Here is a 143,304-nt window from a genome sequence, read left to right on the forward strand (position 1 = left end):
ATTACCTGGACAATCAATAATTCACATCAGTGATAGTCAGCGGCCCAAGGACAGCTTTTTGTGCCATACCACGCTTCCCTGTTTTTAAAATTTTAAAAAATTAAGTACGAGTCAAACCAGACAAGTTGATATAGTAGAAGTCACCAATACCTGATGCTGAACTCCTGACCCTCCTGGACTTGCAGTCAGAGTCACAGCAGGCACAGAGATAGCGGGAGGCAGAGTTGTCCAACTGCTCCCAGCTGAGTTCATAAGGGTCAGAAAATTATTCTCAGTGGTTCCATCAAACAAGTCAGATTGAACCCAGAGAATATATTGTGAATGTTTTCAGTAACATTTTTACCCATGCTCTTGGTCATAGTGGCAGGCCTTCTTGCTGTTGTCCTGACGGTTGGGATCCCAAGCCACAAGTTTACAGTGAATAAACACCTGTTGAGTGGAGAAGTGAGGTTACGAGGCAGTTGGCGTCAAATCTAAAAATTAACAAGTTAACGTTACCTCTTCACCGAGACCAAACCTAAAGGCTTGAAGGGAAAGGTGGATCTCAGAGGATTTTTGCCTTCGTTCGAATTTAGAGCGCGATACCAGACTGTCCACAAGACATCTGTGTGGTTGAAGAATAAAGTGTCACGTTTGATTTCTGGACAACAAAATGCTACAACGGTGAAACCGGATTACCCCTCATTGGCGATTATCGGGTACAAAGTGCTTTCAGGCTGCAGCTCCGGTGTGGTAGCCGCTACGCATTCCTCAAGAAACAGCAGCAAGGGCTGATGGGCCTCCTGGGCCACGCTAGCCATGATCGGGATAAAGGAGCCCAGAGGAAAGGTGGTGGATTCAGCTGGGCCAGAGAAGTCAGCTGCAGCAGTAAATGGAGAGAATTCATTATGTTACAGGAGTCACTGGGAGAGCTGCCATCTCAGCGAGGTCACTGGTTACACCCACCATTCATGAGGCCAAAGTGGAACTCTAGATCTCCGAGACCGTACGTGTTGAAAATTGGGGCATGAAGCCGCGGGTACCAGTCTTCAGGCCTGCAACACAACAAAAAGCATGAGTAAAGCAACAGCTGCCATGTTACCAAACTCTCAAAGCTGAAGTAGTGTAAACACCCACCTCTCATATACACAGACAACGGGGTGAGTGAAGGCCTGAGGGTCAGAGTCAGAAGAGGAACTGTAGGTCAGATCGTTGGTGAACATCAAGCGATCCCCAGTTACCTACGAGACACAAATGTTACCAAGCTGCAGAAACACTGTGGACTCAGTTAGCAGGTAGACATGTGGAGGTTCTACGCACAATTCTCCTGAAGTTACAGTCGTCGAAATCACGCTGAAAACAGCCTCGGTGGCCGAGAAGCTGGTGGGAAGCAGTTACCCAGACGGAAGAGCGAGGTATCGCCGGACCTGCCCTCCTCCACACCAACGTCACAGAATCGGTTCCAGTCCAGCTTCATGTCTGGAAGGGGACACGACACGAAGAAGTCAAGTTGCTACTCAAACAAGCTTTTGTGAGATCAAAATAACAGAAATGTGTCCAGCATTTTGATGCAAGATTACCTGCATACACCGACATGGCCGCAGCCAGGCTCACAAGCAGAAACACGTTGCCAAAAGAACGCCATCATGATGCATGCTGGCTCTGGACACTGTGGGTGTTTTTATTCCTCGTTACCGGGGCAATTTTCATCAAGACAACCTCTTTCAGCTGGTGTGTGTCGACGGCCTCAGGTGCAGAGGGCCGTCAGACTTCTTCTACTTCTCCTTCTTCTGAAGTTTATGGGTGGACTATAAATTAACGTTGACGGTGCATGCAGCACCATCATCATGACTTTAGGACATGTGTCATTTTAAACAGAGTAATATTGCTATTATCATGAATGTAAAACATGTCAAAAGACTTCATATAGCTACCCCCCAACCTTTCAGTCTTTCTCTTTCCACGCTGAACTTCCTGCACACTATCAACAAATTCACCATTTTCTTTACAGTTGCATATCTCTCATTAATCCGACAGTCTTAGAAATAAAAAATTCTTGTAAATTCTATTCTGACATATAAACTTCAGTTAAAGGATCCTCTCAAACTGTTTGACCCGGTTGTATACTGAGGTCAGAACCTTCTAAGATTTCTGAAACTACTTTAACTTTAAATGTTCTATTTGATTATTTAAAAGTCTATTGTCCAGTTATATAACCTTCCACCTGTGCCTATGTTACGCTCTCTCAACGTCAAAGAAAACTAAAGCCGTATCTTCCTTCATGTGAAGAGTCTTTTCTATTTCGGTACTCACATTAATGAGATCATCTGCTGTAGATCTTCCTTTTCTAAAGCCACTCTCATATTGGTTTATATTTCTGTTTTGATCTTGCATGCTTTTGTACTTCACATCCCTCTAAAGCAGGACTGCATGGTGTTCTAGAAGCTAGCACTGTCAACCCAGAGCAATCGGGGATGGAATTTGATTCCCGATCCCGGCCGGCTCTTCTGTGTGGAGTCTCACGTTCTCCCCGGTTGCAACCCTGTATCACAAAAATTACGTTCCCCCAGACCTAAAATACAATTTGCAGTTACGTTTGACTGAAACGTATTTCTCTCCAAATTACGTTTAAGTGAAACGTATTTCTCTCCAGATTACGTTTGCATTTGACGTATTATAATTACAAATACGTCTCTGATCAACGTATCTTTGCCGTTTGTTCTCTCTCTTTTCTACAATGCTGTTATGAATTGTAAAAAGCGTCCTCTAGCCTTATTTATTATTATGTTATATATGTTGTTTCGCCTGCGTATTCTGACAACAATAAGCGTTGTAACGGATCATATGAATTGGCGTGAAGACTTACTGCTGGTGACTCTCCTTTATTTCCTTTTTTTAGGTGACAATACATTAATTAAAACTCGTACACTATCACCACCTCATCACCACCGTAACAGAGTTAGTCCCATACGGGTAAAATCAACTATTAAACTTGTTATAAAATGCGCATCTGTCCGTAATCTATACCATGAAGTTCGCATTTTAACCTAAAAAAAAGTGTTTCCTTTTAACCTTTCAAAATAAAAGTCCGATTTATCTGTTAAGCGGAAGTAGTATAAAACGTCTATATTTATTCAAACAATACAATATAAAAGGCATACATACATCAAAATCTATAAGGAAAATGCCAAACAGTCAAACAACTCAAAACAATAAACCCTTCATGGCGTTATTTACAGGCGTATTTACTTTTCATCAAACAAAAAGAGCAGGTACCCGGAAAAATCTGGGAAATAATTTGGGAATTGTTAATAAAACATGATTTACCCTTCAACTTCCACTGATATGCATGCAAACTAAGACATCATTTCACACACACACACACACACACACACACACACACACAGAATGACAGACACACACTCAGACACACATACAGACACTCACATACATACACACACAGGCAGACACACACACACACACACACACACACATTTACACATGCACACACACGCATACTCTGCAGACTGACCCTTGACCTCCCAATTGTCTCTCAGATATAACCCTCCTGCTTTATATTTAATATATTATATTTACCTAAATATAAGACTTTGAGGTCATGAGGGGAATCCCCTCCAAAACTTTCACAAGAGAAAATTGTCACCGTGCCAATAACCCTTGTACGATCCTTAAAACCAGTCTTTTAGTACATTTTTTATACTTTCAATCAACTTAAAGATCTGGATTCTTTTCAGATTCAAAGAGGGGCCTCTGAATATGAATACCCTACAGGTTTGGACCGATAGCTCTGAGTTAAGGGCCCCAAAAACAGGTCCAAAGGGTCAAATTGGGTAAACATGTCAGAGCTTAGCTTTCTTTTCCACGTTGTAGCCACTCCCAAATGGGGTAGAATACAATTGAAGTTGTTCATATAGTACAAACATTTAAGGAGTTGTTAACCTTTGAAGGAAGGAATTTTGTTTTCGGGTTTTTAAACCCTTCCCAAGCAGGGATGCTAAGTGCTATATGTTGCCAGCCTACATGGTTGGGCCCCATTTGGGAGTGGCTACAACCTGCAAAAGAAAGCTAAGCTCTGACATGTTTAGAAGAAAAAAAAGTTAAAATCAGCCCAAGCTCACAACAGGGTCTCAGATTTGTTAAACCACACCCTCTTCAAGTCCTGGATTTCAGACAGCCAATTAACTCTTGTGGGTGTTTCAGAGGAAATTTCACCCCATCACCTCATTGTAGGCCCTGTCCTGAGTGTCTGTGTTCAATTTGGGATTTAGGACCAATATTTAGGAGATTATGGCCATTTTGCACTTGTCAAAAATATGCAAATTTAAGAGAATAAGGCCCAATTTGACCCTTTGGACCTGTTATTGGGGCCCTTAACTCAGAGCTATCGGTCCAAACCTGTAGGGTATTCATATTCAGATGCCCTTCTTTGAATTTGAAAAGAATCCAGATCTTTAAGTTGATTGAATGTATGAACAATTAACTAAAAGACTGGTTTTAAGGATCGTATAAGGTTATTAGCACGGTGACAATTTTCTCTTGTGAAAGTTTTGAGGGATTCCCGACCTCAAAGTCTTATATTTAGGTAAATATAATATATTAAATATAAAGCAGTAGGGTTATATCTGAGAGACAATTGGGAGGTCAAGGGCCAGTCTGCAGAGAATGCGTGTGTGTGCATGTGGGTGTGTGTGTGCGTGTGTGTGATTCTGCCTGTGTTTGTATGTATGTGAGTGTCTGTATGTGTGTGTCTGAGTGTGTGTCTGCGTGTGAGAGTGTGTGTCTGTGTGTGTGTGTGTCTGTCATTCTGTGTGTGTGTGTGTGTGTGTGTAAGTGTGTGTCTGTCTGTGTGTGCGTGTGTAAGAGTGTGTGCGTATGAGAGTATGTGTGTGTCTCTGCCTGTGTGTGTGTGTACGTATATGAGTGTCTATGTGTTTCTGTCAGTGTGTGTGTGTGTGTGAAATGATGTCTTAGTTTGCATGCATATCAGTGGAAGTTGAAGGGTAAATCATGTTTTATTAACAATTCCCAAATTATTTCCCAGATTTTTCTGGGTCCCTGTTCTTTTTGTTTGATGAGAAGTAAAAACGCCGGTAAATAACGCCATGAAGGGTTTATTGTTTTGAGTTGTTTGAATGTTTAGCATTTTCCTTATTGATTTTGATGTGTATGCCTTTTATATTGTATTGTTTGAATAAATATAGACGTTTTATACTACTTCCGCTGAACAGATAAATCGGACTTTTATTTTGAAAGGTTAAAAGGAAGCGCACTTTTTTTTTAGGTTAAAATGCTAACTTTATGGTATAGATTACGGACAGATGCGCATTTTATAACAAGTTTAATAGTTGATTTTACCCGTATGGGACTAACTCTGTTAAGGTGGTGATGAGGTGGTGATAGTGTACGAGTTTTAATTAATGTATTGTCACCTAAAAAAAGAAAATAAAGGAGAGTCACCAGCAGTAAGTCTTCACGCCAATTCATATGATCCGTTACAACGCCTATTGCTGTCAGAATACGCAGGCGAAACAACAGATACAATAATAATAAATAAGACTAGAGGACGCTTTTTACAATTCATAACAGCATTGTAGAAAACAGAGATAGGCCTAACAAACGGCAAAGATACGTTGATCAGAGACGTATTTGTAATTATAATACGTCAAATACAAACGTAATCTGGAGAAATACGTTTCAGTCAAACGTAATTTGGAGAAATACGTTTCAGTCAAACGTAACTGCAAATTGCATTTTAGGTCTGGGGGAACGTAATTTTTGTGATACAGGCTTGCCCCCGTTGCAGCGCGGGTTCCTTCCGGGTTCTCCAGGTTCCTCCGACATGCAGCTCAGGTTAATTGGAGACTCTAAATTGCCCTAAGGTATAAATGTGAGCGTGGATGGTTGTCTGTCTCTATTTGTGCCCTGCCAGCTGGGATGGAATGAAATCTCCCAAAAGCTGCACTGTGATCTCCTTCACAATGACAACATTTAATGGGCGGATCCTTCCCAAAAGCAGGATTACCTCCACATGGAGCACATCCTTCTTTACCTTGACACTTGGCTTGCAGTATGAGCCGTTCTTTGGCATTGACAGCATCTTGGTGCTGGAGGAGGAAACTCTCTTTCTGAGTAGCTGAAGAAACCTTCAAAGTCAGGATTACTGATAACGTCTGTGCTCTTTCTCCTCTTCTTTTAGGAGTAATATGTTTTGCATAAGTCACTTTCAGCTTTTTTAATATCCTCCATTGTGACAGATAGCGAGTCTCTCGATGATATTCAAATGCACGTACCTCTTTTGAGGGGGGTGGTGGGGGCTTTTGCCCTCTGTATATATTGACAGATGTACAATAGATGTCATGTGGACAGATGAAGAAAACAACAGCACATTCAATGCATATGACATACATTATTCATATACTGGGAGGAGTAGGCATGATGAAACAAGTTCCGCCAACAAATAATACCAGCAGCAGGATGGATGTAATATTATAATAATGATAATTATGGTATTGGCTATATAAATAAAAATGCAAGTAATAATAATGATGATAGCTGTAGGGGATAGGTAGGACCAGGGTACAGATAAAACCACGATCCATGTAAACCTGTAAGCAGAGAATGACCCAGGAGAAGTAGAGTTAGTAATGTGCATTGAAGAGACGTACATTTGTCCAGAAGAAGAGTGAGAGGAGAGAGGAGCTCAGTGTGTCCTAAGATGTCCCCTTGCAGTCTAGGCCTATAGCAGCATATCAAGGGGCTAGTACAGAATGTTAGGGGTGACTGTGGCTCAGTGGTGAGCAGGGTCGGCCTTCCATCAGAGGAGCGGTGGTTTGATCCCGGGCTCCGCTAGTCCATGTCGATGTGTCCTTGGGCAAGAACACCCGTTACCTATGCTGAGGACAGTATTTCAAATGTGATGAATGAAGTTGCCAAGGAGAACACACACAATGGTGGGGGAGATAGATAGGTTCTCTGATATACACGTGTACATACATAAATACATGGTGAACTAATCTTACATTAGGTTGTTCAGCTGTACTAAGACGGCATTGAAGGCCTAGGTAGAAAATGCACGGCCGGCCACTGCTTTCATCACATGCAAGGGTGTAGGTTTGCATATGGTCCAGAGGGACTAGTCACAACCAACGTTTTGGAAAAGACAATTGTCCCTGCAATATTTTGTTAATTTGAATTGCTTGTTCGAATAAATAATTGTGCACAATATATTTGCAAACTCATTCATATTATAACCTATGTTCAAACTCTGTCAGACATGAAAAGCAACTCGGACACAACTCTTGTAAGACCAACATTCCAGAGCATCTGGAATTAAACGTCTATTGCAGTTCAACCCGAGAAGTTTGTATTAGTAGCCAATTAAACAAGTTGTGATGAGACTTTGAATAATAGCGTCAAGTTCCTAGGTCTTTTCAACTCGTGCCCAACTTGAAATGTCTTGTTAAATAACTTAACAATTTCAAGCCAACAAATGAATTCAAACAAGCACATCACAAAAGTTACCAGTACCAGTGACTTCTTTGATAATACTGTGAGTTGAATCCTTGCCTCTGCTGAAATATTTCCAGAGATCTCTTCCTGGCAGGTGTTCCAATTTAAAGTAATTAACAGCCTGCACTGGATTGCTGGTGGTGCATTATGGATTTGCAGTTTTGTAGCCAAAGTCAAGTGAGCTGAAATAAAACTTGAACAGCAAAATTGGAGAATTCCAGTCATCTCAACAGGCCAACTAAACAGCAGTTGCACACTATTTTCGAAGATTAAGAAACATTACATCTTCAGTAGCAATAGCTTAAAACGTTTGTGCTGCTGTGGATTGGGGCAAAATACAGAATTAGACAGATCAGATTATAGGGAGAGTGTAGAGGTTGGATCTGATGGACAGGGTAATAAGGCTGCTTCAAGACTAACCATTTAAATGTGACAATTTAGTTCTGGTACAGAAGGCTATTCAACCCCTTGTAAAATACTGTGTTTAGCCTTGAAAGACCCCCACAGACAGAAAGAAAATGCAGAGGGGTTTTAGAAATAAATTAGTTCTGTGTATTAAGGAGCAACATATGAAGCCATCAATATTTTACCATGACAGTGATTAGGATGTTCCCAATGACAGACCTTCAAACAAATGTTGTGATAGATTAGAGATTTAGGCTTCTTGAATGTAAAGCCCAGTATTAAAGCTCTGGTGTATGTTGAGGACCAGATGTGCATGTCAAGCACTCGCCAAGAAAAAAAAAACCCCACACAAGATCAATAAGCAGAGCTTTCAAGTATAGTTATCTTTAATAACATTGCGGAGGCATTACACTTTTAGAAGTTTAAAAACAGTACAAATCCAATTCAGATTGAAGAGCCAGTGTGCAAGACAGATCCAGGCCTGGAGAACAAAAGACTGGATTAAGTAGCTGTTAAGGCTCAATATATAGACCAATGTAAAGTTAATATAAAAAAATTACCTGGACAATCAATAATTCACATCAGTGATAGTCAGCGGCCCAAGGACAGCTTTTTGTGCCATTCCACGCTTCCCTGTTTGAAAATAAAAAGTTTAAGTACAAGTCAAACCAGACAAGTTGAAATAGTAGAAGTCACCAATACCTGATGCTGAACTCCTGACCCTCCTGGACTTGCAGTCAGAGTCACAGCAGGCACAGAGATACCGGGAGGCAGAGTTGTCCAACTGCTCCCAGCTGAGTTCATAAGGGTCAGAAAATTATTCTCAGTGGTTCCATCAAACAAGTCAGATTGAACCCAGAGAATATATTGTGAATGTTTTCAGTAACATTTTTACCCATGCTCTTGGTCATAGTGGCAGGCCTTCTTGCTGTTGTCCTGACGGTTGGGATCCCAAGCCACAAGTTTACAGTGAATAAACACCTGTTGAGTGGAGAAGTGAGGTTACGAGGCAGTTGGCGTCAAATCTAAAAATTAACAAGTTAACGTTACCTCTTCACCGAGACCAAACCTAAAGGCTTGAAGGGAAAGGTGGATCTCAGAGGATTTTTTCGCCTTCAATTTAGCGCGATACCAGACTGTCCACAAGACATCTGTGTGGTTGAAAAATAAAGTGTCATGTTTGATTTCTGGACAACAAAATGCTACATCGGTGAAACCGGATTACCCCTCATTGGCGATTATCGGGTACAAAGTGCTTTCAGGCTGCAGCTCCGGTGTGGTAGCCGCTACGCATTCCTCAAGAAACAGCAGCAAGGGCTGATGGGCCTCCTGGGCCACGCTAGCCATGATCGGGATAAAGGAGCCCAGAGGAAAGGTAGTAGATTCAGCTGGGCCAGAGAAGTCAGCTGCAGCAGTAAATGGAGGATTCATTATGTTACAGTTGTCACTGGGAGATCTGCCATCTCAGCGAGGTCACACCCACCATTCATGAGGCCAAAGTGGAACTCTAGATCTCCGAGACCGTACGTGTTGAAAATTGGGGCATGAAGCCGCGGGTACCAGTCTTCAGGCCTGCAACAAAACAAAAAAGCGTAAAACAGCAGCGGCCATGTTACCAAACTCTCAAAGCTGAAGTAGTGTGAACACCCACCTCTCATATACACAGACAACGGGGTGAGTGAAGGCCTGAGGGTCAGAGTCAGAAGAGGAACTGTAGGTCAGATCGTTGGAGAACATCAAGCGATCCCCAGTTACCTACGAGAGACACAACTGTTACCAAGCTGCAGAAACACTGGACTCAGTTAGCAGGTAGACATGTGGAGGTTCTACGCACAATTCTCCTGAAGTTACAGTCGTCGAAGTCCACGCTGAAAACAGCCTCGGTGGCCGAGAAGCTGGTGGGGAAGCAGTTACCCAGACGGAAGAGTGAGGTATCGGCCCGGGACCTGCCCTCCCTCCACACCAACGTCACAGAATCGGTTCCGCAGTCCAGCTTCATGTCTGGAAGGGGACACGACACGAAGAAGTCAAGTTGCTACTCAAACAAGCTTTTGTGAGATCAAAATAACAGAAATGTGTCCAGCATTTTGATGCAAGATTACCTGCATACACCGACATGGCCGCAGCCAGGCTCACAAGCAGCGGACGTTGCCAAAAATAACGCCATCATGATGCATGCTGGCTCTGGACACTGTGGAGTGTGTTTATTCCTCGGTACCACGACAATTTTCATCAAGACAACCTCTTTCAGCTGGTGTGTGTCGACGGCCTCAGGTGCAGAGGCCGTCAGACTTCTTCTACTTCTCCTTCTTCTGAAGTTTATGGGTGGACTATAAATTAATGTTGACGGTGCATACAGCACCATCATCATGACTTTAGGACATGTGTCATTTTAAACAGAGTAATATTGTTATTATCATGAATGTAAAATATGTCAAAACTTCATATAGCTACCCCCCAACCTTTCAGTCTTTCTCTTTCCACGCTGAACTTCCTGCACACTATCAAAAAATGTCACCATTTTCTTTACAGTTGCATATCTCACATTTAAAAATTCTTGTAAATTCGATACTGACATATACACTTCAGTTAAAGGATCCTCTCAAACTGTTTGACCCGGTTGTATACTGAGATCAGAACCTTCCCACATTTCTGAAACTACTTTAAATGTTCTATTTGATTATTAAAAAGTCCATTGTCCAGTTATATAACCTTCCACCTGTGCCTATGTTACGCTTTCTCAACGTCAAAGAAAACTAAAGCCGTCTCTTCCTTCATGTGAAGTCTTTTCTATTTCGGTACTCACGTTAATGAGATCATCTGCTGTAGATCTTCCTTTTCTAAAGCCACTCTCATATTGGTTTAACATCTTTCTTCTTTCTACAACATATACTACAACACTTTGTTTCGTAGTTTATATTTCTGTTTTTCTCTTGCATGCTTTTGTACTTCACATCCCTCAAAAGCAGGACTGCATGGTGGTCTAGAAGCTAGCACTGTCAACCCAGAGCAATCGGGGATGGAATTTGATTCCCGATCCTGGAGTCTCACGTTCTCCCCAGTTGCAGCGCGGGTTCCTTCCGGGTTCTCCAGGTTCCTCTGACATGCAACTCAGGTTAATTGGAGACTCTAAATTGCCCTAAGGTGTAAATGTGAGCGTGGATGGTTGTCTATATTTGTGCCCTGCCAGCTGGGATGGAATGAAATCTCCCAAAAGCTGCACTGTGATCTCCTTCACAATGACAACATTTAATGGGCGGATCCTTCCCAAAAGCAGGATTACCTCCACATGGAGCACATCCTTCTTTACCTTGACACTTGGCTGGCAGTATGAGCCGTTCTTTGGCATTGAAAGCATCTTGGTGCTGGAGGAGAAAACTCTCTTTCTGAGTAGCTGAAGAAACCTTCAGTCAGGATTACTGATAACGTCTGTGCTCTTTCTCCTCTTCTTTTAGGAGTAATACGTTTTGCATCAGTCACTTTCAGCTTTTTTAATATCCTCCATTGTGACAGATAGCGAGTCTCGATGATATTCAAATGAACTTACCTCTTTTGAGGGGGGTGGTGGGGGCTTTTGCCCTATATATACAGGACTGTCTCAGAAAATTAGAATATTGTGATAAAGTTCTTTATTTTCTGTAATGCAATTAAAAAAACAAAAATGTCATGCATTCTGGATTCATTACAAATCAACTGAAATATTGCAAGCCTTTTATTCTTTTAATAATATTGCTGATTATGGCTACACAGAAAACTCTAAAATCCTATCTCATAAAATTTTAATATTTCCTCAGACCAAGTTAAAAAAAAGATTTATAACAGCTGAGTGTTTGTCAAGGCTCAGGAAACACTTGCAGGTGTTTCGAGTTAATTAGACAATTCAAGTGATTTGTTTAATACCCTACTAGTATACTTTTTCATGATATTCTAATATTTAGAGATAGGATATTTGAGTTTTCTTAAGCTGTAAGCCATAATCAGCAATAAATCAGAATAAAAGGCTTGCAATATTTCAGTTGATTTGTAATGAATCCAGAATGCATGACATTTTTGTTTTTTTAATTGCATTACAGAAAATAAAGAACTTCATCACAATATTCTAATTTTCTGAGACAGTCCTGTATATGGACAGATGTACAATAGATGTCATGTGGACAGATGAACAAAACAACAGCACATTCAATGCATATGACATACATTATTCATATACTGGGAGGAGTAGGCATGATGAAACAAGTTCCGCCAAATAATACCAGCAGCAGGATGGATGTAATATTATAATAATGATAATTATGGTATTGGCTATATAAATAAAAATGCAAGTAATAATAATGATGATAGCTGTAGGGGATAGGTAGGACCAGGGTACAGATAAAACCACGATCCATGTAAACCTGTAAGCAGAGAATGACTCAGGAGAAGAGTTAGTAATGTGCATTGAAGAGACGTACATTTGTCCAGAAGAAGAGTGAGAGGAGCTCAGTGTATCCTAAGATGTCCCCTAACAGTCTAGGCCTATAGCAGCATATCAAGGGCTAGTACAGAATTAGTTCGGGTGACTGTGGCTCAGTGGTGAGCAGGTTCGGCCTTCCATCAGAGGAGCGCGGTGGTTTGATCCCGGCCCGCTAGTCCATGTCGATGTGTCCTTGGGCAAGAACACCCGTTACCTATGCTGAGGACAGTATTTCAAATGTGATGAATGAAGTTGCCAAGGAGAACACACACAATGGTGGGGGAGATAGATAGGTTCTCTGATATATACACGTGTACATACATAAATACATGGTGAACTAATCTTACATTAGGTTGTTCAGCTGTACTAAAACGGCATTGAAGGCCTAGGTAGAAAATGCACGGCTGGCCACTGCTTTCATCACATGCAAGGGTGTAGGTTTGCATATGGTCCAGAGGGACTAGTCACAACCAACGTTTTGGAAAAGACAATTGTCCCCTGCAATATTTTGTTAATTTAAATTGCTTGTTAGAATAAATAATTGTGCACAATATATTTGCAAACTCATTCATATAATAACATATGTTCAAACTGTCAGACATGAAAAGCAACTCCAGACGCTCTTGTAAGACCAACATTCCAGAGCATCTGGAATTAAACGTCTATTGCAGTTCAACCCGAGAAGTTTGTGTCAGTAGCCAATTAAACAAGTTGTGATGAGACTTTGAATAATAGGCGTCAAGTTCCTAGGTCTTTTCAACTCGTGCCCAACTTGAAATGTCTCGGTAAATAACTTAACAATTTCAAGCCAACAAATGAATTCAAACAAGCACATCGCAAAAGTTACCAGTACCAGTGACTTCTTTGATAATACCGTGAGTTGAATCCTTGCCTCTGCTGAAATATTTCCTGAGAGATCATTGAGAGAGAACTCTTCCTGGCAGGTGTTCCAATTTAAAGTAATTAACAGCCTGCACTGGATTGCTGGTGGTGCATTATGGGATTTGCAGTTTTGTAGCCAAAGTCAAGTGAGCTGAATTAAAACTTGAACAGCAAAATTGGAGAATTCCAGTCATCTCAACAGGCCAACTAAACAGCAGTTGCAACACACCATTTTCAAAGATTAAGAAACATTAAATCTTAAGTAGCAATAGCTTAAAACATTTGTGCTGCTGTGGATTGGGGCAAAAGACTGAATTAGACAGATCGGATTATAGGGAGAGTGTAGAGGTTGAAGCTGATGGACAAGGATAAGGCTGCTTTAAGACTAACCATTTAAATGTTACAATTTAGTTCTAGTACAGAAAGCTAGTCAACCCCTTGTAAAATACTGTGTTTAGCCTTGAAAGACCCCCACGGACAGAAAGAAAATGCAGAGGGGTTTTAGAAAAAAATTAGTTATGTGTATTAAGGAGCAACATATTAAGCCATCAATATTTTACCATGACAGTGATTAGGATGTTCCCAATGACAGACCTTCAAACAAATGTTGATAGATTAGAGATTTAGGCTTCTTGAATATAAAGCCCAGTATTAAAGCTCTGGTGTATGTTGAGGACCAGATGTGCATGTCAAGCACTTGCCAAAAAAACAACACAAGATCAATAAGCAGAGCTTTCAAGTATAGTTATCTTTAATAACATTGAAGAGGCATTACACTTTTAGAAGTTTAAAAACAGTACAAATCCAATTCAGATTGAAGAGCCAGTGTGCAAGACAGATCCAGGCCTGGAGAACAAAAGACTTGATTAAGTAGCTGTTAAGGCTCAATATATAGACCAATGTAAAGTTAATATAAAAAAATTACCTGGACAATCAATAATTCACATCAGTGATAGTCAGCGGCCCAAGCACAGCTTTTTGTGCCATTCCACGCTTCCCTGTTTTAAAATAAAAAGTTTAAGTACAAGTCAAACCAGACAAGTTGATATAGTAGAAGTCACGAATACCTGATGCTGAACTCCTGACCCTCCTGGACTTGCAGTCAGAGTCACAGCAGGCACAGAGATAGCGGGAGGCAGAGTTGTCCAACTGCTCCCAGCTGAGTTCATAAGGGTCAGAAAATTATTCTCAGTGGTTCCATCAAACAAGTCAGATTGAACCCAGAGAATATATTGTGAATGTTTTCAGTAACATTTTTACCCATGCTCTAGGTCATAGTGGCAGGCCTTCTTGCTGTTGTCCTGATGGTTGGGATCCCAAGCCACAAGTTTACAGTGAATAAACACCTGTTAAATAGAGAAGTGAGGTTACGAGGCAGTTGGCGTCAAATCTAAAAATTAATGGGCACAAGTTAGCGTTACCTCTTCACCGAGACCAAACCTAAAGGCTTGAAGGGAAAGGTGGATCTCAGAGGATTTTTGCCTTCGCTCAATTTAGCGCGATACCAGACTGTCCACAAGACATCTGTGTGGTTGAAAAATAAAGTGTCATGTTTGATTTCTGGACACCAAAATGCTACAACGGTGAAACCGGATTACCCCTCATTGGCGATTATCGGGTACAAAGTGCTTTCAGGCTGCAGCTCCGGTGTGGTAGCCGCTACGCATTCCTCAAGAAACAGCAGCAAGGGCTGATGGGCCTCCTGGGCCACGCTAGCCATGATCGGGATAAAGGAGCCCAGAGGAAAGGTAGTAGATTCAGCTGGGCCAGAGAAGTCAGCTGCAGCAGTAAATGGAGAGGATTCATTATGTTACAGGAGTCACTGGGAGAGCTGCCATCTCAGCGAGGTCACACCCACCGTTCATGAGGCCAAAGTGGAACTCTAGATCTCCGAGACCGTACGTGTTGAAAATTGGCGCATGAAGCCGCGGGTACCAGTCTTCAGGCCTGCAACAAAACAAAAAGCAAGAGTAAAGCAACAGCTGCCATGTTACCAAACTCTCAAAGCTGAAGTAGTGTAAACACCCACCTCTCATATACACAGACAACGGGGTGAGTGAAGGCCTGAGGGTCAGAGTCAGAAGAAGAACTGTAGGTCAGATCGTTGGTGAACATCAAGCGATCCCCAGTTACCTACGAGAGACACAACTGTTACCAAGCTGCAGAAACACTGTGGACTCAGTTAGCAGGTAGACATGTGGAGGTTCTACGCACAATTCTCCTGAAGTTACAGTCGAAGTCCACGCTGAAAACAGCCTCGGTGTCTGAGAAGCTGGTGGGGAAGCAGTTACCCAGACGGAAGAGCGAGGTATCGGCCCGGGACCTGCCCTCCTCCACACCAACGTCACAGAATCGGTTCCAGTCCAGCTTCATGTCTGGAAAGGGGACACACGAAGAAGTCAAGTTGCTACTCAAACAAGCTTTTGTGAGATCAAAATAACAGAAATGTGTCCAGCATTTTGATGCAAGATTACCTGCATACACCGACATGGCCGCAGCCAGGCTCACAAGCAGAGCACGTTGCCAAAAGAACGCCATCATGATGCATGCTGGCTCTGGACAATGTGGGGTGTTTTATTCCTCGTTACGGGCAATTTTCATCAAGACAACCTCTTTCAGCTGGTGTGTCGACGGCCTCAGGTGCAGAGGCCGTCAGACTTCTTCTACTTCTCCTTCTTCTGAAGTTTATGGGTGGACTATAAATTAACGTTGACGGTCCATACAGCACCATCATCATGACTTTAGGACATGTGTCATTTTAAACAGAGTAATATTGTTATTATCATGAATGTAAAACATGTCAAAAGACTTCATATAGCTACCCCCCAACCTTTCAGTCTTTCTCTTTCCACGCTGAACTTCCTGCACACTATCAAAAAATGTCACCATTTTCTTTACAGTTGCATATCTCACATTTAAAAATTCTTGTAAATTCGATCCTGACATATACACTTCAGTTAAAGGATCCTCTCAAACTGTTTGACCCGGTTGTATACTGAGGTCAGAACCTTCCCACATTTCTGAAACTACTTTAAATGTTCTATTTGATTATAAAAAAAAGTCCATTGTCCAGTTATATAACCTTCCACCTGTGCCTATGTTACGCTTCCTCAACGTCAAAGATCTTCCTTTTCTAAAGCCACTCTCATATTGGTTTAACATCGTTCTTCTTTCTACAACATATACTACAATACTTTGTTTAGTAGTTTATATTTCTGTTTTTCTCTTGCATGCTTTTGTACTTCACATCCCTCAAAAGCAGGACTGCATGGTGGTCTAGAAGCTAGCACTGTCAACCCAGAGCAATCGGGGATGGAATTTGATTCCCGATCCCGGCCGGCTCTTCTGTGTGGAGTCTCACGTTCTCCCCGTTGCAGCGCGGGTTCCTTCTGGGTTCTCCAGGTTCCTCTGACATGCAGCTCAGGTTAATTGGAGACTCTAAATTGCACTAAGGTGTAAATGTGAGCGTGGATGGTTGTCTGTCTCTATATTTGTGCCCTGCCAGCTGGGATGGAATGAAATCCCCCAAAAGCTGCACTGTGATCTGTGATATATTAGGGTTGTCAGCGTTAACACGTTAATCTATGCGATTAATTTGGCCGCGATTAACGCACTAAAATATTTTAACGCAACTTTGTTTACTTCCGGTGTGCGTTGAAGTGTTTGCACTCCTGAGTGTCAAGCCGCGGCAGTCCGCCTCCTTCCTCCTGTCTGCTCCTCGATATTCACAGAGAAACAGAGGGCGACGTGTCGGTGACGCGGGGCGGAAGGTGCAGGTGACATTTTTTGTTGTTGCTCCGCCCCGATGCTGGCGCGCATGGAGCTCTGCGGCGCCGCGGAGAGCCGAGAAGAGTGAACGACACGTCGAGACAGAATGACATGCTGCTGTAGAGACGACCAACAACAGACGTTTAGTTTAATAAAATAACAAAGACGTCTTTAAGAAAATAACCCTAACCCTAAAGTGTTATATAGTCAGTATCTGCGGCTGCATTATAGCCCTACCTTGAAAAAAGTACTTTGTTTTGAGTGTGTCAAAGCATAAAAAAGACCACTCTGGAAAAAATGAAGACCCAGCCTTCTGCTTTGAGGTTTTTATAGTAATTGGAAAAATTACATTTAAAGCGTTAGTCGCCATGGTAGTGTTCCTATCAATGCTGAGACCAAACCTACACCCTTGTCTAGAAATGACTCCTAAATCTAGTCGCTGAGCCTCTCTCCCCATTCACTATGTTCTCAATAAAGCATTTTGTTGTTCTCCCCTCACAGCATATACAATATGTGCTTGTTATTCCAGTACTTTGCATACTTCCCTGTACCTTCATCCTTCTCTAGAGCGAGATGGAAATGCTCAAACACAACTGTGACTTTACAATCGTTATTTGGGATTGCAGCACTCGACATTTGACTAGCCTTCCCTTTCTTGACCTTTTAATCAGACTCAGCTACTGAACTGCTTGAATTACAACCACATTTTTTTTATTTTGTACTGCACTTTGCCAATCCATACCTCCGTAATCCCAACCTTCATCCTCACTCCCAAATGCCATGGTTGGTACTTTCACAATATAGATGTTTGTAGTCTGCACGTATTTTATCCAATCAACCCTCAAATGTCTATTGCAGTTCAACCCGAGTCAATTAAACAGGTTTTAATGTCTTTTTTTTGTTTTTAAAGTCACCAAAAGAGACATTAAATATATTCATAAATTGTTGAGCACTGAAGTTGGCATGAGACTTTTTGGATAATAGGTGTTTTCAACTCTTGCCCAACTTGAATGTCCTGGTACAAGAACCCCAGAGGACGCACGGGACAACTCTTTCCAACAAAGCACAATATGTTTTTTAGTTGTTGGCTGGTTCAAAACACTAAACAAAAATGGAAATAAACTTTAAACAATGTCAAGCAAACACATTTAAACAAGAAAGCATATGACAAGCAAGTTATGTTACAGTGGCTTCTTTGGTTGTACCGTGAGTTGAATTCTTGCCTCTGCTGAAATGTTTCCTGAGAGATCTCTTCCTGGCAGGTGTTCCAATTTAAAGTACTTTGCAGCCTGCACTGGTTTGCTGGTGGTGCATTATGGGATTTGCAGTTGAGCCAAAGTCAATTGAGCTGAAATAAAATGAACAGAAAAATGCCACTATCGTCTCAACAGGCCAACAGCCATTGTAACACCACATCCAAGTGACACATTTGTGCTGCTGTGGATTACAATAGACTGAATTACAGAAAGATCAGATAACACTGAATGTTGAGGTTGGATCTGATGGACAGGGTAATAAGGCTAGTCAACCCCTTGTAAAATACCGTGTTTAGCCTTGAAAGACCCTCACGGACAGAAAGAAAATGCAGAGGGGTTTTAGAAATAAATTAGTTATGTGTATTAAGGAGCAACATATTAAGCCATCAATATTTTACCATGACAGTGATTAGGATGTTCCCAATGACAGACCTTCAAACAAATGTTGTGATAGATTAGAGATTTAGGCTTCTTGAATGTAAAGCCCAGTATTAAAGCTCTGGTGTATGTTGAGGACCAGATGTGCATGTCAAGCACTCGCCAAAAAAAAAACCCCACACAAGATCAATAAGCAGAGCTTTCAAGTATAGTTATCTTTAATAACATTGCGGAGGCATTACACTTTTAGAAGTTTAAAAACAGTACAAATCCAATTCAGATTGAAGAGCCAGTGTGCAAGACAGATCCAGGCCTGGAGAACAAAAGACTGGATTAAGTAGCTGTTAAGGCTCAATATATAGACCAATGTAAAGTTGATATAAAAAATTACCTGGACAATCAATAATTCACATCAGTGATAGTCAGCGGCCCAAGGACAGCTTTTTGTGCCATACCACGCTTCCCTGTTTTTAAAATTAAAAAAAATTAAGTACGAGTCAAACCAGACAAGTTGATATCGTAGAAGTCACCAATACCTGATGCTGAACTCCTGACCCTCCTGGACTTGCAGTCAGAGTCACAGCAGGCACAGAGATAGCGGGAGGCAGAGTTGTCCAACTGCTCCCAGCTGAGTTCATAAGGGTCAGAAATTTATTCTCAGTGGTTCCATCAAACAAGTCAGATGGAACCCAGAGAATATATTGTGAATGTTTTCAGTAACATTTGTACCCATGCTCTTGGTCATAGTGGCAGGCCTTCTTGCTGTTGTCCTGACGGTTGGGATCCCAAGCCACAAGTTTACAGTGAATAAACACCTGTTGAGTGGAGAAGTGAGGTTACGAGGCAGTTGGCATCAAAGCTAAAAATTAATGTGCACAAGTTGGCGTTACCTCTTCACCGAGACCAAACCTAAAGGCTTGAAGGGAAAGGTGGATCTCAGAGGATTTTTGCCTTCGTTCGAATTTAGAGCGCGATACCAGACTGTCCACAAGACATCTGTGTGGTTGAAAAATAAAGTGTCATGTTTGATTTCTGGACAACAAAATGCTACAACGGTGAAACCGGATTACCCCTCATTGGCGATTATCGGGTACAAAGTGCTTTCAGGCTGCAGCTCCGGTGTGGTAGCCGCTACGCATTCCTCAAGAAACAGCAGCAAGGGCTGATGGGCCTCCTGGGCCACGCTAGCCATGATCGGGATAAAGGAGCCCAGAGGAAAGGTGGTGGATTCAGCTGGGCCAGAGAAGTCAGCTGCAGCAGTAAATGGAGAGGATTCATTATGTTACAGGAGTCACTGGGAGAACTGCCATCTCAGCGAGGTCACTGGTTACACCCACCATTCATGAGGCCAAAGTGGAACTCTAGATCTCCGAGACCGTACGTGTTGAAAATTGGGGCATGAAGCCGCGGGTACCAGTCTTCAGGCCTGCAACAAAACAAAAAGCACGAGTAAAGTAACAGCTGCCATGTTACCAAACTCTCAAAGCTGAAGTAGTGTAAACACCCACCTCTCATATACACAGACAACAGGGTGAGTGAAGGCCTGAGGGTCAGAGTCAGAAGAGGAACTGTAGGTCAGATCGTTGGTGAACATCAAGCGATCCCCAGTTACCTACGAGAGCCAAATGTTACCAAGCTGCAGAAACACTGTGGACTCAGTTAGCAGGTAAACATGTGGAGGTTCTACGCACAATTCTCCTGAAGTTACAGTCGTCGAAGTCCACGCTGAAAACAGCCTCGGTGGCCGAGAAGCTGGTGGGGAAGCAGTTACCCAGACGGAAGAGCGAGGTATCGGCCGGGACCTGCCCTCCCTCCACACCAACGTCACAGAATCGGTTCCGCAGTCCAGCTTCATGTCTGGAAGGGGACACGACACGAAGAAGTCAAGTTGCTACTCAAACAAGCTTTTGTGAGATCAAAATAACAGAAATGTGTCCAGCATTTTGATGCAAGATTACCTGCATACACCGACATGGCCGCAGCCAGGCTCACAAGCAGAGCACGTTGCCAAAAACGCCATCATGATGCATGCTGGCTCTGGACACTGTGGGGTGTTTTTATTCCTCGTTACCGGGGCAATTTTCATCAAGACAACCTCTTTCAGCTGGTGTGTGTCGACGGCCTCAGGTGCAGAGGCCGTCAGACTTCTTCTACTTCTCCTTCTTCTGAAGTTTATGGGTGGACTATAAATTAACGTTGACGGTCCATACAGCACCATCATCATGACTTTAGGACATGTGTCATTTTAAACAGAGTAATATTGTTATTATCATGAATGTAAAACATGTCAAAAGACTTCATATAGCTACCCCCCAACCTTTCAGTCTTTCTCTTTCCACGCTGAACTTCCTGCACACTATCAACAAATTTCACCATTTTCTTTACAGTTGCATATCTCTCATTAATCCGACAGTCTTAGAAATAAAAAATTCTTGTAAATTCTATACTGACATATAAACTTCAGTTAAAGGATCCTCTCAAACTGTTTGACCCGGTTGTATACTGAGGTCAGAACCTTCTAAGATTTCTGAACCTACTATAACTTTAAATGTTCTATTTGATTATAAAACAGTCCATTGTCCAGTTATATAACCTTCCACCTGTGCCTATGTTACGCTTTCTCAACGTCAAAGAAAACTTAAGTCGTCTCTTCCTTCATGTGAAGTCTTTTCTATTTCGGTACTCACGTTAATGAGATCATCTGCTATAGATCTTCCTTTTCTAAAGCCACTCTCATATTGGTTTAACATCTTTCTTCTTTCTACAAAATATACTACAACACTTTGTTGAGTAGTTTATATTTCTGTTTTTCTCTTGCATGCTTTTGTACTTCACATCCCTCAAAAGCAGGACTGCATGGTGGTCTAGAAGCTAGCTCTGTCAACCCAGAGCAATCGGGGATAGAATTTGATTCCCGATCCTGGAGTCTCACGTTCTCCCCCGTTGCAGCGCGGGTTCCTTCCGGGTTCTCCAGGTTCCTCCGACATGCAGCTCAGGTTAATTGGAGACTCTAAATTGCCCTAAGGTATAAATGTGAGCGTGGATGGTTGTCTGTCTCTATTTGTGCCCTGCCAGCTGGGATGGAATGAAATCTCCCAAAAGCTGCACTGTGATCTCCTTCACAATGACAACATTTAATGGGCGGATCCTTCCCAAAAGCAGGATTACCTCCACATGGAGCACATCCTTCTTTACCTTGACACTTGGCTGGCAGTATGAGCCGTTCTTTGGCATTGAAAGCTTCTTGGTGCTGGAGGAGGAAACTCTCTTTCTGAGTAGCTGAAGAAACCTTCAAAGTCAGGATTACTGATAACGTCTGTGCTCTTTCTCCTCTTCTTTTAGGAGTAATACGTTTTGCATAAGTCACTTTCAGCTTTTTTAATATCCTCCATTGTGACAGATAGCGAGTCTCTCGATGATATTCAAATGCACTTCCCTCTTTTGAGGGGGGTGGTGGGGGCTTTGCCCTCTGTATATATTGACAGATGTACAATAGATGTCATGTGGACAGATGAACAAAACAACAGCACATTCAATGCATATGACATACATTATTCATATACTGGGAGGAGTAGGCATGATGAAACAAGTTCATAAATAATACCAGCAGCAGGATGGATGTAATATTATAATAATGATAATTATGGTATTGGCTATATAAATAAAAATGCAAGTAATAATAATGATGATAGCTGTAGGGGATAGGTAGGACCAGGGTACAGATAAAACCACGATCGATGTAAACCTGTAAGCAGAGAATGACTCAGGAGAAGTAGAGTTAGTAATGTGCATTGAAGAGACGTACATTTGTCCAGAAGAAGAGTGAGAGGAGGAGAGAGGAGCTCAGTGTGTCCTAAGATGTCCCCTAGCAGTCTAGGCCGATAGCATATCAAGGGGCTAGTACAGAATTAGTTCGGGGTGACTGTGGCTCAGTGGTGAGCAGGGTCGGCCTTCCATCAGAGGAGCGGTGGTTTGATCCCGGGCTCCGCTAGTCCATGTCGATGTGTCCTTGGGCAAGAACACCCGTTACCTATGCTGAGGACAGTATTTCAAATGTGATGAATGAAGTTGCCAAGGAGAACACACACAATGGTGGGGGAGATAGATAGGTTCTCTGATATATACACGTGTACATACATAAATACATGGTGAACTAATCTTACATTAGGTTGTTCAGAAATCAGAATCAGAATCAGAAACAGTTTTTATTGCCAGGAATGTTTACACAAACGAGGAATTTTTTTTGGTGGAAGGTGCAACATTTGGACATGACAAACAAACAACACGACAGAAAGACAACAAATAATGTGAAAGTGTTTGGGTGTGTTTTAGTTAAAAGTGTATGTTACGCGTGGCGTGTGTTTAAGTTAAAGTGCATGCAAATAAAGTGGCATGTGTGTGGAGGAGGCCTCAAGTTAAAGTGCATGTTAAAGTGACGTGTGTGGAGGAGGGAAGAAGAAGGAGGAGGGAGGAGTGGGAGGAAGAGGGAGGAGGAGGAAGAGGAAGGAGCGGGAAGAAGGAGGAGAGAGGAAGGTGGAAGAAGAGGTGGTAATCCTGGGGGTGACAGTCAGTCAGTCCGGGTTCCATTGATGAGCCCGACCGCCGACGGGAAAAAACTTTTGGTGTGGCGGGAGGTCTTTGTCATGATGGACCGCAGCCTCCTCCCAGAGGGGAGGGACTCGAACAGGGAGTGTCCAGGGTGGGAGGGGTCAGCGACAATCTTTCTGGCCCGCTTCAGTGACCTGGAAGTGAACAGGACCTGGAGGGAAGGCAGATTGCAGCCGATAACCCTCTCGGCCGAGCGGATGATGCTCTGCAGCCTGCACTTGTCTTTGGCTGTGGCTGCAGGGTGCCAGACGGTGATGGAGGAGCAGATGATGGACTCAACGATGGCCGTGGAATTGTACCATCATTCTCCCTGGCAGGTTGAATTTCCTCAGCTGCCTCAGGAAGAACATCCTCTGCTGGGCCTTCTTGGTGATGGAGCCGATGTTCAGCTCCCACTTGAGGTCCTGGGTGATGATGGAGCCCAGGAAGCGGAAGGACTCCACAGCGTCGGCAGGAGTCACACAGGATGAGAGGGCGGTGGGGCTGCATTCCTCCTGAAATCCACAACCATCTCCACTGTCTTTAGAGCGTTGAGCTCCAGGTTGTTCTGGCTGCACCAGGTCACCAGGTGGTCAGTCTCCCACCTGTGGCGGTCTCGTCCCCACCAGAGATGAGCCCAATGAGGTGGTGTCATCCAACTTTAGGAGCTTGACGGACTGGTGACTGGAGGTGCAGCTGTTGGTGTACAGGGAGAACAGCAGAGGGGAAGAACACAGCCTTGGGGAACCTGTGCTGGTGGTCCGGGAGCCTGAGACGTGTTTCCCCAGCCTCACGTGCTGCTTCCTGTCGGTCAGGAAGTCTGTGATCCACCTGCAGGTGGAGTCGGGCACGTGCAGCTGGGAGAGCTTGTCCTGCAGCAGGGACGGGATGATTGTATTGAAAGCAGAGCTGAAGTCCACAAACAGGATCCTGGCGTAGGTTCCTGGGGAGTCCAGATGCTGGAGGATGTAGTGAAGGGCCTAGTGAAGGGTACTAAGACGGCATTGAAGGCCTAGGTAGAAAATGCACGGCCGGCCACTGCTTTCATTACATGCAAGGGTGTAGGTTTGCATATGGTCCAGAGGGACTAGTCACAACCAACGTTTTGGAAAAGACAATTGTCCCCTGCAATATTTTGTTAATTTGAATTGCTTGTTCGAATAAATAATTGTGCACAATATATTTGCAAACTCATTCATATTATAACCTATGTTCAAACTGTCAGACATGAAAAGCAACTTCAGACACAGCTCTTGTAAGACCAACATTCCAGAGCATCTGGAATTAAACGTCTATTGCAGTTCAACCCGAGAAGTTTGTATTAGTAGCCAATTAAACAAGTTGTGATGAGACTTTGAATAATAGGCGTCAAGTTCCTAGGTCTTTTCAACTCGTGCCCAACTTGAAATGTCTCGGTAAATAACTTAACAATTTCAAGCCAACAAATGAATTCAAACAAGCACATCACAAAAGTTACCAGTACCAGTGACTTCTTTGATAATACCGTGAGTTGAATCCTTGCCTCTGCTGAAATATTTCCAGAGAGATCTCTTCCTGGCAGGTGTTCCAATTTAAAGTAATTAACAGCCTGCACTGGATTGCTGGTGGTGCATTATGGGATTTGCAGTTTTGTAGCCAAAGTCAAGTGAGCTGAAATAAAACTTGAACAGCAAAATTGGAGAATTCCAGTCATCTCAACAGGCCAACTAAACAGCAGTTGCACACTATTTTCGAAGATTAAGAAACATTACATCTTCAGTAGCAATAGCTTAAAACGTTTGTGCTGCTGTGGATTGGGGCAAAATACAGAATTAGACAGATCATAGGGAGAGTGTAGAGGTTGGATCTGATGGACAGGGTAATAAGGCTGCTTCAAGACTAACCATTTAAATGTGACAATTTAGTTCTGGTACAGAAGGCTATTCAACCCCTTGTAAAATACTGTGTTTAGCCTTGAAAGACCCCCACGGACAGAAAGAAAATGCAGTGGTTTTAGAAATAAATTAGTTCTGTGTATTAAGGAGCAACATATGAAGCCATCAATATTTTACCATGACAGTGATTAGGATGTTCCCAATGACAGACCTTCAAACAAATGTGATAGATTAGAGATTTAGGCTTCTTGAATATAAAGCCCAGTATTAAAGCTCTGGTGTATGTTGAGGACCAGATGCGCATGTCAAGCACTTGCCAAAAAAACAACACAAGATCAATAAGCAGAGCTTTCAAGTATAGTTATCTTTAATAACATTGGGGAGGCATTACACTTTTAGAAATTTAAAAACGATACAAATCCAATTCAGATTGAAGAGCCAGTGTGCAAGACAGATCCAGGCCTGGAGAACAAAAGACTGGATTAAGTAGCTGTTAAGGCTCAATATATAGACCAATGTAAAGTTAATATAAAAAAATTACCTGGACAATCAATAATTCACATCAGTGATAGTCAGCGGCCCAAGGACAGCTTTTTGTGCCATTCCACGCTTCCCTGTTTTAAAATAAAAAGTTTAAGTACAAGTCAAACCAGACAAGTTGATATAGTAGAAGTCACCAATACCTGATGCTGAACTCCTGACCCTCCTGGACTTGCAGTCAGAGTCACAGCAGGCACAGAGATAGCGGGAGGCAGAGTTGTCCAACTGCTCCCAGCTGAGTTCATAAGGGTCAGAAAATTATTCTCAGTGGTTCCATCAAACAAGTCAGATTGAACCCAGAGAATATATTGTGAATGTTTTCAGTAACATTTGTACCCATGCTCTTGGTCATAGTGGCAGGCCTTCTTGCTGTTGTCCTGATGGTTGGGATCCCAAGCCACAAGTTTACAGTGAATAAACACCTGTTGATTGGAGAAGTGAGGTTACGAGGCAGTTGGCGTCAAATCTAAAAATTAACAAGTTAACGTTACCTCTTCACCGAGACCAAACCTAAAGGCTTGAAGGGAAAGGTGGATCTCAGAGGATTTTTGCCTTCGTTCGAATTTAGAGCGCGATACCAGACTGTCCACAAGACATCTGTGTGGTTGAAAAATAAAGTGTCATGTTTGATTTCTGGACAACAAAATGCTACATCGGTGAAACCGGATTACCCCTCATTGGCGATTATCGGGTACAAAGTGCTTTCAGGCTGCAGCTCCGGTGTGGTAGCTGCTACGCATTCCTCAAGAAACAGCAGCAAGGGCTGATGGGCCTCCTGGGCCACGCTAGCCATGATCGGGATAAAGGAGCCCAGAGGAAAGGTAGTAGATTCAGCTGGGCCAGAGAAGTCAGCTGCAGCAGTAAATGGAGGATTCATTATGTTACAGTTGTCACTGGGAGAGCTGCCATCTCAGCGAGGTCACTGGTTACACCCACCATTCATGAGGCCAAAGTGGAACTCTAGATCTCCGAGACCGTACGTGTTGAACATTGGCGCATGAAGCCGCGGGTACCAGTCTTCAGGCCTGCAACAAAACAAAAAGCAAGCGTAAAACAGCAGCGGCCATGTTACCAAACTCTCAAAGCTGAAGTAGTGTAAACACCCACCTCTCATATACACAGACAACGGGGTGAGTGAAGGCCTGAGGGTCAGAGTCAGAAGAGGAACTGTAGGTCAGATCGTTGGTGAACATCAAGCGATCCCCAGTTACCTACGAGAGACACAAATGTTACCAAGCTGCAGAAACACTGTGGACTCAGTTAGCAGGTAGACATGTGGAGGTTCTACGCACAATTCTCCTGAAGTTACAGTCGTCGAAGTCCACGCTGAAAACAGCCTCGGTGGCCGAGAAGCTGGTGGGAAGCAGTTACCCAGACGGAAGAGTGAGGTATCGGCCGGGACCTGCCCTCCCCACACCAACGTCACAGAATCGGTTCCAGTCCAGCTTCATGTCTGGAAGGGACACGACACGAAGAAGTCAAGTTGCTACTCAAACAAGCTTTGTGAGATCAAAATAACAGAAATGTGTCCAGCATTTTGATGCAAGATTACCTGCATACACCGACATGGCGCAGCCAGGCTCACAAGCAGAACACGTTGCCAAAAGAACGCCATCATGATGCATGCTGGCTCTGGACACTGTGGGGTTTTTATTCCTCGTTACGGGCAATTTTCATCAAGACAACCTCTTTCAGCTGGTGTGTGTCGACGGCCTCAGGTGCAGAGGCCGTCAGACTTCTTCTACTTCTCCTTCTTCTGAAGTTTATGGGTGGACTATAAATTAACGTTGACGGTGCATACAGCACCATCATCATGACTTTAGGACATGTGTCATTTTAAACAGAGTAATATTGTTATTATCATGAATGTAAAACATGTCAAAAGACTTCATATAGCTACCACCCAACCTTTCAGTCTTTCTCTTTCCACGCTGAACTTCCTGCACACTATCAAACAATTTCACCATTTTCTTTACAGTTGCATATCTCACATTTAAAAATTCTTGTAAATTCGATACTGACATATACACTTCAGTTAAAGGATCCTCTCAAACTGTTTGACCCGGTTGTATACTGAGGTCAGAACCTTCCCACATTTCTGAAACTACTTTAAATGTTCTATTTGATTATAAAAAAAAGTCCATTGTCCAGTTATATAACCTTCCACCTGTGCCTATGTTACGCTTTCTTAACGTCAAAGATCTGACTTTTCTAAAGCCACTCTCATATTGGTTTAACATCGTTCTTCTTTCTACAACATATACTACAACACTTTGTTTAGTAGTTTATATTTCTGTTTTTCTCTTGCATGCTTTTGTACTTCACATCCCTCTAAAGCAGGACTGCATGGTGTTCTAGAAGCTAGCACTGTCAACCCAGAGCAATCGGGGATAGAATTTGATTCGATCGGCCGGCTCTTCTGTGTGGAGTCTCACGTTCTCCCCGTTGCAGCGCGGGTTCCTTCTGGGTTCTCCAGGTTCCTCTGACATGCAGCTCAGGTTTGGAGACTCTAAATCAGGGCCGGAGTGGGGCCACTTTTCAGCCCGGGAATTTCAGGCTCAAGACCAGCCCACTATTTTCATGGTAGTGGAAATTGGATAAATGAAGCAACAGTTCAGCTCTTACTATCCTGTAGTTATTTTATTAATACCATGGTCCAACAAATAATGTAAAGGTTAAATACAACAATAATAATCCACTTAAAATGAGAAGTTAACACAAAATATGCATAACATTAAAAAAGGCAGAAGGGCGTAGCAGGGGTGTCAGACTCAGATTAGGCAGTAGGCCAGATTTGTTGGAGTGAGACCTCATGGGGGCCGTCATGGTCATTGTCATTATCATTTTTCTGCATGAGTATTATAGAGTGGTGATTTACTCCTTTACTACACACACTAATGAGCAAACAATGCATATTGGTTCATCAAGTTCTGTCATATACTGCTCTTTCTTAGAATATATAACGTTAATTCATATTGTTTCCTCTGTTATCCTCTCTACCTGTCCCTGTAGTCATGGCCTCCTCATTGCAAATGTCGGGCTCATCATTTTCAGCAGGAGACTGTCTTATCTGCTGCTCGAGCTACAAAGAAAAATTAAGAGTCATATTACTGCATACTTCAATATCAATAGTATATATCAATATTTGCATAATATTTGCAAAGTCTATGGATCGCCATATTTTGGGTGATATAAAAAGGCTAATATTTTAATTCAATTTAATATTTTGCTTGAGAATAGGTTGACAACGCTACAATGATATTAATCAAGGCTACAACGTTAGCCGAATAGTTATGTTGCTAATCATTAGGCCTTTGTCTCTCTTTACCAGTTGCCACTTGTGTTTGTCCTCTTGAAAATAAATCTGAAAGCTTGGCACATTTGGCAGCATCCTCCTCCAATGCCTTTCTTTTTTTCAACCTGGCTTTTTCAGCCCCTCCTGCCCTCTTATCCCGTCCATCCTCCCTGACGCGTATCGTTGCGGTCGGGCCGGCCCAGCTATCCGTAGCTGAGAAAACTTTTTGGAAAAGACCGCGAAGGGCCGAACCAACTCTATTTTGGAGGGGTGAACTTCCTCGCATGGTACAACCCATGCAGAGGCTGCGGTGTCAGAATGCGGAACGTGTGTAGCCCACTTTAAAAGAAGATGGACTAACGTGACAAATGTCAACAAATACAATTCTCGACCGGCCCAGAAGTGGCCCCGAACTCTCCCGATTCTCCCGATTACCCACCCCGGGCCTGCTCTAAATTGCCCTAAGGTATAAATGTGAGCGTGGATGGTTGTCTGTCTCTATATTTGTGCCCTGCCAGCAGGGATGGAATGAAATCTCCCAAAAGCTGCACTGTGATCTCCTTCACAATGACAACATTTAATGGGCGGATCCTTCCCAAAAGCAGGATTACCTCCACATGGAGCACATCCTTCTTTACCTTGATACTTGGCTGGCAGTATGAGCCGTTCTTTGGCATTGAAAGCATCTTGGTGCTGGAGGAGAAAACTCTCTCTCTGAGTCGCTGAAGAAACCTTCAGTCAGGATTACTGATAACGTCTGTGCTCTTTCTCCTCTTCTTTTAGGAGTCATACGTTTTGCATCAGTCACTTTCAGCTTTTTTAATATCCTCCATTGTGACAGATAGCGAGTCTCTCGATGATATTCAAATGCACATACCTCTTTTGAGGGGGGTAGTGGGGGCTTTTGCCCTATATATATATGGACAGATGTACAATAGATGTCATGTGGACAGATGAACAAAACAACAGCACATTCAATGCATATGACATACATTATTCATATACTGGGAGGAGTAGGCATGATGAAACAAGTTCCGCCAAATAATACCAGCAGCAGGATGGATGTAATCTTATAATAATGATAATTATAGTATTGGCTATATAAATAAAAATGCAAGTAATAATAATGATGATAGCTGTAGGGGATAGGTAGGACCAGGGTCCAGATAAAACCACAATCCATGTAAACCTGTAAGCAGAGAATTAGTAATGTGCATTGAAGAGACGTACATTTGTCCAGAAGAAGAGTGAGAGGAGGAGAGAGGAGCTCAGTGTGTCCTAAGATGTCCCCTAGCAGTCTAGGCCTATAGCAGCATATCAAGGGGCTAATACAGAATTAGTTAGGGGTGACTGTGGCTCAGTGGTGAGCAGGGTCGGCCTTCCATCAGAGGAGCGGTGGTTTGATCCCGGGCTCCGCTAGTCCATGTCGATGTGTCCTTGGGCAAGAACACCCGTTACCTATGCTGAGGACAGTATTTCAAATGTGATGAATGCAGTTGCCAAGGAGAACACACACAATGGTAGATAGGTTCTCTGATATATACACGTGTACATACATTAATACATGGTGAACATCGTACATTAGGTTGTTCAGCTGTACTAAGACGGCATTGAAGGCCTAGGTAGAAAATGCACGGCCGGCCACTGCTTTCATTACATGCAAGGGTGTAGGTTTGCATATGGTCCAGAGGGACTAGTCACAACCAACGTTTTGGAAAAGACAATTGTCCCCTGCAATATTTTGTTAATTTGAATTACTTGTTAGAATAAATAATTGTGGACAATATATTTGCAAACTTATTCATATAACCTATGTTCAAACTCTGTCAGACATGAAAAGCAACTCCGGACACAGCTCTTGTAAGACCAACATTCCAGAGCATCTGGAATTAAACGTCTATTGCAGTTCAACCCGAGACGTTTGTGTCAGTAGCCAATTAAACAAGTTGTGATGAGACTTTGAATAATAGGCGTCAAGTTCCTAGGTCTTTTCAACTCTTGCCCAACTTGAAATGTCTTGGTAAATAACTTAACAATTTCAAGCCAACAAATGAATTCAAACAAGCACATCACAAAAGTTACCAGTACCAGTGACTTCTTTGATAATACCGTGAGTTGAATCCTTGCCTCTGCTGAAATATTTCCAGAGAGATCGAGAGAGAACTTTTCCTGGCAGGTGTTCCAATTTAAAGTAATTTACAGCCTGCACTGGATTGCTGGTGGTGCATTATGGGATTTGCAGTTTTGTAGCCAAAGTCAAGTGAGCTGAATTAAAACTTGAACAGCAAAATTGGAGAATTCCAGTCATCTCAACAGGCCAACTACACAGTAGTTGCAACACATCATTTTCGAAGATTAAGAAACATTAAATCTTAAGTAGCAATAGCTTAAAACATTTGTGCTGCTGTAGATTGTGGCAAAAGACTGAATTAGTCAGATCAGATTATAGGGAGAGTGTAGAGGTTGGAGCTGATGGACAGGGTAATAAGGCTGCATCAAGACTAACCATTTAAATGTTACAATTTAGTTCTAGTACAGAAAGCTATTCAACCCCTTGTAAAATACTGTGTTTAGCCTTGAAAGACCCCCACGGACAGAAAGAAAATGCAGAGGGGTTTTAGAAATAAATTAGTTATGTGTATTAAGGAGCAACATATTAAGCCATCAATATTTTACCATGACAGTGATTAGGATGTTCCCAATGACAGACCTTCAAACAAACGTTGTGATAGATAAAAGATTTAGGCTTCTTGAATATAAAGCCCAGTATTAAAGCTCTGGTGTATGTTGAGGACCAGATGTGCATGTCAAGCACTCGCCAAGAAAAAAACCCCACACAAGATCAATAAGCAGAGCTTTCAAGTATAGTTATCTTTAATAACATTGGGGAGGCATTACACTTTTAGAAGTTTAAAAACGATACAAATCCAATTCAGATTGAAGAGCCAGTGTGCAAGACAGATCCAGGCCTGGAGAACAAAAGACTGGATTAAGTAGCTGTTAAGGCTCAATATATAGACCAATGTAAAGTTAATATAAAAAATTACCTGGACAATCAATAATTCACATCAGTGATAGTCAGCGGCCCAAGGACAGCTTTTTGTGCCATTCCACGCTTCCCTGTTTGAAAATAAAAAGTTTAAGTACAAGTCAAACCAGACAAGTTGATATAGTAGAAGTCACCAATACCTGATGCTGAACTCCTGACCCTCCTGGACTTGCAGTCAGAGTCACAGCAGGCACAGAGATACCGGGAGGCAGAGTTGTCCAACTGCTCCCAGCTGAGTTCATAAGGGTCAGAAAATTATTCTCAGTGGTTCCATCAAACAAGTCAGATTGAACTCAGAGAATATATTGTGAATGTTTTCAGTAACATTTTTACCCATGCTCTTGGTCATAGTGGCAGGCCTTCTTGCTGTTGTCCTGATGGTTGGGATCCCAAGCCACAAGTTTACAGTGAATAAACACCTGTTGAGTGGAGAAGTGAGGTTACGAGGCAGTTGGCGTCAAATCTAAAAATTAATGTGCACAAGTTGGCGTTACCTCTTCACTGAGACCAAACCTAAAGGCTTGAAGGGAAAGGTGGATCTCAGAGGATTTTTGCCTTCGTTCGAATTTAGAGCGCGATACCAGACTGTCCACAAGACATCTGTGTGGTTGAAAAATAAAGTGTCATGTTTGATTTCTGGACAACAAAATGCTACAACGGTGAAACCGGATTACCCCTCATTGGCGATTATCGGGTACAAAGTGCTTTCAGGCTGCAGCTCCGGTGTGGTAGCCGCTACGCATTCCTCAAGAAACAGCAGCAAGGGCTGATGGGCCTCCTGGGCCACGCTTGCCATGATCGGGATAAAGGAGCCCAGAGGAAAGGTAATAGATTCAGCTGGGCCAGAGAAGTCAGCTGCAGCAGTAAATGGAGAGGATTCATTATGTTACAGGAGTCACTGGGAGAGCTGCCATCTCAGCGAGGTCACTGGTTACACCCACCATTCATGAGGCCAAAGTGGAACTCTAGATCTCCGAGACCGTACGTGTTGAAAATTGGGGCATGAAGCCGCGGGTACCAGTCTTCAGGCCTGCAACAAAACAAAAAAGCGTAAAACAGCAGCGGCCATGTTACCAAACTCTCAAAGCTGAAGTAGTGTAAACACCCACCTCTCATATACACAGACAACGGGGTGAGTGAAGGCCTGAGGGTCAGAGTCAGAAGAGGAACTGTAGGTCAGATCGTTGGTGAACATCAAGCGATCCCCAGTTACCTACGAGACACAAATGTTACCAAGCTGCAGAAACACTGTGGACTCAGTTAGCAGGTAGACATGTGGAGGTTCTACGCACAATTCTCCTGAAGTTACAGTCGTCGAAATCCACGCTGAAAACAGCCTCGGTGGTCGAGAAGCTGGTGGGGAAGCAGTTACCCAGACGGAAGAGCGAGGTATCGGCCCGGGACCTGCCCTCCCTCCACACCAACGTCACAGAATCGGTTCCGCAGTCCAGCTTCATGTCTGGAAGGGGACACGACACGAAGAAGTCAAGTTGCTACTCAAACAAGCTTTTGTGAGATCAAAATAACAGAAATGTGTCCAGCATTTTGATGCAAGATTACCTGCATACACCGACATGGCCGCAGCCAGGCTCACAAGCAGAGCACGTTGCCAAAAGAACGCCATCATGATGCATGCTGGCTCTGGACACTGTGGGGTGTTTTTATTCCTCGTTACCGGGGCAATTTTCATCAAGACAACCTCTTTCAGCTGGTGTGTGTCGACGGCCTCAGGTGCAGAGGCCGTCAGACTTCTTCTACTTCTCCTTCTTCTGAAGTTTATGGGTGGACTACAAATTAACGTTGACGGTGCATACAGCACCATCATCATGACTTTAGGACATGTGTCATTTTAAACAGAGTAATATTGTTATTATCATGAATGTAAAACATGTCAAAAGACTTCATATAGCTACCCCCCAACCTTTCAGTCTTTCTCTTTCCACGCTGAACTTCCTGCACACTATCAACAAATTTCACCATTTTCTTTACAGTTGCATATCTCTCATTAATCCGACAGTCTTAGAAATAAAAAATTATTGTAAATTCTATACTGACATAAACTTCAGTTAAAGGATCCTCTCAAACTGTTTGACCCGGTTGTATACTGAGGTCAGAACCTTCTAAGATTTCTGAACCTACTTTAACTTTAAATGTTCTATTTGATTATAAAACAGTCCATTGTCCAGTTATATAACCTTCCACCTGTGCCTATGTTACGCTTTCTCAACGTCAAAGAAAACTAAAGCCGTCTCTTCCTTCATGTGAAGTCTTTTCTATTTCGGTACTCACGTTAATGAGATCATCTGCTGTAGATCTTCCTTTTCTAAAGCCACTCTCATATTGGTTTAACATCTTTCTTCTTTCTACAAAATATACTACAACACTTTGTTGAGTAGTTTATATTTCTGTTTTTCTCTTGCATGCTTTTGTACTTCACATCCCTCAAAAGCAGGACTGCATGGTGGTCTAGAAGCTAGCACTGTCAACCCAGAGCAATCGGGGATGGAATTTGATTCCCGATCCCGGCCGGCTCTTCTGTGTGGATTTGTAAAGAATATATATTATAGCTTAGCATAGCCTAGTATTGTTTGCATATAGATTATGTGTAAGGTGGAAAAACACTGAATGAGAGTTGAATACTTCGGCTGGGCGCTCTGACGCCTGAGCTGATCTAAAGAAAGATAATAATGACACCTAAGGAATTTTGATGCAACCCCCCTTCTGCACTGCACTCATCCAAGAAGATGACTAGAGAGAGAGCTCATTGTATTCATAGTTTAGAAAGAGCAATCACAGTCCTTACCTCACCGGGAAGATAGATAAGAAAGGGTCCAGATGGGGCCATTTATTCTCCTTTTAGACACTCGAGGCCACTCACTGACCCCTCTCTGACACACACACACACACACACACACACATGGCCTTTCTCCGACCCACACACACACACACACACACGTGAAGGGCCCCTTTTGACAAATGACCTCCAGCGCATCCCACCTCGGAAGAGATAAGATTATCTTAGGAAACTCCCCAGCTCAGACAAAGGAAGCTACATGTGAATTCCATCTTTCTTCCCACTCTTTTCACAACATATGCACTCATTGGCAGACGAGAAGAACCAATGAAGGAGCGACAACGGCAGAAGCAGAGGAACAAGAGCCAATGAGAAAACCCCACCCCCTTATCTCCTGACCAATCAGAACTGTTCCTTTCGGCTATTTAAAATGGCTGCACACTCTGAACCGGGGTCTTCTCTCCAGCGCTGGGGCCACGGGTCAGAGCTCTGGAGGGGGGTCCATGCATGATGTCTACTTGTATCCTTATTTCTGAATAAAACGCTAACAAATGTAACGTAGAAGTCTACCGCTGTTTTTCCCGTGAGTGCCGTCCAGGTGGTGTGTCGCTGTCCAACTCCAACAGAGTCTCACGTTCTCCCCCGTTGCAGCGCGGGTTCCTTCCGGGTTCTCCAGGTTCCTCCGACATGCAGCTCAGGTTAATTGGAGACTCTAAATTGCCCTAAGGTGTAAATGTGAGCGTGGATGGTTGTCTGTCTCTATATTTGTGCCCTGCCTTTGCCCGATGTCAGCTGGGATGGAATGAAATCTCCCAAAAGCTGCACTGTGATCTCCTTCACAATGACAACATTTAATGGGCGGATCCTTCCCATTGAAAGCATCTTGGTGCTGGAGGAGAAAACTCTCTTTCTGAGTAGCTGAAGAAACCTTCAGTCAGGATTACTGATAACGTCTGTGCTCTTTCTCCTCTTCTTTTAGGAGGAATACGTTTTGCATCAGTCACTTTCAGCTTTTTTAATATCCTCCATTGTGACAGATAGCGAGTCTCTCGATGATATTCAAATGCACATACCTCTTTTGAGGGGGGTAGTGGGGGCTTTTGCCCTATATATATATGGACAGATGTACAATAGATGTCATGTGGACAGATGAACAAAACAACAGCACATTCAATGCATATGACATACATTATTCATATACTGGGAGGAGTAGGCATGATGAAACAAGTTCCGCCAAATAATACCAGCAGCAGGATGGATGTAATATTATAATAATGATAATTATGGTATTGGCTATATAAATAAAAATGCAAGTAATAATAATAATGATGATAGCTGTAGGGGATAGGTAGGACCAGGGTACAGATAAAACCACGATCCATGTAAACCTGTAAGCAGAGAATGACCCAGGAGAAGTAGAGTTAGTAATGTGCATTGAAGAGATGTACATTTGTCCAGAAGAAGAGTGAGAGGAGGAGAGAGGAGCTCAGTGTATCCTAAGATGTCCCCTAGCAGTCTAGGCCTATAGCAGCATATCAAGGGGCTAGTACAGAATTAGTTCGGGGTGACTGTGGCTCAGTGGTGAGCAGGGTCGGCCTTCCATCAGAGGAGCGGTGGTTTGATCCCGGGCTCCGCTAGTCCATGTCGATGTGTCCTTGGGCAAGAACACCCGTTACCTATGCTGAGGACAGTATTTCAAATGTGATGAATGAAGTTGCCAAGGAGAACACACACAATGGTGGGGGAGATAGATAGGTTCTCTGATATATACACGTGTACATACATAAATACATGGTGAACTAATCTTACATTAGGTTGTTCAGCTGTACTAAGACGGCATTGAAGGCCTAGGTAGAAAATGCACGGCCTGCCACTGCTTTCATTACATGCAAGGGTGTAGGTTTGTATATGGTCCAGAGGGACTAGTCACAACCAACGTTTTGGAAAAGACAATTGTCCCCTCCAATATTTTGTTAATTTGAATTGCTTGTTAGAATAAATAATTGTGCACAATATATTTGCAAACTCATTCATATTATAACCTATGTTCAAACTCTGTCAGACATGAAAAGCAACTCCAGACGCTCTTGTAATACCAACATAATACTGTGAGTTGAATCCTTGCCTCTGCTGAAATGTTTCCTGAGAGATCATTGTGAGAGAACTCTTCCTGGCAGGTGTTCCAATTTAAAGTAATTAACAGCCTGCACTGGATTTCTGGTGGTGCATTATGGGATTTGCAGTTTTGTAGCCAAAGTCAAGTGAGCTGAATTAAAACTTGAACAGCAAAATTGGAGAATTCTAGTCATCTCAACAGGCCAACTAAACAGCAGTTGCAACACACCATTTTCGAAGATTAAGAAACATTACATCTTAAGCAGCAATATCTTAAAACATTTGTGCTGCTGTGGATTGGGGCAAAAGACAGAATTAGACAGATCAGATTATAGGGAGAGTGTAGAGCAGGGGTGGGCAAACTTTTTGACCTGCGGGCCACATTCGGTTCAAAAATGTGACAGAGGGGCCGGGCCAGGAGCATTTGGACACGCAATGTAATTTATTAAACCTGGAGATTGCGTCTGTTTTTTATACATTTCAATTTAAGGTGCAAAGTTAAAGTAATCAACATTTACTGGAAAGAGATCAATGGAATCACTTTCAACATCCAAAACAAATTACCCAACGAAATACTCAAGCTCAATAATTTCTAATTGTTTTAAACCCCGCAAAATAATGGACGGATTGTCCTGAGAATTAGACTGAATTAAATATCCTGCCTGCAGCAGAAACTAGAAAGGGGTCTTTAAATTGAGGGCGATGTGCGGCGTTATCTGGTCAGCATGTGTAAGAACCGTCAAACAGACTGACAGCACTTTACTCGAGAAAATATGACCCTAAAGCTGACAATTGAAGTTCGATTTTTAAAAATTATTCATATCTCTTCTGAAAACACACCTTTACTCATGTGGACGAACTGTTTTGGTGTTTGAAATTGGTTTACCAAAAGTCATAGGTTCACAAAAGCAGTGAAATATCTGAATACAATGCTAGATACATGTAATTGCACCTGTCCATCCTGGAGAGGGATCCTCCTCTGTTGTTCCTGATCCGATGTGAGGTCAAAGGTCAAAGGTCAGGGATGTCTATATGCACAGATTGTAAAGCACTCAGACACAAATTTGTAATTTGTGAAATTGGGCTCTACAAATAAACTGAATTGAATAAATGAGGAAAACCATATTTTGTATTAACGTTTTTTTAGTAAAAATAATGTGTCTGTCACACATTCACCAAAATGATAAAGATGGGACTGAGAAATGACTTCATATTGCAGATAAAGTTCCATGGGGTGTGTGTGCAAATAAAAAATGACCATTACATTTTTTTTTTTTATAAAAATGTATTGGACATAAAAAAAAAAAATTCTACATTATATACATGTTGTGAAATAGAAAACAGAACACAACTATTGACAGACTATTTACAATATGGCTTCACTATAATAACATCATGTCATCGTGTCACGAGACCTCTCTGCTGGCCGGGCAGGTGGAGCTGCAGGCTGCGCTGCAGGCTGCGCTGCAGGCTGCGCTGCAGGCTGCGCTGCAGGCGCTGGTGAATCCTCTCTGTAAAATACAAGACTAGTCAGCACCGCGCACAAGTTACGGACACCGTGACACGTAATGTGTAGTAAAGACTCTTACCCGGTCCAAGTGTTCCTCCTCGTGGCTCTGCAGCCCCTCCAGGCTCCGCACTGCTCGCCAAAATCACTGCGGCTGTTTCTAAATGAGCCTAACCTGTGTGGTGGGCGGGTCCCTTGTGATTTACTGAGTGTTCATTGGCAGAGCTGCCAACTTTTCAAAAAACCTTGGAGTGAGATTTTGTCGGGGGTGACCAAAATGTTTACGCGCACGCAGCCACACATGTTGGTGGCTCAAATATCAGGAAATTTGAATTAATTTGGCGTTGTACCCATGTTGTACCCTGCATTCTGGCCTGGCAAAGGTCTTTTACAAGGCATCTTTGCTACCTTAAAGAATTAAAATGTTTTTTAATAACTCGACTCTCATTTACAAAAACATGCCTAATTCTATTGCACAAATGTCCTGTCTTTGTGTTAAATTCTTTATAATACATCTTAGGCTACTTGTTCAAAGTGCTGTTTGGAAATTTTTTGAGAGGGTCCTTTTCCTAGGCCTGCAAATAAAGTGATAAATGCTGTGGGCAGCCTTAATAAACAATGCTCTGATGTTTTGAGCATGCAGTATACCAAGAGGATAACAAGGTGCTCTCCTGCTGCTCCTTATGACAGCTGAATTTACATCACCACACAAAATCACACGCACAAACACAACGAATTATTTCAAGATTTAAAGTTTAAGAGAGTGAGTACTTAATTGAACCACATGTCATTAACAGGGCTCTTAAGTTTTGAAGACAGGCAAGAGTGACATATCTATCCAGGATGCTTTATTTTCATTGATTGCTGCATGAAATCTTACCCAGATACAACAGATACGTTTTTTTCTGATTGGCTATTGTGTAGCCCATTTCTTCTTTTTGATTGGCTGATAAGTGGCACCTCACAGCAGAACTCCAGGGGAGCGCTTGATTCCTCCACGGTGAGGGCAGCGCGGCCAGCTCATGTTTGCGTGCTGCGGCACATTAAAACATTAAATAGCCGAGTTTTTTTTCAGCGTGAGAAATACGATGTGTGGCGGGAGTGAGTGACGTAAGACCGAAATGCATGACTGTCACACTCAATGCGTGACACTTGAGCCCTGCATTAACACACCGTAGTCTCGTGTCTGTTTGAAAATCTTCTGTTGCTAACTTCGGGACTCTTTGGGGTAAATAGGATGTCTATGCAGCGAATAGGTTTATAGATGCGCTCCTTAGCGCCATCTATCGTCGCGGAGTTTGAAAAGAAAGCAACGCGCCTCGGCCCAAAATCAGAAGTTCTTTTGCCGTGAGAACATGGTGTGGCGTGAGTCACACGGCGAAACCGTGAGAGTTGGTAGCTCTGTTCATTGGTTGTTTTTTTCGCAAAATGTTGACAAACGGATTGACAAATCGTGTTGAAGGGTTTTGTGTGACGAGTACTTTCCGCGCCAACGCACACCGGAAGTAAACAGTCGCGATTTGGACAAGTTCGGCGGGCCGGATAAAAAAGCCTAACAGGCCGGATGTGGCCCGCAGTTTGCCCATGTCTGGTGTAGAGGTTGGATCTGATGGACAGGGTAATAAAGCTGCTTTAAGACTAACCATTTAAATGTTACAATTTAGTTCTAGTACAGAAGGCTAATCAACCCCTTGTAAAATACTGTGTTTAGCCTTGAAAGACCCCCACGGACAGAAAGAAAATGCAGAGGGGTTTTAGAAATAAATTAGTTATGTGTATTAAGGAGCACCATATTAAGCCATCAATATTTTACCATGACAGTGATTAGGATGTTCCCAATGACAGACCTTCAAACAAACGTTGTGATAGATTAGAGATTTAGGCTTCTTGAATGTAAAGCCCAGTATTAAAGCTCTGGTGTATGTTGAGGACCAGATGTGCATGTCAAGCACTCGCCAAGAAAAAAACCCCACACAAGATCAATAAGCAGAGCTTTCATGTATAGTTATCTTTAATAACATTGGGGAGGCATTACACTTTTAGAAGTTTAAAAACAGTACAAATCCAATTCAGATTGAAGAGCCAGTGTGCAAGACAGATCCAGGCCTGGAGAACAAAAGACTGGATTAAGTAGCTGTTAAGGCTCAATATATAGACCAATGTAAAGTTGATATAAAAAATTACCTGGACAATCAATAATTCACATCAGTGACAGTCAGCGGCCCAAGGACAGCTTTTTGTGCCATTCCACGCTTCCCTGTTTTAAAATATAAAGTTTAAGTACAAGTCAAACCAGACAAGTTGATATAGTAGAAGTCACCAATACCTGATGCTGAACTCCTGACCCTCCTGGACTTGCAGTCAGAGTCACAGCAGGCACAGAGATAGCGGGAGGCAGAGTTGTCCAACTGCTCCCAGCTGAGTTCATAAGGGTCAGAAAATTATTCTCAGTGGTTCCATCAAACAAGTCAGATTGAACCCAGAGAATATATTGTGAATGTTTTCAGTAACATTTTTACCCATGCTCTTGGTCATAGTGGCAGGCCTTCTTGCTGTTGTCCTGATGGTTGGGATCCCAAGCCACAAGTTTACAGTGAATAAACACCTGTTGAGTGGAGAAGTGAGGTTACGAGGCAGTTGGCGTCAAATCTAAAAATTAATGGGCACAAGTTAGCGTTACCTCTTCGCCGAGACCAAACCTAAAGGCTTGAAGGGAAAGGTGGATCTCAGAGGATTTTTGCCTTCGTTCGAATTTAGAGCGCGATACCAGACTGTCCACAAGACATCTGTGTGGTTGAAAAATAAAGTGTCATGTTTGATTTCTGGACAACAAAATGCTACATCGGTGAAACCGGATTACCCCTCATTGGCGATTATCGGGTACAAAGTGCTTTCAGGCTGCAGCTCCGGTGTGGTAGCCGCTACGCATTCCTCAAGAAACAGCAGCAAGGGCTGATGGGCCTCCAGTGCCACGCTAGCCATGATCGGGATAAAGGAGCCCAGAGGAAAGGTAGTAGATTCAGCTGGGCCAGAGAAGTCAGCTGCAGCAGTAAATGGAGAGGATTCATTATGTTACAGGAGTCACTGGGAGAGCTGCCATCTCAGCGAGGTCACTGGTTACACCCACCATTCATGAGGCCAAAGTGGAACTCTAGATCTCCGAGACCGTACGTGTTGAAAATTGGCGCATGAAGCCGCGGGTACCAGTCTTCAGGCCTGCAACAAAACAATACGCAAGAGTATAGCAACAGCTGCCATGTTACCAAACTCTCAAAGCTGAAGTAGTGTAAACACCCACCTCTCATATACACAGACAACGGGGTGAGTGAAGGCCTGAGGGTCAGAGGAGGAAGAGGAACTGTAGGTCAGATCGTTGGTGAACATCAAGCGATCCCCAGTTACCTACGAGAGACACAAATGTTACCAAGCTGCAGAAACACTGTGGACTCAGTTAGCAGGTAGACATGTGGAGGTTCTACGCACAATTCTCCTGAAGTTACAGTCGTCGAAGTCCACGCTGAAAACAGCCTCGGTGGCCGAGAAGCTGGTGGGGAAGCAGTTACCCAGACGGAAGAGCGAGGTATCGGCCCGGGACCTGCCCTCCCTCCACACCAACGTCACAGAATCGGTTCCGCAGTCCAGCTTCATGTCTGGAAGGGGACACGACACGAAGAAGTCAAGTTGCTACTCAAACAAGCTTTTGTGAGATCAAAATAACAGAAATGTGTCCAGCATTTTGATGCAAGATTACCTGCATACACCGACATGGCCGCAGCCAGGCTCACAAGCAGAGCACGTTGCCAAAAGAACGCCATCATGATGCATGCTGGCTCTGGACACTGTGGGGTGTTTTTATTCCTCGTTACCGGGGCAATTTTCATCAAGACAACCTCTTTCAGCTGGTGTGTGTCGACGGCCTCAGGTGCAGAGGCCGTCAGACTTCTTCTACTTCTCCTTCTTCTGAAGTTTATGGGTGGACTAAAAATTAACGTTGACGGTGCATACAGCACCATCATCATGACTTTAGGACATGTGTCATTTAAAACAGAGTAATATTGTTATTATCATGAATGTAAAACATGTCAAAAGACTTCATATAGCTACCCCCCAACCTTTCAGTCTTTCTCTTTCCACGCTGAACTTCCTGCACACTATCAACAAATTTCACCATTTTCTTTACAGTTGCATATCTCTCATTAATCCGACAGTCTTAGAAATAAAAAATTATTGTAAATTCTATACTGACATAAACTTCAGTTAAAGGATCCTCTCAAACTGTTTGACCCGGTTGTATACTGAGGTCAGAACCTTCTAAGATTTCTGAACCTACTTTAAATGTTCTATTTGATTATAAAACAATCCATTGTCCAGTTATATAACCTTCCACCTGTGCCTATGTTACGCTTTCTCAACGTCAAAGAAAACTAAAGCCGTCTCTTCCTTCATGTGAAGTCTTTTCTATTTCGGTACTCACGTTAATGCGATCATCTGCTGTAGATCTTCCTTTTCTAAAGCCACTCTCATATTGGTTTAACATCTTTCTTCTTTCTACAAAATATACTGCAACACTTTGTTGAGTAGTTTATATTTCTGTTTTTCTCTTGCATGCTTTTGTACTTCACATCCCTCAAAAGCAGGACTGCATGGTGGTCTACAAGCTAGCACTGTCAACCCAGAGCAATCGGGGATGGAATTTGATTCCCGATCCCGGCCGGCTCTTCTGTGTGGAGTCTCACGTTCTCCCCCGTTGCAGCGCGGGTTCCTTCCGGGTTCTCCAGGTTCCTCTAACATGCAGCTCATGTTAATTGGAGACTCTAAATTGCCCTAAGGTGTAATTGTGAGCGTGGATGGTTGTCTGTCTCTATATTTGTGCCCTGCCTTTGCCCGATGTCAGCTGGGATGGAATGAAATCTCCCAAAAGCTGCACTGTGATCTCCTTCACAATGACAACATTTAATGGGCGGATCCTTCCCAAAAGCAGGATTACCTCCACATGGAGCACATCCTTCTTTACCTTGACACTTGGCTGGCAGTATGAGCCGTTCTTTGGCATTGAAAGCATCTTGGTGCTGGAGGAGAAAACTCTCTTTCTGAGTAGCTGAAGAAACCTTCAGTCAGGATTACTGATAACGTCTGTGCTCTTTCTCCTCTTCTTTTAGGAGTAATACGTTTTGCATAAGTCACTTTCATCTTTTTTAATATCCTCCATTGTGACAGATAGCGAGTCTCTCGATGATATTCAAATGCACTTCCCTCTTTTGAGGGGGGTGGTGGGGGCTTTTGCCCTATATATATATGGACAGATGTACAATAGATGTCATCTGGACAGATGAACAAAACAACAGCACATTCAATGCATATGACATACATTATTCATATACTGGGAGGAGTAGGCATGATGAAACAAGTTCCACCAAATAATACCAGCAGCAGGATGGATGTAATATTATAATAATGATAATTATGGTATTGGCTATATAAATAAAAATGCAAGTAATAATAATGATGATAGCTGTAGGGGATAGGTAGGACCAGGGTACAGATAAAACCACGATCCATGTAAACCTGTAAGCAGAGAAAGACTCAACAGAAGTAGAGTTAGTAATGTGCATTGAAGAGACGTACATTTGTCCAGAAGAAGGGTGAGAGGAGGAGAGAGGAGCTCAGTGTATCCTAAGATGTCCCCTAGCAGTCTAGGCTTATAGCAGCATATCAAGGGGCTAATACAGAATTAGTTAGGGGTGACTGTGGCTCAGTGGTGAGCAGGGTCGGCCTTCCATCAGAGGAGCGGTGGTTTGATCCCGGGCTCCGCTAGTCCATGTCGATGTGTCCTTGGGCAAGAACACCCGTTACCTATGCTGAGGACAGTATTTCAAATGTGATGAATGAAGTTGCCAAGGAGAACAAAAAACACACACACACACACACAATGGTGTTGAATATATTTATTGTTGGACTGTGAATGCTGGGAGCCATGTGCACAGCTGGGACATCGAGTTGTTCCTCTCTTTCTCCATGGGAACAAACAGATTGACAAGCTAAATATTGCAACAACTCACCTCTTATTGTTTACGGTTTCCTCTTCTCAGGGTGTTCGGGCAAAATAGTTCCCCGGGGGCTTGTGCATCCATTTATGGGTCCACAAAGAAGCAGGTACACTCAAAGAAATGACTCATTGGATGAACTCAATTAAATTGTTGGCAGGTTTTCCATCCAATAATTATATGCAACTCCAACTCAAATTTAGCACATCAGTGCAATAAAATGTAATTAAGTTAGTCCAACTCATTTGTATCAAATACATCTAAAATAAAATAACGATATTCATTAAATTAAATTAATTTGTGTTTGTCCAACTCAAAATATAAACTAACTAACTAAGAAAATATGCAAACTCCACACAGAAGGAACGCCCCGACTGGGAATTGAACCCACAGACCTTTGGCTTTGAGGCAACGGTGCTAGCTACTACACCACCGTACAGCCCTGAAAGTGTCTTCACCTTGTAAACAACTGATTTTCAGCTGGCGCATGCGCAAAGGGTAGTCCTCACTGAAACACATTTATTTTGAGTTGATATGCACACCATCTAACCTAAATAAATCTAATAAATGAAAGAATTCATACATTTTGTGTTCCACCCATTAAATACAAATATCTATTTTTGTAATTGATTTATTTAAATGTATCAAACAATATTTAAATGTGTCACCTCGAAGAAGGGCTTGAATCGTTTTTGTGAGTGTAACCTAAATAAATCTAATAAATGAAAGTATTCATACATTTTGTGTTACACCCATTCAAAATAAATATCTTCGTTTTGTAATTGATTTATTTAAATGTATCAAACAATATTTAAATGTGTCACCTCTAAGAAGGGCTTGAATCGTTTTTTGAGTGTAGGGGGAGGTGAACTTATGTGTTGCTGTTTATTTAGATACATTATGCGTGGATAATGAGTTGGTAAAATCACGTAGATATGTATTGCAAATATATATATACTTACCTGTAGATGGTATGCTATGGGCTAATGAGAGCGAGGTGTATATAATGAGCTCATTTTGTTTGTTGGGAGATTACGGAAACTGGTCGGTGATGGCAAATTTTTTATGTGGTGTGAAACTGTAAAAACTCGAATGGGCACTCAGTAGAGCGCATACCTTCGCATATCACAAGATTGGGCATTGAATTATGAACATGTTGGCATTAGTTGCATGCCAATTGGATACAAATTGACCGTGCTATGGTAAAAAGAAGATTTTGACCTTTCCACGACCTTGACCGTGACCTTTGACCCGATCGATCTCAAAATCTAATCAAATGGTCCCCGGATAATAACCAATCATCCCACCAAAATTCAGGCGATTCGGTTAAAAACTTTTTGTGTTATGCGAGGAACACGCATACAAATAAATAAATAAATAAATACACGGCGATCAAAACATAACCATCCGCATTTTCAATGCGAAGGTAATAAGTGGAGCTTCACTGAAACTGATCTGTTCCATTAGGCCGGAAGTAAAGGTCGGTTGATATGCGGAGGGGAACAATGACCAGAAGAACAACGAGCACCAGGAGCAGCTCCAGAAGGTGGTACCAGAGACTTGAGCTGACCAGCAAGCGACTGGATGGAAAAAGAAACCACATGCAGAGAGCAACGATGGAAAAGTATACAGCACCCAGTTGATTCATGCACAGGTGACTGAAACGAGAGATGAATATAACAGCAGACTGGATAAGGCAGAAAGAGATAAGGACGTGGAGGAGGCAGATCCGGTGATATGACCTACCCGTTCTACTCACACTCAGCACCTTGTCACGGGAGGCCTCTGGAACTGTCAGTCAGCCAACCGCAAGGCCGGTTTCATCTCTGGCTTTGCCATGGAGCAGTCGCTTGACTTCCTGGCTCTCACTGAGACCTGGATCACAGCAGACAACACGTCTACCCCGGCTGCTCTCTCCTCGGCCTTCTCCTTCAGCCACACACCCAGACCCTCTGGTCGGGGTGGAGGTACAGGTTTACTCATCTCACCCAAATGGTGTTTCTCTCCCTACCCGCTTCCACTCTTTATCCCACTGACTTTTGAGTTCCATGCTGTGACTGTTACTCATCCGGTTCAACTACACATTGTTGTTCTCTACCGTCCCCCTGGCTCTTTGGGAGATTTCTTGGAAGAGCTAGACGCCCTCCTGTCAAACTTCTCGGAACACGGCCCCCCGCTCATCCTTCTGGGTGACTTCAACATCCAGACAGAGAAGTCATGTGATCTCTTACTCTTACTGTCTTCCTTTGACCTCTCACTCAGTCCCTCCCCTCCCACTCACAAAGCCGGCAACCACCTTGACTACATTTTCACTAGAAACTGCTCTACCTCCAACCTCACTGTAACTCCTCTCCATGTCTCTGACCACTTCTTCATCTCTTACTCTCTCTCGCTCTATGGTACTGACAACCCACCCATATCTACAGACTCTACCTGTACGGCGCAACATTCGCACCCTCTGTCCCTCCTCCCTGGCCTCCTCTGTCCTATCTGTTCTCCCCTCAACTGACTCCTTCTCACTCATGCATCCTAACTCTGCCACAGACACTCTCCTCTCTTCCCTGTCTTCATCTCTTGATTCTCTTTGTCCTTTTAAGACACGACCGGTTCGGAAATCCTCTCCGGCGCCGTGGTTGTCGGACTTGGTGCGCGCCGAGAGAGCCACCCTGCGAGCGACGGAAAGAAAATGGCGAAAAACGAATCAAGCGGAAGACTTGCTCTTCTATCAAGCTCTTCTCTCCTCCTTCTCTTCCTCTATATCTGCAGCCAAAAGCTCTTTCTATCTGACCAAAATTCAGTCTTCCTTCTCTAACCCTAAAAAACTCTTCTCTATCTTTTCCAACCTCCTTGATCCCCCTGTCCCCCTCCTCCTTCCACCCTTTTGCCGAGCCACTTTGTCGACTACTTTACAAACAAGATAGACGACATACGCTCCTCCTTTACTAATCCATCTTCTATCACCTCACCAACACTAACTTCTTCATCCCCCTCTCTTTCCTCTTTCACCCCCGTCTCCCAATCAAGTTCTTAGCTTGGTGACCTCCGCTCGACCGACCACCTGCGCCCTTGACCCCGTTCCCATTCTCCAGGCTATTGCTCCTGACCTTCTGACCTTCCTCACCCATCTTATTAACAGCTCCCTCTCAACTGGCTGTTTCCCTAACTCTCTGAAGGAGGCGAGAGTCAACCCTCTCCTGAAGAAACCCACGCTCGACCCGTCTGAAGTCAGCAACTACAGACCGGTCTCTCTTCTTCCTTTTCTCTCCAAAACTCTGGAGCGAGCTATCTTTAATCAAGTGTCCTCCTATCTCCACAGTAACAGCCTTCTTGACCCTCACCAGTCTGGATTCAAGGCCGGCCACTCAACAGAGACTGCCCTCCTTGCTGTCACTGAGCAGCTTCACACTGCTAGAGCAGCCTCTCTCTCCTCTGTCCTTATCCTTCTAGACCTTTCTGCAGCATTTGACACCGTGAACCACCAGATCCTGATCTCTTCTCTTCTGGAACTGGGGATCTCAGGCACTGCACTCGCGCTTTTCTCTTCCTACCTTAACGACCGCACTTACCGGGTAACTTGGAGAGGATCTGTGTCTGATCCTTGTCCTCTCACTACTGGGGTTCCTCAAGGCTCCGTCCTGGGTCCCCTCCTCTTCTCTCTGTACACAAATTCTCTCGGCTCTGTCATTCGTTCGCATGGCTTCTCCTACCGTAGCTATGCTGATGACACCCAACTGATCTTCTCGTTTCCACCGGCCGAAACACAGGTGGAGGCGCGAATCTCTGCCTGTCTGACCGACATCTCTCAGTGGATGTCTGCTCACCACCTGAAGATCAACCCTGACAAGACCGAGCTACTATTCCTTCCAGGGAAAGGCTCCCCACCCATGACCTGACTACCACCTTCAACAGCTCTGTGTTGGCCCCTACCCTGACTGCCAGGAACCTCGGGGTGACACTCGACAGTCAACTCTCCCTGACAGCCAACATCTCTGCGACGACGCGTTCCTGTAGGTACATGCTGCACAACATCAGGAGAATACGGCCTCTTCTTACTCAGAAGGCGGCACAGGTTCTGGTCCAGGCTCTGGTCATTTCACGCCTTGACTACTGCAACTCCCTCCTGGCTGGTCTACCCGCTAAGGCCATCCGACCTCTGCAGCTCATCCAGAATGCAGCAGCTCGACTGGTCTTCAGCCTCCCGAAGTTCACCCACACCACTCCGCTCCTCCGCTCTCTTCACTGGTTACCGGTGGCTGCCCGCATCCGCTTCAAAACACTGGTTCTGGCGTACCGTGCTCTAAACGGATCGGGCCCCGTCTACATCCGGGATATGGTCACACCGTACACCCCGGCACGTTCGCTCCGCTCGGCAACAGCCAATCGACTTGTGACTCCTGCACCTCGAGCTAATAACTCGAAATCCAGACTGTTTGCTGTCCTGGCTCCTCAGTGGTGGAATGAGCTCTGCACTGACATCAGGACAGCAGAAAGTCTCTACATCTTCCGCCGGAGACTGAAAACACATCTTTTCCGACTATATCTGGATTAAAACACAGATTTGCATTTCAGTGGCACTGGGATGGCACTTATTGTGGTGCTTTTGTGGTTCGACTGAGTTGAGGAAGTGTTGCTTCCTGTGTTCTTGGTTTGTACTCTAGGTTGAATGCACTTATTGTAAGTCGCTTTGGATAAAAGCATCTGCTAAATGACATGTAATGTAATGTAATATGTGGAATCTTTTAGCATATATCATGTCTTCCAAATTAATGTTTAAACAAAGGAAAATAAACCTTCTTTACCAAGAAAATAAGCACCACTTTCGACTCAGCTTTATTTCAATAGTACAGGGATTCTAAACGGCATCTCAAGCACACAAAATAATGATAAAACAGAATCAGCTGAAAGAACAAAAGCTCTCGAAACTAGATTTGAATTGATAACCTCTCATGAAGTCAGTGGATATTGTACTTTATCGCTGCAGATTCCCAAATACAACTACAATGGATCATATCACCACATACCATCTGCTACACAGTGAACATGGGGTTCTGCTGAGGCCTGGAGACCCAGGACAGGGGGCCGATCATCCAGGTCCAATGAGAGCACATCAAGTGGTTTTATAATTCAAGAGTCCCCCCCACACACACACCACCATCAGATAATTCTGAAGAGAAACCAAAATAGAAAATCAGACTTTAAAAGAAATATCATCTGGATTTTCACTTCATGCATCTATCGCTTTTCTAATCTTCAGACCACTCAAAGCGCATTGAACAATTCACACGGGAGCCATTTTGGGGTCAAGCGTCCAGCCCGATTTGATTGAAGGACGACCCTGCTGGCCACTGAGCCCGGCACCATATAAGTCTCTCTATCTCAGCAACGACATGTCCATGTCACGTTACCTTACCGAGAACAGATATATACCAATCAATTTGCACCAATTAAAGTTAATACAACTGTATGGTATTTTTATTTTATGGTCAGTCATACATGATTAAATAATACCACTGTGTCGTTATAGGTGCATTCATTTATTTATTTATTGGGCAAACTCTCAACACATCTGACATATCGTCCTATAAAATTGATTATGGTGAATCCACACGCAGCAGATAATAGGATTAACCCCGTGCAGGAGGCTGGATCCTATATTCTGTCCTTTTATCTCTGGTTTGGTCTCCACCCTGCCCAGCCACATGTCGGTCTCTTGAGCTACTGGACCAGGCTGTGCTCGCCAGCTCGTCTCAAACTGTGTCTCTCTGCGGTTCCCTGTTGAGCAGGCTGTGTGCTGCTACTGGAAATGACATTGATGAGAGCTTTAAGATCATTTAAGGTCAAAGGACAAAGGGGGAGCGGGAACAGTTATAATTCTCTGTTTGTCACTACGACACCTTTTACAGCACAGAGTCATTTGACCTCCTGGAAATATAACGTGTTGATTAGTGCAGCTTTAATTGGGTTGGTTTAGTAACGTCGCTAGCCTGACACATGGCTAGTGGCCATGATAAAAAGTCACACCCAGAGGTGGTGCGTAGTCATTTCTGATATAACATTATATTATAGCATAACCTAAAAATACAGGCGTTGTCAAAATCGTTCTAAGTGTGCCTGAAGATTCCTTGACATTTCATTAGATTCTCAAATACCACGTTGACTAGGTTTAGTATTCTGGGGAGTCCATGCAGAATCTTGCTTACACTTCTTCAACCTGTAGGATTCCTTCATATAGGTGAACGTTTGCTGTTGATCTTTAGTAAAACATCTTCATCCATGATGATGATAATGCCAGCAGGTCAGTGTGCATGTGAGCGGCCTCTAATGTATTTTTGACAATGCTGCACCATTCTCCACCCACCTGCCCCACATCAATGTGAGCGCCCTCCACGTGGTTTAGAGCTCATCAAGCCACGGGGTGACCGGGCTCCGATATCACACTGGAGATTAGAATGTCATCAGGACCGAGCGCTGGTGATCCAGATGTGTTGCTGAATACACCCATCCTCACTACGACCAGCATGCTGTACGTTGGATGCTCACCTAAACACAACCGGATGGGTTTGGGTTCTAAATGACACATCACAGCTCCAACGCTAAGTTTTAAATGCACGAGACGCACAAACAAACTATGAGATGGGGTCAGATTACAGGTAGAAACTATTAACTAAGCCTATTCTCTGGGCATCATCACTATAAATACTTGAGTTGTGTACAATTGAGTCCTTCTGCTTGCCTCAGAATCGTAAGTGTGATATTACACACCCAACATTCATTGTACCGTTGTGCTGACTGATTAATCGTAGTACTTCTTTCTTGTGTTGACCAACGGGAGGGTTTGATAGAGAAGGTTCCTCCTAGTTCTGACCGTTCTAAATACAACACAAACCCATAGAGCGTGGAGGTGTTTGCATTTGCAGGCAGTCATGACACAGGATGGAGCAGTTAGTGTACAGGTGTACACAGTTGATAAGCATTAAATTAAATACGCTTCTTGTCCAGCTTGATGACGCAACACCATGTGAAAACTGATGGTTTCTGGGTAAAAGAAGGCAAAACCAGAAAGATGTCTTTATTGCACCAAGCAGTTTGCTGCGACTTCTCCAACGGTGTGAATCCACATCCTTCCTGTGCAGAAACCGCAGTTTCATCCGTCGGAAATAATGGCCAGAATATCACCTTCAACGGTAATGAAAGCAAGCCGATTGATGACAAACGCCGTCCCGATCAGACCCACGGGTTACGTTTCCTCCTGAACTCTTCCCCGGTCCCGATCGAGCAGCGGTGACACCAGGAGCGCTCCTCCCTCAGTCCTGCAGTGGGACCTGAGCAGCGCTCTGTGCGGCTCTCTGCTGCTTCTTCCTGTAGCTGGGCCAGCGGCACACCGGGCAGCAGTGCCTGCCTCCTGCCAGCCACACCACGATGCAGTGCTGGTGGAAGGCGTGGCCACAGGGCAGACCCGTCAGCAGCTCCTCGCCCGCAAACGTCTCCAGACACACCACGCACTCGGAGCAGCGCAGCATGCCACAGGGCCACAGCGACCAATCACAGGGACGGCCGCCCTTCGGTGCCCCGTTGGCGGACGGCGAGCCTCTGTTCCCGTGTGGACAGCAGATGGCGGCCATGTTGTTGCACACCGGGAGCTGTGTGTTGCGGTCCTGACCGCACACACACCTCTCTTGTCTGCTGCTGCTATGTGGAGGGGAATCCATCTGCTCCCTGCTCTCTGTGTCTGACTGTAAACTATCCGGCTCTTTATCCAGCCTCCCAGACTCCTCCTCCTCCTCTTCCTCTTCCTCTTCCTCCTCCTCCTCCTCCCCCTCCGTGTCCTCCCCGACAGCTCGGAAGCTCCAGGTTGGCAGGGCTTTAATATAGTCTGTGTTAATTAAAGGGCGGAGCCAGAGGTCGGGAAAAGCCAAACGCTCTAATAAGAGGTTGGGGTCATCCTCCCAGTCGGAGTTGTCAGACGGGACCTGCTGCAGCGATGCGATTGGGTGGAGCAGATAGGAAGTGTACCAGTCCCACAGACTGGCCAGCCACTCCATGTTGGTGGTGTTGTCCTCTTGGCTCCTGATGCCACAGCGGCGTTTCTTCTCAAAGTAGTCGACCAGCAGGCCGTGGGCCAGGTAGGTGGACAGGAAGAGAGCCGGGTGGGATGAGTAGAAGGTCCAGTCGGCTCTCACCAGGCTGGCCAAAGTGGTGGTGTCAGCATACCGAAGCAGCTTCAGACTATAACCGTACAGAGTTTCCAGATAGGGCAGCTGGAGGAGAGCCTAGAGGAGTGACCAATCAGTGATCAGTTATAAAACAGGTATATGGCTATAAACAGGTATATCGTTCTATGACTTTACATGCCGGACATCTTACAGTTGGTTATTTAGGCATGAAAGATGTTTTATTTTGAAAAATGAGCGGAAACATCCGTCTGTACCTCTTGACACGTCAAGACGCTTGTCTAAGGTCAACTAATAGGTTGCCCCAAGAATTAAGACCACAAGCTAGCAAAAGAGTAAAAAACTAATTCCTTGGAGAGTTTCTTTGGAAAGTGGAAACGGTCCAATGAGGAGAGAGAAGAGCCTACGACTTCCAAGAAAAAGAAAGGTTCATTTAAACGACAATATCAGGAGTCCTACTTAAAATGCAGGTTTATCGCCTCTTTTTTCCCGCATAATGTGGCAATAATTCAGTGTTATGGTGAATTGTATTTTGTATGTAACTTATATTTGTTTTGATTTCTTCATATTTATCCCCCACACCTTTAAGGCCGGTCTATGAAAATATTGTCTTGCACGAAACTGGGGGCTGCTGTTTTAGCCGCTAGGCTAATTTATGCAATGCAAAATGCCGTAGGCTGAAGAAAGTGGTGACTAGTGCTGCAATGTGCAGATCAGTGTTGTAATGTGAAACCTTTGGGTATTGTATCCCATGCATGTAGTCCCTTTGTTCAACACAGGAAGAACGAGTGGATGAAGACAGTACTGAGAATCGTGTGGTACAGATGATTTCCTACCAGAACAGGAAGCCAGGACCCCAGCAGGATGGAGTTGTAGGTTCCAAGAGTGCGGATCAGAACTACAAATCGTTTCACTGTTGCTCCCTGTCCATGGAAACAAATACATGTTTCAATGAAACAATAAATACATAACTAGCTGCACCTCTCTCACCCTCTCTCCCTCCCCTTCACTGTGTATGACAAATCTGATCAATGGTGACGCAGGTATTCAGAGCTTATGATAAACCAGCAGTACGACAGTTCAGACAACATGTTACAAAAAGTCCCACATTCACTTCATTCAAGAAACATAACTCCGGCTTTACAGTTGCGAGATAGACCTACAGGAGGAAAGAGTGCAATATTTCCCTTTGTAAATGTAGTGGTGTAGAAGTATAAAGTCACATCAAAGGGAAATACCCATGGAAACAACAAGTACCTCAACATTTTACTTGATTAAAAGCACTTTGTTAATTTGGACCCCTGGGTGGAATAGAACAACAGAAAGTGACCTGTGTGATGAAGAGGTCCATCCAGGCTAGCAAGTTGATGAGGACCAGACTGAGGACAAACAGATCATCGACCTCCGGCTGGATCGATCGTAGAAAAGTATCCATGGCAGCCAGGGACAAGAACTCCCCCTTACTAGAGACAGGAGAGGAGAGAACGGAAGGGAGGAGACAAGGGGAGAAGAGAGAGGAAGAGAAGAGGATTGAGGGAGAGGTGGAGACGAGGAGTCGAAGAAGAAACAGAGTGATTCAGGACATTTGCATTGGTTTGTAAAAACAATAATCCCATTGTTTGATCGTCACCTGTTGCCATAGCGATAGATGCCCTCAGGCATCTTGAGAATGTAGGCGGGGCTCTGTGTCACACCAATCTCCGATAGGATGCTGTGGTTGTCCCAGCGACGTACATCCACGAAGATGAACTCAATCCTGCCGGTGAACTTGACAGACAACGCGGAGAAGAAGGCGGGCGGCTGGGAGAGATGGGCGAACAGAAACATCTTCACCGGGTGGGCCGGGTCAGAGCGCCACTCCTCCACCAGCTGCTCAGACTGATGCAGGGTTTTGATTCGATGGGCCACGTGTGAGGTCATCCAGCGGAAGATGTGCTCCGTTTCAATGCGACGGCCGTTGTACTCTTTGAGCATGACTTTACCCTTCGATGCCGAGGTCTGGGGAACGGACATGATCAGAGTGGAGCGCTGCCATCCGCGCTTGATACATGACCTGGTGGACAACACCAAACCGGCATGACAGTATTACACCTTACAGAAACATACAGGACACTTTAACAGCTTACTGCCCACACAGACATTGATATTATATCAAATGGTGCTTTGTACAAATAACCACTGCAACAATAACAAGGTGAAAAGATAACATTAGGAATAGTGAAGGTTTGAATTGACTTCAGGGCGGTTGAAAGTATGGCTGCTGAACAAAGTTAGTCTGGACAGCTTTAACAAAACAAGACAGTAAAACAGCAGCTTAAATAGTTGTATCGACGATGCAATATTAACAACCATTCAGTCCAATTTCTTTCTTTTTTTACTGATTTCTTATACTTGTTTTGATTTTGTTTTTCTACTTATGTCTTTTGTTTGTTTGCACTCTCCAATAGGCAGCTGTTTTCTGGATAATGTCCTCGCTGTGGACTAATAAAAGGATTAGCTTATCTCATCTGCAATCGGCAAAACACATACAAACTGAAGCAGGGAAAAATAAAGTTCAGAGTCCAAACGAGCATCCTGTGTGCCCTGAGAGAAATGACAAGTGTCGGTGTGTTTGAAGAAGACCCTGCTTCCCACCTGTAGTCATTAGAGCAGTTAAAGGTTCCAGTTCTGATCCCAAACTGAGACACTTTCTGCACCATCTTCCCCCAGTTGGACTGACTGAGCAGAGCGTCCCGGTCCTGGGCAATGACCTGCAGGTATACACGGGGACAAGACCGGGTCAGACAGCTCACACTAGACCATTCTGTGACCCCTTCTGACAGTGGAGGCAAAAAAACCTCTTCTTCTTTTTAATACTTTTGATTTTTTTTTAAAGTGCGTCGACATCAACACGTCTGATCCATGTTGTGTTGTCCATTAGCTTCATCCCATTCAAATTAAACATTACAACCAGACAGATATGTTGGTCCTCGGGGCAGAACGCGGGCTGCAGGTTGGATCTGATTTTGGTGCCAGAAGGTCGTGACTATTCTTTGACAGAGAAGAGGACCGGTAGTGGAACACCCGTCCCGAGTTCAGTCCGTTTCATTAATCTGGTTTGGAGCCAATGTGAGCAGACAGAGCCAAGTCCGGTTTAATTAATTAAAATACAGAATTGAGAAATGAAGCACTCATCACGTCGGTTCCTTGTGAGGAAAACAAACAGGAGTGGATAGACGAGTTGAAGTAAACTGGTACTGCTTGTTAGTATGAACTGGTGAGTTACAGTCAAGTGTGAGTGCTGACAAGTGCTGAAAATTGTACATGTATTCAAATTGGTTTAACTTAAAGAGAAGCCAAACAGAACAACTAAACTGATGAGGACTTTCTCTTCATTTCATGCTGCTGGCTTTAATATGGATGAAGAACTGGTCAAATATATATATGTATGTGTGCGTGTATTTGTGTATGTGTGTGTGTGTGTCTGTGTAACAATTTATTATTAATCTGGAAAGCTTTTAAAAGGCTTAAAGTACTTTACTTTACTGTTAATTGAATGTATCTCAAAATATTTTCTATGATTGAGACATGGCAAAAGTGGCGCATGTACATGCAGCAGCCGGCTGCTCCCATGAATTAGCCGTTTTTTTCTCGATTATTACTGGAGCACTAACTGCATATGAGAGAATACATTCATCAACATCGGAAAAGAAAATGTTTGGTTTAAGTGCTGCGGTCACTACCCACCTCCGACCAACTCGTCAGACTTGTCGGACCACGTTTCATGTTTTTCTGATTACAACTGCATGTTGTTGTGCACCCCTGTGTTGAAGTATGACACTAAATGATCCTTGAAACCTTGATTGTACTGACTGCCTAAGAACCAAAGTCGAGTGTGTACGTATCCCACCGCTGGTCCAAAATCACCTCCACCACTTGGCAGCCTCACAGAATATCGCGGTGTTCCCTTTCATAAGCTGCCACTGACCTGCTAATTTTATTAACATAACTGTCAGTGACTTCAGATACTTTTCATCTGTGCTGCCCTGCAGGGAATGGAATAGAGCCTCTGACTCGTGACATGCACTGACAGAGGATATGCATCTGATTGTATAATCAGCCTGATCAATACGCTCACGTCACTGGACAGCTCGAAATGCGACTAAACAATCTGTGATTTGTGTGGAAGCAGTGCTCATGAAATTGTCACTTCCTGAGTGGAAGGTCGACGGATTAAGAAAATGTAATATTCCAGCTCTATGCAACAGAATCATTGTCATTCCACTTAATTAGGCAACACTACTTTGTTTAAATATATTGTTATTAAGTGCCTTTACCTGAACCAGCCATATCCCATCTTTAGTGTCCTCCACTAATTCATAGAAGTGCATCTCTCCACTGAAGTGTGTTGTGCTGGCATCTCCTGCCTCCGTCTGCTCCTTCTCTTTCTTGATGGCCGAGTACAGCTCGCCTTGCGTCAACTCTCCTGTGGGGAAAGGACAACCAGAACCAGGATTGGAAAAGGAGTAAGAACGTATCCACCTGCCCCAAACAGTTAACCAATACATTAATTTATTCTTGAATTCCAAATATAATGAATACTAGTGCTTGGTAATAATAACAATATTTAGTTTGACCCTTATGTATACATAATTTGTTCAACATTTGATTTGAAAATCGCAGGTATATGGAATGGATGGCAGGAACTTGAATTGATAATTAATTAATCTTGAATAATATCTGTAATGACAGGCGTCATTAAGTCCCCAAAGTACAGCAAGTAGAGATTTAAACTTAACAGTTATGAGTCATTGATCCACCTCCACATGCTCATGGATATGTGAGGTGGAGAATGTGGGGAATGCCAACTGCAGATTATCTCGGAGTGTGAAGAAGGATATTTTAAAGTAGACTCAGCCTGGTCACACACCAAAGGATCAATTCCATGTTCCCATTAAAGGATCATTGTCAGCACAATTTACAGTAAACATTACACACTAGAGATGTGCCGATCCAGCTGTGCTGTCCCTGAACTGATCAATGTCCTTCATCGATAATGTGTCAGGTGGAACTGCTCTTAAACTTATCACAACATATTTCTGGTGTACGTCGCAATATGTTTTCCATTATTCTCCCCTCTTCTTATCCCACTATCGTATAGTTCAACTGCAGGACAATGTCTAGAAATAGTCCTCTTCACAGGAGGGAAACACACGTTGGCATCCCTTCATGTTTTCGAGTTTGATAATCGGATTCCTGAGCTGAGAAACAATTGGTACCCGTATCGATGCTTGTGGCCCTCATTATTATCCGACACTTACCGGATTTCTCGACCAGCTCGCTGACGTCCTTCTTCTCCGCCAGACCGGAGTATCCCAACCCTCGACACTCCAGGATGGTCTTCAACTTCTTATAACTGAGAGTGACTGGGTCAACCAGCTGAGTGGCGAACATACCGGCCTCATACCAAACTACCGCCTCAAAGAGCCTCGCTAGCATGAATAGCACTATGAAATACAGGAGCAGGAAGAAGAGCTTCAACCACATCTTACAGCTGGACGAGAGCGCTGCTGCCGCGAAGCGATGTCTCGGTCACAGAGTGGGAGTGACACCTGGACGCGCTTCTCAGGCTGCACTCACCTGTCTGCGTTAACGTTACCCATTCACGGCGGATAACGTTATTAGCTTACGTGCACATATTTGTTAGACCTGCGTCGTTCGTTCGAGTGTCGCTGGGAAGGTTTCCCTCGGCCGGTCGTTCCTGTCACATTCACGAACCCTGCTAACGGTGACAGTTAGCTAACTAGCTTAGCATCGAAGGAAGGCCTCGCTATCCACCGAAACAAACAGGCCTCGCCGAGCTCCGGTGTCGGCTGCACGCGCCGCAGTTTCCCGCTGGACGTCAGTGGTTCGTGGGAACTGCTCCTGTGGTCCCAGATATCACAACATTACAAAATGACAGGAATGACGGATCTGCTTTTTCGCTCTGATCAGCTGGTGTACACAGAAGAGTTGACGTCATATCCGGCTCTACCTCACACGACTAAACAAGCCAAATCCTTGCATTAGATTAGTTTTCTACCGCGGAACTATAGAGACATTATTTTGTATAGTAAAGCGTTTTTACTTTAAAAGTAAAAGTCCTGCATTCAAAATCTTACTCAAACAAAGGTTTTATCATATAATAACATTATCTAAAGTAAAAGTACTTATAATTCAGAAAAGCCCATTACACAATAATATATGTTCATATTACTAGAATATTATTATTGGTGCTTAATTGTCACTTTAATGTTGCAGCTGGTAAACAAGGGACTACATTGTATTACGTTTTACACTGCTGGGTTTAACATATAATAATATGTTTTTATATATATATATATATATATATATAGAATAATATTTGTTGATTTATTTTATGTATGAATTATATACTTTAAATCTGCTGTCACATACACGCAATGGAGTGGAGATGTTGTTGATGAGTATAAAGTAACATAACATGGACACATTCAAGTTAAATACAATAACTTTAAAACTGTACTGCATATATATATATATATATATAAATATATAAATCGGAGTAAATTATTACAAAATATATATTACTATTCTAAACTAATAAACTTTGGGAGGGAAATCACAAAGTACTGAGAGAGGAATGTCTGTTCCTATTGTATAAATAGTATGTGTACTTCTACTAATGTACTGTAAGTATGTCTTCTCTGGACATCAGACTTTCTGATGACTTCTGACTTCTATGAAATCAGACTTATTTTTTGCCACCAGAGGAGTCGCCCCCTGAAAACCATTAGAAATAATGCAATTTTAAGGAACTTCTTAAATTATGAGAAAAAATTGCTAATCGTATAGAGAAGAAAGTATGCCGTTGGTGTATTTAAAGATATAAAAACAAAATGTGTAATACCATTCATCACAGTATACCACTTGATGAAGTGAAACGGTATTATATTAGAGTGATTGGGCTGAATGCATATGACATAAATGATTAATATAATGAGAGTAGTAGGCATGATTAAAAAGTTACGACTACATACAATTACAGCAACAGTGTATTAGCCCCAAATTGTTCTTTTTGTACATAAATGATAAATGCAGATGATCAAAGAAACTGGAATTTGTATTATGTTATGATGACACTATTATTTTGTTCTGGGGAGAATATGCAACAGCTTTTGGAGGTTACTGCAATGGAAATTAGTAGATTGAAATTCTAGAGACTCGCTATCTGTCACAATGAAGGATATTAAAACAGCTGAAAGTGACTGATGCAAAACATATTACTCCTAAAAGAAGAGGAGAAAGAGAACAGACGTTATCAGTAATCCTTGATTTTGAACGTGACCTTCCAAGGAAAGTTCTGCTAGGTTTCTTCAGAAAGAGAGTTTTCTCCTCCAGCACCAAGATGCTTTCAATGCCAAAGAACGGCTCATACTGCCAGCCAAGTGTCAAGGTAAAGAAGGATGTGCTCCATGTGGAGGTAATCCTGCTTTTGGGAAGGATCCGCCCATTAAATGTTGTCATTGTGAAGGAGATCACAGTGCAGCTTTTGGGGGATTTCTTTCCATCCCAGCTGACATCGGGCAAAGGCAGGGCACAAATATAGAGACAGACAACCATCCACGCTCACATTTACACCTTAGGGCAATTTAGAGTCTCCAATTAACCTGAGTTGCATGTCGGAGGAACCTGGAGAACCCGGAAGGAACCCGCGCTGCAACGGGGGAGAACGTGAGACTCCACACAGAAGAGTCGGCCGGGATCGGGAATCAAATTCTATCCCCGATTGCTCTGGGTTGACAGTGCTAGCTTCTAGAACACCATGCAGTCCTGCTTTTGAGGGATATGAAGTACAAAAGCATGCAAGAGAAAAACAGAAATATAATCTACTAAACAAAGTGTTGTAGTATATGTTGTAGAAAGATGTTAAACCAATATGAGAGTGGCTTTAGAAAAGGAAGATCTTTGACGTTGAGAAAGCGTAACATAGGCACAGGTGGAAGGTTATATAACTGGACAATGGACTTTTTTTTATAATCAAAGAGAACATTTAAAGTAGTTTCAGAAATGTGGGAAGGTTCTGACCTCAGAATACAACCGGGTCAAACAGTTTGAGAGGATCCTTTAACTGAAGTGTATATGTCAGTATAGAATTTACAAGAATTTTTAAATGTGAGATATGCAACTGTAAAGAAAATGGTGACATTTTTTGATAGTGTGCAGGAAGTTCAGCGTGGAAAGAGAAAGACTGAAAGGTTGGGTGGTAGCTATATGAAGTCTTTTGACATGTTTTACATTCATGATAATAACAATATTACTCTGTTTAAAATGACACATGTTCTAAAGTCATGATGATGGTGCTGTATGCACCGTCAACATTAATTTGTAGTCCACCCATAAACTTCAGAAGAAGGAGAAGTAGAAGAAGTCTGACGGCCTCTGCACCTGAGGCCGTCGACACACACCAGCTGAAAGAGGTTGTCTTGATGAAAATTGCCCCGGTAACGAGGAATAAAAACACCCCACAGTGTCCAGAGCCAGCATGCATCATGATGGCGTTCTTTTGGCAACGTGCTCTGCTTGTGAGCCTGGCTGCGGCCATGACGGTGTATGCAGGTAATCTTGCAACAAAATGCTGGACACATTTCTGTTATTTTGATCTCACAAAAGCTTGTTTGAGTAGCAACTTGACTTCTTCGTGTCGTGTCCCCTTCCAGACATGAAGCTGGACTGCGGAACCGATTCTGTGACGTTGGTGTGGAGGGAGGGCAGGTCCCGGGCCGATACCTCGCTCTTCCGTCTGGGTAACTGCTTCCCCACCAGCTTCTCGGCCACCGAGGCTGTTTTCAGCGTGGACTTCGACGACTGTAACTTCAGGAGAATTGTGCGTAGAACCTCCACATGTGTACCTGCTAACTGAGTCCACAGTGTTTCTGCAGCTTGGTAACAGTTGTGTCTCTCGTAGGTAACTGGGGATCGCTTGATGTTCACCAACGATCTGACCTACAGTTCCTCTTCTGACTCTGACCCTCAGGCCTTCACTCACCCCGTTGTCTGTGTATATGAGAGGTGGGTGTTTACACTACTTCAGCTTTGAGAGTTTGGTAACATGGCAGCTGCTGTTTTACGCTTGCTTTTTGTTTTGTTGCAGGCCTGAAGACTGGTACCCGCGGCTTCATGCCCCAATTTTCAACACGTACGGTCTCGGAGATCTAGAGTTCCACTTTGGCCTCATGAATGGTGGGTGTAACCAGTGACCTCGCTGAGATGGCAGCTCTCCCAGTGACTCCTGTAACATAATGAATCCTCTCCATTTACTGCTGCAGCTGACTTCTCTGGCCCAGCTGAATCTACTACCTTTCCTCTGGGCTCCTTTATCCCGATCATGGCTAGCGTGGCCCAGGAGGCCCATCAGCCCTTGCTGCTGTTTCTTGAGGAATGCGTAGCGGCTACCACACCGGAGCTGCAGCCTGAAAGCACTTTGTACCCGATAATCGCCAATGAGGGGTAATCCGGTTTCACCGTTGTAGCATTTTGTTGTCCAGAAATCAAACATGACACTTTATTTTTCAACCACACAGATGTCTTGTGGACAGTCTGGTATCGCGCTCTAAATTCGAACGAAGGCAAAAATCCTCTGAAATCCACCTTTCCCTTCAAGCCTTTAGGTTTGGTCTCGGTGAAGAGGTAACGCCAACTTGTGCACATTAATTTTTAGATTTGACGCCAACTGCCTCGTAACCTCACTTCTCCACTCAACAGGTGTTTATTCACTGTAAACTTGTGGCTTGGGATCCCAACCATCAGGACAACAGCAAGAAGGCCTGCCACTATGACCAAGAGCATGGGTACAAATGTTACTGAAAACATTCACAATATATTCTCAGGGTTCAATCTGACTTGTTTGATGGAACCACTGAGAATAATTTTCTGACCCTTATGAACTCAGCTGGGAGCAGTTGGACAACTCTGCCTCCCGCTATCTCTGTGCCTGCTGTGACTCTGACTGCAAGTCCAGGAGGGTCAGGAGTTCAGCATCAGGTATTGGTGACTTCTACTATATCAACTTGTCTGGTTTGACTTGTACTTAAACTTTTTATTTTAAAGCAGGGAAGCGTGGCATGGCACAAAAAGCTGTCCTTGGGCCGCTGACTATCACTGATGTGAATTATTGATTGTCCAGGTAATTTTTTATATTAACTTTACATTGGTCTATATATTGAGCCTTAACAGCTACTTAATCCAGTCTTTTGTTCTCCAGGCCTGGATCTGTCTTGCACACTGGCTCTTCAATCTGAATTGGATTTGTATTGTTTTTAAACTTCTAAAAGTGTAATGCCTCCCCAATGTTATTAAAGATAACTATACTTGAAAGCTCTGCTTATTGATCTTGTGTGATTTTTCTTGGCGAGTGCTTGACATGCACATCTGGTCCTCAACATACACCAGAGCTTTAATACTGGGCTTTATATTCAAGAAGCCTAAATCTCTCATCTATCACATTTGTTTGAAGGTCTGTCATTGGGAACATCCTAATCACTGTCATGGTAAAATATTGATGGCTTAATATGTTGCTCCTTAATACACATAACTAATTTATTTCTAAAACCCCTCTGCATTTTCTTTCTGTCCGTGGGGGTCTTTCAAGGCTAAACACAGTATTTTACAAGGGGTTGACTAGCTTTCTGTACTAGAACTAAATTGTAACATTTAAATGGTTAGTCTTAAAGCAGCCTTATCCTTGTCCATCAGATCCAACCTCTACACTCTCCCTATAATCTGATCTGTCTAATTCTGTCTTTTGCCCCAATCCACAGCACCACAAATGTTTTAAGCTATTGCTACTTAAAATGTAATGTTTCTTAATCTTCGAAAATAGTGTGTTGCAACTGCTGTTTAGTTGGCCTGTTGAGATGACTGGAATTCTCCAATTTTGCTGTTCAAGTTTTAATTCAGCTCACTTGACTTTGGCTAAAAAAACTGCAAATCCCATAATGCACCACCAGCAATCCAGTGCAGGCTGTTAATTACTTTAAATTGGAACACCTGCCAGGAAGAGTTCTCTCTCAATGATCTCTCAGGAAACATTTCAGCAGAGGCAAGGATTCAACTCACGGTATTATCAAAGAAGTCACTGGTACTGGTAACTTTTGTGATGTGCTTGTTTGAATTCATTTGTTGGCTTGAAATTGTTAAGTTATTTACCAAGACATTTCAAGTTGGGCAAGAGTTGAAAAGACCTAGGAACTTGACGCTTATTATTCAAAGTCTCATCACAACTTGTAATTGGCTACTGACACAAACTTCTCGGGTTGAACTGCAATAGACGTTTAATTCTAGATGCTCTGGAATGTTCTTACAAGAGCTGTGTCCGGAGTTGCTTTTCATGTCTGACAGAGTTTGAACATAGGTTATTATATGAATGAGTTTGCAAATATATTGTGCACAATTATTTATTCTAACAAGCAATTCAAATTAACAAAATATTGCAGGGGACAATTGTCTTTTCCAAAACGTTGGTTGTGACTAGTCCCTCTGGACCATATGCAAACCTACACCCTTGCATGTAATGAAAGCAGTGGCAGGCCGTGCATTTTCTACCTAGGCCTTCAATGCCGTCTTAGTACAGCTGAACAACCTAATGTAAGATTAGTTCACCATGTATTTATGTATGTACACGTGTATATATCAGAGAACCTATCTACCATTGTGTGTGTTCTCCTTGGCAACTTCATTCATCACATTTGAAATACTGTCCTCAGCATAGGTAACGGGTGTTCTTGCCCAAGGACACATCGACATGGACTAGCGGAGCCCGGGATCAAACCACCGCTCCTCTGATGGAAGGCCGACCCTGCTCACCACTGAGCCACAGTCACCCCTAACATTCTGTACTAGCCCCTTGATATGCTGCTATAGGCCTAGACTGCTAGGGGACATCTTAGGATACACTGAGCTCCTCTCTCCTCCTCTCACTCTTCTTCTGGACAAATGTACGTCTCTTCAATGCACATTACTAACTCTACTTCTCCTGAGTCATTCTCTGCTTACAGGTTTACATGGATCGTGGTTTTATCTGTACCCTGGTCCTACCTATCCCCTACAGCTATCATCATTATTATTACTTGCATTTTTATTTATATAGCCAATACCATAATTATCATTATTATAATATTACATCCATCCTGCTGCTGGTATTATTTGGCGGAACTTGTTTCATCATGCCTACTCCTCCCAGTATATGAATAATGTATGTCATATGCATTGAATGTGCTGTTGTTTTGTTCATCTGTCCACATGACATCTATTGTACATCTGTCCATATATATATAGGGCAAAAGCCCCCACCACCCCCCTCAAAAGAGGTAAGTGCATTTGAATATCATCGAGAGACTCGCTATCTGTCACAATGGAGGATATTAAAAAAGCTGAAAGTGACTTATGCAAAACGTATTACTCCTAAAAGAAGAGGAGAAAGAGCACAGATGTTATCAGTAATCCTGACTGAAGGTTTCTTCAGCTATTCAGAAAGAGAGTTTTCTCCTCCAGCACCAAGATGCTGTCAATGCCAAAGAACGGCTCATACTGCCAGCCAAGTGTCAAGGTAAAGAAGGATGTGCTCCATGTGGAGGTAATCCTGCTTTTGGGAAGGATCCGCCCATTAAATGTTGTCATTGTGAAGGAGATCACAGTGCAGCTTTTGGGGGATTTCTTTCCATCCCAGCTGGCAGGGCACAAATATAGACAACCATCCACGCTCACATTTACACCTTAGGGCAATTTAGAGTCTCCAATTAACCTGAGCTGCATGTCAGAGGAACCTGGAGAACCCAGAAGGAACCCGCGCTGCAACGGGGAGAACGTGAGACTCCACACAGAAGAGCCGGCCGGGATCGGGAATCAAATTCCATCCCCGATTGCTCTGGGTTGACAGTGCTAGCTTCTAGACCACCATGCAGTCCTGCTTTAGAGGGATGTGAAGTACAAAAGCATGCAAGAGAAAAACAGAAATATAAACTACGAAACAAAGTGTTGTAGTATATGTTGTAGAAAGAAGAAAGATGTTAAACCAATATGAGAGTGGCTTTAGAAAAGGAAGATCTACAGCAGATGATCTCATTAACGTGAGTACCGAAATAGAAAAGACTTCACATGAAGGAAGAGACGGCTTTAGTTTTCTTTGACGTTGAGAAAGCGTAACATAGGCACAGGTGGAAGGTTATATAACTGGACAATAGACTTTTAAATAATCAAATAGAACATTTAAAGTTAAAGTAGTTTCAGAAATCTTATAAGGTTCTGACCTCAGTATACAACCGGGTCAAACAGTTTGAGAGGATCCTTTAACTGAAGTTTATATGTCAGAATAGAATTTACAAGAATTTTTTATTTCTAAGACTGTCGGATTAATGAGAGATATGCAACTGTAAAGAAAATGGTGAAATTTGTTGATAGTGTGCAGGAAGTTCAGCGTGGAAAGAGAAAGACTGAAAGGTTGGGGGGTAGCTATATGAAGTCTTTTGACATGTTTTACATTCATGATAATAACAATATTACTCTGTTTAAAATGACACATGTCCTAAAGTCATGATGATGGTGCTGTATGCACCGTCAACGTTAATTTATAGTCCACCCATAAACTTCAGAAGAAGGAGAAGTAGAAGAAGTCTGACGGCCTCTGCACCTGAGGCCGTCGACACACACCAGCTGAAAGAGGTTGTCTTGATGAAAATTGCCCCGGTAACGAGGAATAAAAACACCCCACAGTGTCCAGAGCCAGCATGCATCATGATGGCGTTCTTTTGGCAACGTGCTCTGCTTGTGAGCCTGGCTGCGGCCATGTCGGTGTATGCAGGTAATCTTGCAACAAAATGCTGGACACATTTCTGTTATTTTGTTCTCACAAAAGGTTGTATGAGTATCAACTTGACTTCTTCGTGTCGTGTCCCCTTCCAGACATGAAGCTGGACTGCGGAACCGATTCTGTGACGTTGGTGTGGAGGGAGGGCAGGTCCCGGGCCGATACCTCGCTCTTCCGTCTGGGTAACTGCTTCCCCACCAGCTTCTCGGCCACCGAGGCTGTTTTCAGCGTGGACTTCGACGACTGTAACTTCAGGAGAATTGTGCGTAGAACCTCCACATGTCTACCTGCTAACTGAGTCCACAGTGTTTCTGCAGCTTGGTAACAGTTGTGTCTCTCGTAGGTAACTGGGGATCGCTTGATGTTCACCAACGATCTGACCTACAGTTCCTCTTCTGACTCTGACCCTCAGGCCTTCACTCACCCCGTTGTCTGTGTATATGAGAGGTGGGTGTTTACACTACTTCAGCTTTGAGAGTTTGGTAACATGGCAGCTGTTGCTTTACTCTTGCTTTTTGTTTTGTTGCAGGCCTGAAGACTGGTACCCGCGGCTTCATGCCCCAATTTTCAACACGTACGGTCTCGGAGATCTAGAGTTCCACTTTGGCCTCATGAATGGTGGGTGTAACCAGTGACCTCGCTGAGATGGCAGCTCTCCCAGTGACTCCTGTAACATAATGAATCCTCTCCATTTACTGCTGCAGCTGACTTCTCTGGCCCAGCTGAATCTACTACCTTTCCTCTGGGCTCCTTTATCCCGATCATGGCTAGCGTGGCCCAGGAGGCCCATCAGCCCTTGCTGCTGTTTCTTGAGGAATGCGTAGCGGCTACCACACCGGAGCTGCAGCCTGAAAGCACTTTGTACCCGATAATCGCCAATGAGGGGTAATCCGGTTTCACCGATGTAGCATTTTGTTGTCCAGAAATCAAACATGACACTTTATTTTTCAACCACACAGATGTCTTGTGGACAGTCTGGTATCGCGCTCTAAATTCGAACGAAGGCAAAAATCCTCTGAGATCCACCTTTCCCTTCAAGCCTTTAGGTTTGGTCTCGGTGAAGAGGTAACGCTAACTTGTGCACATTAATTTTTAGATTTGACGCCAACTGCCTCGTAACCTCACTTCTCCACTCAACAGGTGTTTATTCACTGTAAACTTGTGGCTTGGGATCCCAACCGTCAGGACAACAGCAAGAAGGCCTGCCACTATGACCAAGAGCATGGGTAAAAATGTTACTGAAAACATTCACAATATATTCTCTGGGTTCAATCTGACTTGTTTGATGGAACCACTGAGAATAATTTTCTGACCCTTATGAACTCAGCTGGGAGCAGTTGGACAACTCTGCCTCCCGCTATCTCTGTGCCTGCTGTGACTGACTGCAAGTCCAGGAGGGTCAGGAGTTCAGCATCAGGGAAGCGTGGAATGGCACAAAAAGCTGTCCTTGGGCCGCTGACTGTCACTGATGTGAATTATTGATTGTCCAGGTAATTTTTTATATCAACTTTACATTGGTCTATATATTGAGCCTTAACAGCTACTTAATCCAGTCTTTTGTTCTCCAGGCCTGGATCTGTCTTGCACACTGGCTCTTCAATCTGAATTGGATTTGTACTGTTTTTAAACTTCTAAAAGTGTAATGCCTCCCCAATGTTATTAAAGATAACTATACTTGAAAGCTCTGCTTATTGATCTTGTGTTTTTTTTTTTTTTGGCGAGTGCTTGACATGCACATCTGGTCCTCAACATACACCAGAGCTTTAATCCTGGGCTTTATATTCAAGAAGCCTACATCTCTCATCTATCACAACATTTGATTGAAGGTCTGTCATTGGGAACATCCTAATCACTGTCATGGTAAAATATTGATGGCTGAATATGTTGCTCCTTAATACACATAACTTATTTATTTCTAAAACCCCTCTGCATTTTCTTTCTGTGCGTGGGGGTCTTTCAAGGCTAAACACAGTATTTTACAAGGGGTTGAATAGCCTTCTGTACTAGAACTAAATTGTAACATTTAAATGGTTAGTCTTGATGCAGCCTTATTACCCTGTCCATCAGCTCCAACCTCTACACTCTCGCTATAATCTGATCTGTCTAATTCAGTCTTTTGCCCCAATCCACAGCAGCACAAATGATTTATTGTTTCTTAATCTTAGAAAATGGTGTGTTGCAACTGCTGTTTAGTTGGCCTGTTGAGATGACTGGAATTCTCCAATTTTGCTGTTCAAGTTTTAATTCAGCTCACTTGACTTTGGCTAAAAAAACTGCAAATCCCATAATGCACCACCAGCAATCCAGTGCAGGCTAATTACTTTAAATTGGAACACCTGCCAGGAAGAGTTCTCTCTCAATGATCTCTCAATGAAACATTTCAGCAGAGGCAAGGATTCAACTCAGGGTATTATCAAAGAAGTCACTGGTACTGGTAACTTTTGTGATGTGCTTGTTTGAATTCATTTGTTGGCTTGAAATTGTTCAGTTATTTACCAAGACATTTCAAGTTGGGCAAGAGTTGAAAAGACCTAGGAACTTGACGCCGATTATTCAAAGTCTCATCACAACTTGTTTAATTGGCTACTGACACAAACTTCTCGGGTTGAACTGCAATAGACGTTTAATTCCAGATGCTCTGGAATGTTGGTCTTACAAGAGCTGTGTCCGGAGTTGCTTTTCATGTCTGACAGAGTTTGAACATAGGTTATAATATGAATGAGTTTGCAAATATATTGTGCACAATTATTTATTCTAACAAGCAATTCAAATTAACAAAATATTGCTGGGGACAATTGTCTTTTCCAAAACGTTGGTTGTGACTAGTCCCTCTGGACCATATGCAAACCTACACCCTTGCATGTAATGAAAGAGTAGTTACAAGGGGGTCTATCAATTAAATATATTTTGTGTAGCCCGGAATCCCAAATTATCCTCGGAGGATAACATAAATTAATGTGGTTCGTATGGTATTTATTTATGTGTTATCATCGTATTGTTTGTTTGGCTGACCACACTCCGTAGCAGAAGGTGGCGGTAAAGCACCAATAAGGTGGATACCAACCGGCGTTAGCCAGAAGAAGAAACACACAGAAGAAGACAACAAATAAATCTAAAGTAAGAAGCAGCAGGTGGGAGCACCCAACTGTATGCGGGACGAGGGGCGGGCAGAGGAAGTCGAGAGGAGTGCACCGGGAGCAAGTATGGAGAGCCCCGAGATCTCGTTCACTCTGGCTTATGTCGTCTTCTCTGTCTGCGTCGTGTTTACACCCAACGAGTTCCGCTCGGCCGGTTTCACCGTGCAGAATCTGTTCTCGTCCTGGCTGGGCAGCGAGGACATGGGGTTCATCCAGTACCACGTCCGCAGGACCAGCATGACCGTCCTGGTCCACTCCGCTCTGCCTCTAGGTAAACACTCACGGCCATATCCGGACATAATAGTATTCTGTTACCGACGGGGAGTAAATAGCAATCAATAGTAGTCATACATTACCAACAGTTAATAAATAATTATAATATATATATATATATTGGCGTCAGCTTTATGTGTCGTCAGAGCTCCCGCTCCATTGGACACCATGGGGGCAATCGGACCGCAATGACCGTGGGACGTGGCGTCATGCATTCACATAGCTACACCTCCTGTCCATTGTCACCTAGACAGGATGGTAAATACCCTGATAGGGTGCCACGTCTCTGCTTAGTTTTACATGTGTGAAGAGTATTTTATTCTTGATCAGATTATGTTCATGCCACTTGAGATTCTTGCACATTTCTCTCAAAATCAAAGTCCAAATTTGGTTCAAGTTGCAGGCGAGCACTGCGGACCACTTTATCAGATGTAGATAAATGCCATCAGATTCAGCCCCATTGAGCACAGCTGTTTGAAGAATATACAAAAGGACATGGCGGGTTTCTAATAAGCAAACGAATCTCGTCGATTCCTTTCCTCAGCCTCCTCTCGTCTTTGTTTGAGCTGAGGAGGCGAGGAATAGAAGCGAGGAGACGGGAGGTGAGGCAACAGACGGTTATCAAATGAATACCTCTTTAAAGAGGTGTGACACAGCTGCATTTTAGGATCTGTCAGTTGTTGATGAGAACATATACATTTACTTTTGATTTAATTCTAGCACTGTCTCCTCACAAGCAAGAGGAGCCCGGGTTCTATATTCAGCCCTATGTGGGGTCACGTGCTGATGCTGTTCATACCAGGTGTGTTGTGCTCATGTCTAAGTTGTTGTTGTTGTCCATCCCTCCAGGTTACTACATGGGGATGTGTGTCGCCGCTCCAGAGAAAAACCTGGGATATATTCACCAGGTCAGCGTCCGTCTGGACAATCATTGGTGTTTAGGTTGTACTTTCACATGGAAAGGAATGGCTTCACTCCTGCTAATGTACACATCTTTACATCAAAATAAGTCCCTAATGCACAGTGCATCGACCAACATGTCTGGAACAAAATAAGAAATCAACAGAGCCCTGCTTTCACTGTCATGTGGTGCTCCATTCCTGCTGATGGACAACCCAAGTCTGAAAACAAGAGTCTTCCTCAACTGGATTAGGAGCTGTTTGGTTTTACCCTTTATGATTTTTCTATATCCAGTGAGGCCGTTCTCAGGCTGCTGCTAAATGGAGTTCCAGTGTCAATATTGCAGTTGCTCATGTTCATTTAATTGTGGGAAGTCAAGATTGTGATCCATATTCATATTTGATTAGTTGTCGGATGAACAAAAACAGTTTTGTCAAAGGCAATCGTTCCACTGATGCTGAGGACTTTAGATGAACTCTTAAATTGATGTCATTTTAGAAAGACTTTAAATGAGGGTAGCATAAGAGAACATAAATAACAGCTGTAAAATCTAACAGTTCCAGTATGAGCAACTCCAAGAAAGTACACTGATCTGAATCACACCCGTTTCTGTGACTTGGCATCAAGCCTTTCCAAAAAAACAAAATCATATAGTTCATCCTCTGAAAGAACCCAGTTCCATCTGCCATATTTTCACCAGTTTTTGGTTACAGTTGGGGGAAACAAACTCGGCAAAGCATTAAAGGAACAGTTTGTAACACTTAGGTGTGTGGGCAGATTTTGAATATACTATTCAAAACTATGCTTTAATCTGTGAATAATGACCCCAAACAAAAAATATTAATGTTTTCCTTAGCTTAGAGAAAACTAATTATATCTACATAGCTAGTTACAATTGCCCTCCGAATAAAACCTCAGGGGAAAAGTGCACACGCTACATTTAAGGGAACAGGCGGACCTGATATTGAGCGCTGACAGTCGCTGCTTCCGGACTGCGTAATATGTTTAAAATAATAGATTTTATACAACCAAGGAAAAATAAATTAATAGTAACAATAATGAAATACTCTATTCATAACCTATGTTTACTTTACAGGCCACTGATAACACTTACTACTAGTACAGCACTTTACATGCGCAAAGGAAGTTAAACACAATCAGGTTTCCCATCCACAAGAAAAGACATGCAACAGCAAAGGAGGAATGACTGATACCGTCTGATGTCTGTGTTAATAAACTTAAATCAGAAATCTCAATTATTTTATTCAATATTTCACATGAGAATCCAGTTGGACAATAATTACTTTATAGAGTGACTTCGCTTTTTTTAAACACTACTGTTGCTACTCTCCAAAAAATATTTAGCTATATCAAAATTATAAGTTCTAATTCAGCTCTTGATTTATATGTTTTTAGAATTCTATACTTTTCAGAATAATTATTTAGTCATGAAGAAGAACAACGTTTTGATAAGGGTAGCTCCTAATGTTACTAAAATGCTGAGCGACTCTTCAGGTTGTTTTAATGCTGGTCTAAAAGGTGATTGACAGGGATCTACCAGACGTATATGGCGTCTATACGTCGCGCCTCCTTAGTCCAGATATGGTCATCTCTGTTCATTAGTTGCTTAAAAAAAAAAACATGACGACGACCAAATAACTGACATCGAGGCGACAAAACATGAGTCCACAAACCAACGGGTGACCCATGACTATGTCCACTTATATTCAGTCTGTGGTTGCAACCTGCCACAAACCACTAGATGCCACTAAAGCTTACACACTGTTCCCTTTTAAGGGCAATGCTAAGTATCTTTAAATGATCATTAAGAGGAAATATGATATTCCCTTTGGCCAATATTTAGTTTTGTCATAATATATTATTTCAGTCCAAACAAAAGTTAGGGATGTGTGACTAGATGCTTTGAGAGATTATTTTCAATTTATTCCTCTGCAATGTTCGACTGATTTATGTCCTTGACGTGATGAATCATGGACATCTCCGGTGTTCTTAAATATTGCTCTCAGCTGTGTTGTTATGTTGCGTCTCAGCAGGTGAGTGACACCTGGAGAGCGTTTCTACTCCTGTCTCTCTGCATCCAGTTGACCAGCTGGACGCTGGTCATCTACTGGTCTCGGCATCACTGGCACAACCACCCGATCAGCCGGGCCCTTCAGGCCCACGTCCAGCCTCCTCACGCCGGCTGGGGCTCAGTGGCATCCAGCATCAACACTGAGTTCAGACGCATAGACAAGTTTTCTACGGGGGCACCTGGAGCCCGAGTTTTCGTCACCGACAGCTGGGTGTTGAAGGTGAGTTCAACACTTATATGTAGCCAAACTACGGCCCGCGGGCCATGTGCTGGCCGACACCTGTATTTCTATTTATACGTGGGATTTTACAATTGCACATACAGTTGGCCTGCTGGCTTTATTCAAATGCAATTCTTAATGCAAACACTAGATGTCATTAGCACTACATGTGTAGATTGCCTGATCCCATCAAGGAAGTCAATCTCCTGTGGGAGAAATTGTGTTGACTTGCAGCTGTGACAGGTGAGCAGAAAGGAATGATATTGCTGGTGTTCAGCAAAGGAGAGGCCCTGAGCTGAAGCCTTCTGCACCACAGCTCCCTGCACAGCGATTTGATCTCACCCGATCAATAGCACTAAACCAGCAGGAGTTTCAGCCTTTTTCGCCACATGCAACTCAGAGTACGATCAAAGAGTAGTGATCGAATCATCTTACTGCAGAGTCGTGCGTACGGCACAGAGTGCTTGTTAGTTAGTAGCTTCAATGAAAAAGCACATTGCCCAGGGTTGGATACATTTTGGTCCTTGCAGGCCATGGCATGACAAAAACACATTTTTAATATCAGATATTTGCAAGCCATATGCATGTGTACTGAATAGAGCTTGAATGCATCATATTACAAGTCAATGCAACCTTCGTTAGCGTTAGCTCTGCATGAACAGGACTGGTGCCGTGAGCAGACTGATGGGACACCAATAGTTGCAGCTACCGTACTATTGAAGAGTGTCCTTATCCTGGCCTCTGAGGGGGGGCCTCTCGGAGAGCCTGCGCATGAACTGCAACATCATGCTTTACGCAGTATGGGCCACTAGATTGGGTGAGGTTGACTCCCCACCCCGGATCCAGCCCAACCTAACCGTTTCAAACTCCGGGTCTCCCCTCAAGAGGACTCTGTCCGGCGTGCTGGCTTCTGGAGTGCAGCTGCTGACAACCGAACTAGCTCAGATGAAGTCGCTTCTCCTGACCCTCCAACCTCGTGCGGGGAAGATCGAGACATCAGATCCACCACCCGTGTCTGAGCCAGTCCCAGATGAGGACGTTATCTCAGTGTCAGCCAATCTCTTTACTGAATACAGTAATGAGCGACCCTCCCATGCTTCTGGGCCTGGATCTCGTTCCTCAGCCCATGGGCCTTCCATGGAGGAAGTCGACTACTCCAGGGGGTCTGTCATTTGCAGGGCACTAGCATGCCAGCAGTTGGACATAAGGCAGCTGGAACTGCCTGCTCATGCTTTCTTCTGCCACATTTTCTATCCATCCCTCCGAAGAATATCTGAGGGAGTTGCACGCATGCTGGAGTCGGATGGCCGAACCCTGGCGCCATCTAGGACATGGCAAAATGCAGCCTTAGGCGCATGCCATCGATTGAGCCGACAATTACATGCCTCATAGTTTTTTTTGCCCCCAACGAGACTCTGGGGCCGATTGCCAGGTGCCTTCGAGCCCAATCGGATCACAGACGACTGCTTTCCCGTGCTTCCAACACGGCAAGTCCCTCTCCCATCTCATGCTTCGGCGCTTCTGCCAACAGCCTCAGTGATGCTTCACTGCATGCGTTTGCACTTATGTCGAGGGAACCTGGGCGCCTAATAGCAACCGTGGTTCAGACCCGCTCTGAGGCTGGTGCAGTCACCCTTGTAGGAGGACCCTCCATATTGTCCCGGTCAAAATTAGGGAGCTGTTTGGCTCGGCTGCTCTACAGGCGCGTCAGCGCACTGTACAAGCTGGTCAGACCAGGTCGCAGTTCTCTGGTCTTCGCAGACCCAAGGGTTCCACATCTTACCTTTTTCTCATGCTGAGCACAGCAGACGTCCTTCGTGCCGTCTCCAGAGACTGGTTCACGTCTGTCAACTTGAAGGATGCCTTTTTTCAGACGCCATTGTGCCTCACCACGGAGGTTTTTTTCGTGTCGCTTTCCAAAGCCGTTATTTTCAGGGTGCTTCCATTCGGACTGTCCTACGAGTGTTCAAAATGTGTGTTCCTGCTGCCCTTTCCCCTGCAATCACAGGGCGTGAAGATACTGCCGTACCATGACGATTTTCTGTGCACCTTCTCTCTCTCATGCGGCCCTGTGGGGCCTCGGTGAACATGGAGAAGAGCTTTGTGAGCCATTCTCGGAGCATAACCTTCATCGGTGTAGCTTTGGATGCAGCCACAATGAGGGCTTGTCCTTCGCTCATGCGGGTGGACGGCATCCTCTGCAGACTTTCCATCTTCTGAAGGGGGCAGGCGGTTGTCTTACGTCCTCTTTCTTTGCCTATTGGGCAAATTAACTTTTTGATTGTTTTTTCATAATTGAATGTTCATTCAAATCAAATATCTATTTTCTTTCTTTAATATTCAAATATATTTATTTCGTTTTTAGAATGTTTAACAGCTGTGGTATGTTCCATGACACGTCCATCTCCTTAAAATAAACCAGTCTGGTCCCTTTTATTAGCCACCTGTGACACTACCAGTCATCAAGCTACATTTTAGGTGATGGATTGTGAAGGTAGTGCAAAACAACTTGTAACTTTAAAGAGTGCACGTGTAACGGGGTGTAGTCCAGTAAAACCACACCGAACGTTTTCACACTATCTTTCTGTCATCAGGAAGTTTTCTAAATTTGCAAAAAAATAAAATCTGCATTCGTCCACATGCCTGATCGTCTCCGTCCTTTTGTAGGTGACCACATATTACGTCTACATGGCCTTACAGAACGACTGTCATGTGACAGTGACAGAGTCCAGGCAGCACCAGCTGAGTCCAGACCTGGCCTCCCCAGCACAGATCTTGACCCTGAGAGTGGACAGCATCAACCCTGCTGTCAGACCCTTTGATATCAGGTGTTTGTGCATGCGCCTCTCAGTGTGGTCTTGAGCTACCAGGAAACCGCAGCATATAACATGTGTCTGTCCCTCTGTTTCCAGGCTCATCTCTACAGAGTATGCAGAACTCAGGGATAAGCTCAACGCTCCCATCAGGAACTCTCCCAATGTCGTGATCCACCAAACCATGAGTGAACTCTTCCTGGAAACATTCAGAGCTCAAGTGGACCTCAATCAACAGTACACACTCCCCAGTGGACAGGTACATGACTGTCTGTGTGTGTGTGTGTAAATCCTGAGCACATGGAAAATGATTCATAAGAATATTCCCTCTTCATACACAGGAGGTGGAGTCATGTATAGGCTGCATGCAGGTTCCTGCAAACAGCAAGCTGCTCAGACTCTGCCAGGCAGAAGGTAACTGAGTGTGATTGTGTGTGTGTGTGTGTGTGAGATGATGCGACCATTTATTGATTTGTCTTACTTCTTGCCAGATTGTGTGTGTGTGTGTGTATGCATATACATAGTTATGGTCACAGCTTCTTGCAAGAAGTCTGTAAACTGGCAAAACATCTAAATGTTTTACTTTGTTATTTTAATCTTGAGCGGTTATTTGCATAAAAACACAATATTTAAGTGATTATGAAATAAAAAGGTTGACACATGATTGCATTTTTGAATAATTACAAATTATTATGCATTAGTCGTTTTAATGATTTATTGTAAGCTGCTTCGAGCTCAGGTTAGGAAAAGAACCAAGTCCTAATTCCCTCTCTAATGTCTATTTGATAGAAATAGTAGACACAATTATATTTAAACACATCATGATACATTTATAATGTACCTTTGCTTGTACTCATTTTTACTGATTAGAGCTTCAGTAAATAATGTAACTCGAGCCATTAGCTTCCTTCTCTAGCCAAGCAGGACCGTGCTGCCCACTGGCGGCTGACAGCCAACGCTAACGAGCTCCTGCTGCTGATTTAAAGCATTTGCATTATCCAGGAAAAATAGGATGAGTGATCGGGTAGGATGTACAGCTGAGTGAGTGAGTGAAGCGCGGTGTTGTTCCTATGGAGACAATGAGGTTCTAACTTGATATCACATCGCCGCAGAGACTTGCGTACTCGCAGATACCTGATCCAGTATCGGAGGCATTTCTTATAATGGTATTGTTATCAGAACAACTCTGGTGTGTGATAGTTACCTTCGCATTGAAAATGCGGAAGGTAATGTTTTGATCGCTGTGTATTTGTGTGCGTGCGTGCGTGTTATTCGCATAAGTCAAAAAGAATTTAACCGAATCGCATGAAATTTGGTGGGGTGATTGGTTATTATCCGGGGACCATTTGATTAGATTTTGGGATCGATCGGGTCAAAGGTCAAGGTCATGAAAAAGGTCAAAATCTTCTTGAATCGCATGAAATTTGGTGGGACAATTGGTTATTATCCTGGGACCATTTGATTAGATGTTGGATCGATCGGGTCAAAGGTCAAGGTCATGAAAAGGTCAACATCTTCTTTTTACCATATATCCAATTGGCATGCAACTAATGCCAAAATGTTCATGATTCAATGCCCAATCTTGTGATATGCGAAGGTATGCGCTCTACCGAGTGCCCATTCTAGTTATTAATGGGATTATGTCTGGGGAAAAGTCCTGTTGTGTCCCTGGAGTTGTCTGGCTCTGCTGTTCATGGCTGTTCTGTCCTGTGTGAGTCTGATTCTGACGCTGTGACTCCTGTGTGTTCATAGGAGCCGGTAACGAGTCCGAGTGCCAGCAGTGTTTCTGCAGACCCATGTGGTGTCTGTCCTGTCTGGGTCGATGGTTCGCTAGCCGCCAAGACCAGCAAAGACCTGAGACCTGGTTGTCCAGCAGAGTCCCCTGTCCTACCTGTAGAGCCACATTCTGTATACTGGACATCTGTGCGGTCCGCTGAAGAGACTACACGGATCCAAACTGACTTTTCCCACTCATAAAACATCGTTTTGAACCCCAACATGGTGTACACATGATCAATGTGAGATTTGGAGAGATATATTTTGAGCCCCGATCAAAAAAGAGGGGTTGATATCTGTTACCCTGACCAGGGTATGTTGAGGTTACCACAAAGAGCCTGCTTCAACTGACTCAGTACTCATCATCAGCATGTGTAATCAACTCTCAAGTGATCACACGCGTATTAACAGGAATAGCCAATCAGAACCAAGGATTCAGGTGAAGCTATAGCGTAAGTTCAGTCTGAAGATCATACCCTCGCAAGCCCGCCATTTATTTCTCATACATCTGGGAATCATTTCTCATACATGCTCACTCATTGTTTACTCGCTGTCATCGTTCACCACCGTCAATCATGACACCAGCTGCGCAGATCAGCTGGTCCCTTCCTTCCAATAAGCACAGGGAAACAATGACATGGTTAGCCAATCATCTTGCTGCTGTCTCATTTAAATATGATTATCTCTCTACCTTCAGTTAATTCATGTGGCTGTCGCGCATCTCCCCACCTCCGCCCAGTCTTCATCAGCTTCATCAACTTGTCCTTCTTTCAGCCTCATCAGCGCCACCAGGTCTGGACTCCATGGAGGATTTAAATTGTTGCTGATCGGGGCAGTCTGCCGTTAATTACAAATCTCACTGTCTAGTCCATGCGCCAAAGACTCTGAGACTTTATCAGCACAAATCATGTTAATAAATAAACATGATCCTTTCTTCATCTGACTGGTCTCTCCTGATTGAACGAACATTTGCCTCCATTGTTCATTTCTTCAACAATCCTCATTTGCTCCCAATGATTAACGTTGTCCTGCAGAAGCACAAGTATTGATACTTACCATGAGTGAATATATATATAGGATTTGAATCACCTCATTTGGGTGAAAATGTAAAAAATATATATGAATCTTACATTTTAAATAATATTGTATGCAGTTAAGATCAGATACAGTTGCTGCATTAAGGGCTAAGCCGACAGGTAGCAGCAGCCTAATCCTAATGACAAGCATTCCCATACAAATGGCAACTATTCATGTGTTCTTATAGTCATAACTTGAGTATACACAATAAGTCACAAATGAAAACAGAGTTGAACCCAAATCAATGAAAATTTATTTCAGAATTAGAATCGGAAACATTTATTTGCTACGTGTGTTAGACAGATGAAGAATTTGACTTGGCGACTGGTGTGTACATAAGACAGACAAACAAAACAACAATCAACATTGTGCAAGAATTGAAACATTACATCTTCAATGGTATAAGACTCAGGTTCAGATGATACAACACATTAATTAGAATAGGACGCTCCAGTCATTGATCTTTTCCGTCAAGGCACGGAAATCCTCACGAAATGTCCAAGTTGGAAAATGTCACTGGCGGCAATTCATCCAGGTAAAGAGAAACACATCTTGGAATGTTCTCCCTGCACTCATTCTTGACTTTATGTTGTTGATGTCTTTCTGTCTTTCTGGAAAAGGCACTGCTGTGTCGTCAGGCAAACTTCAAACTAAATTCCTTCCAGTCCAACGTCTTTGCAGCCAAGAGGATGATCCGGTCCTGGCTCAATGTCTTCATTCTGACAGCCAGGAAGTTAAGCAACACATCCGCACAATAACTTTACCGTCAACAGTCCTGTACATCTCAGGTTTTTATTCGAGACCGGTTCATACTCGCGGCAGGGCCTCGTTGTGCAGTATCCGCCATCTTCATTTTGATGACAAGATTGGAACTCTTTGAAATATTGTGTGTAATGTTTTGGTCATAGACATTTTGTTCATTTACATCCGTCTCTACATCCAAATAAACACTTCTACAATGAGATATCTGCCAAATGTATATAGTTGCTTGTTGAGAATGTTCCTCAATCAGATTATATCGAAATAGATGTACCGGTATACATATTATACAAGTTGGAAGTTTTGGGTTCCTCGCCTCTTGATATTTTGAGCATCAAACACTTACTTTTCTGCATTTTGGTGGATGTCTCTGCATCAATATAAACAACTGAAAACACGTAATACAGGTGGCAGGTAACAATAAACAAATATAAAGTTGTCTATACAAAGCAGTAAGACTCTCTGACATTCTGTATTGCTTTCAAATATGTAGATGGACCTCTCGTTAAATGTTATCTCTGCTGAGTCAGCACATATGTAGGTCTGACCTTCTTCCCTCCTCTTTCGGGTTTTAGTTTGGGGAAGCCACCTCTGGTCTGTGAAGCTTTTCCTCCTGACCTTGGCATCTCTCCATTATGAATGTAGGAAATGTATTATTTCCTTTCACATTGAGCATGCTGGAGTAGAGCAACATTCCCACTGGGAAAAAGTCCATTAACACCCACGAACATCTGCCTTTTGCTTTCAATGGGGAAAAGAACAATCTGCATTCATTACTGGATCAATGACTCCTGCAGTAGTTCCAGTACTGCACTGGTATTGCACAAGCCACTCCTACGGCGCGAGACTTTGTGACACATATTGGATTGGATTGGATTCAATTTATTGTCATTGCACAGAGTACAGGTACAGAGGCAACGAAATGTATTCTCTGCATTTAACCCATCCTTAGTTATTAAGGAGCAGTGGGCTGCAGTGATGCGCCCGGGGCCATATAATAAATCCAATCAACAGGGATTTGGACAATTATTAGAATGTATTAACAAATGAAACTTACAATTAATATGATGTCCTCAAAGCCATCGGAATCCAGCCAGACATCTTACCTGTCAGTCATTTTACCTCGCAGATTTTTAAAATTCAACAGGAGGAAACATTTTAATCGTCAAAACCGTCCTCGTCAGTCTTTCAACTGTTGAAACAATCAACAACTCTGGTTTGAGACTTTGAAAAAGGAACTGATAGTTCGACTATGTTGAGGAAATGTTACTTCCTGTATTCTTGTTGTTCTTAGTTAGTTTGTACTCTAGGTTGAAATGCACTTATTGTAAGTCGCTTGGATAAAAGCTGCTAAAAAATGTCATAAGATATTTCCTCTTTAAAGGACCCATATTATGCCCATTTTTCCACAAGTTGATATGGTTCCTTGGGGTCTTAATGAAATGTTTGTAACATATTTTGGTCAAAATACCACAAGAATCATTTCAAACAGCACCCTTTTTACCCTGTCAAAAACACCTCCCCACAGATTAACCTGATTTGAGTGCCTGTTCCTTTAAATGCTAATGAGTCAGCTCCCCCCTCCCCCCTCCCCCCTCCTCCACGAGATGCGCTCGCCTAGCTGCTGCCTGCCCAGCTAGCCATTACCTTTGTAGAAATATGGCTACTGCAGATGAAGATAGCGTCATGCAACCATATCGTTTTGAACCAGAGTCAGACCCTGAACAAGAAGAGGCTCCCGAACAAGTTCTAGAAGTTAGGGCTCAACAGGACGTTTCTGAATGTCACTACTATATTTTTGTTTGTTTGTACATTGGCTAAGGTCTCACAGTCTTGTTAGCGGGTTTGAGAGCATAGTGGTGCTAGAGATTCGAGTACGTGAATAGTTTGTGCATGTATGAGTATGTAGCAAATACAGTGTGTTTATGTAAGTTACTGTTTGTGAAAGTGTTTGTGTAAATGCAAGTAACGGGAACGCCATGAAGATATAAATGCTACATGAGTAAAGTTCCATCTGTAAACTAAAGTGTTATCTGACAACAGTAAGTGACCAAGCAGGGGTGGGGGTAACGTTTTTACCTCCATTAATTAGCGTTTAAACCTTGTTTACTTATTAAATCGTTGTATTTGATGACTTACGACTTATTTGATGACTCATGTCTGTAATATGAACACAACTTTCAAATAAACTTTACCTGCAAAGTTGTGGTGGGGGGCGGTCCAAGGCCATGGAGCCAGACTCCCTACATGGGCGTGCTTCAAAATCTACGTAGACGTTGGTGGTGATCCCATTTGACACACTCAAAGCATATCGTTTCTGATATAGAGGAACCACAACAAGCCGCGTGAGTTTTTTCTCTCCAGCGTTTTAGTGTTGGGAGACATGCCAGATACCCAAATTAACGTATAGAAGCACTAAAAAAGTGGAATTTTCATAATATGTCCCCTTTAACATACACAGGGCTCTCAAGTTTTGAAGACAGGCAAGAGTGACATTTCCATCAGCACCCCCCCCCAGAACGAAATTTTCTGATATCAGTCAGTCGCGCGCAATTCCAGGATGCTTTATTTTCATTGGTTGCTGGATTAAATCTTACCCAGATACAACAGAAACGTTTTTTTTCTTTCTGATTGGCTATTGTGTAGCTGTAGCCCATTTCTTTTTTTTGATTGGCTGATAAGTGGCTCCTCACAGCAGAACTCCAGGGGAGCGCTTGATTCCTCCACGGTGAGGGCAGCGCGGCCAGCGCGGCCAGCTCATGTTTGCGCGCTGCGGCACATTAAAACATTAAATAGCCGAGAGTTTTTTTCAGCGTGAGAAATACGATGTGTGGCGGGAGTGCGTGATTTAAGACCGAAATGCGTCAGTCTCACGCTCAATGCGTGACACTTGAGAGCCCTGCATACATATACATAATGTTGGTGGGGAAAGGGTTTAATACCCTCATATGAGATATAAGAGGACCTTAGAGGCTCATAGGAATGTGTTGTCAACAGACTAGAATTATGCCTTCTTTTCTTCATCTATTCTCTTACCCATGTGCTTGTGCGTGGAGTGGGCGTGGCTTCCGTCACCCGGCACCTGGGCTCATCTCCGCACCTGCACCAAATCTACTCATTAAACCATCGAGTAGTCAGCTCAATGGGCGTGTGACTCTTGGCCTTGTTATGACAAAGAGCACTGTTCTTGTGATTCTTATTCTCGAATGTATGTCTAACCCCTTTTCCTTGTGCCCAGGATACCCGGAACCCGAACATGCTCTGCAGCCCAGCCACCGGCGCTCACGCCACCACACCTGCCGACCTGCAAATCACCAGCTGTCATTCAATAAAAAAACATTACTTCACCTACCCTGCTGTCTCCGGGTCCTGCTCTTCCCACTGAATCTTGTCTTGTGTAACTCTGGAGGAGCTTGGTCAAGTCTGATCAAAAGAGCGTGATGATCAGAGGATCACAGCTGTGAGGGGGTTGTGGTGTTTGAAAGAGTTGGGTAATTATCCAGGGAGGAAGCCAGTGGTGAAGAGTGCTGTTATCTCCTCAGTATGCAGATTATAGTTTAAAATACATTACAGATCAGCGGGGGAAAGATGTCATCGAATGAAACAATTTATAATGCCCATATTATTGTTTTTATTTGTGTTTCTTTGCCAATGTTTCTTTTTTTCAGCTTGTTTCACATTTTCAATGCCAAAGTTGATAGTCAATGCTTCATAATTATCAGGCAGGAAGGTTCTAATGAAATATGGCATTAAGTCTTATTGGACATCCAATGGTTCCAGTGTTTTTGGAGTTTGACTTGTTATGGAATAAAAATCAGGATATCTCACAATCTGCAGCTCGAGATTTCGCACATTCTTTTTTTTCACAAGTCTCACACTGTCGTGGCCCTTTGTGTTATCACAAGTTTATTGTAGCCTTTAAAGGAACAGTGTGTAAGATGTAGTGGCACCTAGTGGTGAAGCTGTGCAACCAATTGAACATCCTACCTTCTCTCCTTTTCTAAGCAAGACGAAGAACTACTGTGGCCTTCAGGAAACAAACAAAAGTGAAAGGCTTTCTCTAGAACGAGTGTTTGGTTTGTCCTTCTGGGCTACTGTAGAAACATGGCGAACCACTGGAGTGGACTCGCTCCCTATGCTGATATGAAGGTTTCATTCTACAGTATGGTAATAAAACCCTAAGTTTCAGGTGATATTTGAATAAAAACATGGTTGTGAATATATATATATATATATATATATATATATATATATATATATATACATTCTAAATCATCTAAGTCATACACACTGTTCTGTTCGAGAGAAATATAATAAATAGTAGTTCCATTGTATTGCTGTATTTGTGAAGAATCACAATGGTTAATGTTAACATTGTTTATTTGTATTGAATAAACATAATTGGCATTTTTTGAAATATAAGATTATAAACTATAAAACATTTACTATTAAAGCGATTTCATGAATCAGCTGCTTGAACTGCAGCGACTGTTCAAATAGCGAGTATTAGCAGGAAATACATTCTTACATACATACAGTCACTGTTGCCTTGTCAGTGACTCCAAGGCAGAATTGGAGTAAACTCATGTAATAACATTGTCTGTATGCAGAGTTGAGTCAGTGGAGGTTATTGCTGAGGGATTCTGCGGCTTGATCCTTGAAGTCCATGCGCATCTGTCTTTTAGTCAGTTAGTGTTTGTTGGCCTTTATGTACAGAACTCCACAACTCCAGCTCAGAGTCAAGTATTGATGCTCGTTGCTAATAATTGGTGAAAAAAAAGGTTATTTCTTGTCACTCCTTCATGTATCCACTTCCTCAGCTTTCGTGTGATCATCATCTCGTCATTTGTCCTCCCAGTATTCTGCGTCCTCGTCGCTCTTTCAGCGGCTAACCTGTTGGACCGGTCCAGCGCCATCAGCCTCACTCCTGGAACACACAGAGGAATGAGTCCATCAATACTTTGATCTCAGCTGTGACGGCTCCGCGAATGTCTATCTGTGACATTTTGAGGGGATTCCCAGTGATTATTGGTAGTATAACGTCATACAGTATGCACAATATAAATCCCACTTACAAAAGATATATTTTCAGTGAAATTGAAATGGACTCTGGGACTGACCAGGGTAAAGTACAGACATATTCATGACATCCTGGTCCAGACAAGACTCAGACTGGGCCGAAGGTTGACCTTTCAACCGGACAATGACCCCTAAGCACAGAGCCAAGACAACAAGACAATAGTGACTCTGAACTCTGTGAATGTCCTTGAGTGGCCGAGCCAGGACTTCAGTTCAATCATGTTCGATAGGGTTCATGTCTGGGCTCTGGATCTGGAGAGAGCTGAAGACATGAATGTATGTGTATAATCCTTACGGTACAAACAATTACAAAGCTCACGTATTTACGCCTAGACAATGCTATTTTGAGTGTTGATGGAGATGCTACAATGTTAGCAAAGCTTAGTCCAGATCGATCAAAGCTCCATTGAGAAGACAAGCTTTTAAAATGTGATTGGCCTGTCGTTTTGCGGAGAGAACTTACAAAATATCAATTCAGACTTTTTTACAAATTGGCATAATTATGTTGTTATTTCTGCAACCCTTTTATGGCAATTTGATCACAACGAAAGTACGCTTTGCATTAGGTTTGAATTCAGCATGAGAAAATCATAAAATTCACACTGAAGCATTCAGTGAGAACAAAAAGTCAACTGTAACTAAAAAGCCCAGATCAGGCTGGTCGAAGAAGTTTCTTAAGTCCCTTCCAATTGATTCAGAATGCTGCAGCTCGTGTTCTCACAAAAACTAAGAAAAGAGATCACATCACTCCTGTATTAGCTGCTCTGCACTGGCTCCCCGTAAAATCAAGAATCACATTTAAAATTCTTCTCTTAACCTACAAAGCCTTGATTGGTGATACTCCATCATATCTTAAGGAGCTTGTAGTACCATATTGCCCCACTAGAGAGCTACACTCACTAAATGCGGGGCTACTTGTAGTTCCTAGAGTCTTAAAAAGTAGAATGGGAGCCAGAGCCTTTAGTTATCAAGCTCCTCTTTTATGGAACCAGCTTCCACCTTCAGTCCGGGAGGCAGACACAGTCACCTCATTTAAGAGTAGACTTAAGACTTTCCTCTTTGACAGAGCTTATAGTTAGGGCTGAATCAGGTTCACCTGGTCCAGCCCCTTGATATGCTGCTATAGGCTGCTGGGGGACGTTTAGGATGCACTGAGTACCTATCTCCTCTCTCTCTCTCTCTCCTTTACGTCTCGTCATTGCACATTTCTAACTCTACTTCTTCCCTGGCTCCTGCCTCCTGCCTCCTGCTTCCTGCATCCTGCACCTTGGCCCTGCCTCCTTCTTTGTGCCTCGCGCCTCTGTGGCCCTAACCCCTGCCATGGCCCTGCTGAGGCCCCTCCTCTACTCTCTTGCTCCTTCTGTTTCATGGATTGTTCATAATTTCTGACATATTCATTGAATGTGTTGTAACTTTGTAACACTGTTCTTTCTGTACACATGACATCTATTGCTTCTCTGTATCCGGGGATCCTCCACTGTTGCTCTCCTGAAGGTTTCTTCCCCTTTTTACCCGTGAAAGTCCGATGTGAGGTCCTGGAACAGGGATTGCGTATGTGTACAGATTGTAAAGCCCTCTGAGGCACACTTGTAATTTGTGATTTTGGGCTGTACAATAGAAACTGAATTAAATGTTTGTGAGACAAGAGGAGTGTCACTACATAGCTGTAGCCATGCTGTTCATCAGGGCTAACATTACTGTTATTCTGAATATCTTTCTACACTCTGACTAGATCACAGCAGTTGGACTGCCCAAGCAGACACATTTCATTTTAAACTAATTTTGAGCAGAAAAATGCATCAAAAATAATCTATGAAATTATGAGTAGAGCGAAAACATATACAACAATATATTTACTGTGACATTTCCTTTTAATTAAGTACAATATATACTCCATTCTTCACTCCAACTACAATGTGAGTAGGAGAAACGCTTGGTACTGAAATGAGTTCCAGTTGAGATATTTGGGACCTCATTTTTCTTTTTCTGCTAACTGTGCACACAGACTCAGTGGCTCTGAGGAAAATGAAAAAAATGGTGCACCCCCCTCCAACCCCATCAAACACACACACATACATGCATGCACACACTAGCCCCTCCCCACCCCGCTTTGTCTTTCCACCAGCTGCTGATGTCTGACAGGCTGATGATGACTGTTTTTTCCCCTCCTTGTTTCAAAGTATGTTGGAGCAGATGGCCTGGAGAGGCAGAGTGGGGGAATGTGTTGGAGAGACTGCTGGGGAATGTGCCAAGTGTGTGTGTGTGTGTGTGTGTGTGTGTGTGCGTGTGTTTGTGTGTGTGTGTCTGTGCACATTTGTGTGGTTTCAGTTCGCGTGCCTTCTTGCTGCCCTCTGCCCTTCATGGCGCCAGCTCCACTTCCCTTCCACTCTAAACATCTGGTGTCTGGAACTTTGAGAGAACACACACACACACACACACACACATGCACATGCACACGCACACTAAGAGAAACAGCCAGCAAGCAAGGAAAAGTCCTCAGCTAGTTAACATTTAAGAGAGCTACATGACTGCAATAGTGTGAAGCTGTATGTGAAAGCGCTTTGACTGTCTCAGAAAGAAAAATCTTCAATCCAAGCTTGCTCACTTTGAAATATATTCATTCAATAACCATGTGTTGAAATCACATTCAACCATCCCTTTTTGTAGTCAAGGCTAATGTCAATGTGTTTTTTACATGTTGTGTTCATAGTTTTGTAGTAAAAGGAAGAAAAAAGGTATTTTTGGGAAGGCTTTTCTTTCCAGAAAAACAAGGCAAATATATTTGTTCTGAAGTGAATGCATTCCGCTACTGTAGGCTGCGGAGTGTCGGTGTTACACAGTGGGAAGTGAACAGACTTGTGCACTAGGCTACTTGTTAATGGCACAGAAGAGTAGGAACACATCTAACTGCCCCCAAGTTTACATGCAGCTAGCCTGCTAACTGACACGAGTAGTGCACTGCTCCCCATTGAACGTTCGTCTGGGGGCACCTCCAACAGGCTACGCTGGAGAACAGGTAGTGTTCATGTTCGTCTGGGGGGTCATTCAAAAGGCCAGGGTGGAGAACAGTGTTCATGTTTTTAAGTGAGCTAAGAATAAGAATTAGCAGGGAAGCCAATGTGGGTTGTTGGTCACAGTCTGTGGCTCTTGTGTTGTGGAGCTGCTGTGTGCCTCAGTGGGACTGTGATAAAACGCTGACATTACTGCGTTATGCACAAACTCACTTCTAGAGCGCAAAGGAGCTGTTTTGCAGGCGATACTACATCAACCTGAAGCCCGAGAGAGGGGCCAAAAACGGTGTGTTTTATTTAGAGTTAGGCCTACAAGGAACATTTTAATCGGTTAAAAAACAGTCTCATTTAAATTCTGATGCCTCTATATGAGCTACACAAGTTAAGAAGAGATGCAGCAACTCCACAATGGCTAGAGCGGGTTCTTTTAACCACTAGGTTAGGAGTTCAATCGCCAGTCCTACAGCCATCTTTGACTCAAGCCTATTAATAAATCCTAAACTTAAATTAAACTACAACTTATTTGATGGACTTGTTCTTAGTCTTTCACATCCAACCTGGAAAACATTACAGCCAATTCTATTTGTGAGACTGTACTGGCCACCAGGTCCATATTCAGAATTTCTATATGCATTTTCAGAGTTTCTATCAAGTTTAGTCCTTAAAACTGAAAAGGTTATTCTTTTAGGAGTTTTAAATATTCATGTGGATATTGACAATGATTGCCTTAGTTCTGCATTTATCTCATTGTTGGACTCGATTGGCTTCTGTCAGAGAGTACAGAAACCCACTCACTGCTTTGGCCACACGCTTGATCTTGTTCTTCTATGTGGCATTGACATTGAAGGTCTTCCCACAGAATCCTCTTCTGTCGGATCATTATCTCATGAAGTTTGAGTTTATACTACCGGAGTGTACACCGTTAGTCCAAAGTTTCTACACCAGATGTCTAACTGACAGTGCTGTAGCTAAATTTAAAGAAGCGATTCCTTCTGCATTTGATTCGATACCACGTCTCAATATAACAGAGGACTCCTGGTCTAACTTTAGTCCCTCCCAGATTGATCATGTTCTCAATAGTGCTACAGGCTCAGTGAGAATGACACTGGACTCGATAGCCCCTCTGAAGAAGAAGACAGTGAGGCAGAGGAGGTTTGCTCCCTGGTATAACCCTCAGACCCGCAAACTAAAGCAAACGTCACGAAAGCTTGAAAGCATATGGCGTTCAACTAATCTGGAAGAATCCCGCTTAGTTTGGCGAGATAGTCTTTAAATATAAAATATAAGCCCTCCGTGATGCCAGAGCAGCCTATTACTCATCAGTAATAGAGAAAAATAAGAACAACCCCAGGTTTATCTTAAGCACTATAGCCAGGCTGACAGAGAGTCACAGCTCTGTGGAGCCGAGTATTCCTATAGACCTCAGTAGTAATGACTTTATGAACTTCTTCAATGAAAGTATAAACTATTAGAGGCAAGATTAATGATCTGTAGCCCTCAACCAGTGCCAATCTATCCTCAAGTGGAAACCACTGTATGCCCTGGTGTATATTTGGATGGCTTTTCTCCCATCAACCTTGACTAATTGTCTTCAAGGGTTTCTACTTCTAACACATCTACCTGTCTCTTGGACTCCATCCCGACAAGACTGTTTTAAGACGTATTGCCTTTAATTGGCAGCTCTCTATTAGATATTATTCATTTGATAACAGGCCAAGTACCACATTCCTTTAAAGTAGCTGTAATTAAACCTCTCCTGAAGAAGCCCACTCTGGATCCAGAGGTGTTGGCTAACTACAGACCGATCTCTAACCTCGACTTCCTCTCTAAGATCCTTGAGAAAGTAGTCGCAAATCATTTGCATGACTTTCTACATCATAATAGTTTACTTGAGGAGTTTCAGTCAGGATTTAGAAAACACCACAGCACAGATCGATCTAAATTTGTATTTGTAAACGATGAAGCGTTGATGACCACCAATGTTAATCACGGAGTTCCACAAGGAAACTGTGCTTGGACCAATTTTATTCACCTTATATCTGCTTCCTTTGGGCAATATAATCAGGAAACACTCCATAAACTTTCATTGTTTTGCAGATGATACTCAATTATAACTATCGATCAAACCAGAGGAGACCAACCAGCTTGCTAAACTTCAAGCATGTCTTAAAGACATAAAAACTGCAACTGCAACTTCCTAATGTTAAACTCAGACAAAACCGAAGTAATTTTACTCGGCCCTAAACACCTCAGAAATCAATTATCTGGTGATGTGGTTTCTGTAGATGGCATTGCTCTAGCATCCAACACCACTGTAAAAAATCTCGGTGTTATCTTTGATCAGGACTTGTCCTTTAACTCCCGCGTAAAGCAAATCTCAAGGACTGCATTTTTCATCTACGTAACATTAAAAAAATAAGGCACATCATTGAATGTGTTGTAACTCTGTAATGATTCCTTCTGTATTCATGACATCTATTGCTTCTGTCCATCCGGGGAGAGGGATCCTCTCCTGAAGGTTTCTTCACTTTTTTCCCTGTGAAAGGGTTTTTTCTATTTCTTGGGAGTTTTTCTTGATCCGATGTAAGGTCCTGGGACAGGAATATCGTATGTGTACAGATTGTAAAGCCCTTTGAGGCAAGTTTGTAATTTGTGATTTTGGGCTATATAAAATAAACTTAATTGAATTAAATTAAATTTTATCTCAAAAAGATGCAGAAAAACTGGTTCACACATTTGTTACTTCTAGCATAGATAACTGAAATTCCTTATGATCAGGCTGCTCTAATAATTTTTGTAAGTCTTCTCCAGTTGATCAAAAAATGCTCTAGCTTGTGTACTTACAACAACTCAGAAAAGAGATCACATTACTCCTGTATTAGCTGCTCCCCGTAAAATCAAGAATCACAATTTTTCTCCTCACCAAGAAAGCCTTGATTGGTGATGCTTTATCACATCTTAAGGATCGTGTTGTACCATATTACCCCTCTAGAGTGCTGCACTCATTAAATGCGGGGCTACTTGTGGTTCCTAGAGTCTTAAAAAGTAGGATGGGAGCCAGAGCCTTCAGTTATCAAGCTCCTCTTTCATGGAACCAGCTTCCACCATCAGTCCAGGAGGCAGACACAGTCACCTCATTTAAGAGTAGACTGAAGACTTTCCTCTTTGACAGAGCTGATAGTTAGGGCTGAATCAGGTTTGCCCTGGTCCAGCCCCTTGATATGCTGCTATAGGCTTAGAGGCTACTGGGGGATGTTTTATGATACACCAAACTTCTATCTCCTCTTCTTTCTCTGCTTATGGACACATTTACATCTCTCCATTTTTACATTACTAACTCTGCTTCCTCCCCGGCGTCTTTGTGACCTCACGTCTCATTGTTGGACCCGGCTGTGTCTGATGCCTCCTGCCTGGTGGGCCGGCTCCCCCCCCCCCTGTCTCTACCTCCTTCTGTTTCATGGATTGCGGAGGTCTGTATCTTGGCCATGCCTACGACTATTTATACATTTCTGTCATATTCATTGAATGTGTTCTAACTCTGTAACGATGTTCATCTCTACACATGACATCTATTGCTTCCGTTCATCCAGAGAGGGATCCTCCTCTGTTGCTCTCCTGAAGGTTTCTTCCTTTTTCCCCCGTGAAAGGTTTTTCCAGGTATTTCCTGATCCGATGTGACAGGGATGTGGCATGTGTACAGATTATAATTCCCTCTGAGGCAAATTTATGATATTGGGCTCTATAAAATATACTGAATTTAATTGAAAATTAATAAAAACAATCTCCCTTTTTTGGCCCTAAAACCTTCATTTTCTTTAACTTCCACCCACTTATATCAATTAAAAACACCAGTAAGCTGAAAGCTGTAGAAGTTGGACTCAACATTGAGCTTCATTTTCATTTCATGAACAATTCCAGGTATAAAAAACATTGCTTTGCTTCATTTCTAAGATCACTTGTCAAAGGGAAACAAGGCCCGTTAAGTTAGAGAAGGAGTGCAGTCTCACCTTCCTCTTCTTGCTCCTGCCCTCAGCCTGCAGGGTCCTGGTGCACTGCTCCACACACTGAGAAAAGTTCAGAGTGCTGTGGTCGGGACTGTAGTCCAGCTCTGCCAACTGAGCCAGAGACAGGATGTAGTTGCAGGCTATACGCAATATTGCCAGCTTGGATAGCTTCTGTCCATAAGAGTAACATGGCACCTGGAGAGAGGAGGAAATAGAGGGAGTTGGCATTAGAATTGTTGTACGTTTCGGCAAACCAAAGATATGTTGGACGTGGATTTTGACAAAGGGACTAAGCAGTGAGCAGGTGACGTAGTATATGAAGTGCCTGTTATTAAAAGTTACATGGTATAATATCACGATTGAAAGTTACGTGGAATGAAAACGAGCAAAACAAGCAAGAAAATCCTCTCAGGGCGAGTTGAAAATAAGAGAGGACTTCCACCCAGGAGACTGGGTCACTTTCTGCTTGTTGTGTAACATTTGTTCTTACTAAGTAGTTTTGTTGCCTATGGCTCACCGATTTTTTCACAACGTAAATCATGTGGCATAGAGCGTTCCTGCAAGCATGATACGGACTGATACGAACTATATTCATGAAACGTCCACGTTCAACGCACCACGTAGTTTGCAGAAACGCACAAAGCCAACATTTCTGCGACAGAGATCTTTGAACAGATTTCAGAATCAGAATAATGTATTGGCCAAGTACGTTACATATACAAGGAATTTGACTCGGTGAAAGGTCCATAACATAGAATAAAACAATACAATTATATAAATAAAGACGAAATAAAAACAATAAACATGCAATAATAGATAAATATGGTAAACAGCATATAGATAACAGTACTTTAGAACAAGTATATAGGGCTGCAACTAACGATTATTTTAATAATGGATTAATCTGTTGATTAATTTTCAACCCTTTATTCAAAAACAGAAATGACAACACTTTACTCGTGTGAGTTTACTCGCCCAAATATTTGTGGTTGAATTTTAAACGCCCTCATGTTGGGGTTCGTGACATCACCTGTAGGCTCACAAAGCTCGGTGACTTTCACACCGACTACGTCTGAATAACTTCCAGCGCTACTCGAGCAGCAGCAGCCAGTTAGATTCACCAACGGCGGAGCATCTCAACGCTGATTGGCTTTCGCAACGCAGCATTATGGTCTTTCCACTACCTCTGCTCTCTGCTCAACTCAACTTTTTTAATACTCAAACATCTCCTCGACTTATTGAGTTGACAGAAGAATCGCGCGACACAACTAATCGGAAAGGAATTTCATTAACGATTCGTGTCAACTATTTTAAGAATTGATTTTATCGATTCGTTGTTGCAGCCCTACAAGTATATATTGTTTCCACTATGGAAGAAATAACTACTATTTCCGCTTTATAATTGTTGTGGACATCCCACAAACGTCAGAAAATCAGACGCCCTCGTGTCTGGGTTCATAACATCACTCGTACACACGTCTAGGTAACTGCCGCTTCCAGCGCTACTTGAGTAGCAGGAGCCAGTTTGATTCACCAATGACATTTTTTGCTTCATACTTCATGCTATGCTGCCGATAATTTGCTTTATTCGCATCCATTCGCGTCTGTGCATTGACTTTGCTCTTTAATGGAGGTGAAGAACACACTTCAAATCTTTAGTCTACTCCATAACTTAGTTTTGGTCGCTGTCAATGCAGAAAACAACCTGCTTCACAAAGACAGGATGTTGGAAATGGAAGCAGGGTTTCAGTGCTTTTTTCGCGATCTCAAGACATTCTGCTTTGATGTTAATACAGAACACCGGCAGAGTTGTTGTTTAAAATGTACTTTTAAGGTCACCGTCAGTCACTAGATTGTGAGTTTCATTTTTGAGGTCACGTATCATGTGACCTCTTGACATGTGTCACAGTAAACATATTTACTGAAAGCCAAAACAATGTATGTGATTCTGCGCAATGTTTGTGTGAACAATATGCTTGAGTTGGAGCTTAAACATGTGTGTTGTGTTATGGGTATAGAATGTGAGTCTAACCTGCTTCCTCAGGGCCTCAAATGCAGCACTGATGGTGTGGACACGGGTTCTCTCTCGGGCGTTGGCCAGAAGCCTCCTGGTCTGCTGGATGGCTTTGACCTCTGGGAAACGGCCAGGTCCATCAGTACTCCCTCCAGCCCGCTTCCTGGGAGACCCCTGAGAGCAGAAGGACATTTATTTTTCTGTTCACTGAACTAAACAACAGCACCATTTTATTGAACTGTCCTCTGGAACAAAGCTTGTAACCCACAAGTCCCTCATAGGGGTTTTCCACAGGACAGCAAGGTTAACTTGCATTTACTATCAATTTACAATAAAAGCTTCCGACCAGTTCATCACTGAATAGCTTTTAATGTGAACCTGCTGGCTTGGCATGCCGTGGCTGACCCAGGCCCATGGAAAACCCCTATCAGACCTAGAAGGCAGCAGTTAACCCTTCTCACCAAACCCTGATGAACACCTCACCATAATTAACCTAGGATCATGTGAACCTAACGACAGCAAATGATTGAAATGCATCGATTCAAATTCATGTCTGTCAATTCATTGTATTGTTTTGTTAGAGATGTGTTACCTCACTGGGTTGGCGGATTTCTTTTTTTTTTTTTTCTAGCTCAAGAAAATAAGACTTCTTGGGGATTCAGAAGACGTTGAGCCAGATGTTTTGCAGTGAGTTCATAATGAAATGCAGGTAACAAAGCAGCTTGAAGCAGTAAAAAGACTATTTAATCCCAATGCTGTGCTAAATGTTTGGATAAGTCACTGGAATGACATAGCCAGCATATGAAAGCACATGTACTCCTGGGCCTGTACTGACAGCCAGCATACATACTCTATTACAGAATGGCACATCAGTATTGAGCATAGTCAGATCCCTACTACACAAACTCAACCTCAAAAGCTTTTCGTTTGGCATCAATTAATTGAAAGTTTGTGATTAATAATTGATGAGTATTGGCCATCCCAGATGATCACACATGAGATACATTATCTAAAAAAGAAGTAAAATGCATTTAATTTAGAACTGCACAGCAATAACAAATGTGTAGCTAACAGTTATTTTCATTACTAAATCATGTATTGGTTATTTTTCAATTTAGGTGATGTTTTTAAATTGACACATATATATATATATATATATATACACACTGGGATGTAATACATTTAAGCGTCTTTGAGTATTCTGAAAAGCGCGAAGAAATGAAATGTATTATTATTATTAAACCATTAATCAATTATCAAAATATTGCTGATACATTTTCTGTCAATTGGCTACTTGATTAACTTCACCTCTAATTACAATACATCGATATTTCTCCATGTTTTTTTTTTCATGACACTCCACACATTCACCTGAGGTGACTCGTCCTCGGGCTCCATATACTCGTGATACTGGGAGGTCTGGGAGACTCTCTGGACCGGCAGGGCTGAGGTTTGGGGCTCCAGGGAGAAGGCCTGGTGGTTGGGTGAATGGCTGTGGCTGCTGCTGGATGATGTCGACAGAGGGAAAGTGGAGCGGAGGCCCAGTTTGAGTCTGTTGGACAGAGGCTGGGAGATGGCGGTGGGCCAGTGGGAGATCTCAGAGTTTGAGAATGGAGAGGCGGGTAACTGGGACAGTTTGGAAGTGATGGCAGGCACGTTAATGCCAATTCTCATGTCTATGGCACCGCTCTGAGCTTGAGCCACATTGCCTTCTGGTAGTCCGGATAGAATCCCCGTAGTACTGGCCATCCCCTCCTGTGACATCGTCAGCTGTCTCTGTGGAGGAGCCAACCTGCTGACATTACATGTCTCTGTCTGCGTGTCATCTTCCGAGGCCACATCCGACCCGCTCTCTGGGTAGTTTGTCATCCTCTCAGGTTCAACTCTTTTCGGCTCCCGAGACTTCCTCTTGAACTTCTTGTTTGTGTCTGGCACAGAGATCAGCACTGGCTCTTTGGTCATGGTTCTACTCCAGGTGTTACTCAGTGGATGAGGGTTCTTCATCTTCCCACAATTAGTGTAACTAACAAGTGAAATTTGAACGGTAAATCTAATTTCAACTATGCTAAATGCAGATGTATGGAATGCCAAGCCTTCAAAACTGTCCAACAAAATGTTTCAATTCCACAACGTTTCACTGTCATCTTTAAAGACCTTCCCCTGCTGGAAGCATTGGTTTCATTACTGTAATCAAGTGAATGGGACCTTTATGTTTCAGACAAAACTTTTGATCTTTGTGAAAGTTTCCAACTCATAATGTGCCCACACTTATATAAGTTGAAAACAACAACCTTCCTTCCTGCCCACCATTCAGCTGCCAACAGTGTAACACAAGCTGTTCAGCGGTGCTGACAGAAGCTGCACAGCCGTGTGAGCTACTCCAACTTCCCCAGCAGAGTTCCTGTGGCTCCACTCTGTCTGCATAGCAGCATCCTGAATAATCCGCTTTAGTACACAAAGCTGTGTAACATCTGCTGTTTTGCACAAGTCCTCCCTCCTCAGCTCTAAAGGGTTTTTTCTGTGAGGGTCCAGGCCTGTGGGTCACAGTGGAGCTGTCTGAGCGTGGCTCCAGTCAGTCTGCATAGCAGCCCTGTGAATAACCCACACTACAGCACAGCTGCTGGACACAATAATGGGAACAGCAGATGAACAGGATGACAGTCTAAAACCATAAATGCAGTCCCACTGAGCAGTTCTGTAATAGTGACAAGCGACACCCTACTCTTTGTTGCATACTTGATAAGTTGTCATGAGCAATAACACACAAGAAAGAGGTTCCTCTCCGCTCAATGTAACAGCAGCAGTTAGTCCCGGTTCGGGTGTCAGCATTGAAGTGAGATCTCTGGTCCCCGACATGCTCCCTAGGACCGATACATCCCGCAGTCTGTGAAGCTTCGTGTCCCCTCTGGAAAAAAATGCGCGCTGCTACTTCACGTTGTAAACTTCCTGCTAATCCAAAAAAAGTAATCTTTGTTACAAAGTCCAACGAGCTGTATCTTCTGAGCTGAAACCGGAACACCTGGTCCGGTCCTCTCCGTGTCTCGCAGGAACCTGCTTCTCAGAGCGTGCGGCGTTTAGTCCAGATAGCTAAATGGTTACACAGCGAAGCGCGCTCGCGCTCCTCTGCTGGCGTCTGAGTGGCTGGAGCCGTCTGGAGCCTCAAACACAAACACGTGCACACAGAGGGAAAGGGAGGGGAGAGGGAGGGGGAGAGAGAGGGAGAGAGGGAGAGTGAGAGGTAGAGAGATGGAGTGAGGGGTCCAGAGAGGGGGGATATAGGGACAGGGGGAAAGAGAGAGGGAGGGGAGAAAGTGGAAAAAGAGGGGAGAGGGAGAGATGGGGAGAGAAAGGAGAGAGAGATGGGTCGAGGGGGAGTCGAGAGAGGGGGGGGGGGGAGAGAAGGAGAGGGGGAGAGGAAGGGGACAATATCGGGAGAGGGGGAGGGAGAGGGGAGAGAAGAGAGAGGGAGGGAGAGAGATTGATTGGCTAGGCCCTTTATTTTTCAATTAAATCAGTTTACAGTTATAGTGTTTATCAAAGACATACACCAAAACTAAATCATGCAATACAAAACCAATAAATCATAAAGAAAAAACACAACTCATAAGTTCAGAACCAGAGCATCGTCTCTGACTGAAGGACGGCCTGTGTTTAGAGCCCAAAGTTCACAAAGAGTTCTGTGTTGTTTGTGAGTCCGTAAAAACCAAACTCCACCCTGAGCCGAGCAGTCAGGAGCCCCGTCAGCATCAAACTCATGTCCTCTGACCATTTACCCTTCACATGGTTTTTCCTCGTTTTCCAAATTTGCCAGTGCTGAAAGGAGATTCATTAGTGCGTGTCCATGTTTTTTTTTTAGCAGAGTAGTTTGGACCATAAATAACAAGACGGAAAGAAAAGTGTCCTCCTAATCCCTGAAACCACGACTGCAAGTGGCTAAAGAGTCTCACCAGTCTTCAGCACTTCACAAACAGATGGTGGATCCAGGTGCACTAGATACCTTTTTGCTCCTTTGGCCCCATGTGCAATACTCCACTGGAGGTTTACTGTCCGTTTGTCTACAGAGGGCTTGTACAGGGTCCACCAACAGCCCCCTGGGGAGGATCCCCTGCTCGAGAACGTGAGTTAGAGACCTTCACACTGACCTGGTATGCTGCTTTCCTCCCCAAAGTCTTAAAGTTCCCCAACTGGGGTGTCTTTAGAAACAGCAGGAAGTCCGCCTTCCACTGTTCAACCGCAGGACAGACAACCAGGAGTGGAAAGACACGCTCACAATCATCGTCCCATTGGTCAGATAATGTAGGGTCCCTAACAACTGCTCTGATGGCTTCTGGCAGAGAAAACACAGACTCCCTCCACCAGCCTGAGCAGCAGCCTGCTGGACCGGGTGTTAAACAGCTCCGCAAGCTGAAGGATGGAGGTCTTCATGAGATGACCCAGCTTCACACAGCTGGCCTCTCTCAGTCTGGATCTCAGGCTGACCGATGTCAGGACCTAGGATGAGATGTAGCTGCTCCAAAACAGCGGCCCCTCAAAGAGCCACATCCCTGGTGTCCTCACAGCTCTCCGGTGGACTGTAAAAACCTGCCATGTCTACTGGACTGGTAGAATGGTGCATCAGTCCATGCCAGGCCGAAGCTGTACAGAAGCCTCTGAGCCGTCTGCAGTTTGAAGGCTGATGCGCGATGCAATGTCCACCAGGCCCTGTCCTCCCTCCTGGAGATGCAGGTACAGCACCACAGATCGCAGCCAGTGAAGCCCGGACCAGAAGAAGTCCACAACTGCGCTCTGGATTCTCTCGATCAGGCCCTGTGGTGGAGGTGGAAGTCTGTGCCAAAGGGTCGAGGCAACCAAGTTATTGACAATAAGAACCCGCCCCTGTAAGAGAGCTGAGGTAGCAGCTATTTCCATTTCGACAGTATGTTACCATAATCCCAGTTCTATCTCTGAAACTCCGATGTTCCTCAAAAAACATTCAAAACCTTCAAGTCCCCTTTTCTCCATCTGATTCCTGGTAGTTTAGGTGTTCCTTTGCTTAACCACTGCCCAACCTGCAAAGTTTTGCTCTTCCCCCAGTTTACCTTTGCTGAAGATGCCCTCTCAAACGAAGCTAAACCGCTCTCTAGAACAGCGACATCCCTCTGGTCTTTGACGACCACATTAATATCATCAGCATATATGTAAAGCACTCTGAGGCAAATTTGTAATTTGTAATTTTGGGCTATACAAAATAAACTGAATTGAATTGAAAATACTGACACCACCAGCGAGGGCTGCTGAGGGAGCCCAGGAGACATGAGTCCTGACTGACGGGATCTCAACCTTTTTAGAAGAGGTTCAATGGCAATAGAATATAGCTCTTTTAAAAACACCAGCACACCTCGGTTCATCCTGGAGGTGTGGCACAGGTTACCGTGTCCTACACGGTCTCCCACAGCCAGGAGAACCGCCCCTACCGGGACAACCGTGTCGGGCTGAACCCAAACTTAAGAAACACGGTTTTCTCTCTACAAAAAAAATAATAAACACATTGACAACCAGACAAAAACATAACAACTCTATCACACAGTGAACTATGAAAGAAAAAAATCATGACAAGTTTGAGAAAAATCCCCAAACATTTAGCCTCACCACTACCCCCTTCCTCCAGAGAGAGAGCACGAGGGAGAGAGAGAGAGGGAGGGTGGGGGGCAGAGAGAGAGGCAGAGAGAGAGGGAGAAAGAGAGAGGGAGAGAGAGAGAGGGAGGGGAGCGGGGAAGAGAGACAGAGAGGGAGAGAGATTTATATTTTATTTTTTCAAAACCTTTATTCAACAATCAGCACATCAGAACAAAACATGTCAACACAGTGTCCGAATTTACACAAAAGGAGCGTTGAATATTATTTTATCTCCAGACACACCACATCTCACATCATTATAGCAACATTTTTTAATGAAGTCGTCCATGTTGCTCATGCTCTTAAAAAACCTAAAGTCAATCCAGACTGACTTTGACTATGGACTTGAAGACAGGAAGTGCTTCCTGTTCGGTCCTGCCCTTCACTCTGCTCTTCCCGCTGCTGTAGATAGCCAGCTTGGCCTCTACCACCACTAGGTTAAGGAGCTGCCACTTGGAGGTTCCAAAATCTTTTACAATCATAAAAAACCCCTGCAGATCCAGAACAAAACCCAGTTCCGGAAAAGGATCTATGGAGTCCGTTACCTCCTCTCCTCTAATTCAATTCAATTCAGTTTATTTGTATAGCCCAATTTCACAAATTAGTCTCGGAGTGCTTTACAATCTGTACACATAGACATCCCTGCCCGAAAACCTCACATCGGATCAGGAAAAACTCCCAAACAACCCTTTCACGGGGAAAAAAATGAAAGAAACCTTCAGGAGAGCAACAGAGGAGGATCCCTCTCCAGGATGGACAGGTTTCAAGTTTCAAGTTTCAAGTTTTTTTTTATTGTCACATCCCCTTTTATACAAGTATAATCGGTTCGTGAAATTCTTATGTGCAAAACACCCGACAGCAGTAGCAGACTAAAAAAAGAATAAGAATGAGAATAAACTATACAATATCCACACACAAAAAAGAAGAAAGTATTAACAATATATATATAAAACAGTGTAATAGAATATACATCATGACAATATATATATATAAAACAATGTAATAAAATATACACTTTTTTGAGACTATATATATATATATATGTATATACATACAATATATATATACAATATATATATATATAAACAATGTAATAAAATATACACCATGGCCATAGATATTCACAGAATATGTTCTGGTGTGTAGTGTTAATGAGGGTCTCAGTCCTTGTTCAGCAGCCTGATGGCCTGACTGAAGAAGCTGTCCCTCAGTCTGTTTGTGCGGCACTTGATACTGCGGTATCGCCTGCCTGACGGTAGAAGGGTGAACAGTTTGTGGCCGGGTGGTTATTGTCTTTCAGCATCCGTTTGGCCCTGGCCACGCACCGCTTGGTGTATATGTCCAGGATGGAGGAAGCTCACCTCCAACGATGTACTGTGCCGACCGCACCACCCTCTGTAGTGCCCTACGCTCCAGGGCGGTGCAGTTCCCGTACCAGACGGTGATGCAACCTGTCAGAACACTCTCGATGGTACTGGTGTAGAATGTTCTGAGGATGCGGGGCCATGTTGAATTTCCTCAGTCGCCTAAGGAAATACAGGCGTTGTTGGGCCCTTTTCACCACGTGAGTGGTGTGCGTGGTCCATGTGAGGTCCTCGGAGATGTGCACGCCGAGGAACTTGAAGCTGCTGACCTCTCTACTGCAACTCCGTCTATGGAGATGGGGTGTGCTCTCCTCTCCGCTTCCTGTAGTCCACGATCAGCTCCTTGGTCTTCTTGACGTTGAGGACGAGGCTGTTCTCCTGGCCCCACTGTACCAGTGATCCAACCTCCTCCCTGTAGGCTGTCTCGTCGTCGCCGGTGATCAGCCCCAACACTGTTGTGTCGTCAGCAAACTTGATGGTGACGTTGGAGCTGTGCATGGCCGTGCAGTCGTGGGTGTACAAGGAGTAGAGGAGAGGGCTCAACACGCATCCCTGAGGGGCTCCCGTGTTGAGGGTCAGCGGCTCTGAGGTGGTACCGCCCATCCTCACCACCTGGCGGCGGCCCGACAGGAAGTCCAGTATCCAGCTGCACATGGTAGAGTGCAGGCCTAGACCTCTGAGCTTGGTGTCGAGCTTGGCGGGAACAATAGTGTTGAACGCTGAGCTGTAGTCCACAACCAGCATTCGCACACAACAGTTCCTCCCCTCCAGGTGGGAAAGGGCGGTGTGAAGTGCCATGGCAATTGCGTCGTCGGTGGATCTGTTTTGACGATATGCAAATTGCCATGGGTCCAGCGTGGCAGGCAACATGGAACAAATGAAGTCCTTGACCAACCTCTCAAAGCATTTACTGACAATCGAGGTGAGGGCTACGGGTCTCCAGTCATTCAGGCAGGTTACCTTGGGGTGTTTGGGGACAGGCACAATGGTGGACATCTTGAAGCTCTCAGGAACAACAGCCTGGGACAGGGAGAGGTTGAAGATGTCTGCGAAGACTCCTGCCAACTGGTCTGCACATGCTCTGAGGCCGCCCGGGGATGTGGTCGGGACCTGCTGCCTTCCGGATGTCCACCCGCTTGAAGGCTCTGCGCACGTCGGCCTCTGAGATGATCAGCAGGCTGGTCTCCTCGGGCGGCGCTGCCTTCGGCGGGCTGCCGTTCACGTCGAACCGAGCGAAGAATGTATTTAGCTCGCCTGGGAGGGAGGTAGAGGAGTTCTCTTCACCGCTGGTTCTCCATCTGAAGTCCGTGATTGTCTGTAGCCCCTTCCACACACCTCTCACGTCATGGCTCTTGAGCTTCTCCTCCACCTTGTTCCTGAACTCCCGCTTGGCAGAGCCGATGGTCTTACGGAGGTCATAGCGGGCTCTTTGTATTCCGCCATATTCCCGAGTCAAAGGCGGTGTTACGCGTCGGAGTGCAGCGAACATCGCCATTTATCCACGGTTTCTGGTTGGGATAAATCCGAACCGACTTGGTAGGAACAACGTCATCTATGCATTTCTTGATGAACCCGGTGACTGAGGACGCGTACTCACTGACGTTGTTGTCCGACGCGACCCTGAACATATCCCAGTCCGCACGTTCAAAACAGTCCTGTAGCATAGACTCCGATTGGTCCGACCAGCGTTGCACTTCCTTCACAGCGATTGGTTGCTGCTTAAGCCTCTGCCTGTAGGCGGGGAGTAGTTGGATGGAGCGGTGGTCCGATTTGCCGAACGGTGGGCGGAGGAGGGCTTTGTATCCATCCCGGAAGGGAGTGTAGCAGTGGTCAAGAATCCGCTCCCCCCTCGTGTTGCTTTTATGTGTTGGTAGAACTTGGAGAACTTTCTTCAGGTTCGCTTTGTTGAAGTCCCCCGCCACAATGAAAGCAGCCTCGGGTGTGCCGACTCCTGCTCGCTGATCGCCCGTAGAGTTCCTTCAGCGCTATGTCCGTGTTAGCTTGAGGCGGAATGTACACAGCAGTTACGGTGACTGCTGTAAACTCCGCGTAGCCAGAATGGTCGACACATGAGCATTAGGTACTCCAGGTCCGGGGAACAGAACAACTTGAGAGTATGTACATGACTTTGGTTGCACCAAGATCTGTTTATCATGAGACATTCCCCCCCACGATCTTTACCAGAGAGAGTCTTTGTTCTGTCCGCGCGGTGGACGGAAAATCCTGCCGGCTCGATGGCTGAGTCGGCAACATCCTCCGACATCCATGTCTCCGTAAGGCAGATGATGCAGTTGTCCTTAGTTTCCGGTGGAATTGAATACGAGCCTGTAGCTCGCAGTTCATATTGTCCAAAGACTGTACATTTGCCAGTAAAATGGTGGGTAGTGGGGTCGATTGGCTCGACGTCTCAGCCTAACCAGCACGCCAGCTCGCTTCCCCCTCCGTCGGCGACGTTTGCGTGAGATCGCGCCTAAAATGGACGGAGATAGTTCCGCTACTGTTCCTGGCGGGACGTCCGAGTAAGAGTTGAAAAACTCTGGTAGGCGGCGAGCAACTGCCGATCCAATCTCCAGAAGTGTGCATCTGTCGTACGTTAACCGGCTGCTAACGTTTTGTGCAAAAATAGTCGCAATAAGAAGAATAAATATAAAAAAACTGCTACAAAATCCGGGAGCTCGCAACACAGCGGCCATCACGTACGGCGCCATATCCAAAAGAGGTGCAATAGATGCCAAGTGTACAGAAGGAATCATTACACACAAATTAAAACACAGTAACAACATAATCAATGAATATGACAGAGTGTATCAATAGCTGGTAGTAGGCATGGACCACAATCCAGACCTCCATGATCCATCAGGCAGATGGAAGCAGAGAGTAAGTGTGGGCACACTGTAAAATGTAATAAGTTGACTTTACTTGAAAAAGGTGAGGAAACCGATTGCCTCAAAATTTCTAAGTAAAGCAGCTCAATAATTATTAGTTAGGTTAACTTAAAAAACGAAAGTTCAGACCACTTAAAAGATCCAAGTTATATTAAGTAAGCTGAACAAATAAGAACGAGTTAACTTTATTTGTCAATGAGATCACATTACTTAGAAATAGTGAGGAAACTGATTGCCTTAAAATTATCAAGTAAGCTGAACTAAAAACTGTAAGTTGTTGAAACAAAGGAAGGAGAACAGTTACAATGGAAGACAACGTTTATGTAGAAGAAGAACACATGTTTTAAAACTCAAAAAACGTGCTTAAAACGCTGAACATGTTGCCAGATTAGGTTTTGTCACGCAGAAATATGATGAACACAGCGTTTTCGGCATTTGCTAAATTCCACTACAGAAAAACAACAAAAACAGACATTTTCTATAAAAGAGTTCTATTGGAGATAGAAGGGTGACGTTCTCGGGCCTGACTGCACATCATGAACACAGTCCCTTACGGCATATAGATTTTTGAGTGATTGTATTTCAGGGTTTTTGGTCCAAGCGAGAAGCACTATGAATAAATTCAGAAGGTGTTCCTCACTCGTTGAGGGTTCTCCAAATTCAGGGGTAAATAAGTCCGAAAAGTAGCCACACTGCACGGGGAAGATTATCACGGTCACCCATCACGACTGCTCCTCCCAAAACGACGGCAGTAGCTGTAGACTCCAGGTTCAGCGAGTGAGGAGGCCACGATGTCTTCAGCACCGTCAGGGTCCCAATGGAGGCGTGGGACACGTCCAGAAGGTCATCAGAGTCCTAACAACAAGAGCAGCATAAAAAACACAATTAAATGTCAAATTTCACGTTGCATTTCTATGGTAGAAACCCACAATGGTTAATTGGATTCTGATATTATTAGATAATCAAGTAAAAGATGCTCCTCAAGAAGAGTGAGTGCGATGATTAATTCATTGATCATGTGATTCACTGAATGGTTGCAAAAGCTAATAATAAAGAATATGAATTATCATATTTACAAATCGGGATGATATTTGAATGGAACAACAATAATAGCGCAAATGTAAACAAAACAGAATGTCGAAGGGCCTGAGGACAGGTCGATGCAGTTGCATTACAACACGCCCCGATCAGGACCCGTTGGTGGCATCTGCTGTGTTTCCATGGGGTCAAGTCGAAGCTTCACTCCATCCTAAACGCACACCTTCAATAAAGAAACACCAAAGTTTAATACGTGGGCAACCAACCATATTCGTGGTAAACATCTACATTTCTTTGTCACTGCTGCTTCTGGGAAATGTGCTCCTACCACAGGAGGCTGAACAGGTACCTACCATCTTCAGCCGTCACACCTGCATCATATTGGCTGCTCCTGAACCTCCTGTGGCAGGAGAGCGAGCATATTGCCCAAAAGCACAAGCAACAAAGAAATAGCGATAATGTTACAAGTGAAAACCCATTTTTGGTAACAGGAGATATTAGTAGAACCCCTCTACCATCACGCAGACATGTGAAGGTGTACAGATGCCCATTTAGGTGTGATATGATTTGTAATTTTTTATTTTGAAGGCCTTTGGGTTTTGAATGGGGCGACTAGAGAGCTGCAACTGGACCCGACTGGAAAGACGGGAGATCCCACTAAAAGGGCCCCAATCAGGGATAAGTGAATCAAAAGGTATAGAAGCACTGATTGGAAGAGAAGTAGCCAATACCAAAAGATGAACAGGGAGAACACATGAGATATATTGGGCATCCTGTGGTGTGGAATTCAATAATTTTGACTAAAGTCTACTTACAAATTCTTGAAGAAGTCTGCGTTGTCATCTCCCAGGATGACGGGAGGGCCACGGAGGACTGCTGTTCACCTCCCAGTCACATCTGGACTCTAAAAACATATTTAAAACACACACAATTGACAAGTGTTACAGGATAATCATTTGACAGCTCTGCATGCAATGCTGTGACACTACCTTATGAACCACATAAAGAAAAATGACTGCTTGAGAAACTTACCCCAGGTGTGACTTGATATTCAAGTTTCTGTCCGACACTTTCCCCCCTTGGGTCTTGAAAATCTCCAGGAAGTGAGGAGTGCATTTGTCGAGATCTTTGAAGAACTCTGATTGCAACTCAGATTTTTGCTTGATAAGCGACAGAACTCAGCCAGAATCTAAAGGAAAGAGAAATAAATGAAGATGTAGTCATATTAGACCTACAGTACACACATTACAACATACTACATCACACTGGGCAGAAAACTACACTGCAAAAATTAAAATCTAAGTAAGATGAAATATCTCAAATTAAGGCAATCTATGCTTGTTTTTTGACTGACAAGATATTTCTTCTTACAAGGCAGTTTTCATGTTGGAGCATTTCACTTGTTTTAAGTGTTTTAGTCCTTAATTATCTTAATAAGGTATTAAAACTTGTTAATGAGATGTTATTACTTGTTTTGAGCAAGTTAATGCTTGAAACAAGAATTGACATAATCATAAGGCTGTTTGGTCTACACTGACAAGTACAGAACTGCTTTGTTAGTCAGACTTTCTTATTTCAAACTTCCCATCCTTTCCATCTCTTTACAAATTAAAAACAGATAAAAACTAGGGCTGTGAAACAATTAACATTTTTAATCAGGTTAATCACAGGTTTCTGTGGATTAATCATGATTAATCACATATATACATTTACAGGGCTCTCAAGACAGGCAAGAGCTCCGAGAAGAGTTGTTGACGGGGGTGGGGGGGGGGGGGGGGGTGCAAGTGACTTTTTTTCACACGCCGGCATCCGAGCTCTGCGGCGCGCGAGGCGGAGGTCGGAGTCGTGTTAACGCGACACGTAGAGACAGAATGACATGCTGCTGGTTAGAGACGACCAACAACAGACGGATTGGAAGCTCATTCTGCGCATGCGTTCAATGCGTTTAAAAAAAAAAAAAGTTAAACCTGTAATTTAATTAACTGAGTTAACGCGTTATTTCTCACAGCACTAATAAAAACTCAATGGAGTTTATTGTTTTGGTGTCAATATTAAAACACAGCGGAGCAATTATGTATTCCTGGACCAAATACAGAACACAATTGTATATAATAGACATATCTGGGGAAAACACTGAGTCATTTGAACTGTTGTGCAATTCTATTCTATCTCCAAGATGGTATTTTACTTGTACGTTGGAATCAAAAGGAAATATGTTTTTCACCAGTCCAAATTCTGACATATTACCATTCAGTACTTTGGCGCCTATATACCTTCGATGACATCAGTGAGCAGATCTGTCATAGATTCCCTCTTCAATAAAAGATAAATGTGAATTCTCAAGATCAGAGAACAAGTGTACTTTTATTTATTCATAAAATGTACATCAACGACAGCACTGTGTCAAATATTTGTAATCAGAAATGATAATGAATAAATTAAAATAAATTCTGACACTAGCATCTTTTTAAACACATGCATACACACACACACACACACACACACACACACACACACACACACTACTCAGCCAACTGACCCGTAACCTCCTAATTGTCTTTCAAATTAACCTCACATATAATATTTACCTAAATATAATACATTGAGGTCATGGGGTGAAATCGCCTCCAAAACCTTCACAAGAGGAAAATCCTTAAAACCAGTCTTTTAGTTAATTTTTCGTACTATCAAGCAACTTAGAGATGTGGATCCTCTAGAGGGACATCTGAATATGAATACCCTAAAGTTTGGGACTGATAGCTGCAATTTAAGGGGCCCCAAAAAAGGTCCAAATGGTCAAATTGGGCCTTATTCTCTTATATTCGCATATTTTTTGATAAGTGCAAAAATGGTCATAATCTCCTAAATATTAGTCCTGGATATCCAAAATTGAACACAAACACTCAAGACAGGGCCTACAATGAGATGAAGGGGTGAAATTTCCCCCAAAACACCCACAAAAGTTAATTGGCTGTCTGAAATCAAGGACTTGAAGAGGGTGTGTGGCTTTGTAAATCTGAGACCCTGTTAAGAGTTTGGGCTGATTTTAGCTTCTTTTTTTCTAAACATGTCAGATCTTAGCTTTCTTTTCCAGGTTGTAGCCCCTCCCAAATGGGGCCCAACCATGTAGGCTGGCAATATCTAGCACTTAGCATCCCTGCTTGGTAGCGGTTTAAAAAACGAGAAGAAAACAAATGCACTCCTTTGAAGGTTTTCAAGGAAGTCCTCAAATGTTTGTAATATATGAAAAATCTCAATTATGATGTTCTACGAGTCTGTGAGACCAGTGCTCTGAACTTCTCCGTACTCTGCTGGGGGAGCAGCATTGTAACTGGAGAAAACCAACCGACTCACTAAACTGGTGTGGAAGGCCGGCTCCATCATTGGCTGCAAAGAGGACTATCCGGAACAGGTGGAGAGGAGGACATGAAGAAATGTTTGTCCATATTGGAGAACATGGACCGCACCCCCTCCACCACCTATACTGCAGGGACAGCGGAGCACGTTCTTCAACAGACTGCTTCAGCTCCGCTTCACAAGGACAGATACAGGATAACATTCCTGATACAGGAGAACCTTCATGATACAGGAAGAACCTTCCAGATACAGGAGAACCTTCCAGATACAGGAGAACATTCCTGGCAACTATTAGACTTTACAATAAATCACCTCTGGCCAGATCCTCCTCAAATTGAACAACATCAATGAACATTACACCGCTTTCACTTAATATACACTTAGATACACTGTATTTACTTTCATTTTTATTATTTTTTAAATGTCCTTTATTATTTAAATTCTTAAATGTAATATGTCCTTTCCTGCGATTTTATTTTATTGTATTGTATTCTTCAAATAATCTAGTTACTAGATAATAAAACAGCACAGACAGCCAGAGACAGACAAGAGAACGAGAGAGAGAGAGAGAGAGAGATTTTTTTTTTGATTTTTGAAAAAGCTTTATTCCAAACCGTGCACCACATCAAACCAAATTGCAACAAACACAAATCTCTTTAGCTGCAGCACCAATCCTGAAAAAGAAAATTGTTCATGGTGCTCAGGTACTTTAAAAAAAACAAAAGCTGCTCCACTGAGGCCCTCAGTCGACCTCGCCTCTCGCCCTCTTCTCCTCGTCCTCCACCAGCAGCACCTTCCTGAGGTCGCACAGGATTTTCTTTAATCTGTAGAATTCCTGTGGAGTGAAGGCTCCTCTCTCGTCCTTCATTGTGAGGAAGGTGGCAGAGAGGAAGAATTTGTCCTGGCAGAAGTAGTCCTTCACCTGGACATGCCACACCTGCTTCGTCTTGCGGAGGAAGTCTTTCAGCTCCTCCACACTGTAGTGAGGAAGAGGGGTGTATTCCTCCTCCGAGCTGGACTCTGGCTCCTCTCCTCTCCTCCTCGACCTCCGTCTGCCCGCCGTCACCTTCTTGGCCTGTGGGTTGTCGCCTTCCTCCCTACTCTTCCTCTTTAGCCGGGGGACTCTGAGGCTCTCCTCCTCCCCCTCCATGTCCACCTCACTGTCCGACAGCACCACCTCCCTGGCACCTGCCCCCCTCTCTTCCTCTGACTCACCCTTTTCTACCTCTTCACTTTGTTGGGCCACCTCAGCCCCAGCCCCACCCTCTTCTTCCTCAACCTGCTGTTCAGCACCAGCCCCTCCCTCTTCTCTCCTCTCCTCCATCTCTTCGCCCTCACCCTGCTGGCCTGTCATCGTCTCCCCTCTCCCTCCTCACCCTGCTGGCCTGTGACCGCCTCCCCCTCTCCTTCCTCACCTTGCTGGACTGGACCAGTGCCCCCCTCCTCTTCCTCCTCCACAACCTGCTGGGCACCCCCCGTCTCTGCCTGCTCTCCCTCTTCATCCTGCTGGGAGCCCCCAGTCCCTGCCTGCTCCCTCTCCTCCCCTCTGGGTACCTGCAGTCCCTGGTTGCTCCCCCTCCCTCCCCTGCTGTGCACCCCCCGTGCCCTCCTCACCCCCCTGGTTCTGCCCCCGAGGAGCCGCCCCGCTGGTGTTCTGCTCAGCAGCTCTCCACCGGTGGCAGTCCCTGGCTATGTGCCCCTCTCGCCCACAGATGAAGCACCTCCCGTTCCCTGAGGAGATGTAAATGGGGTAGTTGTGCCCGGCCACCCTGATGAACACCCGGAGGCAGAGCTCTTCTCCCCTGTTGTTCAGGATCATAGAGAGATGCCTCCGGTGGGACCACACGTGCCTCATCCGGGAGGACTTCCACCCTGAGGGGATCTTCCTCAACCGGGACACCACCTTCCCGTGCTTCACCAGCTCCTTCAAGATCACCTCCTCTTGTATAAAAGGAGGCACGTTGGCCACGGTGACCCGAACCGACGGTGTGGCCAGCGGCGCCACCGGCACATACATGCCACCGATGACCACCCCCGACACCACCACCTCGTTCACTTTATCCACGCTGTCTAAAAACAGCACCACCGCTCCGTTCATACGGGCAGCGGACCGCACGCAGCCGTCGCCGACCACGTCGCCCACTGCCAGCCCCACCTCCTCTTCCGAGCACGGGAAACTCGGCGCTACTCTAATGCCGTGTTCCCGGGTGAGGAAGCTCATGTCCTCCATGACTCTAGCTCCCCGCTAGCTCCCCGTTAGCCTGCCGGTTAGCTCCCCGCTAGCCGCACGCCGCTAACGCGCACACAGACACACAAACAAAACCCTCCGTGAACTCACACACTCACACAGACATTCAGGTGAATCCACAGACACTCACAACAAACATACCTTCTTAAAACGCCACTTTTTAACGGGGAAAAACACCGTTAGCCAAACAATTCGCCTCTGCTCCACAAACTCACGTCCTCTCACGCTGAGAGAGAGAGAGAGAGAGAGAGAGAGAGAGAGAGAGAGAGAGAGAGCCAGGTGCCAGGTGCAGTGATCAGAAAGCAACGATCACAGATTGAACTGTTGAACCCGGTTTCGCGCCACTATTCCGCAGTTTGAGCTGCGCGCTGCTCTCTCCTGCTTCAGTGACGAAACGCCACAGAGGGAACGACAGCCTCCTGACATGACAGCTCTTCTTGAGGTAAGAATGCCAACTTAATTTAATTTCAGAGAGTAAAAGTTGTATTGAACGGGCAACGTTAGTGACACTGAGGTTTCTACTCGGCTCTCTGGTGAGGAGTTGAGCTAGCCTCGTGTGAGCTAGCGGGTAGCTACTTTTGAATTCGAGGCATAGTGTTCTGCAGTTCTGTGTCGCCTTGGACGTCAAGAGTAAGTTAACTTAGCTATCTGATGGTTAAGTGTCTTCACGTTTCTTTAACATCGTCGATGTAACGTAGGTTGTCGGTTTCTGTGTTGAAGGAGCCAACATTAGCTTACTTTACCACATGTTAGCTCAGGCAATGTGTAGCTAACATTCGTGTTATAGGTTCATTAGTGGCAGGTGGGTTAAGACACCTGAGGGGTCACGTGCTACGCACTTCATCTAATAACGACCATTTTATTGAAGTGCTTTGAAACTGGTTCCAAGCAGACATGTATAGACAAGCTCACATATACCGGAGCGGTCAGTCCGGACAGTCACGTGACCAGACACGTTATTGTACAGGTCTGTTCACGTGACCGCTTTAAACTGCGCTGTAGCATATGCTGTCGGGACTGCTGTTAACGTGAAGCTCTTAACTTGATGCTGTTGCCGTGGTCGGGACTCTGTTCACGTGACGCTCTTAACGTGATGCTGTTGACGTGGTCGGGACTCTGTTCACGTGACTGTTGTTAACATGACGCTTATAACTGCGCTGTGGCGGACATGACAGCTCACAGCTCCTCAGAAGCGCCGTGCACCGTGAGCTGTCCAGTGAGGGGATGGTTTCATGTTCAAATCTTCATTTACTGTCCACATTATCAGATGAGGACGTCACCAAAGAGTGTCCTTTGAGTCGATGTTTACATTTATGTACAGATAATTAAGAACATTTAGTTCATCGTAAAATGCTAATTATTTTCTCCTGCCACCTTTCAGACATTGTCATCCAATTTGGATGGAACAACTTCGTGACCTTAATGACACCCAGCAACACGGTGAGATTATAATTCATTTAAATGCAAGAAGCATGACATTTTTTAAGATGTTTTTTCTTTATTTGTGTTAGAGACGCACACAAGCACCACAGGGGAGGATCTGCAGCAAAGGGCCCACCGGAAATCAAACCTTGGCCGCTATGATGACGACAACAACATGGGGCACTTGAGTGTGAATCTAGCCTTTTCATTTTGATTTACAACCTTGGCATTGAAAAGAGCAAAAGTTGATGCTTGAGATGATTTTGGTTTTCCTGAAGAGGATGTATGTCCTCCCCTTGTCCTTTATCTCCTTACTCTTTCTTTTTAGGTGTGACTACGACTACCAGCATGAACCTCAACACCTTCTTTGCTGTTCCACTAGTGTGACCCATGATCGGATACAAGTTGTCAAGGATAAACGGTGGTCAGTGGTTTTAAGTTCAGTGTGTTAATTTAACAACAGAATAAATTGTTATTGTTGTAACCACTTTGTCATGTTGTAAATGCTATTTAAAGTTATATTATTGTTAATCTTTTCAATTGTCTTTTTTCTGGCTGTAGAGAGAATCATGTCAGCCCACAGACAACCGGTTGACCTGTGAGTCTTCAAGCAGTAATGATGACTACGCCTGCCTTAAGTTCCAGTTTCCTGAACATCATGTCATGTCTGCAGGATATTCGGTCCCCACCTGTCTTCAGTCTGGACCTAATGACTCAGACACCAGTCTTGTCGAGGCTAAATCGAGGTAAGCGGTGATGTAGTTCAGTATAGCAAATGATAGGTGCAAGCACAACTCAAACCTCCCTCAATTGATCATCCTCAATTAATTTTCTTGTGGTTTGAACTGATATCCCCCTTAAATTTAGTTCCACGTATAGCAGAAACATTTAATTAATTCTATGGCATATCGTCATGTGTACTATCTTTCCCAAATCCACCCTAAATAGGTTTGCAACTCTGTCTTTGCACACAGGTGACATGTACTATAAATGTAATGATAAATGCAGGAGGGCATTGTTTGCAATTGGACTGGGTCTCATTAAAACAATTTATATGTAAGGCGGAGGAAGATATATCAGCTATTGTACACTGAGTATTTCAGTTATACAAATCCACAACAGGCTCGACTGTAATCTAGTTTATCCTTTTTTTGCAATAAAAATTGTGTTATTGCTTATAGGGGTACATCAAAAGGTTTTATGTTAGTGTATCTTTAAAAAATACAAACATGTTTTTAAATGATGGAATTAATTGGATGGGCTGTTACCCTGGTTGGAAACCCGAACCACGTGAAACGTGATGATGGTCTTGATTGCCTGAGTGGACTCATCTGTAGGCTGCAAGATTACAGACATGTAACATATTGTAATGATGCCTTTATGCTAAAATATGTCCTTATTCAACATTGAACCTGACTTATTAATATTGTTTAACTATAAAGGTGACTATCATTGGAGCTCAGTTTACCAGAAGGCAGTGAATGTGTATCTGTTTCAGCATCATGCTCAAGTACTGCATCAATCTAACTTTGCCTTTGCTTTGTTTTTTTGGCTGCAGAGAGGATCACCTGATGTCAACATACGAGTTTTGAAGAAGAACTTCCTGAACTTTGTGTCCGTGTGAGACTCTACCATGCTGGGTGCCCTCTTCAGTGAAGTCTGGACACAGCGACTCATTGCTCTTAATCAACTCTGGGCAAGTGGCTAATCTTTTGCTTATTCATGGGATATCCTTCATGTCCACATCCTGTTTCTTCAAGATCTCAACAATGCTTTGTGAGTATACAACACATGTGAGTGGATCAGTTCAACCTGTTTTTCACAGAATGTTAGTTTCTTAAGGTTTTCATCAACGATGGTTTGTATCTTGTTTTCCAAAAGGTGTTATTAAGATATTTCCATTTGTAATTTACAATAATCAAATGTTGACTGTAAAATCTATGCCAACCTATTGTTATACACTGTACCATGTTTTTGCAAAGGAATTCTGGTGACTTTAATTGCCAGCAACTTCCTTTGAACTTTGTAATAAAATACCGTAACTGTAAAAGTTTACAGTATAACTGTTGTTTTTACAAAACTTACTGTCATGTCTCGTATGTTCACCGTTAATTGGAACTTTTCAATAAAGTACCATAATATATTATACAGTTGTACTGTGTTTTTCATTGGGTTTACAGAAGAACTACACATTTCTAGTATGATATACATTGTCAAATTACTGATTTTAAGCATATTATGGTATTTTTCTCTGTAAATTTCATGATATTCCAAGAATATTGCATGAGCATTGGATGCTAAATTTAAGGAAACTTTCCTACATATTGAGAAAACAATTCTTAAATTTGTCATTGTATCAAGACAAATGTACTTGTTTTTAGTGTAAAATTACTTATTTTAAGATGTATTGCCTAACATATAGCCTTATTGCAAGATGATGGTACTTTCATTTCCAGATTTTAAGCACATTTGCCTACATATTGAGAAAATAATTCTTACATTTTCATTGTATCAAGACGAATGTACTTGTTTTTAGTGTAACATTACTTATTTTAAGATATATTGCCTAACATATATCCTTATTGCAAGATGATGGTACTTGTATTTGCTGAATTTAAGCACATTTTCCTACATATTAAGAAAATAATTCTTAAATTGTTTCATTGTATCAAGACAAATTTACTTGTTTTTCATCTGGCTACACTAGTTTTAAGATATTTGTGGGTTCTTCAAGGCTAGATACTTTTACTTGTTTTAAGAAATCTTGGCAAGTCAAATTTTCCTGTTCTGTTGGCAGATAATTTGGCTTATTTCAAGTAATATTCCCTCATTTTATTACTTTTTTTTCTTGTTTTTTGAGGCCGAGTTTTTGCAGTGTAGTGGCTTCTAGATTGAACAGATTTCATCAGCTGCCCTCATCGGCCCTTCATGGTCGTCACCGGCTCCGGCTCCCCGTGTCCCTTCACCGGCTCCAGGCCCCGAGTCCCTTCACCGGCTCCAGGCTGAGTGTCCCTTCGCCGGCTCCAGGCCCCTGTCCCTTCACCGGCTCCAGGCCGAGTGTCCCTTCGCCGGCTCCAGGCCCCGTGTCCCTTCGCCGGCTCCAGGCCCCGAGTCCCTTCGCCGGCTCCAGGCCCCGTGTCCCTTCGCCGGCTCCAGGCCCCTGTCCCTTCACCGGCTCCTGGCCCCTGTCCCTTCACCGGCTCCTGGCCGAGTGTCCCTTCACCGGCTCCAGGCCCCTGTCCCTTCACCGGCTCCAGGCCCCGTGTCCCTTCGCCGGGTCCAGGCCCCGAGTCCCTTCTCGGGCTTCAGCTCCTCCTTACCCATCGCCACCCTAGTCCCCCAGAGCCTGCATTTTGGACTTCATCTTTGCTAACTCTATTTCTCTTCCCTCCATCCTCCTGCCAAAGATTCTTCTATTCTTTTTTTTTTGTCTTAGAGAGATGTCCTCAAGGAGCTTATTCTCGTCCTTCATCTGTTGGAGCTCCGTCTTCAACAGTCCAACTTCAATCTGGTTTTCGTCCTGAACCCCTCTGAGCTTAACCACCTGGATCTGTTTGTTGTTGTTCAGGGCCTTGATTTCCTCCCTTGCCACTGTGAGCTCCATCTCCTTGGTCCTTAGTGTCTTTTTCATGACAAGCTTTTCCTCCTTCACCACTGTGAGCTCCATCTTCTGGGTCCTTTCTGTCTCTTTCAGGACCAGGTTTCCCTGCTTAAACACTTGGCGTACCGGATTGTGGATCCATTTAGTCTCTTTCAGGACCTGGTGTTCCTCATTCGCCTTTTGGAGCTCTATCTCTAGGGTCCGGTTTCTCTCTGTAAGGACCTGGTTTCTCTCCGTAAAGACCTGGTTGTTCTCCTTTAGCAGTTGGAGCTCCAGCTCCTGGGTCTCTTTGGCCTCTTTCACCAGTTGGATTTCCATCTCCAGTTCCGGGTTCCGGTTTGTCTCTTTCAGGACCAGGTTTTCCTCCTTCGCCACTGTGAGTTCCATCTCTAGGGTTTGGTTTTTCTCCGTAAAGACGTGATTTCCCTCCTTCGCCACTGTGAGCTCCATCTCCTGGGTCCTTATTGTCTCTCTCAACATTTGGCGTATCGCGAAGTGGACCCAATCACCCTCTTTCATGTTTTCCTCATTCCACACTTGGAGCTCCATCTCTACGGTCCGGTTTCTCACCGTAAGGACCTGGTTGTTCTCCTTTAGCAGTTGGAGCTCCAACTCCTGGGTCTCTTTGGCCTCTTTCACCAGTTGGATTTCCATCTCCAGTTCCGGGTTCCGGTTTGTCTCTTTCAGGACCAGGTTTTCCTCCTTCGCCACTGTGAGCTCCATCTCTAGGGTCTGGTTTTTCTCCGTAAAGACCTGCTTTTCCTCCTTTGCCACTGTGAGCTCCATCTCCTGGGTCCTTATTGTCTCTCTCAACATTTGGCGTTTCGCGAAGTGGACCCAATCACCCTCTTTCATGTTTTCCTCATTCCACACTTGGAGCTCCATCTCTACGGTCTTCAGAACTATTTGCCTACACCTTGCTGCCAGAGACCTGGCAACGCTGCCTTTTATACAGCTGAGCCACATTTGGCTTGAGGGAGGAAGCAGTTTAAAACCTCAGTATGGCTTGAAGATACTCATCAGTGAATTTGGACCTGTACTTTGACTTATTAAAGTTCATGGTGGAGAAGAGCTTTTCACACATGTTCTCCCAAAAAAGCACATGGTCCGCTTGATCATCCTGGAAAGCTCAGGGAAGGTGGGGGCCAAGACTCTCAAAAATTGTCCAAGCTTGTTTGCTTTTCCACTCACCTCCCTGAACTTGGCTTTGAGTTCAGATTAGCTCAATTTAAAGCACAGGAGAGGCATCTTGCACATCGCAGGAGAATTCAATTCAATTCAATTCAGTTTATTTGTATAGCCCAATTTCACAAATTACAAATTTGTCTCGGAGTGCTTTACAATCTGTACACAGACATCCTGCCCCTAAAACCTCATCGGACCAGGAAAACTCCCAAATAACCCTTCAGGGGGGAAAAAAAAAAGAAGAAGAGAAGGACAGAGGAGACAGATCTCTCTCCTAGGATGATGAGATGATAGAGATGAGATGTACAGAGACAAGGACAGGACGAGAGTTAAATAAATACAATGAATATGAAGGGGTAAGCAAATATCAGAAAAGTGTCTCTGTGTGTCTTGAAGTCTGCAAACCTGTGATCAAATTCCTCCTGAAGCTTTTCAATTTATGAAACTCTTTAAGACGTTTCCCCTGCTAAGCCAATGTACCTTGTGAAGTAGAGCACATCCTCATATGCTGACTCTATTTCCTTCAAAAAGGCGCGGAACTACCGGTGCTTTAAGCCCCTGGATCTGATATGGCTGATAAATTTGACAACGACAGATATTGTCACAACTTCAGGCATTTACTACAATGGGCCTTCTGATGGATAATGCAGTGCAGATCAATGGCTTCTTCCACACCCTCCTCTTCAAGTTTTCTTTGAATAAGTGCCACCAGTCCATTTCTCCTCCCTGTCATTGATGGCGCTCAGTCGATTGTTATTCCAGGAAACCTCTTCCATGGTAAATCGGCATCCACAATGGAATCACACAGCTGGCGGAATATCTCCTGAGCTATTGTCTGGGCCATGCATTGGAATCATTGCGAGCAACTCCTCCATCACTTAAAAATTGTCATCAATGCCACGGACATGCATTGCGAGCTGTCAGTGATGTCTTTGCTCTCATCAAGAGCGACCGAGTTTGCACGGAAATGTTTGGTTTTCTCACGCAGTAGATCGTATATGTTACCTGATAGGTCAGAAATGTACTCTGCCATTGTGTTGGCTGAAAAACTGATGTTGTCCAACTGACCTTTCTTTTCTGGACGAACAATATTTGCTGTATTTTCCTTCCTTGGTGTCACTCCTGAATCAGGTTTCAACCTAGTCACTAATGCTGCCTTTGCATGAGTTTACTCTTGGATTATTCACAGCTTTGAGGTGGCGTGGCTCATCTCCAATTCTTTACTCTATGGAAACAGTTAGAATTTCCGACATCTACCATGGAAGAAATAACCACTATTTCCGCTTTATAATTATTTTGGAAATCCCACAAACGTCGAAACATCAAATGCCCTTGTGTCTGGGTTCATAACATCACCCGTAGGCTCACACAGCTCGGTGACTTTCAGAGACTATGTCTGGATAATTACCACTTCCAGCGCTACGAGAGTTTCAGCAGCCAGTTTGATTCACCAACGAGACAACGTCAGTAATGACGGGCAAAGCATCTCAACACTGATTGGCTTTTGCAACTCAGCATCGGGCGAAAATCCGTGTAATTCGCATATGTGCATTGACTTTGCGTGAACGCAGCATATTGGTGCTATTGATTTTTTGCTCCGTCCCGATGCGCGCAAACCGGTGGCGGAGCTCCGCGGCGCACGAGTCGGCGGGCGGAGGACTGTTAACGCGACACGTAGAGACAGAAATGACATGCTGCTGCTGTAATGTGGCGGTAATTTTTTTTTCTGTCATGCGATCTACCATACTACGCCGCGATCGACTGGCAGGTCGCCGCGATCGACGGATTGAGCACCCCTGCTATAAGGCATACTTGCTCTAATTGACTATTATTTAGAATAAAAATCATTAAGACCCCGTTTACACGATGGGAAAACGCATATATTTACACAAAAACGGAGGTTTTATCACGGAAAACGATCATTTCTAAAAACTCCGGCCAAAGTGGAGATTTCTGAAAACTTCGTTTTTGTGTTTGCGTGTGAACTAAGTCAAACAGAGTTTTAGGTTGTCAAATGTCACAGTATGTGACTAAAAATGCTTCACGTCATGTGAGCGTCCTATGTTTACAGTTAGTTTGCTTCGGTGCGCCCGAGTTATTTCCTCCTTGACATGAGGATACTCCTCGGAGGTCTCGGACGGGTACTGTTCTAAGAACAATACCAACATATCCCTATATTTAGTTTGGCATGATTCCCAATCCACATTATCGAGTGCTTTATTTGCCTTATAATCTAAGGCGACTAGAAGCAGCAGCTCCACTTCGCTGTCTGTCCATACAAATGAACCTCGCGCCATATTTACTCTCTAAAGTCCTTTAACTCCCACGTAAAGCAAATCTCAAGGACTGCATTCTTTCATCTACGTAATATTTCAAAAATCAGGCACATCTTGTCTCAAAAAGATGCAGAAAAATTGGTTCACGCGTTCGTTACTTCGAGACTGGATTACTGCAACTCCTTATTAGCAGGCTGCTCTAATAAATCTCTTAGGTCCCTCCAGTTGATCCAGAATGCTGCAGCTCGTGTTCTCACTAAAACTAAGAAAAGAGATCACATCACTCCTGCACTAGCTGCTCTGCACTGGCTCCCAGTAAAATCAAGAATCACTTTTAAAATTCTTCTCTTAACCTACAAAGCCTTGATTGGTGATGCTCCATCATATCTTAAGGAGCTTGTCGTACCATATTGCCCCACTAGAGAGCTACGCTCACTAAATGCGGGACTACTTGTAGTTCCTAGAGTCTTAAAAAGTAGAATGGGAGCCAGAGCCTTTAGTTATCAAGCTCCTCTTTTATGGAACCAGCTTCCAATTTCAGTCCGGGAGGCAGACACAGTCACCTCGTTTAAGAGTCGACTTAAGACTTTCCTCTTTGACAGAGCTTATAGTTAGGGCTGAATCAGGTTTGCCCTGGTCCAGCCCCTTGATATGCTGCTATAGGCTTATAGCTGCCGGGGACGTTTTAGGATGCACTGAGTACCTATCTCCTCTTTTTTCTCTCCTTAAGGATGAATTTTCATCTCTCAATCACACGTTACTAACTCTGCTTTCTCCCCGGAAGTCCTTTTGACTTTACGTCTCATGGGGTCATCGGACCCTATGAGACGGCATAGATCCTATCTGCCTGATGGATCGTCTGGGTCGTGGAATTCCTGCTCATGACTACGCCACTGTCCTGTTGAGACTCCGCCCTCCTCCTCCCCACCGCCATCTGCCTGATGGATCGTGGAGGTCTCCATCGTGGAATATGCCTACTATGAACTATTCATACACTCTGTCATATTCATTGAATGTATTTTAACTCTAAATCTGTCCTTCTGTACACATTACATCTATTGCATCTGTCCATCCTAGGAGAGGGATCCTCCTCTGTTGCTCTCCTCCAGGTTTCTTCCCTTTTTTTCCCCCTGAAGGGTTATTTGGGAGTTTTTCCTGGTCCGATGTGAGGTTTTGGGGCAGGGATGTCTATGTGTACAGATTGTAAAGCACTCCGAGACAAATTTGTAATTTGTGAAATTGGGCTATACAAATAAACTGAATTGAATTGAAGTTGGTCGTGTTTTTCGTAGTTGTTGGCTTTGAGAATTCTGATTGGTTTGCATGTCTTTATCCTTCTCGTTACACTGCCGACTACATGTTTGGCATAGTTATGATGGCGCCCGGGGGCGTATTTATGCGGGTTCATATAAACAGAAACTTTTTTGAAAACGACCTTGTGTGTACAACGTTATTTTTGAAAACGGAGGGGCAGAAATATTTGTTTCTGTAAATACACGGCTATGTGTAAATGTGGCCGAAGAAAGCAAAGGAAGTGCATAGGCCTACTAAAGATTTGAAGGGCCAAGTGAAAGAGTAACCGCCCATACGGGTAGCACTAAGAAGTAAGGCAAAGATTCATTGGTCAATACTACACCTGGCATTCCATTGTTTGTGGAATTTTGACAGGGTTGTTGCACAAATATCATACAAGAGCAGAGTAGAAATCTTAGAGCAGATATTTCCAGAGCACACAGAAGCAGTCGTGTGACAAGAAGGGCTGGAGCGCATAATATATCTGAGATACAGTTTGAGCAGAAATCCATGCACCAGCATGGGCTCTTTCATCGTGAGGATTGGGTTTTGTGGGAAAGCATTACACGAAAAAGAGAAATCTATAAATTATGCTGGCAAATTGAAAGACCACTCTTGAATAAAGATATGAAAAAGCACCATAAGCAACCAGGCCATACCTTTTCTAGGCTCTTTAAAATGATTAATGTGAGTGAGAGATGGAATAGGTCACCATTCCATTAAATTAAATTCTGTTTATTTTGTATAGTCCAAAATCACAAATTTGCCTCAGGACTTTACAATCTGTACATCCTCTGTTCATTATAATGAGTTTGTGTGCATAAGCTTCAGAGATGCATCTTATTGTCTGATGAGTTTGTGTTCACCTCTAATTAATCATGTAGCTGCAAATTGTTGAATCATTAGCCTAATGCTCCTATAAAATCATTTGCCCCACACACACTAACATTGTAATGGATTGATAATGTTTGTGTTTAGTACAAGCTTTCCTTCATGTCTTAAGATAATTAAAAAGAGAACTCACTGATCTGTCTTCATTACTTTCTTATCCATGAATATATTTTCTTTCTGTAGCATATTTGATCTGTGCTGTGAAAACCAGGTATCTCCATAACATCACCTTTCCATCAGTATAGTAACCCTGTTTTCAGGTTTCTGACTGCATTTTTCTGATCATAGAATGGGTTTAACATTTTTTATAGGAAGATAGGAGAAAATTCTTCTATTCCTAAAAGAAAAGTAATCTTTCATTTTCATAAAAAGTATTGAATCACCAAATATAGAAATACATGGTTTTCAGTTAGGTAGCTACAATTTTTAACCATAATCAGTGATTGAAGCATTCCTGGTGCTTCTCATTGGTAAGGTTTTAGTCTAATTTAATATTAGGGACTAAAGGTGCGTTCACACCAAAAGCAAAACTATTTTTCGCGTCGCCCAAAACGCGTGAGTTTACTCGCTCGACCATTCACCGTGTTCAGGTCATAAGCGTCGAGACGCTCCACGAGGGGCGGGGCTTATCTCCGTGTCTCGTCTCCGTAAAGACAGTTATCATCTCCTTCATCCACCAGAATAACTAACCCCTAGTTCTGCTTTATATTTGTCGTGGACATCTCACACACTAATGCCCTCGTGTTTGGGTTCATGACATCAAATATCGCGTCTATCGCAGCCACAAGCGTCTGTACGTTGACTTTACATGGGATTCGGTCGCGCGAAAAAATAGTTTAGCTTTTGGTGTGAACGCACCTTAAGATGCAAGTAAAAGACACAAGTAAGGGAAACAAGGATGCAGTTAAGAGACTTGGGGAGCACCCTTAGCTTCGTGAATAATGTGTTTTACCATAATGAAAACCCAAAGCACACAATTTTGCAAACAAAACAAACGGGTTTAGCACCTTAATGTGTCAACTCTTCTTAATGGCATATAAAAACAAGCGACAACTCAATGATTCACGAAGGCTGGTTTTAGCTGCCAGGCATTGCGATCAAGGTTGTAAAAACCTGTTACCTTCCTTCATTGATCCACCACTAACCCTCCAGATTCATTTAAATCCTGCTGAGTTATGGCTCCATCAAATTAGTTCTATGAGAATCCAGCTGATGATGGGTCTTACACTTTTCAACTCCACCTATTGTGAATCTACCAAAGGTCGCTCTGCTGTTGCTTTGAGGCTCGTTCGAGTCAGGCCGGCGCAGAATAGATTACCGATGATTGCTGCACAATGCATACCGGTGCGCCTTGATCCCAGCTTGCTCCTACGTCATGCACACAAGAGCAACAATATCCTCATTAGATCAAGAACTCAATATTGGTGTGGCTGTGTGCCGTGCACGGTATAGATCTGTTTCCTTCAGGTGTATGCATGTGCATGCTCTGATATTTAGATGCTAAATACTCTAGCTCTTGGGTAGCTTGCATGCTAGCTATAGCACTTACAATGGACAGCAATGACGTACCATTGCAATAGTTGTCATTCAATCACACACGTATAACCAACACGTTTGACATAATCAGACAGGCAACGTCACACACAGGATACACAAGCACACAGAATTTTTTATTGTGATGAAGTTTGGAGTCTATATTCTGAATGTGCATTTGTTGAAACAAATAGGCTACACAATTAAACTGATGGACTCTCAGAAGGAGCATTTATCAAACTGAGAAGCACACAGTCATCTTTCTCCAGTATGAATTAAACAGTGACTAGACAGCACTACGAGAAAGCTGCCAACAGCCAGCGTTGGAGGAACATTTTTTGGAGGAACTTCATTTTATAGTTGCAGTTGGCAAAATGCAAATGTAAAACTACCCTCAATCAAAAATACTACCTACTGTAATTAAGATAACCAAGATAAGAAAACTAGATTTACTGAAATGAAAGTCCGGATTAACTCTATACCCATAATGAATTGAAAAATAGGTTTAAGAGTTGTTCATGTTTCATGAGACCTCGTTAAGCAAGTGTTTGAATTGCTTTTTGGGTGTGTGTGGATGTTGTTGATCCTCTAGGTGTACTCCCATGGAAGTGGAGCGATAGAAAGGTCTGCAGCTTCAAACATTATTTTCATTTAAAGAATGATCATAAAAAAAGACACATGGGTCGAGAAACACTTGCAGTTAGATGATCGACAGACTTGCAATAACAAGCCACATGGGGGCAACGGAAAACAAGCAGGAAACACAATTCATTTCAATTCAGTTTATTTTTTACAGCCCACAATCACACATTACAAATTTGCCTCAGAGGGCTATAAAATCTGTACACATACATTGGATCTTCCCTCATGTTATGCTGTAATCTTTCATCCACCCTTTCTTGTAATTTCGATGCTTTTGTACCTGTACTCTGGCAAACGACAAATAAATATATCAATCAATCAATCAATCAATCAATCAAACTCCCAAAAATAGAGAAAACCTTTTCACAGGGAAAAAAGGGAAGAAACCTTCAGGAGAGACAATCTGTACACATACGACATCCCTGTCCCCTCACATCGGATCATAATTATCTCATAATTATAATATGGTGAATCAAAATGATGAGATAGTGTCACATAATTATAATATAGTAAATCATAATTAAGTATGGGGATTAAGTATGAGCATAAGTATGATTTACACAGGATCTTAATTTTTTCAGCACATTGGTGGAAATGGGCTTTCATATATACGCAACCAGGTGGTGCTGCTGTTTCTTTAACTTTGAGGGTCATTCAGTTTATTTTACACAGCCCAACATCACAAATTACAAATTTGCCTCAGAGGGCTTTACAATCTGTACACATACAGCATCCCTGTCCCAGGACCTCATCAGATCAGGAAAAACTCCCAAGAAATAGAAAAAAAACTTTCATAGTGGAAAAAAGGGAAGAAACCTTCAGGAGAGCAACAGAGGAGGATCCCTCTCCCCGGATGGACAGAAGCAAGAGATGTCCTGTTTACAGAATGAACAGCATTACAGAGTTACATAAACGCATTCAATGAATATGACAGAATGTCATCCATCCATGTCATTCCAGAAGAAGACTGTTCCATAAACTCTGAGCTAAGACAGTAATATCTCGGTCAACCCAAGTCTTGAACTTACAGTGGGAGAACAATCAGGAGAGGGTTTTTGGAGTGGGTCAAATCCATGCAGGAAAAAAAATCACCAAGGAGCAGGGAACAGCTTTAGCCATCCAAAATGTCCAAGTTTCTCTTTAACTCTCTCGTTGATGATAAAAACACTGAACAACGTATTAGACTAATTGAAATGTTGACCTGATAATGTCTATATAATAATAATAATATGTAAGGCACTGGCACTCTTCATTCAAGAATATCAGAGTGCCACAGAGCCAGTACGTAGTTTAACTAACTATAATAAAAAAAGGAATAGTTGGCAATCTACTCAGTCATAATAAAAAGGGTTTTAGGCCAGTCTTAAAATATTCCAGTGTCGGTATTGCCCTTAAGTGGTCAGGGAGATGGTTCCATAAGCGGAGCGCTGCTGAGCAAAAGGCCCGGTCTCCCATGGTGTGGAGCTTGGTGTTGGGGACCAGAAGGAGCGAGCTGTTTGTAGATCTGAGGGTGCGGGTGGAGGTTTTGGGAGTAATGAGTTCTTGTAGGTATGGAGCTGCATGTCCATTTCTGCATTTATGGGTGAGTAGCAGGAATTTGTAGTCAATCCGGAATGAGACAGGGAGCCAGTGTAGTGAGTGGAGAATGGGTGTTATGTGATCTCATATTTCCAGACTCTAATCAGGATCCTGGCAGCTCTGTTTTGAATGTATTGCAGTTTTCGGATGCTCTTGTCAGTGATCCCAGTAAAGAGTGAATTACAGTAGTAGGAGATACATGCATGGACGAGCTTCTCTCCATCTGGCAGGGTTAAAGTGGGGCGGAGTTTGGAGATGTTTTTGAGATGGTAAAAGGAGGTTTTGCACAGGTGTTTTATATGGTCGTTAAAAGTCAGGTGAGGATCAAACCTAACTGATTATTGACTGGAGGAGAAAGGTATGACCTGAACATTGTAGGTGAGAGAAGTTATGGAGGATGACTGAACCTGGTGTGGAATGCCAACAAGGAGGGCTTCAGTTTTGCTACTGTTTAACTGGACATTAGAGCATTAATAAAAAATAAAAACAAAACACAATAACAATACTAAATACTAAAATACTAAATATAAGAAGGAAACAAAATATATACACAAGGCAGTGACCAAAGTGAATTTCCAGCAGGTTAAACTTATCAGCCTCATAAAGATATGCACCAGAGATTTGAGGTTCTGCTCGCGGGACCAGTGAGCTCTGCAGCACCGGGCGGTCAGCGCGCTGTGTGGCCGTCGAGAACAGCCTGATCTCGGCAGGACTTTTTAAAAATGCTCCGCTGTCTCTGTCTCCGTAGCGGTTAAACATGAGATATAATAATTGGGTTTTGAAGAATCTAACGAGCACAAAGTGTTTATTATTTATTCACAAATAACGTTAAGTCAGTTTGACTGAGGGTTAAGATTCATAACTTAATTTTTTTATTAAATTTAACATTGGACAGGCGGTGTGTTTTTACATGTGTAATATAACTATATATACAAATATACACACAATATATTTATAAACACAATACATATATATATATATTTATAAATATTTGTTTTTTATTTTTTACACAATATATATACAATTTTATGTCTGATTATCTTATTTTGAATTGTGTTTATAAATAAATTTATATATCCACACACACAATTGAAAATAAAATAAAAGGATAATGAAAAAATCAGGGTTGTCATATTTTGTTTAATAATAATAATAATACATACAATTTCTATAGCGCTTTTCATAGTACTCAAATACGCTTGTTTGACTGTAAACTATTATTTACAGTGAATAATTGGAGAAAACTCATGAGCAAGGACAACTGATGTAGTGACGTCATCAAGTCAGCTGCTTTTCCAATCGCAGAACGACCGACCTCCGTCTTCCCATCCTTTGGAGTCTGGACTCCCAAGACCAAACTCCCAAGTCCAGACTCCAAAAGAACACAAGTCTGTACTCAGTGTACTTGGAATTAATAAACGGCTTTGGAGCAGTCTGGACTTGCATCCTCCCAGTGAGACTATGGCAGCGGGTTGTGTTTAAGCACAGCTGAAGAGTGGATGAAGTGGGGGTGTGGCTCAAGGAACAGCGCTGGAATGGATAAGTGGCCTCAGCTGTGTTCAATTTGGGTTTTGTTTGTCTTTCATATAAGAGCAGGTCTAGCTGGTGAATGGGAGAGAGAATGGGGAGCTGAAGGCCACGAAGCAACGATTTGACCGGCTGCGGTCAATACAGAGAAATAAAAGTTCATACTGCCAAACTCCCGTGTCTTGTCCTGATTTGTGCCCCTCCGACACCAACACTTGTTACAGAGACATATTCAGTTCTGACAGAAAGGTAGGACTGAAACCACTTGAGTGCAGAGTCTGATAGTCCAACAGTGGTGTAAAGGCGCTCCAGGAGGACTTTGTGATCCACTGTGTCAAATGCAGCAGTCAGATCCAGGAGGATGTGGACTGAGGGTGATCCTGCATCGGCTGTCATCAGCAGGTCATTCGTAACCTGAGCAAAGCTGTTTCAGTGCTGTTGGCTGAATGAAATCCTGACTGAAAATGTTCAAACAAGTTGTTGGTTCTGAAGTTGAGAAGCGACTTACTAAGGCAAGGTTGGAGTTAGGGTCCGTGTACGTAATGTTATTTTGTTTTTTCGTTTCATTCCAAATACGGAAATCACGTGGTTTTTTCGTTTTCCGTTTGAAAACCAAAAACGGAATACCACCTCCGTATTTCGTTTCTGCTGTCTGAAACCAAAAACAACAGAACGGAAGTGCTTAAAATGAAAGTCAAAATAAAAGCCAGTGATACATATTCGTATTAACCTAAGAAGAATATTAATTAATCAATATAAAGAATAAATAATTAAACGGGGATATTTTAACGATGCAAACACATAGCAGGGTAACGTTAGAAGAATATTAATTAGTCAATATAAAGAATAAAGAATTAAACCTGGATATGTTAGCGACAGTGGTGACGACGGGAAGTTTAATATTCATGTACACAGCAAGAATCACCTTCTCACTTAATCGTTGCATTGTTTGATGCAACACAGTTAATCAACATGTAATTAAATAACTATTTCACACTCATTAATTATTCAGAATGGTTAACTGAAGATATTGAAATGTGTGAAAGTAAGTTAGTCTGGGGGGGCGGGGAAAATATTTGTTTATCAAGAATCTGAAAATGTCTATTTTGCAATGACAATCACAGAATCGAGAGAATCTGGCCAGAAATCAACAACCGGGTTAACTACCCATTGAAAGCTGCATTGGTCCAACTGGTGGATCAGGAGGAGCTGGACATGGAGGACCAGATGACTCGGTTCTGTGTGTCATCTTTGACATGCCAGTTGGCTCAAATCGGTGTTAACCGAACTGTGCAAGCATGGAATGCACACAGGATTCCTGGTATGTCTTCGGGTTGGTCTTTCAAGCCTTTTTTAATGTGAATAATTATTTTCAAAATGTTTTACTATTGAATGTTTCTTAAACATGTTTAATCAAATACTAGAAGGAGCATGTTGCAATCCATGGCATGGTTGTGACAGCCACATTGAATTATTATTACAGGGAGGGGGATACCAAATTACTTGGCCAGAGATAGATGCCCAAATAAGCTGTCGACAGACCTTTTGCCAAATGCATCTGTGGCTGCAGACTGGTACGACCAGGAAGTGGGCTCACTGACACGAGTGTCAGACTTTGGCACCAACCCATTTCCAAGTTTACAGGACCAGGAAGCTGCAGTGAGGGAATTTGCTCTGCAGTGCCCTGATACAAGTGTACTGCTGGACAATGCAGTGAATAATCTGCCACAACCGTTCAAAGATGGACTCAAAGGCCTCATCGACATCTCAAGGAGAAATTGTCAACGCTGATGTTTTTTTGTGTGTCTAAGTTGTTATTGTCTGTGCTTTTTAATTGGTTCAACTGACGGATGTTTTTTCTTTTCTTCAAATGTTGGGGTTTAAAGGAGAAATATGTTCTTTTGAAGAAACACTTATGTCTTTAAAGTCTGGCACGAATTTCATGTTTAATCTGTAATGGGAAAGGCTGGACCTGTAACACCAACTATTGATAGTGACACGGTGTGTTGACCCCCTGCCAGTGTGAGTAAGGCACTGGAAGATGGCTTGTTCAGTGACCTCTGACCTAGGTAACAAACGTACACCCCAAAATATACACACACAAGACGGTTGCAGCCGGTTTCGGGCGGTGAAGCCATGATAACTTCATACATTAGCCACCATTGTATCACTTGTTTCAGGCTCATAAGTCGGTCTCCCCGACAGCCGGATATCACAGATTTGGACCCAGTGTGAAGATTTCCCACTGGAGGAGGACCCCTATGTGGTTGGGAACCTCGCTTGTTTATGAAGGGCAGCTTAAGGACCCTGACACCCTCAGTTTGGATGCCAATCTGATACCTATTGCTTCACTAAGAACACAGCTGATGTCTGAGCACTACAATCAAACAGCAGGAACAAACATCAATGATAAACAATCTGAGCCAACCTAGTAAATCAAATAATACTAAACACCATTTTGACCTGAGCTTGTAGCAGGTATAAAGCTTCAGTGGAAGCTCAGTCAGGACGGTTCATACATCTGACATTCACTTTTCATTCTGTGGTTTTTGGTTTCAGACAGCAGAAACGAAATACAGAGGTGGTATTCCGTTTTTGGTTTTCAAACGGAAAATTAAAAAACCACGTGATTTCCGTATTCCGTATTTGGAATGAAACGAAAAAACAAAATAACATTACGTACACGGACCAGTTATGTCTGTAATTGGCAATACCTCCGGGTCTAGGGTGGGCTTCTTGAGAAGGGGACGGATTACATTACATTACATGTCATTTAGCAGACGCTTTTATCCAAAGCGACTTCCAATAAGTGCATTTCAACCTAGAGTATAAACCAAGAACAACAAGAACACAGGAAGCAACACTTCCTCAACTCAGTCGAACCACAAAAGCACCACAATAAGTGCAAATCTGTGTTTTAATCCAGATATAGTCGGAAAAGATGTGTTTTCAGTCTCCGGTGGAAGATGTAGAGACTTTCTGCTGTCCTGATGTCAGTGGGGAGCTCGTTCCACCACTGAGGAGCCAGGACAGCAAACAGTGTGGATAAACTTAAATTAAACAACCCATTTGTAAGCCTTGTTCTTAGTCTTTCACATCCAACATGGAAAACAATACATCCAATTCTATTTGATATACTGTACCGGCCACCAGGTCCATATTCAGAATTTCTATCTGAATTTTCAGAGTTTCTATCAAGTTTAGTCGTTAAAACTATTAGATTTTAATATGCACGTCGATGTTAATAATGATTGCCTTAGTGTTGCATTTATCTCATAGTTAGCCTCGATTGGCTTCTGTCAGAGTACAGAAACCCACTTACTGCTTTGGCCACACCCTCAACCCTGTTCTTTTATATATTCCGTTCGATGTTTCACGATGGGCATCGCCTCGGCGTGACCAACTAAGGAAGCTCCAACACCACGTCTGTCAGTGAAAGACAGGTCAAACTGTGCTGGGGCCCTGCTCCCTCATATTATCAGTCGACCGCCCCTCTCAAATCATTCTCGTTTACTCTGTGAATTGTCTGTGTAGCGTAATTATCTCTGGCTAACACATTTTAGTTTTGCTAACGTCTCACGACGAGCGAACTCTTATGGTACACTATAGCGGACTAAACTCCCGTTTGCTTGAGCAATTTACCGTCAGGCTAACGCTAAGTGCAGCTAATTGTTAATATATTGACCTCCCTTGCCAGTTGCAATGTTGGGCAGCTACCCCACCAAAAAGGGGCAGAACCAAAGGCTAATGAGGCTGCATCCTGCCCATACCCTGCATCATGCGGGGCGTTCGTCTCATGCAGGGACCCTCATCCTATGTGCATATTATGCATGAGCGCTAAACACGCTCAGGCATCGCTGGCGGACCCACAGTCATTTCTGCACTGTGCGCCAATGCCTGAGACTGTCCTGGAAAGGAGGCTCAGAGAGGCAATATCCATAGGACCCCTGACTGTTTGGAACCTTCCCAAAAACCACAACCAGCAACCATCTGCTGCGAGCCTCTTCGAGCTGGGCAGACATGTTGAGTGCACGGAAATGCCTCCACTTTTCGAGGAGCTCCACGAACTGGAGCCGGGCAGCGATGCCAACTCTGACCACCTCGACATGGAGGAGGAGGACTCCACATTTCCTGTCCAGCTGTCCACACCCCCTAGTACATCCAACGTTGTCCCCCCCAGTGGACAGCAACTTATATGTGGTTTTCAAATGAGACGCGTCCAGATTGGGCAGAAAATGGCGAGCAGCCCAGTATGCTGCAGGGGGAGAACGAGACCTGTATGACGGTAAAAGACTGCCACCAGCCCAGCCGCCATCAAAGCAACCTCTGCCAGCAGTGCCATCTCCAACTTCTGGTTAGCATGAAATGATTAAATCTTAAAAGAACATTGATACTTCTGCCTGTACAGCTTTATACCTACGTCTGGGAGACAATGAGCCATAATCTGTGAACAAAGAAAGAGGAATGACCAGGAGGGACGACGACGGCTACAACTATAGTCGGAATGTGCCGCCAGAACAGCGGGTTCGGCGCGTGAGACTCTTCTGCAGCGATAAACCTGAACTTTAAGACTCCTGAATGCAGCTTTCTTTGTAGGCTTCTTCTTCTGTCTCTTTATTGACCGTACCCCTCGCCAGATATGTTTCGCTATCTTGTGGGTTTGCTAGGGCTCGTGCCTTTGCTAGCTTTTTCTTCTTCTTCATATTGTGCACTACAGTTGCACAGGTTGGCTCGAAAGTTGATTTTGTGGAGCAGCACCAGCCTCCTGTCCCTTCGACCCAACACAAGTTCCAGGCGTGTTGAACAGGGGTGCAGATCTTCTGTCCTGAGGGAACCCTATGTACGGAGAGTGGACTCTTCACCCGCAGGTGGTGAAGCAAGTCTGGCAGAAATACGACCAAGCAGACGTAGATCTGTCGGACAAAAACGCACCACTGGGGATGGATGCACTTGCACACACGTGGCCAAACATGCTGCTCTATGCATTCTCCCCGACTATACAGGGTGAGAAAACATGGCTTGTCGCTAATCATGATTGAGGTGGCCGTCCAAGAACTGGTAGACAGAATTAATACAGCCGTGGCCTCTCCCCATACGCAGGGACATTCTTTCCCAGGCAGGTGGGGAGATCTTCCCCCCTCACCCATTCCTTTCCAGTGTTCAGTAGTGGACCCACTGTTTTTTTACAAGATTTAGTAGACAAGGGTAAGGCCTTTTCTACAATTAAAGTTTATTTGGCGGTTATCTCAGCTCGTCATTTAGGCTTTGGAGAGAAGCCGGTGGGGCAGCATCTTTTAGTATGTCGTTTCATGAAAGGTGCTCGCCGTAAGCTCCTCGTTTCCAGGCCCCTGGTCCCGCTACGTGTTCCAATGGTGGTGTTGGAGGCCCTCTTAACACCCATTTGAGCCTATGGAGGCGGTGGAGATTAAGTTTATTTCACTCAAAACACTGTTGCTCTTGACTTTAATCACAGCAAAGCGTGTGAGTGACTTACAGGTTTTATCCATTCGCACTTCCTGCTTGCAGTTTGCTCCAGGGCTCGCCAAGGCCCATGCTCGGGCTTTGTGCCCAAGAGAGCTTGCAGCTTTTCATCCTCAGAGGAGCAAAGGCTTAACACATTATGTCCGGTGCGAGCATTGCATGTGTATGAGTAGATCGGCAGGTTTCAGGAAAACGGAGCAAGTGTTCGTGTCCTGGGCCACTCCTCACAAAGGCAAGCCATTGTCCCACCAGAGGCGGTCCCACTGGATTGTAGAGGCCATATCTCTATCTTATAGCTGTAGGGGTCTGCATTTGGTAGTCTTTCCACAGAAACCTATTCTGTCAGACCATTACCTCATAATGTTTTAGTTTATACTACCGGATTCTACACAGTTAGTCAAAGGTTTCTACACCTGATGTCTAACTAACACTGCTGTAGCTAAATTTAAAGAAGCGATTCCTTCAGCATTTGATTCAATACCACGTCTTATTGTGAGGAGGACTCCTGTGCTCACTTTAGTCCATCCCAGATTGATCATATTCTCAATAGTGCTACAGGCTCACTGAGAATGACACTAGACTTGTTAGCCCCTCTGAAGAAGACGGTGAGACAAAGGAGGTTTGCTCCCTGGTATAAATAACCATTAGACCCTCAAACATCACGAAAGCTTGAAAGCATATGGCGTTCTACTAATCTGGAAGAATCACGCTTAGTTTGGCAAGACAGTCTTAAAAGATACAAGAAGCACCTCTGTAATGCCAGAGCAGAATATTCTTCATCAGTAATAGAGAGAAATAAGAATGACTCCATGTTTCTCTTTAGCACTGTAGCCAGGCTGACAGTCACAGCTCTGGAGTCGTCTATTCCTTTTGATCTCAGGAGTAATGACTTCATGAACTTCTTCAATAAAAAGATTCTAACTATTGGAGACAAGATTACGGTAAAGGACAGATCACATACACACTTAATCCCTGTGCACTTCCAGCCCCGCTGTTGTCATCCTTTAAATAGTGAGTGATGTAGCAAACCAGAGAAAACGAGAGCTGCACAATATTACAGCAACAGGGACATATTGTGTGTGTATGTGCATGCTTAGGCTGGGTAATGGATCACTGTTTGAAGGCTGTTGAACAAAGAACAGTTGTGTTTTCCTCAGCTTTTATATATTAAATACTTGGAAATCACAAGAACCCAAAATGTTGATTTCAAAGAAAGCCAATTTGATTAATGTCATATGATCAAAACATTGCATTGTATTCTGGAATTTTTCCTTTGTGTTCGTCACAGCAGTGTTTGGTTTCTTGTAAAACATTGAAACCGATCAAACTTCTTCCCACCTCTTTCTGTCTATGAATGAACCCTACTTCATCATCCCCTTAGTTACATTGTAATTCAGTCACACATTTTGTTTCCTGTCACTCCCCATTTTCCATCTCACCCCATTAAGTTGTCATTCAATGTGACAAGCCTTTTTCTAGATTATTGTTTGTTAAGGAATGCCTCGCTTCGCACTGCTACACTTGTTATACACCATGTTATCTGTCCTCTGAGAGTTTGTGTGCGGCGGCTGTCAAGTGATGTGAAGATCGGTATGCCCCTTCAGCTATTTTAAATGATTGCATAACTCATAATCCTTGTACATGCTGAGAATATGAATAACAGGCACATGCGTTATCTTAAATCCTTTACACAGTAATTAGTTAGACTCATTTGATTGTGTTTGGCCAACTGGACGTTACATAAACAGGACAATTGTTTTCTTATTAAAGAAAATGAAAAAAATATTTGAGACCAGGAATTAGAAATCCACCCAAAGCCAGACACCACACCCCTATCTCATCCCATACACAAACACCTGTTGTAATGTATTGAAGAAAATTATACTTTGGACTAACTTAAAAATAATACTCTAATTGGTTACATCTAAATTATTTTTGTTCATACCAGTTTGTTTGAAAGCGACATTCTTGACTTGATTTCAATCAAAGTAATGCTTTGGCGAAAGACAAATGTTTACATTCAAGAACATTTATTTTAAAGACCACACAACTATTTTTCCTTTGGTAACTTAATTTCTTTATTTAGAAAAACATCATTTACCATTACATCCAAGTATAGCTTTTCTTTCAAATGAACCAATTAAAACACTAATGTGCTACAGGCAATTGTATTAATCTCTTGTATTACTTAAATCTTGGATTCAGTAATAACTATACATTTTGAATCATAGTTAAATCAATTGAATTAAATCAACTTGCAATCTGGAAAAACTTCCAAGAAATAGAAAAAACCCTTTCACAAGGAAAAAAGGGAAGAAACCTTCAGGAGAGCAACAGAGGAGGATCTCTCTACCCGGATGGACAGAAGCAATAGATGTCATGTGTAGAGAAGGAAGCATTACAGAGTTAAAACACATTCAATGAATGTGACAGATTATATGAATAGTTAGTAGGCATGGACCACGATCCAGACCTCCAAAATCCATCAGGTAGATGGAGGTAGAGAGGAGCACATCAGCAGGGCCATGGCATCAGACCCACCAGGTCCAATGGACCCTCTGAGACGTGAAGTCACAAAGACTCCGGGGAGGAAGCAGAGTTAATAATGTGCAATGTAGAGATGACAATACATCCATAAGGAGAGAGAGAAGAGGAGATGGATGCTCAGTATCCTAAAACATCCCCCAGCAGCCTATAAACCTACAGCAGCATATCAAGGGGCTGGACCAGGGCAAACCTGATTCAGCCCTAACTACAAGCTCTGTCAAAGAGGAAAGTCTTAAGTATACTCTTAAATGAGGTGACTGTGTCTGCCTCCCGGACTGAAGGTGAAGCTGGTTCCATAAAAGAGGAGCTTGATAACTAAAGGCTCTGGCTCCCATCCTACTTTTTAAGACTCTAGGAACCACAAGTAGCCCCGCATTTAGTGAGCGCAGATTCTGTTTAAAGAACCCTTTTCTGCCCAGGATGCTTTGAGTTTGACTTTTTGTTGTTGTGTTTAAATGGAGTTGCCGGTGGCAGGGAACAATAAACATTTCCCTTTTTTTAAATCTTTCGATTGTGTCTATTTTCCCAGCTTCCTTGCACTGCCCCACCCTAGCCGGCACTAGGGACAGCCCGTGCCACGACAGTATCTATCCGTCTTGTGACAATGCCAATAAGTACTCCTTTGTTTGTAAATGTCAAAGCAGAATATTCCAATAACAGCCCCACCCCTGTAGACTGTCTTTAAAACGCTGTGTGATATTCAATGTTCAGCACTCACTTCCACAGAATCGTTGTGGGTCTCTGTAACTGAGCCTCTTACTGCAAGAATAAATACAAAGATAAGTTTGGGTTTTTTGGTATTCGTAATTTCAGCCTAAAACGATCTTTTGCCGCGACACATGTAAAACATATTTGGACATATCTTGCTTGTTACGTCTCCTTCTCGGTCTAGGGCCAACCTTTTTTGAGCCACAGACCGGTTGTGTCAGACAATATTTTTCTCTCGACAATGAGCCTGTCCCATTTCGGGTGATGGGAGACAACGAGACCCGGCGTGTGCTCCTTTTGTCCAGTCAATGCAGAAAACCTGCTTCACTAAGATATGACGTTGGAAATAAAAGCAGGGTTTTCAGAGCTTTCTTGGCAATCTTGGGATATTCTGCCTTGATTCTGATCCAGAACACCGGCAGAGTTGATGTGTGAAATATATTTTTAAGGCCACCCTCATTTGCGATCTCCAGCAGTTGATCTTGTTCTGGCACGGACAGGCTCGATTCACCAGGTTTGTTCACACACTCTTTTAATAGCAAAGACAAGTGATTGTGCATCAGCTGGGAGAATGATGACTCGGCCTCAGTCAAAATCCCGGTCAATGTTTGAAACATGTGAAATATTCCCCTGTTCACTCGCAGTCCCCACAATTCTAGTTTGACTTTGCATGCAGCAACTTTATTGGCCAACTTGAAAACAGTTCTCATTTCCCCCTGAAGTGACTGATTGAGTTAATTGAGCAGATTGAATATATACGTTTTAAGATTCATTCTTTGTCACTGAAATGTGCCACCAGAGTGGGTTCGCCATTTGAGACTCGCCTGCAGTGATACACCCGTACTTTAAAGTACTGTAATGGGAATTTTATATATTCCGAGTTATATCATCTTTTACACTTTGTGAAGAGTTTATGTAAATCTTCTGTCCTGTAAGGTTAGTAAGTATATTGCATCACACACCACGTACCTTTTGTCAAAGAAACGATCACTTGTGGAGACAAATTATGACAAAGGACAGGATGAAGACTGATTGATAGGTGTTATAATTCCCAGAATATTTCAATGTTTACTCATCAAAGGAGCTAAATACAAATCTCCTTCTGGATCCTCCTTTTTGCTTCCTTTAAATACATGTTTCATTGACTCTGGAGTCTGCCAAGGGTGAACTGCTGAGGGACTCGGTAACCATGACTCTTCTTGCAAGAATAAATTATTCATTATTATTATTATTTCATAGACAAGTTCTGGTTCTTCGATATTCGGCATTTCAGTTTAAAAAGACTCAACATTGGGTGGGGACCAAATTTGCCATCGCAATACAACTGTTACACCTAGAACTTCTGTGTAGTTCTGTGTTCACTGTCTGCTTCTGTTGTGTTGTCTCTCATTCACATCGTCTTTTGTTTCAGACTCCTCCCTCAGGAGCCCGGCCCTCATTTTTTCCACCTGTGCATAGATCCTTTGTGTACTTAGTCTGGGTCAACCCCTTGTTCTGGGCCAGTTTGTCTCTAAATGTTTTCCAGAAGTAAAGACTTTGTTTTTTCATCAAGCTTGAGGTCTGCTTTTGAATCCTACTCCCCGTGGCTCCCAGCCATCCTTGACAACTAACGATGGCGAGATGAAGCCTCCTGAAGCATTCCATCTAATTGGTTCATTCAAGGGCCGAAGCTTCATTTGCTCTACTGCACCATCAAGTGGATAACAAATGTAAAACAGGCAGAGTGATTGTAACGACGCCATGACTGTGTGAACCAATGATGTTTGTGATGCAAATACATAAATTCTGAACTCATTAATCTGTTGTCTGTCTTCATGATACAATGGTGGGGTCAAAAGAGAAAGTGGAAACACATTGTGGAGACTGTCTTTATGTTACATGGGACACCATTTTATACATTTACATTTAAAAATAGCAAATTTCCACAGTGCTGGGCTTATGAAAATACACTAACGATAGTTCTTATTACTATGCTCATTCCTTATTCAGAGAGTTCAGCTCAAAAATGTTTCCAGGCAGGGGAATGTCTCTTCTTTCTTGCTGGTTACATCGCACAAAAAAAAGCTTGACTACTGTTGGCAGGTGTGGATTTTATAGCAATCATAGCGTGTATACCTAGTGTCAAACCAAATATAATAACGAAGGAATAAGACAACGTTGGGTATCACTTTAGTTTCAGTGAAACTCTTATCATCCAAAAGTAAAATTTATTGTCACATGTCAACTCTAATTGGCTGTTCGATTTGTCCATCAAACAGTAACTGAATTAACCCTATAAGCCTGCATCTTTATCATTGTATGAATATGATCTCCTTATTATTAGAAATGTGTGTTTGATACTTTTTTTGCATTGAGTCATGCTGGATTTGCTGAAAATGATTGGATGGCCCTTCCAAAAAAAAGTTCCACCAGCAGCCACTGTTTAAAAGCCTTATTCCGTTTCTTTAATTCACAGCACTCATCATTCCACCATGGAACTTCTGCCTCTTTCTACCAGAGTTCCTTAATTGTTTTATTCAAAGCTCTAATTATTGCTTCTCTCACATTTTCATTCAATATTTATACCTCCCATTTTCTATCCACATCTTTACACCTGGATTCACTAATATCTCTAAATATATTCCTTTTCCAAATACCCACCTTTCTGCTATATTAAACTTCCCTTCCTACTCTACAGAAAATGGTGTAGTCATCACTTCCAACAGTAGAATGCTTCCATACCGCACACACAAAGAACTGCCACTGACCGTGATGCTATAGTCGGATCTAAACATGACTCATTACCCAAGTGGAAATTAATTCTTGTATCACTCCCATCATTTAAACATACAAATCCCAATGAGTCCATCACACCCTCTATCAATCAGTTGTTCCCCTCCCCAGAGAGTACTGTGCACATTAAAATCACATCACCAAATAACCCATCTGCTGTCTAAATCCCTTTATTACCTCTAATGCTTCCAATTCCAATCATGGACACGGATTATAGACATTTACCACTACCAAACTTTCCTCCCCTAACCACACTTCAACAACCACATATTCTATGTCTCTTCCTTTTTCCATTTCTCGAGAAAAATGTCCTTGCCTTACAAAAGGTAGCACATCCTCCCCCCTTATCGGTCTCTTCTTATGCACACATTTCCTTGTTTAAGCCCCATTTCTCCCACACATATTCTACCTGGTTTATATTCCAAACTATGAAGAAAACCTTTAAATGATTGTCCATTTGTTAACAGATTCCTTGCATTTCACTGCATAATTCACATTATGACTACTCATGTGAACATGTCTTTGTTCAACTGTTCCTGTTTTTAAGCTCTTCCTGTACCACCATCCCAGTTATCCCATGAATATTTAGATATCTTCCTGCACTCTTTACTATTATTTCAATCTACTCTGACCTTCCTTTTGCTTAAAATGTGCAGTTAACTACTTCCGCCATGAAATACACAAAGCTTTCCTTATTTACCCTCAATATATTCCCATCTCCCTTTTGACTGTCACAAGTTGTTCATGTGGCTGTTAAGCAGGTTCCTTCCTTGTTATACCTCTCCCCACCACTCCACTCTCCCCCCCGAACCATTTTTACTGCTTCTGCATATGATATTCATTTTCCCTTTTAGCTGCTGCACTTCCACTGCCTTCTTTCCCACAATAAGCCACACTATGTGCCTTCTGCAATTTGCACATTTGAGCTGTGTTCCATTCTCACATTTCCCATACTCATGTTCCCCTCCACATTGGCCACACTGGTTTCCCTTTACACGCTGCCGCAATATGTCCATATCTTTGGCATTTTAAACACCGTTATCGTATATATCCCAGTGACTTCATCAGGCAAAACTGACAAACTATCAATCTTCTCTCCCCCTCTTCTTGGTTGCAGGCGTTTAATCCCTATAATCTTTCCCCCTTTTATACTTGATCCATATATGTCGCCTCTCACAAAGGCCCCATCATTTGTCTTCTTAGCGTTCTCAACCACCATGTTGCACAGTAGTCAGCTTCATTGCTTTCTCGCTCTGCTCCTCATCCTGACACTTGATCATCAAGCCGCCAACATCTTCGCCATGAAAATGTCACCAACTCTCTCCTTCACACCACAAACCAGCGCCACCGGACCTACTTTCCTAATATAATTTCCTTCCCTGAATCTCAAAATGACTTTCAACCACTCAACAATTTTCCTCCTCATCGTCCTGCTTTACTCTCTCCCTTTTCTACGACCACCAGATACATTATTTCGACTCCTGGCTTGTTTATATTTCCCGACTACAGTCCAGTTATGTAATCCATATACTCTCTTCCACCTTCTCTACCACTATTCACTTCCATTCTCAAACCAGTCACAGCTCAGCTTTTCCTTGCAGGTGTATTTCCCGTCACATCTGAAGCACAACGCACACGTCCGCCACAACCGAAGATAACGTTCAGCAACCTGCCAGAGTGGGGAAACTACCCACCCCCAATTCTTCAGGGCAACCAGTTGCCACCTGTACAGGGCCATCTGGCTGCACCTGGGCCCACTCAGCTGATTAGCCAGCTTGCCTTCTGGAACCCAGGTGCAGCCGGATTGGCACCTGAAGGGAAAGCAAGTAGGGAGGGGAAAGCACACAACACTGATACGCAACACATAAATATATTACAAGTATTTACAAGGGTCTTAGGTGAGGGAACAATGTTGTTTCGCTTTTAGCCATGATTTAATATCTCTAATAAAATCATTAAAATCGTGTATCATTTTTAATTCAGTTGGTAGCTAGTTAGATAGTTTTGCTCTTCGAACAGAGAAGACTGATTGTCCAAATAAGGTATTGCGCAATACGACAGTCCCCGTTTCCTGAGCCCCATGTATTCATTCTACTGGTGTCACAAATTCATTAAGCAGGAAGGAGCATGTCCATGTATTTAAAAATATGCTTTAAGCTGGAATAGTTTATCAAAGCTGAACATTATGTTTTTGCAAGATCTGACAATTGTGTCACCTCATTGTTTTGTTGTCCATACATTTTTCATAAAAGGGTTCCAAACGGAGAAAAACCTGTTAATGTCTCCTTGGAGAACATGTGTAAGTCTTGTATGACATTGTGAATCCAACTAGAGACATATGGTGAGGTGCTGCATAGCCAATGCTGTAGGATGGATAATCGAGTGCAGTACCATAGAACACTGAGGATTCTCCTGTCTGTTTAATACAGGTGAGGCAATGTGCCTAGAATACATGAAGATTGAGCTCAATAGGACATTTTATTATGGAAGATATTTGGTTCCACATTTCAACCCAAACGTTATTAATTTCCAGACAAAGACATAAGTGCCAACATGCAGCTTACACCTTAAACATACGCCAGAACAGTCTTTGTCATATTCTCTCCTACAATATGGGGTAGTTTGTAATTTATGTATTATTGAAACTAAATTTCTTGGGATATGCAATACATACTCTCTATTTAACATGATTGTTTTCCACTGGCGATCAGTAATTATAGTTTTACGGCCCTGATCCAATTATTTTCTGCTACTGTGACTTAACTTACTTAACCCTTGTGTTGCCTTAGGGTAATTTTGACCCGAATCAATATTACACCCTCCCCCCGCCTTTGGGTCATTTTGACCCGATTCAATGTTTCACCCTCCTGTTACCTTTATATTTACTAACATATTTTACCCTTTGGATTCAATTTGACGCCAGCAATTAAAACCTCCAGAAAATTATTAGAATTAATATTGTTTTCCAAGTTTAAGTGTGAGGCACTTTATGTTTGTTTGTTGACTACCGAAAGAACACCGACATTAAACATTGAATGGGGTCAAATTAATCCTAAGGCGGGGGGAGGGTGGAATATTGATTCGGGTCAAAATGACCCTAAGGCAACACAAGGGTTAAGAACAGTTTATAATACAGGGTTCGTACGGTCACGGAAAACCTGGAAAAGTCATGGAATTTTAAAATGGTAATTTCCAGGCCTGGAAAAGTCATGGAAAAAACTTAAATCACAAGTTTTGGAAAAGTCATCGAAATTTGTTATATTCACATGTTCATTTAGGCCGAGTTTTAAATAATTGATATGTTTTAGAAAGAGACTCAAAATATAAACGGCATACACTCTTATACTGGTGGCGCAATTATTATGGTTTCGCGTTGCAAGTGAACGCACCTTAACTGGAAAGTTCGCTGGCCATAGCGGTCGGGATATTCTACTATGGCAGAGAAGTGTAGATTTCTATAGATGATCAGCTGAAACTTTGAAGGAGACAAGGTGGTGCAAGCAACATGGCGGCCCCCTGCTGCTAGATTATCGAAACAAACTTTTCCCATCGGACTCCAAACTCCCCCCCCCCCCTCAACTGAGATCGATTTCACTTCAAACCGAACTAGAATATCTATCGAACTGGACCAGCTGGAAGAATATATTGACGAGTGGTTCAGGCAAGTCTGCATCATGGACAACAAAACAATCGAACCCGAAGGCGATCCCCGAAAAGACTCATTTCATACAGCAAAAGAGCCCAAGTACAAATCCAACGACTTCCCCCAAACCTCCCTGCTGCTCCAAGGTAAGCGACATACTGATGTCCATTGAAAGTAAACTTTCCGGCTTTGATTCCAGACTTGCGCTTATCGAGGTATTACACCGGGAAGTCCCTCCAACACTGTCAACACGATAACCACCCAGCTCACCTCTGTTCCCGCTGACAACAAAGCTATGGAACAAACGGCTCAAAGGAACGGACTATGGACTCAATGATCAATACCCAAAAGAAATCATGCAACGTCGCAACGTTTTATTTCCAATCCGTAAGAACATGATGAAAGAAGGAAAGAAAGCAATAATATCACTGGACAAACTATACATAGATGGACAATAGTACACGATAAGGACGTAACACCCTGGCTCTTGACTTCTCTCTCGCTCTCACACACAATCTTTCACTCTTCCCTGCCCCTACGTATCCAGAATACACACATACACAAAACTCCATCGTAATCTGCACCTATGTCGTACTGTACCCAACGGTATGAACCCCGATCTGGTTCACACATTGCCTTGTATTTCTATTATGTGTACCGTATTTTTTGCACTATAGGGCGCACTTAAAAGCCTTTAATTTTCTCAAAAAACGACAGTGCGCCTTATAATCCGAAGCGCCGTATATATGGATTAATTCTGGTTTTGTTTACTGACCTAAGCGATTTTGTGTGGTACAAGGCGCTCACGGCGCTAAGTCAAAATGTTTTAGTACGACTTTGGTAAACTACAAAGCCGCACCGCTTGCAGCGTTACGGCTACCGTAGCCAGGAGCGTCGCGGAGTAATACATACTGTAGCGACCCTGGGTCAGGAACGCTACGAGACGTAGATGGCTTATAGGGTGTTTATTCAGGAACATAAAACAAGCTACTGTTGGCCGTAGCCTACGCCAAAACGACAACAAACCGCTGTGAAACCTCAAAACCAGCTTCACGTCTGCTCCGGGTCATAGCTCCGATCCGAACCCGCGGAACACAACAACACACACACAACAACATCACTCGCTGTCCAATCACAGACCCGCCTCACAGCTACCAGCTCGTGAGACGTTCACTTACATCCGGACATAACATTTCCCTCAGTCCGTTACAATACTGTGCTTCGCCATAATATTACAGTGTGTGTATAAGGATCCCAAAATACAACCGAATAAGGTTGGTAGTTATTGTGAATACGCTCATTAACGTTTGAATAATGTTGCGAATTATTGTGAACGCGTTTAATAAAGTTTGATCGACTGAGTTATGACTGTTTTTTTCCCGCTGAATGCGCCTTATAGTCCGGTGCGCTTTATATATGAAAAAAGATCGAAAATAGACCATTCATTGACAGTGCGCCTTATAATCTAGTGCGCCCTATAGTGCAAAAAATACGGTAATATGTTACTTACTTTGTTGTTTACACATTCCTATGTTTGTTTGTTTTTTATGTCTTCTCATACTGCTGTCACACACACCAACATTAACGCTCAGTCTATAGTAACTCAATCAATATGTCTTTTCTCAAATTCTTAACCTGGAATATCCATGGAGTAGGTTCTCAAGCAAAAAAAAAAATCAAATCTGAATGATCTGGCTAAACTGCATGCAGATATATGCTTAGTACAAGAAACACATCTCAGAATCTGTCAGGGCTAACGCCACAGGTAGCGAGGTGCAGGAGCTCATGCACAGAGAAACAAGCCGGATCGAAACTTCAACAACAAAAAGACACTCTTTAATAAGGCAAAAAACAGGTTACAACAAAGTCCAAAAAGGGACAGGCAGGATCAGGTAAACTCACGAAACACAGGACGACAGAAAAAAAGACAACAATCCACCAAATGACAAGGGAAAGAGTGGCACAATATATAGGGGGGAAAACGGGTGTACGACATGGAAACAGGTGTACGACAT

At 43.3% G+C, this 143,304-nt stretch overlaps 6 protein-coding genes, 1 long non-coding RNA gene and 6 pseudogenes across 11 annotated transcripts; 4 read left to right on the forward strand and 9 right to left on the reverse strand.

Annotated features, from left to right (window-relative positions):
* The window catches only part of LOC130210116 (zona pellucida sperm-binding protein 3-like), a 1,697-nt pseudogene extending 122 nt beyond the window's left edge, over nucleotides 1–1,575 (reverse strand).
* A 6,771-nt stretch (nucleotides 1,576–8,346) lies between these two features.
* LOC130209833 (zona pellucida sperm-binding protein 3-like) lies at nucleotides 8,347–10,050 on the reverse strand (annotated as a pseudogene).
* A 4,132-nt stretch (nucleotides 10,051–14,182) lies between these two features.
* Nucleotides 14,183–15,790, reverse strand: LOC130210117 (zona pellucida sperm-binding protein 3-like; annotated as a pseudogene).
* A 3,125-nt stretch (nucleotides 15,791–18,915) lies between these two features.
* Nucleotides 18,916–20,623, reverse strand: LOC130210038 (zona pellucida sperm-binding protein 3-like; annotated as a pseudogene).
* Nucleotides 20,624–25,492: 4,869 nt separating this feature from the next.
* LOC130209823 (zona pellucida sperm-binding protein 3-like) lies at nucleotides 25,493–27,220 on the reverse strand (annotated as a pseudogene).
* A 4,589-nt stretch (nucleotides 27,221–31,809) lies between these two features.
* On the reverse strand, nucleotides 31,810–34,865 carry LOC130209771 (zona pellucida sperm-binding protein 3-like). The gene is made up of 11 exons (XM_056439604.1): nucleotides 34,800–34,865; nucleotides 33,557–33,644; nucleotides 33,289–33,455; nucleotides 33,106–33,209; nucleotides 32,938–33,026; nucleotides 32,671–32,851; nucleotides 32,491–32,596; nucleotides 32,330–32,415; nucleotides 32,137–32,228; nucleotides 31,995–32,067; nucleotides 31,810–31,916 (listed from the first exon to the last, which is right to left on the reverse strand). The coding sequence occupies exons 1-10, from the start codon at nucleotides 34,839–34,841 to the stop codon at nucleotides 32,003–32,005; spliced, it is 1,020 nt and encodes a 339-aa protein (XP_056295579.1). The 5' UTR covers nucleotides 34,842–34,865; the 3' UTR covers nucleotides 31,810–31,916; nucleotides 31,995–32,002.
* A 5,546-nt stretch (nucleotides 34,866–40,411) lies between these two features.
* LOC130209422 (zona pellucida sperm-binding protein 3-like) lies at nucleotides 40,412–46,934 on the reverse strand. Its single transcript, XM_056439068.1, has 10 exons — nucleotides 42,164–46,934; nucleotides 41,896–42,062; nucleotides 41,711–41,814; nucleotides 41,540–41,628; nucleotides 41,273–41,453; nucleotides 41,093–41,198; nucleotides 40,932–41,017; nucleotides 40,739–40,830; nucleotides 40,597–40,669; nucleotides 40,412–40,518 (listed from the first exon to the last, which is right to left on the reverse strand). The coding sequence occupies exons 1-9, from the start codon at nucleotides 42,429–42,431 to the stop codon at nucleotides 40,605–40,607; spliced, it is 1,158 nt and encodes a 385-aa protein (XP_056295043.1). The 5' UTR covers nucleotides 42,432–46,934; the 3' UTR covers nucleotides 40,412–40,518; nucleotides 40,597–40,604.
* A 2,329-nt stretch (nucleotides 46,935–49,263) lies between these two features.
* Nucleotides 49,264–58,584, reverse strand: rnf103 (ring finger protein 103). The gene is made up of 7 exons (XM_056439063.1): nucleotides 57,928–58,584; nucleotides 56,944–57,092; nucleotides 55,262–55,377; nucleotides 54,258–54,680; nucleotides 53,958–54,090; nucleotides 53,464–53,550; nucleotides 49,264–52,726 (listed from the first exon to the last, which is right to left on the reverse strand). The coding sequence occupies exons 1-7, from the start codon at nucleotides 58,151–58,153 to the stop codon at nucleotides 51,761–51,763; spliced, it is 2,100 nt and encodes a 699-aa protein (XP_056295038.1). The 5' UTR covers nucleotides 58,154–58,584; the 3' UTR covers nucleotides 49,264–51,760.
* Nucleotides 58,585–61,275: 2,691 nt separating this feature from the next.
* On the forward strand, nucleotides 61,276–62,948 carry LOC130209423 (zona pellucida sperm-binding protein 3-like). Its single transcript, XM_056439069.1, has 9 exons — nucleotides 61,276–61,511; nucleotides 61,593–61,696; nucleotides 61,779–61,867; nucleotides 61,954–62,134; nucleotides 62,209–62,314; nucleotides 62,390–62,475; nucleotides 62,577–62,668; nucleotides 62,738–62,810; nucleotides 62,889–62,948. The coding sequence occupies exons 1-8, from the start codon at nucleotides 61,347–61,349 to the stop codon at nucleotides 62,800–62,802; spliced, it is 888 nt and encodes a 295-aa protein (XP_056295044.1). The 5' UTR covers nucleotides 61,276–61,346; the 3' UTR covers nucleotides 62,803–62,810; nucleotides 62,889–62,948.
* Nucleotides 62,949–66,256: 3,308 nt separating this feature from the next.
* Nucleotides 66,257–67,880, forward strand: LOC130210118 (zona pellucida sperm-binding protein 3-like; annotated as a pseudogene).
* Nucleotides 67,881–69,627: 1,747 nt separating this feature from the next.
* On the forward strand, nucleotides 69,628–78,637 carry tmem129 (transmembrane protein 129, E3 ubiquitin protein ligase). Of its 2 annotated transcripts, none has more exons than XM_056439064.1 (7): nucleotides 69,628–69,896; nucleotides 70,748–70,806; nucleotides 72,850–73,110; nucleotides 75,778–75,938; nucleotides 76,023–76,182; nucleotides 76,265–76,337; nucleotides 77,676–78,637. In XM_056439064.1, the coding sequence occupies exons 1-7, from the start codon at nucleotides 69,638–69,640 to the stop codon at nucleotides 77,858–77,860; spliced, it is 1,158 nt and encodes a 385-aa protein (XP_056295039.1). In that variant the 5' UTR covers nucleotides 69,628–69,637; the 3' UTR covers nucleotides 77,861–78,637. The 2 variants fall into 2 exon arrangements, with proteins under 2 accessions (XP_056295039.1, XP_056295040.1); XM_056439065.1 differs by having other exon boundaries at nucleotides 72,853–73,110.
* A 5,260-nt stretch (nucleotides 78,638–83,897) lies between these two features.
* On the reverse strand, nucleotides 83,898–96,843 carry atoh8 (atonal bHLH transcription factor 8). The gene is made up of 4 exons (XM_056439067.1): nucleotides 95,015–96,843; nucleotides 93,662–93,817; nucleotides 91,633–91,824; nucleotides 83,898–84,462 (listed from the first exon to the last, which is right to left on the reverse strand). The coding sequence occupies exons 1-4, from the start codon at nucleotides 95,645–95,647 to the stop codon at nucleotides 84,457–84,459; spliced, it is 987 nt and encodes a 328-aa protein (XP_056295042.1). The 5' UTR covers nucleotides 95,648–96,843; the 3' UTR covers nucleotides 83,898–84,456.
* A 13,659-nt stretch (nucleotides 96,844–110,502) lies between these two features.
* On the forward strand, nucleotides 110,503–113,758 carry LOC130209424 (uncharacterized). Of its 4 annotated transcripts, none has more exons than XR_008834600.1 (6): nucleotides 110,503–110,632; nucleotides 111,572–111,630; nucleotides 111,702–111,802; nucleotides 111,941–112,036; nucleotides 112,174–112,358; nucleotides 113,171–113,758. It is a non-coding gene; the product is annotated as an uncharacterized LOC130209424 (long non-coding RNA). The 4 variants fall into 4 exon arrangements; XR_008834601.1 differs by lacking the exon at nucleotides 110,503–110,632 and adding an exon at nucleotides 110,663–111,157; XR_008834602.1 differs by lacking the exon at nucleotides 110,503–110,632 and adding an exon at nucleotides 110,663–110,820.
* Nucleotides 113,759–143,304: the final 29,546 nt, after the last annotated feature.

Source organism: Pseudoliparis swirei, chromosome 19 (assembly GCF_029220125.1).
Source record: "Pseudoliparis swirei isolate HS2019 ecotype Mariana Trench chromosome 19, NWPU_hadal_v1, whole genome shotgun sequence".
Lineage (NCBI taxonomy): Eukaryota > Metazoa > Chordata > Actinopteri > Perciformes > Liparidae > Pseudoliparis > Pseudoliparis swirei.

Coding starts and splice junctions, on each gene's coding strand:
- LOC130209423 (XM_056439069.1), top strand. CDS start 61,347: ATGAAGCTGGACTGCGGAACCGATTCTGTGACGTTGGTGTGGAGGGAG. Junction 61,868..61,953: donor CCACTTTGGCCTCATGAATG/GTGGGTGTAACC, acceptor TTACTGCTGCAG/CTGACTTCTCTGGCCCAGCT. Junction 62,315..62,389: donor GGTTTGGTCTCGGTGAAGAG/GTAACGCCAACT, acceptor TCCACTCAACAG/GTGTTTATTCACTGTAAACT.
- LOC130209422 (XM_056439068.1), bottom strand. CDS start 42,431: ATGATGATGGTGCTGTATGCACCGTCAACGTTAATTTTTAGTCCACCC. Junction 42,063..42,163: donor GGCCATGTCGGTGTATGCAG/GTAATCTTGCAT, acceptor GTCCCCTTCCAG/ACATGAAGCTGGACTGCGGA. Junction 40,831..40,931: donor CACTATGACCAAGAGCATGG/GTAAAAATGTTA, acceptor TTATGAACTCAG/CTGGGAGCAGTTGGACAACT.
- tmem129 (XM_056439064.1), top strand. CDS start 69,638: ATGCGGGACGAGGGGCGGGCAGAGGAAGTCGAGAGGAGTGCACCGGGA. Junction 70,807..72,849: donor ACCTGGGATATATTCACCAG/GTCAGCGTCCGT, acceptor GTTGCGTCTCAG/CAGGTGAGTGACACCTGGAG. Junction 75,939..76,022: donor GTCAGACCCTTTGATATCAG/GTGTTTGTGCAT, acceptor CTCTGTTTCCAG/GCTCATCTCTACAGAGTATG.
- atoh8 (XM_056439067.1), bottom strand. CDS start 95,647: ATGAAGAACCCTCATCCACTGAGTAACACCTGGAGTAGAACCATGACC. Junction 93,818..95,014: donor CCGAGGACGAGTCACCTCAG/GTGAATGTGTGG, acceptor TTCTGCTCTCAG/GGGTCTCCCAGGAAGCGGGC. Junction 91,825..93,661: donor TTGAGGCCCTGAGGAAGCAG/GTTAGACTCACA, acceptor TCCTCTCTCCAG/GTGCCATGTTACTCTTATGG.
- LOC130209771 (XM_056439604.1), bottom strand. CDS start 34,841: ATGGCCCCATCTGGACCCTTTCTTATCTATCTTCCCGGTGAG. Junction 32,852..32,937: donor CCACTTTGGCCTCATGAATG/GTGGGTGTAACC, acceptor TTACTGCTGCAG/CTGACTTCTCTGGCCCAGCT. Junction 32,416..32,490: donor GGTTTGGTCTCAGTGAAGAG/GTAACGCCAACT, acceptor TCCACTCAACAG/GTGTTTATTCACTGTAAACT.
- rnf103 (XM_056439063.1), bottom strand. CDS start 58,153: ATGTGGTTGAAGCTCTTCTTCCTGCTCCTGTATTTCATAGTGCTATTC. Junction 55,378..56,943: donor ATGGGATATGGCTGGTTCAG/GTAAAGGCACTT, acceptor GTATACCTGCAG/GTCATTGCCCAGGACCGGGA. Junction 53,551..53,957: donor TGGACCTCTTCATCACACAG/GTCACTTTCTGT, acceptor TTCCATGGACAG/GGAGCAACAGTGAAACGATT.